General features: G+C 37.5%; 2 pseudogenes across 2 annotated transcripts; one reads left to right on the forward strand and one right to left on the reverse strand.

The window, feature by feature from the left end:
• Window positions 1–25,761: 25,761 nt before the first annotated feature.
• Window positions 25,762–65,068, reverse strand: LOC311614805 (nuclear prelamin A recognition factor-like; annotated as a pseudogene). Its single transcript has 2 exons — window positions 64,157–65,068; window positions 25,762–25,853 (listed from the first exon to the last, which is right to left on the reverse strand). The product of its transcript is annotated as a nuclear prelamin A recognition factor-like (transcript).
• A 4,080-nt stretch (window positions 65,069–69,148) lies between these two features.
• LOC311614771 (small ribosomal subunit protein uS8-like) lies at window positions 69,149–69,552 on the forward strand (annotated as a pseudogene). Its single transcript has one exon. The product of its transcript is annotated as a small ribosomal subunit protein uS8-like (transcript).
• The last annotated feature ends 74,627 nt before the right edge of the window (window positions 69,553–144,179 follow it).

The raw sequence follows: 144,179 nt of genomic DNA on the forward strand, positions 1-144,179 counted from the left end.
TTTTTCTTATTTTTTGAGCTAGGCCTGTAATTCTATGAACTTCCCTCTCAGGACTGCTTTTATTGTGTCCCATAGATTTTGGATTATTGTGTTTTCACTTTCATTTGTTTCCAGGTTGTTTTTTTTTAAATTTCCTTTTTGATCTCTTTGATAACCCAATCATTGTTTAACAGTATGCTATTCAGTCTTCAAGTTTTTGAATTTTTGTGATTCTTTTTATTGTAGTTGATTTATAATTTTATGCCATTGTGATCTGAGAAGATGGTTGATATGATTTCATTCTTGAATTTGGAGAACCTTTGCCTGTTTTCTCAACATGTGGTCTACCTTTGAAAATGTCCCATGTGTGCTTGAGAAGAATGTCCTGGTATATTCTGTAGCTCTAGGGTGGAATGTCCTGAAGATGTCAATTAAGTCCATCTGATCTAGTGTGTCATTTAGGATTGCTATTTCTTTGCTGATTTTTTGTTTAGAGGATTTATCTAGTGATGTTAATGGGGTATTAAAGTCTCTTACTATGATTGAATTGCTGTCAATCTCTCCCATATTATCTTCCAGAATATTTTTTTAAATGTATTTGGGTGCTCCTGTATTGGGTGCATATATGTTATCAGGGTTATATCCTTTTGTTGTATTGATTCCTTTAGAATTAGGAAGTGGCCTTCCTTATCTCTTGTTATGGTCTTTGCTTTGAGGTCTATTTTGCTAGATATAAGTATTGCTATCACAGATTTTTTTTTAATTTCAATTTTCCTGAAAGATATTCTTCCATCCTTTGACTTTCAGTTTGTGTGAGTCCCTTGTTGTGAGGTGGGTCTCTTATAGACTACATATATATATGGGTCGTGTTTTCTTATCTATTCAGCCACTTGATGTGTTTTGATTGGAGCATTTGATCCATTTACATGTAATGTTATTATTGAAAGGTACTTATTTGTAGTCATATCTATTCTTTATGCCTGTGTTCTTTCCTCCCTTTCTATTTCTTCTTTTTACAGCATTCCGTTTAGCATTCTTGCATTGCTGGCATGGTAGTGATAAACTCCCTGATAATTTTTATTTGTCTGTGAAGCTCCTGATTTCACCTTCAATTTTGATCAATAGCTTTCCTGGTTAGAGTATTCTTGGATTCAGTCCTTGGCTTTGCATCATTTTATATACTTCATTCCATTCCCTCTGGGTTGATGTGTTTCTGCTGAGAAATCATTTGATAATCTGATGGTGGATCCTTGTAGATAACTCTATTGCAGCCTTTAAGATTCTCTCTTTGTCATTAACATTTGCCATTGTAATTATGATGTGTCTTGGTGTGGGTCTTTTGGGGTTCATCTTGCTTGGGACTCTCTGTACTTGTGTGACTTTTTTATTCCCATATCAAAGAAGATTTCTGTCATTATTTCTTCAAAAATATCCTCTAATCTTTGTTGCTCTTGTACTTTTAGCAGCCCTATTATAAACTTTGTTTCATGTCGTCACAAAGCTCCCTTAGGCTTTCCTCCTGCTTTTAATTTCTTTTCTCCAGTTGCTATTCAGATTGGGCTTGTTTCTCTACCTTATCTTCTAACTCACTAATTTGGTCCTTTGCTTCTTCTAGTCTACTGTTGAAACCTTCCATGACATTTTTTAATTGTAGCTATTTTATTTTTATTTCTTTCTGATTTTTGCATAGGTTGTTGATTTTCTCATCCATCCAGTTTATGAACTGTTTGACCATTACTCTGAATTCTTTTTCTGACATATCTCATGCCTCTGTTTCACTTATTTTCTGTCTTGGTTATTTCTTTTTTTTTCTTTGAGGATTATATCCTTGGCTCCCTGTTCTAGCTATCACCAGAAGGTTCAAGCGCAGAGTTGTGGGGCCCTGAGCCATGTGCAGCAGAAGCATCCTTCCACCTGAGTGTGACTGAAGAGCTCAGACACTGAGATGTCTGTCTGTCGTGGTTAGTGGGAGCTGCACACACTGAGTATTAAAGTTGCCACATGCTTGTGCCAAGCATCAGAGCCACAGGCACTCAGTTTGGCCTTGTGCGTACACTGAGAATCATGGTCCCCATGTGCATGCTGAGAATCAGGTTCCCCAAGCATGTGCCAGGAATCAGAATCCCCATGTGTATGTTCAGAGAATTAAGGATCAGAGGCTCTGGTGCTCGGTGCAGCCTCAAGCGGGCTCTGAGAATCAGGGTCATTGTGTATACTTGATGAGAAACAGAGTCCTTGTGTGCATGCTCCAAGAATCAAAGTCACTGGTGCTCAGCGCAGCCTTTTGTGCAGACTGAGAATCAGTCTGTGTTTACTGATATTCAGTGTCCCTGTGCACAATAAGAAAAAGAGTTCCCGCATGCACGTGCCAAGAATCAAAGTCACTGGTGTTCAGTGTGACCTTTAGCGTGTGTGCCAATAATCAAAGTCCCTAGGCTGCTATGGAGGCAGGGTTGCACAACTGCCTGGTGTTGGTGGGAGTCCCACTTGAATGTCACCAGTTATGCAGGCCCTATGCCACTGTCATGGACCAGCAGGGAGGGGGATGCACTTTTTGACTCACAGAAATCTGTGGCCAGAATGTCTTCAAACTTGATGCCCCTGCGTCTACATCTGTGATAGCAGTTCTTTGTCCAGTGGGGCTGTAGGGCCCCAGTTTGCATCTGAGGCCAGTCTGGGTGGTGGTGAGACTAGAATCTTAGTCACAGCAGTTCTGCCCTTCAAGATGGCATGGTTTCTGTCCAGTGCTGGCCACCCAGGAGTCAAATATAACAATGTTTAACATTAAAAATTTATATTTGTGATTTACATTAATTTCCACAGCATGATACACACTATTGTTTGCTTTTGTGGTTAAAGCACTTATCTTAAAAACAATGCCCTAGATGGCAGAGAAGGAAAGGCTAGCAGGAGTAAGAACACAAAACATGAAGGTGTAAATTACCTTCTAAAGTCAAGTCTAGAAACAATGGTTAGAAAGCAAATTTCATATTACTCTTTAGGATCCAAACTGAAGTGTAATTATAAGTTGATAAAAATTATTTTCTTGTGTGATATATCAACTGGCTCTGGTGGCAGCTTTCCAAATTGAAATCTATCCAGATATGCAGCAATGTCAACAATGTTAGAATATGTATATGGTCTCACAAGGTGACTGTGTGAAATTTTGGTTATGAGTTCTAATTATATTGGTTTACTATACCATTTCCATAAACCATTAAATTATATAAACAAAGATAGACAAAGATAGACAAAGATACAAGCACAGATAGACAAAGATACAAGCTTATATTCTCATATGAAATAGTGAAAACATTAATTTTAAAGTCATGTAAAATAACTAGGGAAGTTTTTCAAGAGAAAAATATGTCACAGGAATAAATAATTCACATTACTTTTATTGCTTTATTTTCACTCTTTCTTAGAACTACTTAGTATAAGCTAATGTAAGAGTGGTATGTAAAAAAATTCAAATATTCGAGTGACAATTCTAAGATGGTAGCCAAGAAAACTTTACTTTCTTTATGACCAAAAGGTCAATTATGACACACAAAAAAAGTGAAGAGTAGTGTACATTTCAAGAAAGAAAATGGTATATATCTAGGTTCATAATAAATTTTCTTCCAAAAAGGAGACATAAAAAGGGTAAAAAGGGTTAAAATATGATTGAAATTAAAATATTCCAATCATAAAACATAGCTGAGGAAACTTTTTGAAATAATATACTAAGAATCAACTATAGAGACACTGATGTAATTTGGTGGGATATAAACAGATGAAAGTATGCATAAATCCACTGCTATTTCATAAACAAGATGGACATCTAAGAGAAGTATGTCTGTAGGGAAACAAATTGAGGAGATATAATAGTAGCACTTAATGTGAAAGTGCAATTAAAAGAGAAAATTGCTGATTTTTAATCTGTAAGAACTGAGCTACTGGAATGAAAGATAGAAGTGAGTACATCCTACCTAATAAAGGGAATATGCAAATTGACCATCACACTATCACAAAGATGGTGGCACCCACAGCCACAAGATGGCAGCATCCAGTCCCCTCAGCCCCACCATAGTCCCCCAGTCCCTTCAGCCCTGCTGGGGTGGTGGGTGGGGGCATGGCAGCAGGCACAAGGTAGAGGCCAACCCACTGTCACCCCCCCAGCTGCCCAGCGCCAGCCCTAGGGGAAGGCAAGCCTTGGATGGCACAGGTAACCAGGGCTGCCAGAAGGTTATCAGGGGAAGGTGATGCCCCCATCACACATCTACTGCTGCCATTGCTGGCAGTGCAGCAGTAGAGGTGTGATGGGGGCATCGCTTTCCCCTGATCACTGGGTCGCCTGCTACCCCTGAGGGCTCCTGGATTGTGGAAGAGGGCAGGCCGGGCTGAGGAACCCCCCGTCCAATGCATAAATTTTCATGTACTGGGTCTCTAGTAACAGATAATGTCAAAAAGGACAAAGAAGAAATCCCATTAGAGAAAAAATGGATAAGTACTTATGAAATTAAGATATAAAATCTAGATAACTGATATGCCTGTTGAAAAGAAAAAACAAACAAAATATTCACATGTATGAAAGAAAAGAATCTTCCAGAAATGACAGAAGTTCCGAGTCTACTAATTAAAAGGCTTCATTGTTCCAAGAAAAGTTTATCATGGTAAAAAAATTAAAAAAAAATAAATACAGAGACATTCTTCATTATTTAACTTTTGAGATGAGGATGTATTTTAGATACCCAGATATAAGAAAGTCATGGTAGTATGGAGATATTTCTTACTAGAAAACAACTGGTTTAAAGTGATTTAAAAATAGTTATTTCAATTTTTATTTATTTTTTTGTTTGTTTTTCATTTCCCCCCCTCACATTACACAGAATCTGAAAGAGGTTCTTTCAGAATTAGTACAGTGGGTCAATGATACTCACAAGTTTCTATCTTTTCAGGTCACCATCCTCAGCATGGAAACCATGTCTCCTGATCTGTTCTCATGGTCACATGGCTATTACATAATCTTTCATTCTATCTTTACACAGTCACACCCAAAAGCAGGAAAGAGGGCAGAACTTTATCCTCATTTGTCTTACTGATTGTTGTTTGATTTGACTAGAGATTTTATTTCAGAAGTATAAATAATATAGGCTTAGTAATATTTACATTTAAAATTTAGATTTTTTTAAATTCAATTTCAATGTAAATTCCATGCTGTGTTTTCGTAAAAAAAAAATATAGATTCTATATCTCTGGGTCTTCAGTAAATTGGCTTGAAGTCATACTGAACAAAGAGGTTGAGTAAAATACAGGGTGGATTGGGCATGGGGGAGGGGGAGAGAAGGAGAGGAAGGAACAAAATAAATACCAATGTAGATTTTTTTATATGCTTGCATTTCCAACCTTCAACCTGCTTCAGAAGTAGAGGGAAAGTAGGCAAGAGAGAGCAGCCACAGATTGTTGAATTGTTAACAACATCATGCTTTTCAGCAATATTACAGCAGAGTTGGAAACAATTTTTACAGCAAAACCACCTTTACAACAAACTCCCTTTAACTATCTCAAGTTAACACAAAATTAATTTTAAACAATGGTATAAAATTTGATTTAAACAATTGGAAAAAGAAAAAAATGATGCCACCTATGCCTCTGTGGTGTGATTAACCTCTTTCTTAGATGCTTGTATCACCTAGGAGTCTAAATAGCTTTCCAATATAATTTCCATTTTGAATGATGATCTTTTCACCTCTGACAAGCTGAAAAAGCTTCTATGCAGCCACTGTTAGTCTCGTAAAGAACCTAAAATCTGGGACCAGTAAAGTTCAAAGCAATTCATTCTTGCCTTTAAGAACTTCTGAAAATTGTTTAAAAAATACTACAGGACAGAAACCTATATTCTGAGCCCAAATATGAAAGTAAGATTTGATGGTTCTCAGTGACAATGGGGAATACTCAAGGTGGGGGGGAGGCTAAGGAGTGTGGTGGTCAGAGCTGGTTTCTTTTGTTGGCTTTTTATGTCATCCTGCAGCACTTCTTTGGTCTGCTTTCCACCATCACCCTATATGTCTGAAATCCACAATATGATATTAACATGTAACACCAGCATATCCATTTCTGCAGCATTATTTTTGTGAGAAGAATTAATGTTTTTTGTATACCAGTATTTTTTTTTCATTTTCATTGCCATAAAGTGTTTTGTTATATGAATAGCCCATAAATTTATAAATTCTATTATTGAGGACTATTTAAGTTTGTTTGATATACTGATTTACACTCCCTAGCTAGGCATGAGTTCCAATTGCTCCACATCCCCACCAACATGTTATTTGTCATTCTTTTCATTTTTTAAATATTACTATATACCATGCTGCTACAAAAATTTTAGTGCCTGAATTTGGTGCATATACCTAGTAGAATTCTTAATTTATATGTAGGATGCATATGATTAGCTTTATTAAATACATCCAAAACAGTTTTTCAAAGACATTGTACTGATTTGCACTCCCTAGCTAGGCATGAGTTCCAATTGCTCCACATTCCCACCAACATGTTATTTATCATTCTTTTCATTTTGTTTTGGGTTGGATTGATATCTCATTGTAACTTAAATTTGCATTTTTTAAAATTGATTGGGCTAAAAAGTTAAACTATTTATTGTATTTTTTTTTTACAGAAAAGGTTTGCTAACCCCTGAACAAGAGCATTTCTATGTTATCTTATGTATTATAAATTCTTTGTCTTTTGATTCCAATATCTGAGTCATATTTACATCTCATTCCAATGATTGCTCTGTCTTTCACCTTACTTTTCGTTGTATGTTGTGTATATTTTTGTTGAAAATCAGACATCTATTGTCAAACAGTATAGACTGGGATACATGTATTTATGCCCTGAAGTGAGCTTTCTTTCTTTCTTTCTTTCTTTCTTTCTTTCTTTCTTTCTTTCTTTCTTTCTTTCTTTCTTTCTTTCTTTCTTTCCCTTTCTTTCTTTCTTTCTTTCTTTCTTTCTTTCTTTCTTTCTTTCTTTCTTTCTTTCAAGTTTTAGTTTCAAGTTGAGTCGATTATGGCTTTTGTGATTGTGTATCCTCAGTGTGGTAATCTCTAAATTCTTCTAGTATTATCTTTTGCCTAAGATGGGGTTATTTAGGATGGTAGGTTTTCAGCATTTGTTCCTCTCTTGTGTTTATATTTTTCCATTTGCACATACATATCACATGGGGTCTCTCTCCTGCTCTTTCTTATCTCAGTACAAGATTGCTGTTACTAATTAGTCAACACTGAGGATACTGTGTTTGGGGTAGGGGTGCATTCTATTATGCTGCTTTATTCCTGGATTTTGGACATAAGTCTTTCAGTGATCTTGTCTCTTCTGCCAGTATCAGGTTATCTATAATAATTGGGCCCAGGATGTTTTCTTAGTCCAATTACAAGGGCAGTTTTATTGTTTATTTTCTGTTTTATTTCCCAAGACACAATTGGTCTTCAATTATGGCATGAGAGTGACAGGGTTTGGTACCTTGGTTGGCTTAAAGCTTTTTTCCCTACAGGGAAGATAGAAGAGAGGGAACCAGATAGGACTGCATGCCTTCCCTAAATAGCTGCTCTTTCACTTCCCCAAGCCAACATCTAGAAAGCGGAATCGATTTTAATTTATTCTAATATGACTTTTTTTTTCTATGAGGATAAATCATATTGAACATTAGAGATACCTTTGTTACAAAATAAATTAGTCATTTCCGTGTGAAGAGAAATTGAATAAATTCACATTTTATACCAGTTTAGCATTAATATTATAAAAATAACACACATGTAATTTTATTTTAGAACTGTTTGAAAGGGTACACAATGAAAAAATGTTTTCCTCGTACTCCAGAATTCCAGTACCAGAAGTAACCACCATCAACACTCATATACAGGCACAAGCGACTGTGCACACAGCCACGAAGACACACACACACACACACACACACACACACACACACACACACGCATGCACACACACACACATCTTTTTGTATTCATTATAGACAATTTAGTACTCTATGATAAAAACTGGCATTGAATGAGAGATTTGGACATTATTGTATTTCATAAAAACTTGTTTATATGACTTCTAATTTTTAATATAATTTTGTTCTCTTCTTCACATACATAAATTATCCATATGTTAGAACTCAATTATTTTAATTAGCTAAAATTCATATAGAAACTTTAAAAATATTTTATTCTTTCCCATTTCATTTTGCTCGTATCCCTTACACTAGTCTTCCTAAACTATGTTTTTAGCTATATCCGTTATTGTTTTCTGCTTGTTATCTGGCCTTCATTTTAGTAATATATTAATATTTCACTTCCATCTTTTTCCTGTACTCTATCAACTAATAGCTTCAGTCCTCTTTTTTTTATTATTATTTCCGTTTTGGAACCATTAGATATTTTCTTTGATATCATATTTCAAACAAACTACTTATTTTAAAAATATATATAATAGAAGTTTTTGTTATGTTCTATTTGTAGCACAAATCTGCTATGAATGGATTTTTTCTCAGTTGCTCATTATTTTTCTTGTATACAGTTGGTTTCAGTAGGAATAATAAGGTAGATGTACTTATTCTTCATTATTTCTAACACCTTTGAAAGCCTAAAAACGAATGACTCCTTAAAGTGGGTCCACAAAGAGTTAAAAGAGAAATTAGTTTTAGAAATTAGTGTTAGAAAGCTATTTACAAGTGATGCTATTTTTATTTATTGAATAAAATTCTTTGACTAGGAAAAGGTTCACAACAGAATGATGCATGACAAAAGCAGATTGTGAAACAGCATGTAAAGCATGGTAGTCATATCTGGTTGGCAGTATTTCACTTGTTAATAAAACTGTTTTAGATTTTTGTATTCTTTGAATTTTTATAATATTAATTCTGTAAACTGAAACAAAGTGAAAACAACAAAACTGGCTTAGTATTGCCCTGACTGATTTGGCCCAGTGGATAGAGTCTCAGACTGTGGACTGAAGGGTCCCAGGTTCGATTCCGGTCAAGGCCATGCACCTTGGTTGTGGGCACATACCCAGTGGGGAGTGTGCAGGAGGCAGCTGATGGATGTTTCTCTCTCATGGATGTTTCAAACTCTATCTATCTCTCTTCCTCTCTGTAAAAAATCAATAAAATATATATTTTAGAAACTGGCTTATTCGTAAATAGTGGATGAAGAGCAAATATTGAATTTTTAGGACAAAAGCAGTGAGATTAAAGTAGTGCCTACAAAAGCTCCCCAGTACATATAGTAGAAACATTGGCAATGATTATCTTACTGGCATTTAGTTAGAAATAAACTTATGCCCTTAGAAAAATTTGGAGAGGCATGGTACTGGTAAAAAACATAACTTGTTTATTCACTAGGGTTTGGGACTAAAATAAAATAACATAAATAGAGCAATCATCCTTGAGCAATGCCAGTATTGGTTAGAGGCTAATATAGACAGAGTTATTTTAGGAGAAGATAGATGAGAAGTGAATAAAAGAGACTACTGTATTAATATGTCTAATCCTTACAACAATCCTACGAGGTAAGAACGATGATTTTTCTTCTACTTTTTAGGTAAGGAAACTGAAGTACAGAGAGGAAAGATACTCTTCCAAGGTCAACTACTTATTAAAACCCTAGCTTGAGGTGTTTAGGGTGTATATACACCAGTGTTTCCCAAATTGAATTTACAGCATGTGGAAGAATGGGAATGCTGGCGGAAGTCATGAGCAGGTGGTCCAGAGGCAGATCTAGTTTGGAGATTTTGTTTAGCCAACAGAGTGTTTTCTGTTCGCTCATTTATTTCATTTTGTTTAAAAAATATTGAGATTTTTAAAATCACAAAAGTCCACATAATATTTTAAATCACCAGTTGTTGTTTTACTTTTCTTTTTTTATGGAAAAAAATCAGAATATTTGGCAACACTCATTTCTGCACTGCAGTCATCTGTCAGGTTTAAGTTAAGGCAATTCCCTTTAGAAGAGCCATGAATCCACTTCGTAGCCTACCCTATTTTTTCATACCACCTGCTTGGCCATATTGAAATATATGGCATCTGCTATAGAACATACAAAGATCTTTAAAAAGTACTCTAATTATCTGCAAAGGTTAAAAGATGGCAATTTATTCTTTTATAACCCAGATAGGCCTGGTGTCCAGTGAGGACGTAAAGGATTCCTACTAACCCTGGAATACATCTTGTCATATTCTATATCCTGACAAAGAAAATCTACTCTATTAGCAATATTAAGCAATTGAAATTTGACTGATGATTTGTTAGGAGAGTGGAGTTTGGGGTTACATTGCATCACAAAGGCAAAATTATAAGAGAATATCAATGAAGTATCTCTATTGTTCCTCCAAAGCTCTGCTTTAACTCTCATCCTCCAGACCTAGCATTCACCTGGTCTACACTATAGCCAAATCAAGCATGCCTCACCTGCAACACTTCTCCCTTTTTTTATGCAGAGCATTTTAGCTCTTCCTTATTTTTTTACCTTCACAATTAGAATGTAACTCTATTAAGGAAAGGTTGACCTTGGGATCAACTTGCCTTAAAAGCTTCAGGGTGATTATAAGTAACAAATTATTTATCCTCTGGTACCTTTTTATGGCTGTTACAATTGTATTTTAAAATTTTATCTAATTAATTGGGGTGACAAACCTACCTAATAAAAGAGTAATATGCAAATTAACCATCACTCCACTACACCCACTAGCCATGCCCACTAGCCACGCCCACCAGCCAATCACCACAGCAACTAAGGAAATAAACCCAACCAAGATGGCTATAGCCACAGAGAACAGGAGAAAGGCTTGGGTTTCCCAGGCAATGGAGGAAGCCAAGCTTTCAGCCTGCCCTTGCCAGCTTAGGCCTCTGCTCAAGGCTACAAAGTTTCAATTATAGAAGGTAAACAAATCCAAACAGAAATGATGGCAGCCACGGAGAGGCTAGGGTTGCCCCTGGCAATGGAAAAAGCAAAGTTTTCCACACACCTTGGCTGACCCAGGCTTCCACTCCAGGCTACAAAGTTTCAATTATAGAAGATACATAAATTCCAACAGAAATGGCTGCCAGCCACAGAGCAAGCAGGAGGCTTGGCTCCACTCTAGGCTACAAAATTTCAATTGTAGAAGGTACATAAATTCTATTGATAGATACCAGGGCCTCTGCTTGGGTTGCCAGGGCGCGTGTCTGGTCTGCAAACTACCACAGGCCCCTTACTCAGGCCACCCCATGCCCTCAAAGGAGCGGCACCCTTCAGGGCAAACCAGCTGGCCCCCACCCATGCAACAGATCTCTATCCTATCTAAAAAAAAGGGTAATATGCAGATTGACCATCACTCCAACACACAACATGTCTGCCCCCATGTGGTCAAAGATCCTGCCCCCATGTGGACACAAGATGGCCACCACAAGATGGCCAGCAGGGAAGTGCAGTTGGGAAGCACCAGGCCTGCAAGGGAGGGCAGTTGGGGGCAATCAACCCTGCAGGAGAGGGCAGTTAGGGGTGACCAGGCCAGCAGAGGAGGGAAGTTGGGGGCAAATAGGCTGGCAGGGGAGCAGTTAGACATCAATCAGGCTGGCATGGGAGGGGTTAGGGGGTGATCAGGCTGGGAGGCAGAAGGAGTTAGGGGCAATCAGGAAGGCAGGCAGGCGAGCAGTTGGGAGCCAGCAGTCCTGGATTATGAGAGGGATGTCCAACTGCTCGTTTAGCCCAATGCCATCGGGATTGGGTCTAAATGGGCAGTTGGACATCCGTCGAGGGGTCCCAGATTGGAGAGGGTGCAGGCTGGGCTGAGGGATACCTCCCCCACCACCATGCACAAATTTTGTGCACTGGGCCTCTAGTCCTATATAATAAAAGGCTAATATGCAAATCAATTCAGCAGCAGAATGACCAGTCGCTATGATGCACACTGACCACCATTGGCAGGCGCTCAATGCAGAGTTGCTCCCTGGTGTTTAGTGAACTCCCACAGGGGGAGTGCCACTCAGCCAGAAGCCCTGAGCCAGGCTCACAGATGGCAAGTGCAGCAGCAGTAGTGAGGGGAGGCTCTCCCGCCTCCATGGCAGTGCTAAGGATGTCAGGCATCCCCTAAGGCCTCCCAGAATGTGAGAGAGCACAGGCCAGACTGAGGGACCCCCTTGAGTGCACAGATTTCATGCACTGGGCCTCTAGTTGTTAATAAGATTACATAGATTTCAAGTACACAGTTCTATGATACATTACCTGTATGTTGAATTGCAGTTTCACCACTCAAAGCAAAGTCTCCTTCCATCTCCATGTATTTGACCTCATTTATCCTATTCAACCTCCTCACCACACACTTTCCCTCTGGTAACTACCATACTGTTGTGAGTTTTTGTTTGTCTTGTTTCTTCCTTTCTGTTTTACATCTCACATATGAGTGAAATCATATGATTCTTGATTTTTTCCTTTGGACATAATTTAGTTTAGCATAATATTCATAAGATACGTACATGTCTCAAATGGCAGCATTTCATCTTTTTTTTTTTAATGGAAATTCTTCCAAGAAGACATACAAATGACCAACATATATGTGAAAAGAAGCCTAATTTCACTAGCTATTAGAGAAATACAAATCAAAACCACAATGAGATACCACCTCACACCTGTTAGAATGGCTATTATCAACAAGACAGGTAATAACGAGTGTTGGAGAGGTTGTGGAGAAAAGGAATCCTCATTCAGTGCTGGTGGGAATGTAAATTGGTACAGCCACTGTGGAAAACAGTATGGAGTTTCCTCAAAAAATTATGAAGAGGGTTACCATATGACCCAGCAATCCCTCTTCTGAGTATCTTCCTGAAAAATTAAAAATAAAAGATTTATTCATAAAAATATATGTACAGCTATAATCACTACAGTATTATGGACAGTAGCCAAGACATGGAAATTGAATTACCCTTTAATAGATGGTTGCATTAAAAATGTGATGTATATTGTATTTTAATTCCTCCAAACTCATGGCAATTCTATACCATTGAAGCAGCAGTAGAATGGGGGGGAAAGAGAACCACAATGAGACCCATTTCTGCCACTTGATAACTAGATTACCTAGGGTAAATTGCATACATACATATTTTGTTCTCATATTTTTCATTTGTAAAATAAGAATGAGTACACTTCCTATCAAACCGGTCTATTAGCAATATCAGATTTTTACCTAAAAATGTGTAGAAAATAAAAACTGCAATTTGTTTTTAAAGTGCATTTTTAAATGGTCTAGATGTTATGTTTACATATAGTGAGCACCTTTTCTTTAACACCTAGAGTGTGCCAAGAACTGTGCTAGATATTTTATAAACACTTTTTATTTTAATCTTTTCTTGAACCCTTAAAGTAGCAGTGACATGCATTTTCTACCTAAAGAAACTGAAACTCAGACAAGTTAAATAACTTGCAAAAAACCACCTTCCTGAGTCAAAAGCCCATGTTCTTTCGAAGACACCACATTGTCGCACACCCATTAATTTGGAATTCTCTGGATGTGTCTAGGGGGAATTATAAAATTATTTGACTTTGCAAAAACATTTTTGGAAGCTCATATACACAGCCTCAAGGTTCAAAACACTAAGGATCCTGAGACTATTTCATATAAAGGACTTAGTTTTTAAGTACAGTATCTATTATTATAGAAAAGCATTCCACTGGTGTGGCTCAGCAGTTCAGCATTGACTCAGGAACCAAGAGGTCATCTGTTCAATTATTGGTTGGGACACATGGCAGGGTTTCAGGCTTGATCCCCAGTAGAGGGCATGCAGGAGGCAGCCAATTGATGTTTTTATCTTCTATCCCTTGCCCTTCCTCTCTCTCTAAAAACCAATAAAAACATTTTTTTTAAAAAAAAAGAAAGGTGATATTGATATAGCCATCAATTCTATTTACAAATAGTATTTTTTAGTCAGTCTTATACCTATCAGTTGGTTCTGGCTTCTTGCAACCTTGTAGCAACCACAGAAAATTAGTTTCCAGGGGGATAGGAACAAACTATTACCTATGTTTAATTGTTTGTATATGCTGGAACTGCCTAGCTGGCATGGCTCAGTGGTTGAGCATTGACCTATGAACCAGGAGGTTATTGTTTCATTCACAGTCAGGGCACATGCCCAGGTTGAGGATCCAATCCCCAGTGGCGTCATGCAGAAAACAGCTGATCAACAATTCTCTTTCATCATTGATGTTTCTATATCTCTCTCTCTCATCCTTTCTGAAATCAATAAAAATATACTAGTATTTAAAAATAAATATGCTGAAACTATGCATTTTGAGAAAACACACACACACACAAAAAAAACACAAAACAAACAAACAAACAGACAAAAAAAAAAAAACAGATGGAACTAGTGAATTTCATGAAGGTAGAAAGAGCATTTGCAACCTCCTGCAAATGACCACCAACACACCAATCTTATCTTGATTTTTTTTTTTTTTGGCTTTAATTTTCAAATGATCTTGAACTAACATGGCAACAAAATCTCAGTGTGCCCTCTTCTACTTTCCTCTTTTAAAAGAGGCTTTTGCAATGTTCTTTAAGAGACAGCATCAAAATAGGACCGAATGATTTAGCAGAAGAGTAACTGAAAAGAGTTCCTCTTGGCTTTTTTCTATGTTACAGAAGAGAATATTTGCAAGAAAAATAATAAATGTTCATTTCTAATTACTAAGTAAAAATTGAGTTTACAATTTGATTGGCAATGTGATTTCAGAATAAAATTATTTGTGCCTTAATAAGAAATGTTTTCCATGTCATTTTTCTAGTAATATTTCTAGTGCTCTACATTCTGTTTGGGCTGAAAATAATAACAAATAACTGAATAATAATTTGGTTTTTCTCACCCCTTTATCCACAGTCATATACTAGTATTTTCTAAGATACTCATAATTTGATTACAAACTAAATGTTTTTTATCTTAAAAAGATTGGAGCCCTAGCTGGTTTGGCTCAGTGGATAGAGTCAGACTATGGATTGAGGAGTCCCGGGTTCAATTCTAGTCAAGGGCACATGTTCAGGTTGTGGGCTCGATCCCAGGGTGTGGGGTGTGCTGAAGGCAGCCAATCAATGATTCTCTCTCATCATTGATGTTTCTATCTCTCTCTCCCTCTCCCTTCCTCTTTGAAATAAATAAAAATATATTTATGAAAAAACAACCTGCGGGTGCTGTAAATTTGTTTGTGAAAAGTGACTCCTTATTCAAGTTGAATTTGGGAAAATGTCCAAACATAAGCTAAATCAGTAGTTATGAGGCAGGATAGTCCTGAAGGACCTATGAACTTGGCAAGCATACAGAGGATAGAAACAGGCCCAGATGGTTCCTTCTGGCCTATGAATGGTCAACCATGCCTGCTCTGCCTCCCTCAGGCTTGAGACTAATAAATAGGCAGGGAAAGAACAAGTATGATCACCAGCAGTGATTTCAACTTGTTGAAAATAAGAAAGCTAATACTTCCCACAGGGACCACAAGGGCATATAGAGAAGCTAGACCTTCTTACAAGTGAAGACATCTAATATACTGACCATAATAAGGGAAAAGCTGAATTGTGCTCTCTAAAATGTTAAAGAGACTGTGGATGTTTTTATTTTTTTAAATGATAATGGGAGTTAAAGAAAGAAGAACTGTCACAGGGAAAATTGTCTCTTATCGCTATGTAAATGTCAAGAGGAAATCAGGATACCTATTTCATAAACCAAAAATTGGGTTGGTCTTTTGTGAATGTTCAGTGGCAAATACCACTCTTCTGCCAAATTATAGATGTACAGTGAGTCATTTTATCTGATGTGTAGAGACAGACTAAGTGTACCATAGTCTATTAATAACTACCTTTTTCAAATATTGAGGAGAAAGGAATTATTACCTGTTGTGCTAACCAATTAACTCTGGGGAAGAAAAACAACAGATTCAGTCATTTTTTAAATTATACTCTTTTTAGGGCACCTTACACATATAAATATAAGGTCTGACTGTAAAAGAGCAAAACTAGTGTTTAAATAAGCATCCAAGTATTGTTACATTTTAGTGAATTTTGTCCTCTTCCAAGTAATCATCTTTGCTGTACACATAGCTATGGGTTCCAAATTGTCCAGGAGAGACAATCCAGATGTCTTATAATTTTATTATTGGCCCAATGTATGGATTCGTGCACACTGAAAGGAAATTAATTAAAATTTCTTATTAATTTCTTATTAACGGGTCACTAGTAAAATTACAAGACATCTGGTTTTTCTCTCCTGGAGACATTCGCCCTTTCTCTATAATAGAAATGTCAAAAAAAACAACCAAATTCACAATTGACAATGACAGATCGAAACACACGTGTGTGATTGGCACCAGTGAGAGCTTTCTATGTATCATGCAATGCATGAGTTGGTGTTTATTTTTAAATTGCCAGTGCATGTCATATGTACCAACTGGCCGGTGAGTTGGATATACATACACTGGGTCACTTAGCCTTTTATATATATAGATTAATTTCAATAAAGGTGAGTTATTAAAAGTAGAATGCAATGCTTCTAAAACTGAATAATTTAGTAAGACTTCAGATTTATAAATCAGGAAAACACTGATCAAACCATGTGTTGTGACTTGGAGTTCAGTAAATATGTTTACAGAAGATATGCAGTTATTCTATCAATGTGTGTACCTCTTTCTGTCAAGTGTCACCAGAATCAGCTTATAAGTCACTCAAATAAATCACTGATATTACTTTATCTTATGATGAGATATGTTTCTACAATTGAACATAAAAGTATCTCACTATCCCATTTTCTTTGTTCTAGTTTTCTAAGCTCACTTCTGAGTACAGTGTTTCCATATTAGACAAACTAAAATGTTCAAAAGAATATAATTCTTTAAGGGTTCATTATGGAAATGCTAAAAATGTTAAATTCTGAAGAAGGACAGTATTATGATGAGGTATGGGATATTACAATAAATTCAATAGAAGCTTTTATCCTAGGAATTTAAAACATTGCCATCATTTCCACTTATAACTTCCCAATGAATCAAGCCATTAATTTACTGGTATTAATGGGTAATCTATTTGTGCTTTGTGCTATGATAGGTGCAACCAATTTGTTTATACAAAAGCATTGCCAGTTCCAATTTTAATGAAAAAAAATAGATGAACTAAAACTAAATCATTAATGTGAGTTTACATAATGATACACTGGTAGTCTGAGCATAGAAAACTAGCATTCTTTTTTAAATTATATTTTTATTGATTTCAGAGTGGAAGGGACTCTGGGAGAGAGTGGGAGAGAGAGATAGAAACATCAATGATGAGAGAGAATCATTGATGGGCTGCCTCTTGCATGCTCCCCAATGGGGATCAAGCCCACAACCCAGGCATGTGGCCTTGACTGGAATCAAGCCTGGAACCCTTCAGTCCTAAGGCCTATTCTCTATCCACTAAACCAATCCAGATAGGGCAAAAGCTAGCACTCTTAATAGTAGCTCAGTGATCTTTCATGAACAACTCTTTTTTTTTATTATCTCCACCCCCTCTTTCTACACACGACCACCACCACCACCACCACAACCACCACTCTGTAGCCTTATTTTCTAAAATATTAAAAAACATGGAAGCTGATTATTTTTTATGACCATGTTGTATCTACTTAAGGATATTCAGTGTAGGATATGGGAATGTGAGATTTGGGAAGGGAGGTTAAAGTCATAGTATGACTTATTCAAAATCTGTTAAAGGAAGTTTACAAAGACTGCAAATCCACAAGTAACCCTGTTGGGCTCACCCACATGAAAGCACAAGGAGAAGAATTGTCTTTCCTACCTGAGTTGGGGCAGGGAGATAGAGAGTTATTCACAGAGAGAAGCTACAGATTGATCAATAGAGAAAATGGAAAGCGCCACACTCTAAGAATGTTTGTCTGTATTTAACTTACCTATGGCTAACAGGCATCCTGGCATATCTCACATTCTAATTCCTGCTTGAATGTGGTATCTGGCTAGCTATGGATCACTGAGGAAAGGTAGGAAGAAGGGTTAAGGTAAGCACTGCAGTCTCATACTGTTAGCTTAATGAAAAAGCACAAAGAAGCCTGAAGACAAGGGTAGTAGCATTACAAAATGTCCTAAGATGACAGAGGCAGGTTTTTTTTTAATGTCCATCCTAGGATATGTATATTGATTTCAGAAAGAGAGAGAGAGAGAGAGAGAGAGAGAGAGAGAGAGAGAGAGAGAGAGAGAGAGACCTTGATGTGAGAAAGAAATATCCATTTGGTTGCCTCCCCTACGCCCCCTCCTTCCCCCGCCCCCCAATCAGGGTTTGAACATGAAATCTAGGTATGTGCCCTGATAGGAATCGAACCTGCAACCTTTTTGGTGTATGGGAAGATGCTCCAACCAACTGAGTTACTGTCCAGGATGCCATAGGCATTTTTTTATGCTTCTTTCAGTCCACTGCTGTTCTTATCATTATGTTTCTTAAGTCCCAAGGAAAATTTATTGTCCTTGTGTAATGCACCATGCTGCTTATTTTAAATGCAGTCTATCAATTTATGCTCACAACAGTCTTCTAAGATAAATTCAATTATTATCCTTCTTCTAATAGATAAGGAAATTCAAGCTCAGAAAAATTAAGCAACATGTCTTTGATCACACTACAAAATACTAAATAGAGCTGAAGCTGCCAATCAGATTGGTCCAACTCCATTTGAGTTTCATAATGATCTTGTAGGAAAAGAAAGTGAAAAAAAATGGAGTCTTCTGTCTAAATTCTTCATCCATTCTTGCATTTAACGATTATTTGAATTTTTTTCTGGACAGGTCTCTGTATATGCACTGAGAATAAAATGATAAACAAAACAGACCTGTTTACTGTCTCCATAGAACATGCCATTATTGGGGGAATATCAACAAAATCTCCTCCCAAACCAGAAAACATTTACACAAAGGCAGCAAAGAAAACAATTTTATTATTGAATGAGCAATGTGATGTGCATCAGAGGCAATCTCCTAAGAGATTACAAAGACAGAAAGAAATCTCACTCTTTTATATAGCTGAATGGATATAACACATTGCATTCATGTTCTCAATATAAACTTGCTAATTTTCTGCTCTCTTTATGATTGAAGCTACGTTTTGCCCTTCAGAGTCAGCTGCCATGTGAATTTAGACCTACATCCTCCCAGGAAACTGGGAGATATGGTGTTATATATTCTTTGAAGATCACATTTCAAGAGAACACTCTCAGGTCCTTGAGGAAATATTCCTGAGTTCTGAGACTGGTAAGAGGCATATTTAGTCATTAAAAAGATATACATACATTTGAAAAGGAAAGGGAAAGACAACCTGAAAAAAAAGGTGAGGAGAGCAGAAGTCTCTTCCTTCATTTTCAAAATAGAGAGACTTAAAGTCACTTATTTTAATTTGTATTTCTTTTGACATCATTAAGTGGGGAGAGATAAATAATAAACAAAACTTTGAATAAATGTAGTGGATTTAGTGTTTTGATGACTAGAAAGAGCTTTCCAGGAAAAGGCTCTGTGTAAGAGCTCTGAGATAAAAGTAAGCTCATTGAAGCTATTGGGCAAAATAAACTAGACAGCAAGTGACATGAGGATTTCAGACATGGCTAGAATTGCAGTGAGGTATCTCTCGACCAAGGGAAATGTAAAAATAAGGAAAACATGAATGTCTTCTGAGACTAAAGTTTTAAGATCAACACATAAACAATGAAAAGAAAAATCTGTTCCTACAACTAAAAAAAAATGACTCCCAGACTTTCAAGCCTTGACAGGGACTTGGTTACTATCATTAGCACATCCAAAGAAAATAATCAGTGAACAATATCATAAAAATTAAAATCTTAAATTTTAAATTAAATGAAATTAAAGCACTTAAAATTTTTTAAGAAGGTAGATTGTATGTTAAGTGTTCCCACCACAATAAAGATAAATAGATAAAACGAAACAGATGAAGTAACACAAGTTCTATCATATCAAATTGTTTAAGGGTAGTTATCAAGAGTAAATCTTAAAAGCAACCTGAAGAAAATGACATAGTATGTACAGAACAACAGAGAAAAGGAAGATAGCAGAGTTCCCACTGGAAATTATGCAACTTCATTAAAGTACTAAAAGAACAATCAGCCTAGACTTCTATAACCAGTGGAAATATATTTTAATTGAGAAGGAAATATAAAGACTGCCATAGCCAGTTTTGCACAGTGGATAGTGCATCGGCCTTTAGGTTCAATTCCGGCCAAGGGCATATGCCCAGGTTGTGGGTTTGATCCCCCCAGTAGGGGGTGTATAGGAGACAACCAATCAATGATTTTCTCTTGTCATTGATGTTTCTATCTCTCTTCCTTCTTCTCTGAAATAAATTAAATATATATATGTTAAAAATAAAGACTTCCTTTGAAACAACAAGATGAAATGATTCATCACCAATAAACCAGTAATACATGAAATATTAAAGGCAGTGCTTAGGGCAGAAAGAAAGAGATACCAGATGGAAATACAGATCTATACAAAAGGATAAAAGATCACTGGAAATGGGAACTAGGTTGGGTAAATATATGATTGTTTGCTTATTATTTAAATTTGATTTAAAATATAATTGACTTTTAGTGAAAAAAATACAATTAGAAGTGCTAATCAATAAAATATTTAAAAAATCACAAAAATGAACAAATGCCAGCAAATAGTACTTAGAGTACCCTAGTCCAAAGACAAAATATATTGTCCCTGTGGCAAATACATCTGTATTATAGGAATGCAATTAAATAGAAAACTTAGTAAACTCTCCTTATCCTAAGTTCAGATTCACCAATTAAAATGTGGATAATACTTAATATTTCATATAGCATATCTATGGGAAAAAATGAAAAGATGAGAGCAGTGTCCTATCCCACTTAGCAATTCTAGTTCATAATCTCAAATTGCTGGAAAATATTAAGTTGAACTTAATTAATGTGTTTGTTCTATTGATAATTCTGATCTTCATGGTTGTAAAGGCTAAAATTTCTGTTTAGTGTCTACATCTCTGTGTCCTCCCTTTTCATTGTTATTCAGCTTCTTATGGAAACTTCTATTGGCCAATTATTCATCATGGGTCTGTTGACCTATTTTCTTCATTCATAGGATTTGATCCATTGTATTTTTGCATCTTGTTTTGTCCTCTAGATTATTGTTCCTCGGGCTGCCTATAAAATAAAATGTATTGCCACCTTTCAACCATTGCTGAACATGTATACGATATAAAAATTGTTGTTATAAGACACTAAACAGATTTAGAGAGTAAGAGGAATTCTTACCAGATTGTTTTTCTATCTTCTTCATATCACCTGCCCCTATTGCTTACTAGAAATGCAGAGGGGCAAGGCCTATTCTTTCCTGGAGTACCTTTATTGACTCTCACTTGCTTAAGATCTCAGGAAGTGACATTTTCCCTGACTCTTTTTTGAACATTATTTTTGCCTCAATTTTGGTACTATATTATGTGTCGCCACACAGTAGGTAGCAGAGTGTAGCGAGAAAGCATGTACTGTAGTTTGGCTTCCAAGGTTCAAATTCAGATTCTAAATTTGGGTTTTGGGCAAGTTACTTGGCCATTTGTGTCTGTTTACTCATCTTAAAACAGGACTGGTGCCTGGGTGGTGTGGCTTTGTGGTTGAGCGTTGACCCATGAACTAGGAGGTCAGAGTTCTATTCCCAGTCAGAGCACATGCCCAGGTTGCAGGCGTAAAGCATGCAGGAGGCAACCAATCAATGATTCTATCTCATCATTGATGTTTCTATCTCCCTCTTCCTTCATCTCTCTGAAATCAATAAAAATTCATTAAAAAAGGACTGTTAATACTATCTACCTTATAGAAGATTAAATAAAACTCAAAAAGCACTTGAAGGACCTGACATCTATAAAGTGCTCAAATTATAGCGAATGTCATATTTCTCCATATCTATTCATCTATGCCAGCACTCATATTAGACAAAAGCATTTGTGTGTGATATACACCCCCAGAAAGTAGACAGATTTTGATAATGCCTTCTTTACAAATGACAAGTAATTCACTCCTATCATTTGTAATTCCCCAGTGATTAACATTGGCAATGGTAGTCCATATAGACTGTGGCCTAGAAAATGATAACCTGTGGGATATGGGTAACCATTCATTGAACTGTAGAGGAGGAAATATTTTTACTCTCTTAGGTTCATATCTAGGACTAGCCAATTAAATGTACAAAAGACAGATTAACAGGACAAAAGACATGCACATTTTATTTTACATGTGCAGGGGCCTTGAAGGGAAAAATGTTAAAACATCTGGAGAGACAGTTAGATTTGGGGCTTACATGCCATTTTAACAAAAGATAATAAATTGTAGGGAAGTGACTAGATAAAGGAAATGGAGTTCAGGCTTCTAGGGTTGGTAATATCTGGGAAGGTAAACATATGAGGGAAACTAATAGTGGATAAGGATTATTTAATAAGGTTTGTTCATACAGACTAATCTCAATGCTATCTCCATCTCTGGTGTTAAAGAGTTGTTCTCTTTTTCTTGGTGTGGGAGAGGAGAACACCTTCAGAAGGGAAAGTATGCCCTGTTTTTAGATGGATAGGGGAAGGGTAGAGATTTCTTCATGTGTCTGCTTTTTCTCAGTTGCTTTTAGCTCAAAATAGTCCTTATGCCAAAGTGGAATATCTAAGGGTATCATATCCCTACTCCCCTCAAAATCAATAAACATTTTTGAATGCTAACTCTATTCCAGGTGTTACTCCAAGTACTGAAGTTCATGAATCAGATTTGATTGGAGAGACAGAAAATATATGTCATATTGGAAAAATAACACAGAGTAAAGGAACTGAGAGTGATATAATGGATACTACTTAATTTTTAAATATATTTTTATTGATTTCAGAGAGGCAGGGAAAGAGAGAGATAAAGATAGGAACATCAATGATGAGAGGGTATCATTAATGGGCTGCCTGTTGCAAGTCCCCCACTGGGGATCAAGCCCACAACTTAAGCATGTGCCCTGACTGGGAATCAAAATACGATCTCCTAGTTATGGGTTGACACTCAACCACTGATCCACACTGGCTGGGTGGGAATATCACTTTAAATATAGGTATTTTCCAATGATTTAACTGTAACCCCAGCCTTTCTTTCTCTCCCATTCACAAGAATACATCGTAATGTAAGCTTGAGTGACATTACCGTTGGTATAACCTTCTGTCTGATTTTATACCTTCTCTCTAAATGTACACCTTTTGGAAACCTTCATGTTCACATGAAGAATAGCTAATTGAAATATTCTAGGTTCCAAGTATCTGTTCCTAAATCATTGGTGCTTCAAGCCACCTGAAGCACTCTACCTCATCCTTCCCCGAAGTATCACCCATTACATTTTGGTTTCTGAAAAGATCCCTTTTGTTTTTGGCAGAGTTATATGACATAAATGATTAACACAAGCTCAAGGAATGATCCATTCTTTTCTGGATCAGGTTACAAGCTACTCCTACTTCCTCTAGTTCTCATGGAAGGAGATAGCCCTTACATGCTACAGGAAATAATTTTCTTAAAATTATTACTATATTTTTCCCTTACAAAAAAACAAACCATAATCATCATCATTTTCAACAACAGCAAAATATTAACCAAAGATAACAACACAGACAGTTTTAACCCTAGATGTTGACTTACTCTAAGTCACACAACTTAATGACAAAGCTAGAAATTGAACCTATAATTCCTCATTTTAAAAGATCAAGTTGAACTTTGAAACACAACTGGAGGTACACTTAACAGGTAAGAAAGGAAAACAAATAAAAGTATTTTCTGCAAAGTTGCAGCACTTAGTGGGTTCCTCTCAGTGTATTTAAATAGAACAATCAGTATGGGACAGCAGATTTAGATAAGACTGAAAATTCTGCTACTCAAGGGATCATTTCACAAGTGGAAAAAAGTGTTATTTTCAGTCTGACACAAGATGCTTCAAATCCTCAAATACAGAGTCACATCTTATCCAACCGAAGACCCAGCCAAGATCTTTGTTTTATCAAGATAAGGGTATCTCTTGGAAGCTTCTCATAAAACTCCATAGAATCCAAATGGCCAGTTTCCTTATGATAAGAGAAAAGAGCATCATTGGCACAGGAATATGAAATTAATTGTGTCTATATTTCACTTCAGATCTCTTAAGCCATTTCTGGTAAAAGAGTTTTTAATCTCCAATGTAAGACAACTCTGTATCACAAGCACAATCAAAATCTATTTACCAAAACTAGTTCTTAGAAAAATGTTGCCTTCATAACCTTACTAGCATTCTGGGGAATAATTTCTTGCCACCTGCGTTATCAGTTCTCTCCCTCTTATAAGAAAATCTGTCAAAAATGCACTCTAGTAAAATGGTTATGATTTTAATGTCTCTAGTGATTGGAATCAGAGCACAAATGGTTTTGATTGCAGGCAGAAATGTTTGCTAAAGTCATTACAGCTTTTGCTTCTCATCCTCTTAAATAAATTAATAACATTTGGTGAGGAAAACCCTAAGGTCTCAATATTATTTCTGTAACATCAAAGCAGTCTCAAATAACAACATGCTCTGAAATAATTACTTTTTTCTGATTCCTAGGAAAATAAGTAAATGTCAAATATATCCTTGTCCTCTAAAAATTATACTAACTCCAAGTCAAGATTTAAACATTTTAGAGGTGCATATGTGAAACGTACAGGACACGTGTATATGGGCACCAAATGGAGTCCCATAGTGAAGCATGTTTCTGAATTATTCCTCATAACAACAAACAGGAGAAGAAAGCATCTGGGCTGCCCAAGGGCATGACCACAGATATGAAAACTGTATCAGTACAAAGCACATAATAGTATATGAAATACTCCATGCCTGCATGAGCAGAATATTATTCACAGAGAAACACATTTTCTGATATGATTTTATTTTCTTATTGCTTCTGAGAGAAAAAAAAATAAGATAATTAGCAAATAAGGATACATATTTCACAAATATATTAGACCTTAGATGTGTCTCACACACACACACACACACACACACACACACACACACACACACGGCTCGGTGAAATTGTGAAGGCTGCAAGATGTGGACTGGTATTATTTTTTGACCTCTCTCCTTCTCACAGGCTGTGTTCTGTCACAGCAGGACTCTGAGAAAATCCTCTCTCATAAACCCTCTATAGTTACTTACTGGGATTAGTTTAATGTATGGTATAATAAAAGAGAACAGGGAAAGAAGTAGAGAAATTGGGAATAATAAAGAATGACAAGGAGTTGTGGGGAAGCAACTACTATTTGGAAGCAATTGGAGCACATTAGTCTCAGTCTCACCAGTATCGGCAGTACCCTTCTTGCCGCTAAGAAACTGGGTATATTTAATTAGGTTTATGCATGCATTTCTTTTACTGATTTTTTTGAGAAAGGGGAAGGGAGCTAGAGAGAGGGAAACATTGATATGTTGCCTCCTGCATGCCCCCTACTGGGAGTCCAGCCTGCAACCTGGGCATGTACCCTGACAAGGAATCAAGTTGGCAACCTTTCGGTACACAGGATAATGTCCAAACAACTGAGCCACGCTGGCCAGGGCTTGGCATGCATTTTTATACACATGAGTATGTTCTTCAACAGTCCTAGATTTTTATGTTTGCAAAGCTTTAAAAAATCAACTAGTTTTGCACATTTTCTATTCCAGTTGATTGGTTTGCTCATTGTTTCTCTCATTCAGATTTTGTTATGGTTTATTTTCAATATTCAATTCTACTTTTCTTGAACTCTATGCCCCAGTTTTCATCTGTCTCCTGAAAGCTGATGCACTTAAGTACTCCCTCTTCTTGTCCTGTAGTTTCAAAAAAAAAAAAAAGGGGGAACAATTCTGATGTGCTGATTTGAATACCACCACCATCTATATCATTCCTGGAAATTGTTTTTGTACTGTCACTCGTGCTCATTGTAATGGCTGAAATTGCAATCATAGAGTGCATTGTGGACTCTCACAGAACAGTAGACGCATGAAAAATAAGGAACACATAAGCTCTTTTGGGATTCTATTTATTCTAAATAATTGTGTTTTGTTGTTGATTTAAGAATTAGATGCAATAAATAGCTTTCATAACATTCTTTTTTAAATCATCAGATCCATTTTATTTAGCTTATTCAATTGTGTTTATCAATTGCAGAAAAGGAATCTGGCAAATCAGGTTTACTCATTCTGAATAGCCTAAGACATGATGTTCAGTGAAGCAAATGTGAGAAACTGCATCAGAGTATTTTTAATACATGATCAGTACTAGCTTTTTTAATTTTCTCTAACCAGAAAATTCTGTACTCCAACTAAGTCACTATTAACTGGCCTTTACCTATTCCATAATCTTTGAAATTGCCACTCTGATACTTCTACTCCAACTAGCTTTGCTGAATAAAACAATTCTTCTTACCCATATTTATATACACGAAGCATGTAAACATCCCTAAAATGTTAAATTTACTTCAAATTGCTTAAGGGTGTGTGTGTGTGTGTGTGTGTGTGTGTGTGTGTGTGTGTGTGTGTGTTTGGGGGGGGGGTGAGATAAGAAGCCAGAGGACTATGAGTGTTTATTAAGTTGAATAGAACCTTTTCAAAGAAGCTTTGTATAAGAAAGAGAATAAAAAGGAGGGAAGAAGATAGAATGAGAAGAAAAGACTAAGACTGTGACAGAATATAATGGGGGAAAAGCATACAGAGGCATACATAATAAAAGAGACAAAGGAATTGGAGCAAGAGAAAGCAGACCATTGAAGAGGACTACAGCAGTAGAAGTTAGGCATGGAGAGTGATTACATTCTCAATCAATACCACTCTATTACTTGGATTCTGTAGAATAATTATCTATAATTTACTGTTCATATTTGTATTCAAATTTGATATTCAGAAATATAAAGCTCTGATCTCTAGCATTTTGAACTCAAATAATAGAAAAACCAACACAAGATAATGTACTATGATGAAAGCAGTTTTGCCTAGGCAATTCAATTGCAACATTGGCAAGGAAGAGAGGTAGTTTAAGAGAAAAGACAAAGTGGAGTTAGAGAACAGAGTTCATCTGAGGTGGTGGCAGCATTTCCAAAGAGAGATATCTTGCCAGTAAGAGGAAGCCAGTGTGGACGAAAAGGGGCCACGTGCTAAACCTGACAAGCTCAGGAGAGGTCTGCATGGTGGCCTTACAAATTCAGAGACCTAAAGTAATCTCTAAATATGGTCTGAAACTAAAACTTTTTAACTAAAAGCAGTTTGTGGCAGGTAGTCATGTCCTAGGCTAGAATCTTTTCTGAAAAAGTCAATCTTTACCTTTGCATCTAGGATAACATACCTTCGGAAACATCAAGGAACAATAAGGAACACATAAGCTCTTTTGGGATTCTGTTTATTCTAAATAATGGTGTTTTGTTGTTGCTTTAATAATCAGATGCAATAAATAGATTTCATATCATTTTTTTTTAAATCATCAGATCCATTTTATTAGCTTATTGAACTGTGTTTATCAATTGCAAAAAAGGAATCTGGCAAATCAGATTTACTCATTCTGAATAGCCTAAGACATGATGTACAGTGAAGCAAATGTGAGTAAGAAACTGCATCAGAGTATTTTTAATACATGATCAACACTAGCTTTCTTATTTTCAAGACCCTGCATGGAACAACCAATGCACCAGGGCAGGGACCATAAATCTCCTCATTGTTATGTTAGTTGTTGACTGTTAACTATCCTGTGCCTACCTAAGTAAAAGGAGTAAATGCCTATCATTTTACATTTTTTTCCCATTCCAGAGTCACCCCACTTTGCTTTTTCCTGCCTTCCTAATCTAACACAAATGGATTTCATGTAACCCATTTATGTTTTCTCTTTTGACTGTAATGTAAAAATAAGGTGCAAAACTGACATTCTCTGGAGCATTTTCTCAATCTGTCAAGGTTTTGATTCCCAGCAATTATTGACAGTTTGGCTCAAATAAGCTCACAAAAATTCTCTATTGGTTTGAATGTTTCTTTCTTTTTTAACAACAGCAATGTATTATTATTATTATTATTATTATTATTATTATTATTATTATTACTATTAATCAAAGAGGAAGGGAGAGGGAGAGATAGAAACATCAATGATGAGAATCATTGATCGGCTGCCTCCTGCACACCCACCACTGGGGATTGAGTCCACAACCTGGGCATGTGTCCTGACCAGGAATCAAACCATGACCTCCTGGTTCATAGCTCAATGTTCAACCACTGAGCCATACCAGCTGGGTAGGTTTGAACGTTGACACCAGCAATTGGGGTGCTGGTGGGTATATGTGGAGAGTCGTCAGCAGAAAATGAACAGTCAACACTCAAAAAATACAAATGATTAGTGTAGATAAAACAATATTCTGGGGTAGTTCTGGGAATTATGGGCCTGGAGGAAAAAATAAAGTGAGCCATGTACTAGTAAGAGAGAGAAAGAGAAAATGACATTTTGAATACACATTCTGTGCCAGGTACTGGACTGAATGCTGGCATACAGTAGTGACTAAAATAAGGTCTCTTCCCTCAAGCTCAGTGCAGTCCAAGAAAAAGGTGTTTTGGCAACTATTTGCAATAAAGATTATAAGAGACATTTATGAGAACGACAGAGTGGTTGGTTATACAAAGAACCAGGGAAATGGGGAACAGATTATAAAAGCACACACTCATAGAACAATTTATATCTGCTTAGAAAGTGGTTAAAAGCTTTGCATAGTTATTTAGTACAGCTGCATAATATATCATGGAGTAGATACTAATATTACGCTCTTTAGCAGATGAGAAAATTGAAGCACAGAGAGCTTAAATTACTTGCCCAAGGTCTCACAGCTTGGAAGGAGCACAGCTGCCAGGCAGTCCGGCTCCAGAATCATTAAGCATATCTGCCACACCTTAAGGGGAAAATAAAATTAGAACATGTGGTATTGAGGCATATGTTGGAGATTCATCAGGTATTCAGGGCTGGAGAAAGGTATTTTAGACAAAGGGAAAGCATGTCCATAAACACAGAATGTATCCTCTAAGTCAGTAAATTCACGCTGGCATACATCATCCTAACTTCCTACCTAGCCTTGATGGATCTTAAGTAAATACTGTTTTCAGCTGCTGTGTGGTTTACAGTTTTATTAAATTACCACCATTAATTTTATTTAATTGGTGTCTCTATTTTTAAGTAAATGCTATAGAAAACTATATTCTCAATCTCAGGTATTTTAGAAAATTATATCAAAATAAAATAAAAGTAGAGAAGCAGAGTAAAGTCTAGAATAATGAAAAACAATTCTAGTCCAGCCAGCATGGCCCGGTGGTTGAGGGTCAACCTATGAACATCCACGAGGTCATGGTTCAATTCCCAGTCAGGGCATATGCCTAGGTTTCGAACACGATCCCCAGTGTGGGACATGTAGGGGGCAGCTAATCAATGCTTCTCTTTCATTAATGATTTTTCTATCTCTCTCTCCCTCTCCCTTCCTCTCTGAAATCAATAAAAATATATATTTTTTAATTTTTTAAAAAGAAACAATTCTAAATAATCCAAGGTAGCTCCGTTACTTTTATAAATCTCATGTCCAAGCCCAGAGTGCCTTGCAGGCTCTGCCAAAACACAGACAGGAAAATTTTTGTTCTAATTCAACATGTCACTGGTGTTTCTGCCTTCCCTTGTAACCTTTACGTACCAATTATCACTCCCAATGTTTCCTCTTAAATCATCATTTTCCATTCGCCCCAGCTGGTCTTGTCATCTCTCCCCCTTTCCTCTTTACATTTGCTGAATTTCCTGTGTCAAGTAGTTCTTCCAAATTTCTCAGCCCGTTTTCAATAACAGCCTACAACATCAGCATCATAAAGGAGAGAACACAAAACTGGAGGTGGCTTTCTATGCTGATGTGTGACAGAGCAATTATTACATTTCACTTAGCTGACTAGTACAGAGATTAGGTTGGAGGTTGGCTGTCATACCAAAATTTAGGTTCTGAAATATTTTTTATTGCTGTAAGAACATTTTACCTGAATTTCCCTTCTATTATGTTTTCTTAAAGAGAAGGCTGTGGAATGAAACTGTCTTGCTGCATCTTTAAATTTTCACCTCCTTTTCTGCTTCACCAGACTTATTTCAACAAATTGAATTAGAGATGAATTTGTTGTGTTTGTCTCTATTATAGTACTAGCAATTGTCAAGAGAAGAGGAATAAAGAACTTCACGAATAGTTATTATACTTCAAAATGACTCATAAAGCAAATGCCGTAGGGCCAGTTAAGAACCTTATGCATAGATTAGAAAAGGATTAAGAGCAGCAATTAAATTAGTAACAAGGATAAAGTGAAATGAAGTTTTTCTTGAGAAAACTGTTTTTAGAAAGTGAATTTAATTTGTTCCCAGTTTCAAGGGTTTTTGTTTGTTTCATTCTTTTACTTGCTGACATTTAATGATTAAGAATAAAACATTTGACCCCCTACATTCAGTTCACCTTATCCTTCCCTAGGCAATTTGTTTTTGAGTTCCAAAGAGACATCATTCCTATTCTCAAGAATGCTACAGTTCATAGGAGGGATACCAGATCATATTGTAACTGCCTATTTGTTATTAAACAGCAAAAGGATACAGGGTGTTACTATAGGGAATAGGAAGACTGCTTAACCTTTCTTGTGTAAGCCTAGCTTCCTCTAGTCATCCTGGAGGAAGTTATTTTTAAGATAAAACTTGAAGAATGACTGAGTCAGCCAAGGAAAGAGAAATATAGGCAGAAGTTAAAAGTGTATGCTTTGGAGAAAGAGAAGACCTTAGTAAATATAGACTTCTATAAAAACAACAAAGCCCTATAAAATGGTCAAAATCAACTGTTTCTAAACTCTGGAAATTAACCAAATGCTCACACCAAACCTAAGGGCATTTATTCAAGAAAAACTGCTGAATATTAATACGAATATAAGTTTGTTGAATTGTAACTTAACTTACAGCCACTTCCCTCTTTCTAATTCTAGAACAGTATTGAAACTAATAGCCTCACAAACATGATAACCCAAAGAACAAGCAAGATTGCATCCACTGAGAAAATGGACCAGATCTGGACCTTCTCAAAATGTTTTATCTCCAGACCATTTTCATTATTTTACCTGGCTGACAGCTCCAAGGAATAACCTCATTCACAGGCTGGTGTTATTTGCCTTGACCTCCCAGCTTTAGCTCACTCCAAAAGAAGGGGTGAAAAATAACCCCCATGCAATTGTTTAACCTTTCAACTGTCTAGGATTCAGTACAGGGAGGCAATCAAGAGGCTGGCCAAAACTTTTAAAGAAGATATGGGGAATGAGATGTCCATAGGAAACTTTGAAAAGTTCTGCACATTACTGGGGATTTAGAAGGCTGTGTACATGTGCAGGACTTTGGGCATGTCTATAAAGTAAGAAGGCCCTGATATTTTACTTTGGATTGACCTTGATGCCCTGCACAATTAAGAAGATAGGGCTAAACCAAAACCCTGTAAGTATTGAAAGCATGCCCCAATATACAAGCACAGAGCTAAAAACATGGAAGAATTATTCTTTGAAAGTATTTAAGGATCTCTAGCCAATTACTAGCTAACCAAGCAAAATTTAGTGGCCAGAAAAGACAAGGAATATAGACATTACCAATTCAGTCTAGAATATTCATTAAACAAGCATCAACAAGAGCAATAGCAATAACAAATAGCAACAACAATAACCCTGGGAAAGGGGAATTTTGATTTTTAGAGTTGTCATGTCATGTTACCTGAAATATTCAGGTTTTCAACAACAAAATATATTGCAAGATATACAAAGAAGCAGGAAAGTAAGGCCTATATACAGGTGGGTAAAAATAGATAATAGAAACAGTTCCTGAGGTAGTCAAGACATTTATTTAAAAAGTATTTAAACCAGCAACTATAAATATGCTGAAAGAGTTAAAAGAAACCATGTATAAAGAATGAAAAGAAAATATTACCTCAATGCCTCACTAAATATCAATAAAAAACATATAAATTATACAAAATAACCAAACAGAAATTCTGGAAATGAAATTGCAATGAAAGAAATGGGGGGGGGGGGGGAATCCACTAGAGGGGCTCAACAGCAGATTTGAGCAGGTAGAAGAGTAAGCATACTTGAAAATATGCCAATTGAGATTATGCAGTCTAAGATACAACAAGAAAAAAAGACTAAAGAAAAGTGAACAAGTCTTTAGGAACCTGTTGGATATCATCAATCATATTTATATATGCATAATAGAGGTCCCAGAAGGACAAGAAAAGCAGAAAGGGCAGAAAGAATATTTGAAGAAATGCTGAATGGAATCTTACAATATTTGATGGAAAACATTAATTCACACCATAAAGAAACTCAAAAAACTCCAAGTAGGAAAAACTCAAAATAAATATAGACACATCATGTTCTGACTGTTGAAAGCCAAACACAAAAACAGAATTATGAAAAGAGTAAGAAAATATCCAGCCACTCATCATGTATAAAGGATCTTCAGTAAGAGAGCTGACTTCTCATCAGAATCCATGAAACCAGAAGGCAGTGGGAGGACACATTCAAAGTGCTGAAAAGACTATCAATCAAAAAGTCTATATCCAGTCCTGGCCACGTGGCTCAGTTGGTTACAGTCTCATCCCCTACATCAAAAGGTTGTGGGTTCCATCCCTGGTCGGAACACATATGGGAGGCAACCTATCTATACTTCTCTCACATCTATATTTTTTCCCTCTCTCCTCTCCTCTCTGTCTAAAAATATCAATAAACATATCATTGGATAAGGATTTTTTTTAAAGTCTATATCCAGCAAAAATATTTTTAAAAAATGAATGAGAAATTAAGATATTCCAAGATGAACAAAAACAGAGAAATGCATTACTAGTAGACCTGTTTTTAAAAATACTTAATAGGATAAGATGAAAAGATGCTACACAATCACTTGGAACTATATAAAGAAATAAAGGTAATTATATAAGTAAATATAAAAAGCAGTATAAAAGTATTTTTCTTCTAATTTAGAATACAACTGCATAAAATAATAATTATAAAACTTTATTAATGGGCTTATAATGTATAAAGATGCAATGTATATGAAAAGAATAACATATAGGTGGCAGAGGCAATGAAAATATGTAGAACATAATTTTTATTGAAATTCAATTGGTATAAATCAGAGCTAGATTGTTTTAAGATGTTAACTGTAATTCCAAGCATAACCATTCAATCACCAAATTATTTTATTTTATTATTTAAAAATTATTATTTGATTTCTTTGAGAGAAAGGAAACATTGATTTGTTGTTCCACTTATTTATGCATTCATTGGTTGTTTCTTGTATGTTCCTTGATTGGGGATTGAACCCACAACCTTGGAATATTGGGTCAGTGTTCTAATCAACTGAGCTACCCAGACAGGGTAAATAATTTTAAAATAGAAACATTTTAAGTAATACGATATAAAATATCTACTTAGTACAAAAGAACACAGTAATGGACAAATAGAGCAACAAAAAATACATAAGAAACATAAAAACCAAATGGCAAAATGTCAGCTATAAATCCTATTTTATCAGTTACTAGATTAAATATCAGTGGATTCAATATTCAAAACAAAGGTTGACAGAGTAGATTTTAAAAAACACATAACCCAACTATCCTCAGTCTATAAGATATGCACTTTAGATTCAAAGACAGAAATATAGTGAAAGTAAAATGACGGAGAAATATATACCATGCAAACAGTAACCAAACTGGCAAAATTAGATCAGAAATTGCTAGTTCCTTTTGATATCATGCACAAAAGATCACAAGAAAATCCTCTCTGTTCAGTTTTCTTTTTGGTATTGATTTCTACTTTAATTGAAATATGTTGAGAAAGTATGGTCTAACCAAAATTCCCTGCAAGTTTTTAAAGACTGATTTTATGGATTAAGATGTGGTCATTTTAAATTGGTAATGTATACCTGAAAAAAAAGTATGCAGAACCTATAGGAAAATGGATGAGTTTGGAGAAAGGCTCTTCTCATGCCTTCTCTTCTTTTATCAGAGAAAAATATTTGAATTTAAGATACTTATGAAATATTGTACTCAGATGGAAATCAGGATGTCATAGAGATCTTAAACAGTCTGGACAGGAATAAATGTTTGGAAGTTGTCAGTAAAGGAAGATGATAAGGAATAAACAGAGATGTATTTCAAAACTACATCAATTTGTGAGGTTAGGTTTGTTTGTGATCAGAAATTAGGTTTCATTGCTAGCACTGGTCATTGACTATTCAGTGTAAAACCTATACTAAAATTGCAGAGGAGGAATAAGAAGTCCTCACTGCACTTATGGTATAAGGGGAAATTTCAAGAATTACAAAAATAAAAAATGTTTACCTTAGACAAAAGAGAAAGAAACAGAGGTAGTAAATGTGGATATGCTAAGTTTAACATTTGGGGAACCTACATGAAAAATTACAGAATTTGTTTATGATTTTATAGTATTTCTATAATTCAGACATTATTAGAAATGATAAGTTAAAGAAAAGATATAAATGTAATTTTAATCATCACTCAGTTTTTAAGGTAAAGCAGATAAAATTGATAGATTTTTAAATTTCTGAAATGAAAATGTTTTTATATAGAACATTTATGAGTACATTCTCTAGTAGATGTCACAAATGGATAATTGTAACCAAATCTTAACAAAAATAACTTGAGAAGCTAAGGATATTATATTACAATAATATTGATTGAAAGCACATAAATTTCAACAGATCTTAAAATATCAGGTATTCTACTTTTCTGTACATCCTTTACACTTTATAGTAAATGACTCAGCAAACATTTCTTTTGATATCACTAGGAATTATATCATCCAATAAATATAATACTAGATTTTTTGCTCCAAGAAAATATTATAGTATATTGAAGACATTTACCAAACAAATTTAAACCATTTCAAATATGCACTAGAAAAACCAAGTTATCATCATGCCAATAGAAACTCATTTAGGGTAATAGAGAATTACCATCTAGATATTCTTCATATTAACAAATATGTAGGCTTAAGAATGGATGTCAATTATTTACTTCTTAAATATCACCTTTAAATGGTTTCTCTCAGTACTAATTTAACCCAATGAAGCTCTAGGAGGCCCTGCACTATTTTAATGCATCAGCTAATTGAGCAAACAATGAGCAAAGCAAACAGATCTTCTAACACCACTTTCTTAGGAACTCCGATACCCCTCATAAGGTGCATAGGCCTGCTGCCGCATCATTCTATTGCCCCTTCCCAACAGCACCACCTTACCACCAACATACATACAAAGCTTCCCTTGGGCTACAAAATTGTTCTTCCTTAAGAATGTAAATGGTTGCCGAAACTGGGTTGGCTCAGTGGATAGAGCGTTGGCCTGCGGACTGAAAGGTCCCAGGTTCGATTCTGATCAGGGGCATGTACCTTGGTTGCGGGCACATCCCCAGTGGGGGGTGTGCAGGAGGCAGCGGATGCATGATTCTCTCTCATCGATGTTTCTTTTTTTTTTTTTTAATATATTTTATTGATTTTGTACAGAGAAGAAGGGAGAGAGATAGAGAGTAAGAAACATCGATGAGAGAGAGTCATCGATCAGCTGCCTCTTGCACACCCCCTACTGGGGATATGCCCGCAACCAAGATACATGCCCTTGACTGGAATCGAACCCGGGACCCTTCAGTCCCCAAGCTGACACTCTATCCATTGAGCCAAACCGGTCTCGGCTCATCGATGTTTCTAACCTTCTATCCATCCCTATTCCTCTCTGTGATTTTAAAAAATATATATTTTTTAAAAAAAGAATGTAAAGGGTAAAGTGGGTAAAATATATGGTGAGGGGATATGATGTGATTTTGAGTGGTGGGCACACAATAAAATATACAGAGATGTAACTTATAATTATACACTTGCAGCCTATATAATCTTATTAACCAGTGCCACTCCAAATAATTTAATTACAAGATAAAAATGTTAAAAAGAATGTCAACAGCTATTGACTTCTAAGTCTGTGCTAGACTGCCAGTTACAGTGAAGATATATCACTCCTGTCAGTGTTGACACTTTTAGACCCTATAGCATTGTTGGCCGTGGATATCTTGTAATACTGAAGCATTGTGTTAACTTGCCAGAACTGCTGTACAAACTAGATGGCTTAATCTAAAGATATTTATTGACACATTGGGCCTAAGCCTAGAAGTCCAAGATCAAAGTTTTGGTCTGGTTGGTTCTTTCCAAGAGCTGTGAGAGAGAAACTGTTCTATGCCTCTTGCCTAGCTTCTGGTGGTTTGCTGGGGATTTTTGGCACTTTTTGCTTATAGAAGCATCACCCTGATCTCTACCTTCAACTTCACATATTGTTCTCCCAATATGTGGGTATGTATCTTTGTCCAAATATCCCATTTTTATAAGGACACCAGCCATATTGAATTAGGGCCCACCTTAATGATGCAATTGAAAATAATTATATCTGTGACAACCATTTTTCCAAATAAAGGCACATTCTGAGGTACTTGTGCATGTAAATTTTAGGGGGACACAATCCAACCCATGCAGGCATGAATTACTTTTCACTCAAAAATAGCATCATTTCTGCTGAAACCTGTTTGGCTCAGTGGATAGAGCATCAGCCTGCGGACTAAAGGGTCCCGGGTTCGATTCCGGTCAAGGGCATGTACCTTGGTTGCGGGGACATCCCCAGTAGGGGGTGTGTAAGAGGCAGCTGATCGATGATTCTCTCTCATCAATGTTTTAGCTCTCTGTCCCTCTCTCTTCCTCTCTGTGAAAAATCAATAAAATATATTTTATAAAAAAAAATAGCATCATTTCAAGCATGGACTCTGTATGAAGATGCTGTTTTTTTTTTTCTCTTTGTGGGAGTTTGTTTATTGTTAACTAAAGGCCCAGTGCACAAAATTCATGCATGGGGTGGGGGGAGGTGTCCCTCAGCCCCGCATGCACCCTCTCCAATCTGGGACTCCTCAAGGGATGTCCAATTTCCCTACCAGGATCGGGCCTAAACAGGCAGTCGGACATCCCTCTCACAACCCAGGACTGCTGGCTCCTAACTGCTCCCCTATCTCTCAGGCTGATCACCCCCTAACCACGCCCCTGCCAACCTGATGGATGCCTAACTGCTCTCCTGCCAGCCCAATTGTCCCTAACTGCCCTCCCCTGCAGGCCTGGTCCCTCTGAACTGCCCTCTTCCTGCTTGCCTTATCACCCACAACTGCCCTCCCTTGCCAGATGTGGTCCTTCCCAACTGCCCTCCCCTTCTGGCCATCTTGTGGTGGCCTTGTTGCGTCCACATGGGGACAGCTATCTTTGACCACATGGGGCAGCCATCTTATGTGTTGGAGTGATGGTCAATTTGCATATTACTCTTTTATTAGGTAGGATGACTGAACCATAAAATAAGCTGATGTTTCCAATTTAGGTTAAGTAATGGCTTTTCCATTGGTTGGTCTGATGATATGCTCTCTAAGACCTAACTCTTCAAGCTGAATAGCTTATGTAACAGGCCTGGTTTTAAATTGGATTTTTGTGGCAACAGAGAAATTAATTAAAGTGAATCCTTTTATAAGTCATTAATGTTAGCTACCCACTGAAGATAACTCTTTATAGAGAAATGTGTTCTTGTGCCACAGAGTAATTTCAAATTTGTTGCTTGTTCCTCATATTTCATATTCAGGAAACTTTGCATGAAGGCACTGATTAGAAATCATACCTATTGGTATGGAAGTTTATGCCATCTTTCCTCATTACTATTGAGCAAATGGTTCTAGTCGTGGGGGGGTGGGGGGGGAGATAGTGCAGCCTGGCCAGCATGGTTCAGTAGTTAAGCATAAACCTATGAAACAGGTTCTGTTTCCTGTCACATTTGTTTCCTGTCAAGGTCAGGGCATGTGCCCAAGTTGCTGGCTCACTCTCTAGTGGTGGGTATGCAAGAGGCAGCCAATCAATGATTCTCTCTCATTATTGATGCTTCTATCTCCGTCTTCATTTCCCTTCCTCTCTGAAATCAATAAAAATATTTTTTTTAAAAAATAGCACAGATAAATAAGAATTCTATATAATATATTGTTTTAGAAGAAATTGAAAACTATAGAAGAAATGGTTAGCCATCTACTAGAGTCTTGCTCTCTATCCATGTTGTAGACCAATGTCTGGCTAGCAGCTGCCCAAACAAGAACTACACTACTTAGTTTGCCTTGAAATTACTTGGGGGCATGTGATTGAGTTCTGGAAATAAGAGTTAAAGCAATTTTTGTCATTTCCACACATGGTCCATGGTGCATAAAAACTTCCTCTGCAACAGCACACTGTGTTTTCCCCCATCTGCCAGAGAGGTGTTAAATTCTAGGGTGACATTAGAAGTTCCATGCTGAACATGAGAGTGCCTGTGACAGCCTGAGTCCCAGGCATACCTTTCCGCCATCTCTAACTGGACTTTATATGAGTGAGAAATAAACTGCTATTGTTTAATCCACTGAGAATTTTGAATTAAATCTTCTAACACCACGCCTGCATTTACCCTTGTTTAATGCAGATATAAATTGTGTCATGTTTCTTATTTCTCAATGTGGCATTTCTTATTTGACAACCAAAATAAGTTCTGGAATTACTTTGTAGAGTTTGCCTTAAAAATTACCTCCCAAATTTAGTAAGAACCTTTTCTTTATTTTTATTTCTTGTCTGTTTTTAATAAAAGTTAACGTTTCTTTAAACTATGGAGATGGAGTGAGGTCAATGGCACTCGTGACATTAAATTGAATTCCAAGGCCTGTGTTAGCTATTTCCACATTGTCATGTGTTAAAAAGTGAAAGGGAAGTGAAAGGTAAGACAAAGATTCTACTCTTCAAGGACAGTGTCCACAGCCTCCTTAATTTGGTAGGTTTAGCATCTAGTACACAGTAAATATTCAGTAGTATTTTTGGCTTAATGATAGAGGAAAAGAATTACCAGCATCTCCCCTAGAGTGATCCCTAAACAGGATTTAGCAGATCAAACTGCCAACACCAAGTATTTCCAGATATTTTCTTTGAACATGAAAAGATAATCATAAAATAATACTTATAACTATATTAGCTTAGGCATAAAGCTAAGAGTTGCTATTATTCAATGTTGATTCTTTTGTTCCCTACCAAACTGGGATTAGTTTAGAACAATTTTGTGGCAAATAATTCTATATTCTCCCTTTTTATTTTATTTTTAAATTAAATTTATTGGATGACATTGGTTAATAAAATTATATAGGTTTCAAGTGTACAATTATATGATACATCATCTGTAAGGAAGCAACTGAAGTATTCTTCAATCGGTGATTGGATAAGGAAGATGTGGTACATGTATAAAATGTAATACTGCTCAGCCATAAGAAAAGATAAAAATGCCTGCATTTGTGATAACATGGATGGATCTTGAGAATATCATGGTAAGTGAAATAAGTCAGAAAAAGTCAAGAACCATATGATTTCACTCATATGTGGGATATAAAACTGAAAGAACAAATTAATGAAAAAGCAAAACAAATTTTATGTTTTTGAACTTGGGTTTGCTCTTTGCTTGAATTTTGCTGCTATCCATATGTCATTAGCCTAAACCCGTGGTCAGCAAACTACATCTCACGAGCCACATGTGGCTCTTAGGCCCCTTGAGTGTGGCTCTTCCACAAAATACCACAGCCTGGGCAAGTCTATTTTGAAGAAGTGGCGTTAGAAGTTTAACTTAAAAAAATTTGACTCTCAAAAGAAATTTCAATTGTTGTACTGTTGATATTTGGCTCTTTTGACTAATGAGTTTGCCTACCACTGGCCTAAACTGACTTAAATCACATCCTACAACACATGCAATACATCTTTCCATTTCCATTACTTACTCACACTCTTCCTCCTGGCTGGATATGGCTCACTCTGTTGTTCCTGTATCTAAATTCTGCCCTTATTTCAAAAACTAGCTCAAATCCTATTATGTTTCCCAAATCATTGCACTCTCAATGCCTTTTCCTCTTCTAAGTTCCTCTGATTTTGTTCCTTTTTCTTTATAAGTGGACATTTTGTTTCTCCAATTACATTAAAAATTTCATAATAGAGCTCCTGTCTCAGACCAGTTTGCTTTCCCCAAACCTAGCAGAGTACATTTCCTTATCAAATAAATGTTTGAAAACAGACAGACTAGGGTAGAGGAAAAAATATTAAGTGGAAACAAAAGATGTAAGCTTAAGGTAAGATGCTGATGTTTATTACCGTTTCCCCAAAAGTAAGACAGTGTCTTATATTAATTTTTTCTCCAAAAGTTGTGCTAGGTCTTATTTTCAGGGGATGTCTTATCTTTCCATGCGCTAGGTCTTATTTTTGGAGGATGTCTTATTTTTGGGGAAACACAGTAGTTCAGTAAATTTGGATGGGTATTCAACATCATTGTTTATATTTCCTTGCCTATGAAATGGTGATTAAAGTACCCTGCTCAAGTCCTAGCCAAGTACCTCATTTGCTTTAGAGCTTCATTCTGATATGCCAAGGTCACAGGTTTGATTTCCAGTCAGGACACATACAAGAATCAACCAATGAATGCATAAATAAGTGGAACAACAAATTAATGTAAAAACAATAATGATAAAGTACCCTGTTCAACCTACTTCACAGACTGGTTCTAAAGATCCACTGGGGCATGATTTAGTTCATAGTGTTTTATACACTTGAGAGTGGTATGCAGAATTACTTCCACTAAATGTAGTATAGCATAATATAATATGTATGGTATGGTATGGTCCCCACAATGTCTGGTACATAATAAATTTTTAATAAATATTTGACAAAAGAGTAAATGAATAAATGATTTGCAAATTAAAGCAAGTAGTTCTTTCCATTTAAAACCCCAAACTACCTTTCTGAAATAATCATTGGTTATTTCAATTTTTATTTTTTCTCACCAGAAAACAAATAGCTTACCTGGCTCTTCAATTCTCCTCAAGCAAATGTTCCAACAGAAAGAATATGTCAGCTTCTGTTACACATTCTGGTCTTCCAAGATAATTTTCTTTCTTTTTAAAATTTTTGTCAACCAACATAGAGGTGGCTTTTTCTACCCTAACAAATGCTTCTAGCTATTATAAATCTCACTTTCAAAGATTCTTAGAGATTGATTGTAACTATAATTGTTCAGAAGAAATAAAAATATAGAGTTTATATATCCACTCTCTGAAGTCTAGATTGTCATGTTTTATAACTACTAATTAGTAGTTCTATGACCTTGACCAAGATATTTAAATTCTGTGCCTCAGTTTTCTCAATACCAGACTTGGGTTTGGCAATAATATCTACTTTAAAGAGTTGCCATGAGGTTAAAATTAGATAATATATGTGAAAAGCTTAAAACACTGCCACGGTGAATAAATGCATATTTTATTTTTACTATAAAATAAAGTTTTTTTTAAAAAGCTTTAAACAAACAAAGGTTTTAAACAACCCCTAGTTCCATTACATTCTTAGGAAAGATTTTATAGTATACTAAGCTGAATCGTTAAATGAAAATACTATTAATACTCCTCTTTCCTCTCTCCCCTTTCTCAGTCCCCCCTCCCTTTAACATGGTGAAATAGCTTTGCATATTAATTAAAACCACAGTCTTAGAGAATTGGATGGACTTGTGTTTTAATCTGACTTAACTGTGATGCCTGAATTTGGAAATGCTATTTTACCTCCTTTAGTCTCATTCACTTCATCCTCAAAATGGAGGTAAAATACTATACCTCATAAGGTTGTGTAGAGAATTAAGTAGTACGAGAATTAAAGGTATTTTTAAAAGACCATTTACTGATTTTTAGATAAGGGAGAAAGGGAGAGGGAGAGGGGAAAAAACCTGCATACCCCCTGCCTGGACCAAGCTCGCAACCCTGGCAAGTGCCCTGACTGAGAATTGAACCAGCAATCTTTCTGTGCATAGGATGATGCTCAACCAACTGAGCCACACCTGCCAAGGTGATATTTTTACTTTTAAAATACGTGTTATAAATTACCTAGTGATTGGCACATAGTAAATTCTCAAATATAATAACCATTGATATTAAATGTAGCAATTTAAATAATCTGATGATTTATTCATAGTAATATCTTACTGAACATTTATGACACATTAGACAGTAAATGAAGCACAGTAAAGGACAGGAAAACAGATGGAGGAAAATAATTTGATATCACTCTCTCTGCATTATTCATCAATTAAAAATTCCTGCCATCTGCATATTGGCCTAATTTGATTATATTTAAACTGATCTGGGGATGTTCTGGTGAGTGTAATTGGTAGGTGATTTCAACACATTAAAAGCATACTTATCACAATGAAGGTAAAATATAAAAATTTGAAGATTCCCTTTTAAGTTAACCAAAGCATGAGTTGAAGTATTAACTGAACAGGTTTATCAAATATATTTCAGGTAGTGAACTGGTGCTTGGTATATAGTGGTAATGAAACACTCATGTTAACTTTCACACCGGTTTACACATTCTGTATTAGTAATATTTCACTTTACTGAATGATGGGGGTAAATCAAAATCCTAAATGTAGTAAAATTTCTATTTTAATAGTAAACCTCTGTACATATTTTTTTAAAACCATTGTAGAAGTTATTATGCAATAAATAAAAAATGTCCCAGCTTATAAGAGTATGATATTTTTAAAAATTAGATCTTCAAAGATTATCTTTGGCTCACAAATAATGAAATAGAGTTTAATCATTTGCACTCATAATTCAGCTGAAATTCAATATTACAAATACAATTTTATTATTAAGAAATAATTTTCAGTTAAAGATTAAATGGAAACTATGTTATAAAGGACGTACATAAAGCATTCATACACAGGCTGTTCGCCTTCCCAGACATATCAAAGCTTACAGAGCAAAATGTCAACATAGACATATCTTACAATGGCAATGGCACATACATTGGCAGTTTCACTCAGCCTGATTCACTGATTTTTACAGATTTTTACTTAACTGAGATTTAAATACAGGTTTCCTTTATATTCTGAGGGAGAAAAATTAGTTTTTCTTCATCCTTGGAACCAACCTTTCAATATCACCCATTTGTATGTGTTCTAACTACATTACCAGATATGTGATCCCCAATAGCAGGCAGAATGTCCCAAATCACTTAATGTTATGATAGTGACCCAATACATTCAAGTATTTTTCTACCATCAATTTAAAGATTTTATTTGAAATCAAAATTTAAAATTACATAGTATTTCCATTTCTAGGAATTATTGTCACATGTAAGGAAGTATGTACAAGGATACTACTTGTATATTTTTTGCAATAACTAAATATTGGCAACAAGTTAAATGTCTATGAATAGAGGACTGGTTAAATTAATTATTGTATGTGGACTATTTAGCAGCGATTCTAAAAGAAAAAGCTGACTCTTGATGTACATGTAGTAAAGTATATTCAAAATATACAAGTGAAGAAAAAAAGCAAGATAGTATTGTGATATTCTTTGTATAATAAAAATCATGCTTGTGTAGGAACAGACATTTCAATAAGGATATACAAAACACTGTTAATATTAGTTACTTCTAGGAATTAAAAAGGAAGGCAGAAACAGCAATATTCCACTTAGGAAATTTGCCTGATTGATTCTAGGAATTAGGCACATGCCTGTATATATAGACACTTCACCCTATCTCTCAACAAGGAAATAGTATACAAGAACAGCTTGAGCACTAACCAGTCAGAAGACATATCATCAGTGGAAAAAAAAAATCAGCAGTTCAGGTGAGTACCTGCTGAATGCCAGTTCTGAGTCAATGTCAGTTGGATTGGTAATAAATGCAATTTTAAACTCACACGCAAAAATTATTCTTGAAAAAACTGGAAAGTCTAGGCACCTTTGCCCATAAAATTGCTGAAATACTGAACTGATTAATCAAAGACATTTCTTGACATTTACTGTATTTGTCATTATTCACAAGTTCAACACCCCCATTCCTATATGTGCCACTGGTTAACAAATTGTAAAATGTAACATTTAAACAATTCAATGGAGAAAATATCTACTAAGGGATTCCCATCATAAAAGCAACCATGTTTGCCCTTTTTGTTGTGACAGCAAAAAGAATACCATTCTGGAAAACCAATCATTTGTTTCCAAGCCAAAGGGAAAAACAATATTGCATTGGCCACTAGATGTCCCCCATATATTTTTTCCATTATTACAATAAGAGCACAAAGGGAACAAAACAAGTGAAAGAGAAACATTTAATAAAATAATCCATCTCTAGATACTCACATATAGAAATTGTGACTCCTCATTTACCACTTATTTAGCATAGCTTCATACTATGGAACTAATAAAACTTTTCTACATTTTACCAGTAATATTTTCAATAATTCCTATGAAAATACTTCAAGAATTAAAAGTTCTAATATTTAATTCTGCTAGGCAACACCAAAATTCTTCACCTAGTTTGTTCCTGGTGGCTAGCAATAGCAATCTTTTCTTTCTTAGTTTAAAAAAATGTATTTAATGATTTGAAAGAGAGAGAAAGATTGATTTGTTGTTCCACTTATTTATGCATTCATTGGTTGATTCCTGTATATGCCCTGACCAAGAATAGAACCAGCAACCTTAGCTTATCAGGACAACACTCTTAACTAACAGAGCTACGTGGTTCTTAGTTTTGAGTCACTTCTATGATTCTTATATATTTCACTTTTCTGTCTACTTTAATACTCCCACTTTTAAAAAATTTGAATTTGTTTTGAATATGAATAAGTCATTTACCTAAAGATATGCATAGTTTTTTTTCTAATTTACCATATCATATGTACTAAAAGCCAATACACTTTTTATGTAAAAATGAGTTAAAAGTCAGCTGATTTGTATTTCATGTAGCTTATAACAAATTAACAATCAGCTGCTTCTAAATAGGTACTTTTATTTTGTGCACTTATAATGTAAATATCTTTGATTCTTAAAAATAATAAAGAATAAGTGATTGCCTTAATAATTAATCACCTGTATTTTAGCTGGTTACAGAATACCAATGTGTATTACATTTCACTACTGATCATTATCTTCAGTTTCTCATTTTCTGCTTTTCCATAAAATAAGGGCTAATCAGTTCCATGTCCTTTGACACGTCAAATTGATGGGGAAAATAAGACATTTTTGGGGGGCTAGCAATCTGAATCTGTGCCAGTAACCTAATGTACATTCTTGATAGCCTATAATTAAGTCACTGCCCCTTTCTCTACAATATGGTCTTGCAAACTGGTTTACCCAAATACTCACATTTTACAGAGGCCATAAAGCATAAACAATACACAACTCCTAAGAGGGTTATCAGTGCTGGCGCCAGGCCAGGCCTATAGGTGTGGTCTCATGGCCTCCATTCCAACACACAGGGCTTTTTTGAAAAGCCCACAAAAGGTCCATAAGCCCCATCCATATTTGGGGGACAAAGAAACCAAATGATATAAAGGAAAATCTTCCTCCATATTTGTTTGCTCAGGATTTGGAGAGAAACAGTCTCCCCTGAGTCACTATATTAGTACATGTGAAACATCTGAAAATAGTTTTTTCCTGTATCTCCAAGTACTCCTGTGTATTTTTCAGTCACCTGGTAAATTCTGTAACAAAAGAAAAAACAAATTTAACTTCTCTCACAGATTATATTTTCCTCCTACACTATCCAATTCAAATCTAGATCTGAACAGATCAAATCATGGTCTCCCCTCCTCTCCCCCCCCCCAAAAAAAAAGAATCACCTGCTTAGAAAATATTCAGTTCTGACTTCACGTTTATTGTAGACAACTTCCTGTTAGATTGCTTCCTACTGGCATTCAGCACTATTGAAAAGACCTGAAATTTTACAGGCTGCCCCCCTCTTTTCCCTTTGCTGGTTAGGCTTACTTCCTTTGTTCAGCTCTGTTATTTATTTTTTTCTCAGCCCTTGGAATCTGCTTAATTCTGAGGAGGTTTTAGAGTTTGAGAATTTAAACTCTTGTGTAGCATGAACATAACTCCCAGACAGCCTTCCTACCCAAACGTTTGGCTTTAGGAATAGTGACTGAAGCAGTTTGAAATTGTGAAACATTTTCCCCAATTTTACTACTAAAATGACAATGAGATTTCAAAACTGCATTGCAGCAACCTAAACGAGCAGGTCTTTAATGCACTTAGACCTTTCTCTTTTTCCATCAAAGAAGTATCACCATTTTGTTTTTTGCCTTGTTTCACACATTAAAAGTCATTAAATGCAGTAAAGCATGACCATGAAAAATGTTGTCTGTATAGAAAAATCTTGAACTTTGTTCAAATTTCTCCTCTAGTTGTAAAATAAACTCCTTAAATCGAGTGGGACACGGACACATCGCCTTCATGTCAGTCCCCAGGGTGACTTCCAGGTCTTTTGTATATAATAGTCTATTTTTCTGTTCTTTTGTCCTTTTTATTCTTTATTACTAAGTCCTTCATTGAAAGTTTAAGAATAATATCTGCAAATAAGTGTTTCATCAGGGGAAAATTTTGTATAGAAGAGTCATTTGAAGGACTGTTTCCCTTTTCTTTGAATGGCTTATCAGAAACCATTCAGAAAACACATTCCCTCAGGCACTTTCAATCTATTCCAGTTCCCAGAGAACATTCAGGGTGTTAGTTTCTAAACAGTTTTACCACGTAAGTCTTTTCTGATGGCCTTGGAGGAAAGGGATATTGAGGATAAAAAAGGAGATGAGTTCATGACCCCCCTTGACTTACAAAGACTCCATCTCAGAAATGAACTTTAATATACATGGGCTGTTATTTACCTGTGAATTTGAATTTTGGAATCAGAAACTCAGAGTAAGGAAGAACTCTAAAATCATTTAGTTCTGATTCCTCTCTATAACTTGCCTATCAAGTATTTTTCTGACCTGCATAATCATGTTCAATTACTGATACCTAAGCATCTTGGAGGCAGAGCTTTCAAAAATTATCAGAGCTTAAAAGATAAGGCTAAAACCCCTTCAGGCATGCCCCATCTTCCATTCCACTTCAGTCCACTTTACAGAGGTAAGCATTATTTTAGTTTTCTTTTTGAAATTTTATTATATTTATCATCATATTTAAGTAGTCCTAAAACACAGAATATTAATTTTTATTTGTTATTTAAAAATATTTTTAATGATTTCAGAGAAAAAGAGAGAGGGAAAGATAGAAACATCAATGATGAAAGAGAACCATTGACCAGCTACCTCCTGTACAACCCCCACTGGCGATTGAGCCCACAACCCAGGCATGTGTCCTGACTGGGAACCGAACCTTGACCTCCAGATTCACAGGTCAACCACACTAGGCTACACCTGCTGGGCTTCCTTGCTATTTTTATTAAATAACTAGAGGCCCAGTGCACGAAATTCATGCACTTGGGGGATCCCTCAGTCCGGCCTGCACCCTATTGCAGTCCAGGACCCCTGAAGGGATGTCCGCCCATGGGGAACATTGGAGCCCGGTTCCCCCGTTAGCCATCCCCTGATCAATGGAGTCTGAGGGCGGGGGTGGGGGGTGGGGGAGATGGACTGGTCGTCTGTTTGGTTGTTATGGACCCTGAGTTTTTATATATTAGGATATAGCTTGAAAAAAATTTTCATGTTATGTAGACATGCTTTATTATTTTGAACTGCTGCACAGTTATCCATAATATGAAACCCAATTTATTTTGGTATCCCCTTTTTTGGTTTTCCCTATTTTTATTTTTCACTATTATAAACAGTGCAACAAATATTCTTTTCCATGTCTCCTTTTGATATGGGAATTTTGGATTGGAATATGCAGTGTTCCCCTGGGCAGGATGGTTTGTCTAGGGCTCTTTGTTCATCAGAGTCAAAGAATGAAACTACGGACAGAAGATGGTATAGTAAAGGTGGAAATTTATTGAAGAACAAGTACAGACTCCTACATGGGGAAGGAAAAAGAATGTCACAGCACTGACTCCCACATGGGGAGAGGTAAAGAGTCCCACCAAGTTCCTTTTTTCACGATTTATAAAGGCTACAGTTTTTTGTGCCTCAATATCCCCTCTGATTGGTAACTATTCCCCTTTGATTTGGTCAGTATAGTAACTCCTGAGCTCAAAAGTAAAACCTCACACAGGACATATGAGGCCCTCTTCCCTCATTGTTCTCCTATTACCTCTTGACTTTCTTCCTTCTTCTTTATTTTATAAATATAGACCTTTTGCTACTCCCCTTGTCCTTGTCTTATGGAAATGTGACTGCTGCCTCTCCCAACTCCCTTATCTTATGGAAATGTACACTTTTGCAACTCTGTAGCCCTGTGTTTTTTCCATGGACCCCTTAATTTAAAAAAAAATTCCCTACATCTTCCTATTTCACCCCTAAAAATTCCTATTTCACTTTTATGCTTATTCAACTATTTCCCTGAGGTAAATGTGGAAATTCCATTTTGGCAGGGAATTAGGATGGTAACTGACATTGACTGTCTAGGGATATAGCCAAGGAGTAAGTCAGACAAGGAATCCCTTAATATTTTCTCATACTACCTCCAATGCTTACCCATTCTACAGGTGAGGAAATCAAAGCTCATAAATCAACTTGCCAACAATGGAGTTGTATTTGAGCTCTACATCTGACTCTAGAGTATAGGTTCTCTGTTTCCCCCACATTCTGGAGAGCTCTACTAAAGAGCCCTTTTGTCTGTTGTGATGTAATTACAACTCCTTATATATCTTTGTTATTTTCCTACAACACTTTTTAGAGGTCAACTCTAATTCCACTTTCACAATACAGTCCTTGAAAAAAATAATACCTGCTATCATATGTAAGGTCTTTACTATTCATCAGGCCCAACAAGTTACATATACTAGTATACCTCAAGTCACTTAATACTGACCAAATGTTTATGGTTTATTTTAAATACTTTACAAACATTTATAAAACAGTTGATATTAATTGGGCATTGTTGTGTGTGCTTTACAGATACTAATTTAGTAAAAATTCATAACAATTTTAAAGGATAGCTGCTATTTTTATCAAAATTTTACAGAAGAGGAAAATGAGACTTACAGATAATTGAAGCAATTTGATAAAGGTCACAAATTTGTGTAGTGGCAGAGTTGGGATTTAAACTCAAATAGTGTGTGTGACTCTACAACCTACTTTCTTACTATACTATGCTATCTGTGTTGAAAATATTGAGGAGGAGTGTCATGCAATCCCCTGCCTTAGCCCTTTCCCAGGATTTCTTAGGAAAGGGATAACATCTTCAGCTTGTTCTCACCAACTGATAGAAATCAACTTTATCATTCTATTTACTTGTCTCTCAACACCATGCGCTTTGTTTATTTCCTTTTGGAATGTAGCTTTCAGAAGAAACACAGTATTTTAACTGATTAGGGAACCATCCAGAATTCTAAATTCAATATTACTATTATTATAGCCCACGATCTTGAATTTTTGGGAGCCACAACCACCTTTTGATTTATATTTAAACTAGAGGTCTGGTACATGTCAGTCGTAAACTCAGGGAGGTTCCTCAGCCTGGCTTGTGCCCTTTCACAGTCCAGCAGCCCTCAGGGGATGTCCAACTGACAGCTTGGGACATCCTTAGCACTGCTGCAGAGGCAGGAGAGCCTCCCACCACCACCAGCCATGAGCCCGGCTTTTGCTTAAGCAGTGCTCCTCCTGTGGAAGCACACTGACCAGCAGGGGTCAGCTCCTGTGTACAGCATCTTCCCCCTGGTGGTCAGAAATATCATAGCTACTGGTCATTCTGCCATTTGGTTGATTTGCATATTAGCCTTTTAATATATAGGATAATTGTTGCCACCCCTCCCCACCTTATCCTTGTTATATATTCCCATGATTGACTCAGTGCAGTATTCTACCTGACAAGACAGTTGAGGATTCTGACTCTACTATTCAACCTAGAGGTGGTTACTCCCAGCTATGTTTTATCTGCATATTCTATGAGCATGTTATCACTATATCTTCATCCAAATAAGTCACTGATAAAAATACTTAAATATAATTACAAAAAGCAGAGCCTTACAGTTCAAGAATCTTCACTCCAGTGTGTCATTGATTAAAATAAACAAGACTTTATCCTGGCCAGTATGGCTCATTTGGGTGAGCATCATCCCATGCATGGAAAGGTTGTTACTTCTATTTTTGATCAATAAGAGGCAGCCTATTGGTGTTTCTCTCTCACATTGATGTTTTTCTCATTCTCCTTTTCTTTTTTCCTCTATCTAAAATCAATAAAAACATCAACCTTGCTGGTTTGGCTCAGTGGATAGAGTGTCAACCTCTGACTGAAAGGTCCCAAGTTTGATTCCCATCAATGTCATGTACCTCGGTTGCAGGCTTCTTCCTGTCCCAGGCCTTATGCAGGAGGCAACTAATCTATATGTTTCTCTCACATCAATGTTTCTCACATCAATGTTTCCCTCTCTCGTCCACTGTAAAAAAACAACAACACAAAATCAATGAAAACATAAAAAATTTAAAAAAACTGCTTTAGATACAGTGTACATTTCTGCTTTAATTTCTTGTATACCATCTAATATTAGCTACATTGTGTTCTATTATGAACATGTTATTTGTACTTTGAATCATTCTATTTTGTCTCTTCCTCTTATTGCTTTTTTTAAAAATATGTTTTTATTGAGTTTAGAGAGAGAGGAAGGAAGAAAGCTATAGATATGGAAACATCCGGGGCCGAGCCCACAACCAGGACATGTGCAACAATTGAGAATCAAACCAGTGACCTCTTCATTCCTGGTTCAATGCTCAACCACTGAGCCATACACTATTGCTTCTCTTTTATCATGATTAAGCACAGAACTATCCTTACTGCATTGGGGAAGGTAGCCAAATTCCTTCCTTGACCCTTGATAGTTCTTGTGCTGTATTTTAATATCATTGTGCTCAAAGCTGAATTTCTTTAGTCATCATATTTTTTGGCACATATCCTACCTTTGGAGAAACTGATTTCTACTATCAAGATTATGTGATTTAGAGAAAAGAAAATAGAATCAAAGCTCAATTTCCCTCTGTATTTAGATATAATTCCAGTAAGCTCCATAAATGAAGTCCTTTTTTTGCATGCAAATTCCTACATAGACAAGGTAGGGGATTAATATTTATTAATCATTTGTTATATACTAGGCACTAAGATGGATATTTTAATATCATTAGTATATTTTTAATGCACTAATTTTCCCTAGGCACCTTTGCATAGCCTTGGTGAGGAACAAATTACAATTATAAGTTTTTTAAAAATGTAAGAATGTTTTCCAAAAGTCTCTTCAAGGTTGGATAAATGCTCTTTCAAAAATATTATTTTATATACATGTCTCAGATAGCTAGGGCTGCTATAACAAAATATCATATACTGGATGGTTTAAACAACAGATGTTTATTTCTCAGAGTTCTAGAGGTTGGTAAGTTGAAGATCAAGGTATCAAAAAATTCAGTTCTCCTTGCAGGACCTCTTTCTGGCTTGTAGAGAGCTGCCATCTCACTGTGTGCTCACATGGCCTTTCAATATTTCTCTCTCTGTCTCTCTCACTCTCTTTTTAACCCTCACCCGAAGATATTTTTCCATTGATATTTAGAGAAAATGAAAGGGAGAAGGAGAGACAGAAAGAGAAACATCGATGTGAGAGAGAGAGACACATTGATTGGTTGCCTCCCACACATGCTTAGATATGGGCAGGGGATCAAACCTGCAACTGAGGTACATGTCCTTGATCAGAATCAAACCTGAGTCTCTTCAGTCTGTGTGTCAACACTCTCCACTGAACCAAACCAGCTAAGGCTGATCTATCTTTTTGTGTGCTCACTTGAGAGGAGAGAAAAAGTGCAAGAAGCAGTGTCGGGGAGCGTGCCAGCTCTCAAATCTCTTCCTCTTCTTAAAAGGACAGTAGTTCATCAAGAAGGCACCACCCTGATAATTTTTTCTAAATTTAATTACTTCCCAAAGGCTAACATATGAATTTTTGGGAGATACATTCAGGCCCTAACAACATGGAAAATAAGTTAATATTAGAATGCTTGTTATCTATTAAGAATTTTCTGAGTACTTTAAATATCTCATTTCTCTAAATTAGGGGTGTCGAACTCAATCAGAGAAGGGGCCAAAATCTAAAATCCAGCCTAAATCGCGGGCTGAATGGTTTACTGAACAGTCATAAACTGACAATGTCATAAACTGACAGCGGAGTGCAGTGATGACAGCGCGGTGCAGGCCACATTGCAAGGCCTGGCGGGCTGGATTTGGCCCGCGGGCCTTGTGTTTGACACATGTGCTCTAAATGTTTACCCTGAGCTAATATGTAGAAGAAACATATCAAACTTGTGGTCCATGGGCCATATGCCTCGTTTATTTGGCCAGTGTTAGCCTTTGAGTTTGACATGCTTGATGTAGAACAATGAAGAGTAATGTATTTTAAACTCCGTATAACTTTCCTACTATCTAGTGGATTTAGTTATTCCAAAAGGAGAGGATTAATGTCCAGATTATACCTCCTTTATACATTCTTAAAAGGAACTAGTATTGCCTTTCTGGGGTGATGACCTCTCTATGACAAGATGAACCTCCCTAAAGATCGCTATCCATCTCTAGAAGAGAAGAGGAAACACAATAAGCACCTGGAGCAGAGCCCCAATGCCTACTTTATGGATATGAAATGCCCAAGATGCTATAAAATCACCACTGTCTTTAGCCCTGCACAAACGGTAGTTTTGTGTTGATTGCTCCACTGTCCTCTGTCAGCCTCTATGGGAGGAAAAGCAAGGCTTACAGAAGAACGCTTCAGAAGGAAGCAGCACTAAAAGCACCTCTAATCAAGATGAGTGGAGAACCATTCCAATGAACACATTTTGGATTTATTTTTTTTTTAAAAAGGAACTAGTATTTATTGAGAATTATGTATTTACATATTTACTATAATTTTTATTTTTTAAATATGTCTTTATTGATTTTGAGAGAGAGAGGGAGAAAAAGAGAGAGAGAGAGAGAGAGAGAGAGAGAGAGAGAGAGAGAGAGAGAGAAGGATATAAAGATGGAAACATCAATGAGAGAGAAGCATCATCAATCAGCTGCCTGCTGTAGGACCCCACCGGGGATTGAGTCTATAACCCATGCATGTACCCAAATCAGGAATTAAACCATAACCTCTTGGTTCCTGTGTTGATGCTCAACCACTGAGCCACACCAGCCAGGGGAACTTTTTGTTATTTTAAAGTGTACTTTTTCTGCTTATATAATAAAGTTAAACAGCATGCTGTGTTACACTGGCAACAGCCTCTTAGATCTAGTGTTTACCAAGCCTATTGATTTCATCATTTTCTCTTGTGTTTGATTTAATTCTTATTGTTTTGTACAGTACTATTCTGTATAGGCTTGTAGCCTAGAAGCAATAGGCTATACCATAGAGCCTTGGTGAGTAGTAAGGTATACTATCTATGTTTGTCTAAGTGCACTCTATGATGTTGACATGACAATGCAATTGCCTAACAATACATATTTTAGAACATATCTCCTGCCCATATGGCATGGCTCAGTGGTTGAGCATCAACTATAAACCAGGAAGTCAGGATTTGATTCCTGGTTAGGGCATATGCCTTGGGTTGCAGACTCATTCCCCAGTGTGGGACATGCAGGAAGCAGCCTATCAATGATTCTCCCTCATTGATGTTTCTGTCTCTCTCTCCCTCTCCATTCCTCTCTAAAACCAATAAAAACATCCTATATAATAAAAGCCTAATATGCTAAGTGTCTGACTGTTTGTTCCACTGTTCGACCAGTTGCTATCATGCACACTGACCACCAGGGTAGGTTAGCTTGCTTCTGGGGACCGACCAATCAGGACTGAGTGAGACAGGATGAACATGCCCTGGAGCCCTCCCACAGTTCCTCTCCAGCCAGCCACCCTATTGTAGTTCCTCCCCAGCCAGCAGGCCCCGATTGGCCCCAATCAGAACTGGGCAAGATGGCCCTGATAGGCCTCAATTGGCCCTGATCAGGACTGGGTGAGACGTGCCAGACACTCCCTGGATCCTCCCATGATCCCTCCCCAGTCCTGATTGTGCACTGGTGGGATTCCTCAGCCTGTCTTGCTCCCTCTTGCAATCTGGGACTCCTTGGGGGATGTCAAAGAGCCAGTTTCAGCCTGATACCTATAGGCCATGCTGAGGAACCCCATTGATGCAAAAATCCACGCACTGGTTCTCTAATTCTATCTAATAAAAGAGTAATATGCAAATTGACCATACATCCACTACACCCACAAGCCAAGCCCACCATCCAATCAGGAGTGTGTATGCAAATTAACCCAACCAAGATGGCTGCAGCCACGGAAGTTGCAGGAGACTTGGGTTTCCCCAGCAATGAAGAAAGCCAAGCTTTCCGCACACCCTTGCCTGTCTTAGCCTCTGCTCAAGGCTACAAATTTTCTATTATAGAAGATAAATAAATCCCAACAAAAATGGTGGCAGCCACGGAGTTGGAGAGAGCAGGAGGCTTGAGTTGCCCCCTGAGATGGAGGAAGCCAAGATTTCCACCTGTTCTGGCCTGCCTTGGCCTCTGATCAAGGCTACAAAGTTTTAATTATAGAAGATAAATAAATTCCATATACCAGGGCTTCCACTTGGGTCACTGGTGGGCGTGGCTGGCCTGCACACCACCACAGGCCCCTAGCCCAGTCCGCCCCATGCCCCAAGGGAACCCCCACCCTGATCCAGGACACCCTTCAGGGCAAACAAGCTGGCCCCGACCCATGTACCAGGCCTCTATACTATCTAATAGAAGAGTAATATGCAAATTGACCATCACTCCAACACACAAAATTGCTGTCCCCATGTGATCAAAGATGACTGTCTGCCTGTGGACACAAGATGGCCACCACAAGATGGCCAGCAGGGGAGAGCAGTTGGGGGCCATCAAACATGCAGCGGAGGGAAGTTAGGAGCTACCAGGCAGGCAGAGGAGGGAAGTTGGAGGCAACCAGGCCTGCAGGGAAGGGCAGTTGTGGGGGGGACCCAGGCCTGCAGACCTACTGGGATCAGGCCTAAATGGGCAGTCGGACATCCTTCAAGGGGTCCCAGATTGGAGAGGGTGCAGGCTGGGCTGAGGGACATACACCCCCATAACCGAATTTCATGCACTGGGCCTCTATTATATATATATGTGTGTGTGTGTGTGTGTGTGTGTGTGTGTGTGTGTGTGTGTATAGAACATATCTCCAACTAAACTATAAGGAGTACATGACAGTATAATCCTATTACATACATTTCTCACTGCTTTTCTTATAAGCTCTGAGATAATAAGGGAAAGGAACAGTGAAGTCAACCAAGTAATTTTTGTGTTATATAAGCCTGTAAGAATGTAGGCTTTCATACATAGCTTTCAGCTGGCATCTAATCATGTCATTAAGCCTGTCTTGTGCATTGTGTTATGTGACAGATATTAATGCCCCCAAAGATTTTTAATTTTCCTTTATTTTCAGCACATACCCCCTCAAAGTTAGATATGCCAATGTGATCTTTGGGCCATTAGAAGTATCACTTCTGGGGGGAAAGTCAGTGCATAATTCTCCATGTTCTATCTTCCCCAGTTCTAGAAATCATGGAAACATGTCTTTTTAAAACACAAAAGATAATATCCTGTGATTCAATCTTTTAACAAAATGAGAGGATGCCCCAGTACCTTCTAGTTTAATCTATCTCTGTGTCATGATTTGATTCTTGTAAACCAGGGGTCTTCAAACTTTGGCCCGCGGGCCACATACGGCCCGCAGAGGAGTCTGATCCGGCCCGCCAGGTTTTTTGGGCAGTGAGCGCAGCCGAGGTGTTACAGTAGGAATTAGTAGTTCATATAGTCCGGCCCTCCAGCTCTCTGAGGGACCGTGATCTGGCCCCCACTTTAAAAAGTTTGAGGACCCCTGCTTAAACTTTCCAGTTGAATAATATTGGTAGTCAACTGAAGTATATTGAAATTTTTGTAAATTCATTCATTCATTTCTTCCACATTTATTGTATGCCAGGTAGACACAGTTCAAAGAACTGGAGTAGAAATATAACCAGACAAAATCCCTTCTTTAAAGGAGTTCACATTCTAGAGGTAGGGGGGAAACAACAAAGATGAACATATGCTTGATTACAAATTGTGCTGAGTGTTATAAATAAAAGATGCCTAATGATATGAGAGAGTAATAGAAAGATACACATTTAAATTGAATGTCAGGGAGTAGTATTTAGGAAAGGCCTTTTTGAGGAAGTGACTCTTGCCTGAGAACTTAAAGATGACTGGGACTATGTGAGGCAAAGAATGTTGGAAAAGCTGAAACCAGTTTAGCTCAGTGGTAGAGCGTCGGTCTGCAGACTGAAAGGTCCTAGGTTTGATTCTGGTCAAAGGCATGTACATTGGTTGCAGGCACATCCCCGGTAGGGGGAGTGCAAGAGGCAGCTGGTCGATGTTTCTCTCTCATCGACGTTTCTAACTCTCTCTCCCTCTCCCTTCCTCTCTGTAAAAAATCAGTAAAATATACTTAATAAAAAAATAAAAGAAGAATGTTGGGAAAATATTCTGGAGAAAAAGAACAGAAATTTTTTTACTTGTGAAGTTAAAATACCAATGATTGTTTGTTTTGTTTCTTTGCAGTAGAGAGGCATTTAGGTTTTTCTTAATAACACTAACTTTCAATGTGACAGATCTTTTCGAGCAAAAAAAAAAATGCATAAAATTATACTCAGGTAACTATAAAAAGTGTATAGCTCTAGCTGGTTTGGCTCAGTGGATAGAAAGTCAGCCTATGGACTGAAGGGCCCTGGGGTCAATTTTGGTCAAGGGCACATGCTGGGGTTGTGGGCTCGATCACCCATAGGAGTCCTGCAGGAGGCAGCCGATCAGTGATTCTCTCTCATCATTGATGTTTCTACCTTTCTCCCTTTTCCTTCCTCTCTGAAATCAATAAAAAATAAAAAAAATAAATGTTTATAAATAACTCTGAGTAATGTGCTAATAGTGTGCCTCAAGTGTAAATGTCCTGGTTTAGAACCACTAGTATAAAGATACTTATTTTTAGAGTTTTGTGATCTTTTCCATACTTGTCTTACTGCATTTCAGTGTTACAGTAGGATTTATTTTGATATTTAGAACATTCTAATATTTAGCCTGTAACTTTTCTGCTTTTTTCTTAGTATTTTAGAGTAACTTTTGCTTTAACATTTTAACTTTTCTATTTTGAGGTAACTATCAGTTTTAAAGTGCTTTCTGTTAAATCAAATTCTCAATGCTTTAGTTAGTATTTTAACTTTTAATGAGGTCTTTCTGTAGTTGTAATGTTCTAGGCTTAGGAATGTTTCAGGTTTATTTTATTGCCTAAACTGATATTCGTTCCTGATTAAATATCTGATAATATTATACTGAATCATTTAATAACATTTTCCAACCTTAAGCATTTTAAAGAAAAAGCTTTAGCTCTTTTAAATCTACATATTAGCATTGACTTCAATTGAGTATAGCTATACTTAAGAGTCAGAAAAAATAAAAGCAAATACCTATCAGAGTAATAATCATTCAACCACAAAAAATCCAGATATAATAGTTCTATCATTCTTCATGAAATAATAAGTTACTGCTTTATTTTAATGTTTGTTTTTATATATTTCAGAAAGAGGAAAAAAGAGGTAGACAGAGACAGAAACATCAATTATTAGAATCATTGATCAGCTACTTCTTGCACGCTCCCCATTGGGGATTGAGCCCACAACCTGGGCATGTGCCCTGACCAAGAATCAAACCATGATCTCCTGATTCATGGGCCCATGCCCAACCACTGAACAACACCAGCTAGGTACTGCCTTATTTTAAAATTAATTGGATGTTTTAAATGTGGTAAAATTTAATTCTCAGGACAAGATAAACAACAACAAATAAGATGCCATTTCAATACCAAGCTCTACCCACTATGCTTATACATTTAGTTCTAAATATCCACATGATATTTACTGAACTCTTTCATTTCAAATCCAAACTCCTCAAAAAAAGTGAAATGCTATAGTTAATTAACCATAGTTAGTTAATTTTCTCTCAATTAACAGTGTAAACAAAGTATACTTGTATCTGAAGAAAATTTTAAAGGACAAAATGACTCATATTAAAGGGGTCAGTAGTACTAAAGGTTCAGATACTTCTTTTATCTCTCTGAACATCCAGCCTTAAGTCCCCAGTAAAATATTTTAAGGCAGAGTGTACAAATACATTTAGAGTCTCAGGCTATCTATTTATAAGCAAAGCATATAGTAAAAATTATGTTATAATGATAAACCAAGTATCTCTTTGGAAAAATGTGATAAGCTCAGATGTTCAGAAAAACAAAACAAAAAAACAAAAGTTATCCTAATTGAGTAACTATTGTGGCAGTTTAAAAATAACTGCCTAGCCCAGAGGATATGGTTCAATGGTTGAGCATCAACTCATGAACCAGGTCACGGTTCGAAGAGGCAGCCAATCAATGTTTTGCTCACCAACATTTCTATCTCTCTATTCATCTTCCTTCCCCTGTCTGAAATCAATAAAAATATATTATAAAAATAAAAACTGCCAATTTTTAAAACAATATTCTCATTGAGATTTAGGGCCTAATTTCTCTTCTCTAGAATACTCAGCTGGCTTGACTAATAGAACTTGTCCAAAGTGAAATTTTGGACTTCTGAACTTAGGTCAGAAGATGGATTGCACCTTTCACTTAGGTTTCTAGGAACATTTACTTGGGAAGCCCTGAGCCACTATGTAAGAAATCTGTGAGTCCTTTGCTGGAGAGATCATGTGAAGAAAGCCTGGGACTATGTGAGAGACAGTCCCAGCAGAATTCAATCTTCTAGATGTCATTGTCAAGCCATCAGGCAAGTAAATGAATCTGTCTTGGATCTTCTAGGCCTGCCCATCTATCAGATGAATGTCACTGAGTGACCTCAGGTAACACCAAGGAGAAAAAGGTAAATCACTCAGCCAAACAATTCTGGAATTCTTAACACACACACACACACACACACACACACACACACACACACACAAACAAACAAAAAAACCCACAAACAAACAAACAAAAAAACACAAAAACACAAAAAACATGAGCTTTACCAAAGAGTTATTCTTTTTAAGCACCAAGTTTTGGGGTGGTTTGTGTCAGAAACTGTGCAAAGCCTGATTCACAGTATTTGCAAGCTAACAATTTGAGAGAATACCTGTGTTAGAAACAAAGGACTCTCTATTTCTCACAGCAATAGGGGTCATGAGAGCCTCATGTTGGTTTCTGAACTTAGGTCAGAACATGCCACCATGTTCTACTCGGGCAACTCAAAGGGCCCATGATTGATTCCTACACATGCAGCGGGTTGCGTAATAAGAGTAGCATTAAGCTTAGAAGATTTAACAATTTTCTAGAAAGCAGAAAAAAAACCTGTTCTTTATTTGGAAGTAGGTATCACCTAATTCTTCAGGGTTTCTTTCTGCAAACACAACCTTAAGATTTGGTCCAGGAAAGTGGTGAGGACCTTGCATTTTGGTACACATGCTCAGTGATACATGTGGAATGTATAAAAATGCTCAGAGCCATGGTGGATTGCTTCTTCCCACAGTGTTATACAACACACTGCATTTCCTCTTGGACATTTATCTCTATATAACAAAAGCATAGGGCCTGGTCCCTTGGTACTGAGAAATCAAACTGACAGTTGCTTTTTGCAATCCCATGAGGAAAATAAATATTGTATGATAGAGATTTGCCACCTCTTTGCAAACTTTCTGGTCTCAAGTTTAAAAATGAAACAAAATACCCTTTTAGAGTGGTTTTTAGTTTTAATTCTTCTATCCTCCAGTTAATACTTAATTCAAAACCAGAGCTTTTTAATAAGGTGTCTTAGTTTCATGATGGGATTAATGGAATATGTAAATGCCCTAAAATTATCAACACAATGCTATGTATGTCCATTTATACATTTATTTCTCTTGGGAAGTGATACACAGCTCTTAAAATTTCAAAAAAAATATGTGACTTAAGCAAGGTTAAGAATAGTGAAGATATGAGGAATTCCCTTGAGATTTACCTTTTTAAAAAATATATTTTATTGATTTTTTACAGAGAGGAAGAGAGAGGGATAGAGAGTTAGAAACATCGATGAGAGAGAATCATCGATCAGCTGCCTCTTGCACACCCCGCACCGGGGATGTGCCCGCAACCAAGGTACATGCCCTTGACCGGAATCGAACCTGGGACCTTTCAGTCTGCAGGCCTATACTCTATCCATTGAGCCAAACCGGTTTCGGCGAGATTTACCCTTGAAGCCATAAAAATGCTGTGCTTACCATTACTGGCAAGTTAATCTCTTAAGCATTGGCCATTCCTAAATGGTGTGTTACTGCACTGTGTAGGCAGCAACTTTGGCGCCAATGGAAAACCCTTCCCAAAATTTTAGTATGTATTATGTGGAAAGTGGATTGGCAGAAATGCAGTAAGTATAATAGAACTGTGAGAAATCTAACCTGCACAAATGACATCATTTCTCTGTCTGAAGAGAATAAACCAACACAAGCCCACAAATTACCTGGTCTTAGATTTCTTAAATTATCATATTACTATTAACTATGCAGTTTCCAAGGAACTGGATAAAATAGTCCTTTGGAATGTGAACTTTATTCACAAGAAGTTAAAGATCTCAGAATACATCTTGTCCCTTCAGATGTTATACCTAAATTAATAGCATAGAAATTAGTTAGCATCATGACTAACATCTCAGGTGTCAGTAAAATTACCCTTTATCCTCCTGTCTTATATAGCTAGTCTATCTGTATAGAATTAATCTTAGGCCAATATTTATAGGTCTCATTGATTTATTGGCAATGCAAGAGTGTATGATATATTTAAAAACCATTATATTGATTCAGAAAATGGTGGCAAAATAGACAGACATGTTCGGAGCCTTGTCCCAGAGCAGGAAGAAAGAACAGCTGAGGGTCATACATGGAGTGTTTGTTGGCAAGTTAAGGGACAGCTAAACTCCAGGAGAAGGTGGGGAACTGCTGGATGAGGTTTCCCTAACCAGGAAACCCCCATTGCTACTGGGTCCCCTCCCAGAGCTATGGGTTCAGATGCAGAGACCATGCCATCTTGAATGGGAAAGTGGATCTTATTGGAAGCCTGAAAATCCACAACTGTGTCAACTACTGAACAACTGCAAGCCCCAGAACACTGATCCCTAATTGGTGCAAACACGCAGATTCAAAAGAGTTCTATACTCCACCACCGAAAGGTCAGATTTCCCTTAGGATAAGGTGAGGTCTCTGGTCCCTGCGGGAGAGAGAGGTGCACACTTTGTGGGAGCTGGAGGACCATCTGGGGAAGTTTGTGCCTGGAAAAATACATGGCTGTTGGGGCTGGCATGATCCGTGAATGTGAAAGGGGGTCTTCAGAGCTGCTAACAGAAGGGATCTCTAAAAAGCAACCCATTTTGATGTGACGTAAAGTACAGACTAAAAATATCAAAAGTGTGCTGGCTGCTTAGACCCAAGGGGGAAAAGGGGACTGTGCAAACTTGCATGCAGACCCATTGTTCACACACTTGTGTTTTTTAGTCTTCAAATCCTTGCTTCTGATTACTCAGCCCAATACATATGATCACCCAGTTGGGGACACCCTGGGAGACTCCAGGGGAAAGTTGTTTTTCTGGAACCTGGGGATCAGAGTGGGGAGTGACAATCTGAGAGCCAGCTTTGGGGTAGCTCACTCCCACAAACCGGTATTGAGTGCCACAGAGGAAGAATTATCTAAACACAGGCTAGAGAAGCCAAATAGATCTGGAAGTCAATCTAGAAATACTGTCACCTAGGGGCTGAATCACAAATTAACTCTTGTGTAATCAAAAACAAAGAAATACGAGAAATCAAGACACCGACTGCTTAAAATCAGGACTGGCTTACAACACTGAGGAGCAGTGGAATGCAGGGAACTGCAATACTGTCCTGAGAAACAGGTGTGCCAAACAGAACAATAGAGGAAGTGAATTTTATTTTATTTTATTTTTTATTTTCACTTTTTGCATCTTTTACTTAAGAAATTATTTTCTTCTTTTCTCCTAACTTGATTTTACCTTTTTAATTATTACACTTTTATTTTCAATTAGTATTATTACTACTACTATTTTACCTTTTTTTAAGTGTCATTTTATTTTTTCTTTATTTTACTTTGGGATTAGTGTTCTACATTCTATTTCCATCTTTCCTTTAGCATCATTTTCTCTATTTTAACTCTACCTTCATGCCATCACTCTCTTCCTAATCTTTCCCCTTTTGGTGTCCTGTTTCTCTTACCCTTTTCCTGCTTTAGATTTTCCCTATTCTCTCTGTTTACCCCCTGTTGAAATTTAACCCTACTTATATATCTAATTTCCAATCCCCTGCTCCAAGTCCATACACACCTCTCACTTAACTGTCTTAACTATCTAAAAAATTGTTTTTCTCTCTGTACTTTTGTTGTTTGCTTGAATGTTGATTATATCAAATTTTTATGCTTTTTTGTGAGATTGTTTTGCTTATTCTTTGTTATGTTTTCTGTTTGCTTTGTTTTTAGCTTCTCTTTTCCCTCGCCTTGCTTGATATGAGTTGATGTTGTAGTTTGTATTAATTTCCAGGTACTTGTTGCTGGCATTTGCTGGGATTAGTGGCTGTTATATTGGATCTTTCTACCCATATATATAGTTTGTTCCCCTTTTATTTCTTAGTCTCTTTCTTGTCTCTCTTACTTTTTTTTTCCTTTTCCCAATTTCATTTTGATGCTCCTTTTTTTCAATCTTTTTCCTCTTTTTCTTTCTCTTCTATCCCCTAATTTGCCTTTCTCGAAGGTTATAAATATTGTGAATACATTTCTGTTCAGTGCCTTGTGTATTGTACCTGGTGATGTTGTATTTTGTGCCTTTAAATCAACTCAGGAGATAGAGAAACATAACCAGACATCCAGAGAAGAGAGACCATAGGGAGACAAAGAAATAGCCCGCATATGAAAAAAAATCAGGCATCACCAGAAAAGGAAGAAAATGAAATAGAAACTAGCAACATGTCAGATAAAGAATTCAGAAAAAAAATGGTCATAAGGTGGCTGAAAATAATGGAAGACAAATTTCACAATATGAGTAAGAACCAAGAAGAAATGAAGAAGAACCAAAAAGAAATGAAAAATTATATCGCTGCTGTAAAGAACTCAATAGAAAGCATCAAGAGTATACTAGAAGAAGCAGAGGACTTTATCAGTGAACTAGAAGATAAGATGGGGAAAAATACCCAAGTAGAGCAGCTTCTAGAAAAAAATAAAATAAAAAGCAGGATGAGAGCCTAAGGGAACTTTGGAACAACATGAAACAAAACAACATCTGCATAATAAGGGGTTCCAGAAGAAGAGGAAACTGAGCAAGGAATAGAAAACCTGTTTGAAAAAATAATGACAGAAAACTTCTCTGATATAGGGAAGAAAAAATCAACACAAATCTGAGAAGGTCACAGAGTCCCAAGCAAAATGAACCCCAAAAGACTGACACCAAGGCACATTATAATTAAATTGGCAAACAACAATGACAAAGAATCTTAAAAGTGACCAGAGAGAGACAGAAAGTTACATACAAAGGAACCCCCATAAGACTAGCAACTGATTTCTCAACAGAAACTCATTAGGCCAGAAGGGAATGCAATGAAATATACAAAGTCATCCAAAGAAAGGGTCTGAATCCAAGAATAATGTACCCAGCAAGGCTTTCAATCAAAATTGAAGGTGAAATCAGAAGCTTCACAGACAAAAACAGACTAAGGGAATTTATCTCCACCAAACCAGCAAAGCAAGAAATGCTAAAGAATCTATTGTAAATATATATACATATATATGAAGCGAAGAAGGAACACAGGGGTAAAGAATAAAAATGGCAACAAATAAGTACCTATCGATAATATATTTCAATGTAAATGGATTAAATGCCCCAATCAAAAGACACAGGGTAACGGATTGGATAAGAAAAAAAGACCCATATATTTACTGAAGATGGGCTCCAGGTACCCATCTGCTGAAGATGTGCGCCTGGCACCCTTGTCGAGCCTCACCTCTTTCTCCTTCATGTCTCCAAACAGAGTGTCCACGGCGGTCTCATTCAAGGCGAGATCACTTTTCTCCATTATCTGGACAATTTCACTTGAGGTTAACACGCAGTCAGCACACTGGGAACTATGTAAAGCTGTGGGAACATCTTCTCAAGGGGTCTCCAGTTTCTTGTGACAACATGGGGCCACAATGAGGTGGAAATCTTCTCTGGGGACAGGTTCTGCCATCTGGTGAAGTAATCCTTCACCAGAGCCCCAGATAGGCTGGCAAGACTTGGCCATGCAGAGGTAGAGTGATGCATGACCCAGCACATGCTCTGCATAATGATCCTTGCCAGGGCAGGCAGAGGTCAACATGGGTATCCTGGGCTCTTCCTCATAGTGCTGGCAGTACCGACACACAAATTCCTTCTGACTCTCCAGGATGCTGAAATCTGCAGCTATCTTAATGTCAAAGACAGTGTGCCTCAGAGCTTTTGAGAAAGCCACAGAGCATTCTGGATGCATCAGTAACACTGAGGCTGAATTTAGCAGCAAAATATTGCAGAGAGTAAGAACACAGGGACACTGCCAGCACCTTTTACTTTGAGATATCACTTTTCTTATTAAGGTTCAGATTACGGAAGAAGTCCTTGGTGTTCTGTTGAGAAACCTTGATTCCTTTCTCTGTGGTCATACAACTGTCATATGCCAGGCAGTCACTCAGAAAGATCTTGGTATCAGCCAACTTATGGAATTTTCTCTTCTCTCCATTCTTCTGAGCCAGACTCTGGACGTTGACTGTGGCATTCTCTTGGTTATTGGTTTTTGCTTTTACTACATTCCTTTAGTGTGCAATTATCACACTTCATCTGGAGAGGGGTGGGTGGGGGCCAGCTCAAATGACCTGAAGGAAAAACGGAGAGCAGTCCATCACTTATGGTCACCCCTCGCGCTGTTGACAGTATCCTTTCTTCCTTGTGGAGTGTCTTGAGAGAGGAAGCAGCCACAGTGTCCAAGGCCAAGTTCCAGGAGGCCTGCAGCACTGTTGGGATCCTGCCAGAGGTGCTAGTCTGTTGGTGCCTGGCCTATCCTCTGGAGATTGAACCTACAGTACTACTAAGGAATCCAGTCCCCAGTTCCACCTCGCCACCAATTGATTAAAGTCTGAGGGCCAAGAGAAGGGACCAAGCAGCCTGCCTTCCAGTTGCTCGGCAGTCCCCATGCCACTCACTCTAGTTCCGTGTTAACCATCCCCTGATCAGTAGGAACCTGCTGACTGGAAAAGGGACCAAGTGGTCTGCCTTCCGCAGCTCACCAGTGGCTGCTGCCACAGATTCATTGGAGCCTGAGGGACTCTGGTTCCCCCATTAGCCATCCTCTGATCAATGGAGCTTGAGGGCCAGGTGATGGACTGGGTTATCTTTTTGGTTATTACAAACCCTGAGTTTTTATATATTAGGATAATAAAAGTGTAATATGCTGATTAACTGGACGTCCTTCTGGACAACCTTCCAGATGACCTTCCAGATGAAGCAGGGACTACATGGGAATCCCAGTTCCCAGGTGCCTGCCAGCGACCTGAGGAAAGCCCAGGTCCCAGGTGCCAGAGGGAAGCTGCCAGAAGCCAGAGGGAAGGCAGCCATGGAAAGCAAGGCCTACTCTTGTATGAATTTCATGCATCAGGCCTCTAGTATGTGTATATATATATATATATATATATATATATATATATATATATATATATATATATAATATATCTTATCCAAAAACCAGAAACAACCTAAATGATCCTTGACAGGTAAACACATAAAAACAAATTGTTTTATATTCATACAATGAGACACTATTTAGCAATAAAATGGAACAAGCTATTGAACAGAAAGGGAAGCTCAGTAAATAAATAAATGCAACCACTTGAATGAATCTCACAAATTCTAGTATATTAATTAAAGGAAGTAAGACACATAGAAATGTATAATGGATGTGTCAATTTATGCAAAATCAAGACAAAAGCTGACCTATGGTGGCAGAAATAAGAATAATGAACTCTTCAGGGTGGGCATGGTTATTTGAAGGATGAAATAATATTTTGGAGTGAAGGAAATTTGTAATATCTTCATTGTGGTGGCAGTGGGTTCATGGGTGCCCATACTTGTCAAAACTTGTCAAATTGTAAATAAATAAATGCATTTGGATGCAAATTATATGTCGATAAATTTAATGAAATGATATTTAATGATATTATATGTCTGGATAGGAGAAAAGTTGCTTTCAGAGAGCTTGGGAAAATTTTGTCAGCTATTGATACAATTAAATGCATGTTTTCAAAATATATAGAAATTTTTCTAAAGTTTCTGCTTCAATGTACAGTGGCATGTTACTATATTCTTGTTGTTGTTTCTATTTTATTTATTTATTTTTAATTTAAATTATTTATTGTTTCAAATATTGTATGTTACTATATTGATGAGCTTCATATATCAATTATTAACTATGTAAGTTTATTATTGATGTAAGTAGTATTCTTTAGATTGTATTTCCTTGATTTGAGCTACTTTACATGTCCATTTTACAAGGTAATTCTAGAAAGCAAAATCCTATCTAATAAAAGAGTAATATGCAAATTAACCATCACTCCATACACCCACAAGCCATGCCCATCAGCCACGCCCACCAACCAACCAGAGTGAGTATGCAAATTAACCCAACCAAGATGGCTGCGGCCACAGAGAAAGCAAGAGGGAGACTTGTGTTTCCCAGGTGATGGAGGAAGACAAGCTTTCCACATGTCCTGGCTGGCCCAGGCCTCTGCTTAAGGCTACACAATTTCAATTATAGAAGGTAAATAAATCCCCTGCTACTGCAGAGAGAGCAGAAGGCTTGGCTCTGCTCCAGGCTACAAAGTTTCATTTGTAGAAGATAAATAAACCCCAGATATCAGAGCCTCCACTTGGGTCACTGAGGGGTGTGGCAGGCCTGCAAACCACCATAGGCCCCTCACCCAAGCCACCCCACACCCCAAGGAAACTCCCACCCTGATCCAGCTGGCCCCCACCCATGCACCAGGCCTCTATCCTATCTAATAAAAGAGTAATATGCAGATTGACCATCACTCCAATACACAAGATGGCTGCCCCTATGTGTTCAAAGGCCCTACCCCCATGTGGACATAAGATAGCCACCACAAGATGGCCAGCAGAGGAGGACAGTTGGGAGGGACCAGGCCTGCAAGGGAGCGCAGTTGTGGGTGATCAGGCCAGCAGGGGAGGGCATTTTGGAGGACCAGGCGTGCAAGGGAGAGCAGTAAGGGCAATCAAGCCTGCAGGGGAAGGCAGTTAGAAGTGATTAGGCTGGTAGAGGAGGGAAGTTGGGGGCAAACAGGCTGGCAGGGGAGCAGTTAGACATCAATTAGGCTGGCATGGGAATGGTTAGGGGGTGATCAGGCTGGCAGGCAGAAGCAGTTAGGGGCAATCAAGAAGGCAGCAGGTGAGCAGTTGGGAGCCAGCAGTCCTGGATTGTGAGAGGGATCCCAGATTGGAGAGGGTGCAGGCTGGGCTGAGGGACACCCCTCCCCCATGCACAAATTTCTTGCACCAGGCCTCAAGTAACTGTATAAATGATAACACACTATATCTATGAGGAAAAAAAAAAAACCCTTTAGAAATAAGGTAAAAATATATTTTAAAATTCACATTAATGATAAACTCCTGCTGTCTAAAATATAAAAACCCCACTATAAATCTATATAAAAAATAAATCATTCAAAAGCAGTTAACATTTTCTGGGCAAGAAAATATAAAAGAACCCCACAAATATTTGAAATAATGCTCTGCATCACTGGTAATTGCTAAAATACCAGTTAAACTAAAATGTGATAGTGTTTCAAACTAATAGATTGCTAAGTATTAAAAAGTCAGTAAAAAACAAGTGTTGCTAAGGATGTGAAGCAAATAAACTTTCCTCTAGTGCTAGTTGGAGTAAAACTGATACAACCATTTTGAAAAATGATTTTGTATTACCATTAAATTTTAGCATGTAGAGTGTCCATAGCCTAGCAAACTCATTCCTAAGTGCATAGTTAAGGAAACTCTTGAGTGAGTGCATGTCCAAGTAGTGTTTGCAGTATCAAAAAACTAGAAACCACTCAAATGTCCAACAGAGGTAGAATGTGGTATTTTCATACAAATAACTAGGTTAGCATAGTGGCTACTATACTCTCTAGCCACACTATGTGGATCTCAGCTTCTTAGTTTGATGTAGTCTTATCTGTTTATATATTTTCTTGTTTCCCTTCCTCTCAAAGATACATCTGCAAAACTATTGCCACGAGAAATGTCTGAGATTTTACTCTACATTTTCTTCTAATATTTTTATGGTTTTGCAACTTACATTTAAGTCTTTAATTCATTTTGAATTTATTCTTATATATTGTGTAAGGAGGTGATCCAGTTTCATTTTTTTTTGCATGTATCTGTCAAATTTTTCCAACACCATTTATTTAAGAGACTGTCTTTACCCCATTGTATGCTTTTGCTTCTTTGTCAAATATCAATTGAGCATACTTGCTTGGGTTAATTTCTGGGTTCTCTATTCTGTTCCATTGATCTATATGTCTGTTTTTATGCAAGTACTATGCTGTTTTGATTTACTATAGCCTTATAACATCATGCTACTTGATATCAGGTAGCATGATTCCTCCAACTTTGTTCTTTTTCAAAATTGCTGAGGCTATTTGGGATCTTTCATGTTTCCATATAGATTTTTGCAATATTTGTTTCTGTCTTTCCCTATTTACTCCACTCTCTCTAAAAAATCCAATGGAAAAAATATCCTAGGGTAAGGATTAGCAAAATAAATAAATAAATAAAAAGGTAGTTGATTCTTACAGTTACTTGGTATTGCCCTTCAAGTAGAAAATTAGGGAGTGTGAAGACTTATAAAAATTATTTCAGCTCTTTCCGCCATTGGTCTGTGCCGCTACAATGGTGCGTATGAATGTCCTGGCTGATGCTCTGAAGAGTATCAACAATGCCGAAAAGAGAGGCAAACGCCAGGTTCTCATTAGGCCGTGCTCCAAAGTCATCGTCCAGTTTCTGACTGTGATGATGAAGCATGGTTACATTGGCAAATGTGAAATTATTGATGACCACAGAGCTGGAAAAACAGTTGTGAACAAGTGTGGAGTAATCAGCCCCAGATTTGATGTGCAACTCAAAGATCTAGAAAAACGGCAGAACAACTTGCTTCCTGTCAGTTTGGTTTCATTGTACTGACAACCTCAGTGGGCATCATGGACCATGAAGAAGCAAGACAAAAACACACAGGAGGGAAAATCCTGGGATCATTTTTCTAGGGATGTAATACATATGTGGAAATAAAATGCCTCACAGGGAAAAAAAAGTATTGCAATATTTGGATTTCTGCTGTTTGAACTCTGAGGCTGCTTAGAGTATAATTCTGCAGAATAACAGTCTCTCTGTGCTGCTGGCTTTCTTCTGATAAGTAACCCAAAATCTTTTGTTCTACAAGCCTGGACCAGAACTAGAATGCTGACAAATTCCTACTTAAGTTACCTATTGTTCTCATCTCATATACCCACTTGCTTGACCGCAGATGAAAGTTCAGTTTCCCCTACAATCAGAAAAGGAATGATGTGTGTGGTCTTCTTTCCCTTAGCTACCCATCTCTTTGATCATCAGTTCCTTGTACTTTTCCCTTTAAAATCCTTGTTCTATCACCTTACTTTGGAACATATCTTCCATTCATACTTAGGGCTACATCCCTGATTTTTAAAGTCACACATAAATAAAACTCTATTTTAATATATTTTGAAATTTTTTGCTAAAAAGAGAATCATTTGATTTGTCTTTAAAAGAAATCAGATAAAGTAGGATGTATCTGTAGAAAAAGAGGTATGAAAACAGATATGGTATGGTAGCTTTCTAGAGTAGTAATAACATATTGCCAAATATATTTTTATATACCATAAATTATCCCAAAGGCATATAATATATTAATATAATGTTTAAATTATTTTTCAAAATTTCAACATGTATATGTACATATATTTGTGTGTGTGTGTAGGAGGGAAGAGAGAGAGAGAGAGAGAGAGAGAGAGAGAGAGAGAGAGAGAGAGAGAGAGAGAGAGAGAAGAGAAAGAGAGAGAGAGAGAATGTGAAGGCACATATTCTTCATGTTCCCAGTCGATTTAATTTAAAATGCATGGAATACTCTAATTTCAAGTTACCTGTTCCTTATCTTTCAGCAGATTCTACCACATCTTAGTTTAGAAAAATGTGTACTTCAGACTCAAGAAAGTAAGGTTTTTTTAAAGAGGTTAGCTGTAAAATAATCATTTCTAATTTAGCAAAAGATAGTAATTATTACTGAGTGTGTTATTTGTTTAAGTGTATGTGTTATAATTGAGGAACCACATATGAACATATGAACCAAAATGTTAGCAATACTAACAATAATAAAGAGATAATTAGATACTACTTCCTCCTCAGCCAATAAATTACTAGTGGTTGCTGTAAATGACTAATTTTTGTTTTCTTTAGTATTAAAATTATCTTCTTCATTGATAAAGGCAAGGGGTTGTTTCATGTGGTTAATCAAGAGATGTGTAGGAGTAGGCTCTAATTACACTTCTTAGATTACTAGAAAATTTAGAAAAATTGCAGTAGCAAGTAATAGCTTTTTTCTCCTATACTTTTATATAATCATTTTATGAGCATTGCATCCATCAAGCTAGCTAATGGTGTGCCATAATAATCAGCAAACTCCTTTTTGCCAGTTTTCCAGGTTCAAAATCTGAGTCATTTCTGACACTTCCTTCATTATCACAATCAGCGAAATCACTGAGTCCTATTTTTACTTTCCTAGTAATATACTTCATAGCTGTTCTTCTTGTTCAATTGTTAAGGAAATTCACCCACTCTGATGCTTAATGCATCATGTCTGTAATACCATAGATATATCATACCTTTCCATATTATCACTGTCCTCACCTACTGTCTTCTTGTACACTGTTACTACTAATAGTAGTCCTAAATATTGCTAATAATATAAATATTGGTAATAGTCCTAAAATATTACTTTTTGATGTTAATTGTTTGGTCATTAGTATATGATGGTTCATCATTCTATAGAGTTTAAACTCATTAACCTGGTGGGAAACATCCTTCCAATTTGATCTGTTTCACCAGTTTAGTCCACTCATTACTTCCCTCATGCATGGCATGGAGTACATGTTGCTGCAGGGTAGGGGCAGTGTAGTTCTCTTAAATTTTAATGTTTTAAGATTCAATCTTGGTGTCTTTTCGTAATTCAGTATAGGTAATGGTCACATGGTATATTCCTAGGTTCCATCCATAGAGATTATGTGGGACTTGGTGTCTGCAGTTTTAGCAGCCACCTTAGTGGATTCTGATGAACACCAGGAGAAATGTTTTTCTGTCCATTTGCTAACCCTACTTATCCTCCAAAGAAATATATTTAATTTTTAAATTATTAAACTTTCAGAATTACTCTAGTTAGATGAAAATCTATCTGTAACATTCATTAATTCAGCTCTTAGAAATGATTACTATCTATTTTAAAATAGCTTTCTCACTCCTTTCTATTTACTAATCTGCTTATTTTCCTCCTAGCACTTATCACTGATACAGTATATTTTTAGTCTACTTTCTTATTATTTTCACCATTTGAAAATCAGCTTAATAAAGGTGGAAACACTGTTGTTCACTCCTACGGTATTATAAGAGCCCAGAACATCATAAAATGAACAATAAATATAATTGAACAAATAAATTTGACAGTATATAGGCCGTCTATTGTTAATTGTCTTTTTATGACTATTCTTGATGATTTAACAATATAATATTTTTTTTTTTAGGAGAGGGTGCCCTTCATATTTATTTCTATTTTACTTTATAGCACCGAACACAATGATTTGCATGATACAAACACAACACAGATTTATTAATATGTTGTATTGATATGAATCTGAAAAGGGAATTAACTGATAACTGATTTAAAATTCATTCTTTAGTAACAATGTAAAATGCAGAATAATGTCCACCACACAAAAATATCTATTACCAATATTTATATTATTAGCAATATTTAGGACTACTATTAGTAGTAACAGTGTACAAGAAGACAGTAGGTGAGAACAGTGATAATATGGAAAGGTATGATATATCTATGGTATTATAGACATGATGCATTAAGCATCAGAGCTGGGTGAATTTCCCTAACAATTGAACAAGAAGAACAGCTATGAAGTATATTACTAGGAAAGTAAAAATAGGACTCAGTGATTTCATTGATTGTGATAATGTCCTAATCCCCAGAATCTGTTAATATGTTACTTTGCATGACAAAAGGGATTTTACATATGTGGTTAAGAATAAAGACTGTCAGATGGGAAATTATTCCAGATTATCCAGGTAGGTCTAAATTGCAAGAGTTCTTAAAAGCAGAGAACTGTCCTAGCCAGACTGGCTCAGTGGTTAAAACGTTGGTTCATGGACTGAAGGGTCTTAGGTTTGATTCTGGTCAAGGGCACATACCTCAGTTGCAGGCTAGATCTCCGGGCCCCATTTGGGGCACATGCGGAAGGCAACCAATTGATGTGTCTCTCTCACATTGATGTTTCTCGTTCTCCCCTTCCACTCTTTCTGTGAATCAAGTTTGCTGTTTTTGGCTTTGAAGGTGGAGAAGGAAGGTCATAAGCCAAGGGTTGTGGGTGGCTTCTAAAGGTAAAGAATAGGATTCTGCCCTAGAAAGTTCAAGAAAGAATATAGCTCTGCTGGTGCCTTGATTTTAGCTCAGTGAGTTTCATGTTGGACTTATGGCCTACAGAGTTATAAGACAATGAATGCACTTGTATTGTTTTAAGCCACTAAATTTCTGATAATTTGTTAAGATAGTGATAGAAAATGAATATCAACAATTACAGCAACAAAAAGAGCAGTTTAACCTTATCCTATTCTCCATATGAGAAATGAAGCAGATTTCTGCAGGCTGATGAATTTTCCATATATATATATACTCACTTATAAGATACTTTTGAATATAAGGAATGTTCCTATTTTCTCAGGAGAAAAATATTTTAGAAAAGGCTCTGTGGCTACTGTGAATATAGAAAATTATGTAAATAAAAGTTAATCAAATATCCACTTATAATTATTACTTTGAAAGTATTACTAAATTACACAAATACATGTAAAATGGCTACAGGCAGTCCTTGGGTTACATCGTAGATCAGCTCCTAACCCACCTACATAAGCACCTACATCACTCACATGGAGCACATATACAGCAGTAATGAAGTGATACAGTAAAAAAAATTAAAAGAAATATAATTCCTGACCTTTATTAGTGGTAAATAAATAATAAAAAACACAAAACACATTGTACATACATCAAAATGATAGAACTTTTTTTTTTTAAATAAATGCTGTAAATGATAGATGGTGACTTAACCACAAAACAACGTAAGTTGATTCCGAGGTAACCCGAGGACTACTTTTATTTAAAAATGCTGTATTCTCCCTCTTATATGTTTCATGAAATAATTTCCTTTAAATTCTACTGGCAAATTTAATATCAGTTGTTAACATCGCTAAAGTTTCTTCTTGAGAGACTTAACACAGCCTTTCATGTAAGATAATTTAGAGAAAACACTTTTTAAATCTACATATGATGTTGCCACTTGAAATGTATCTTGACATAAGTATGTATATATTATTAATCATTTCTGTGATACAACCACTTATATATTTGCTATTAAATTATTCTTTAAAAGACTTTATAATGGCATCTCAAATCTGCAATTTTGAAGTCATTTCCCCTCTCCGCAGAAAATCATTTTAAATTTAGCATTAATTTTTTTGTCATCCTCTTTTTTATTACCAATTATGACTGGTAATTTCTATTAATATCCAAAATTAGCATTAATTGGGGTTATTATTTTAGATTAATATATCTTCCCCAAGTACAATAGTTATTCAAAATAAAGTAATTGATAAATATCCTATACTATGCGAGATAATTTCTAAGGATATCTCCTTTGAGATAACATTTAGAGCTAAAAATTTAGCTTATATTCAGGAAAATAAATGGTCTCATTCCCTTTACTTGGTTTCCTCCCCTTTTTATGAATTCTTTTTTATATTAATACAGATATTTCAACAATATTCTACTTACTATCCAAGTTAATTGTTATATGCAATTACTTACAGTCCCCTATTAATAAACCTTTAAACTGATTCCAATTTTTAATAATTAAAATTATAATGTATTAAACATTATATATGTCATTATATACTTTTGTGAGAATTTCTATATTATAAATCTCTAGAGGTAGAACTGACAGGTAAAAGAGAACAACCATTACAATTTTGAAAACTACTTCAAATTTGACCTACAAATATATGAAGAGATTTGTTGCCACACATGAAAACATGCTTCTCATATCTTTGCTGGTAGTGAGTATAATTGACCTGTGGCCCAGCAGCAGCAAGTTGGAATCCATTACTGTGCTTGCTCTATTGTAGGTTACTCTTCTTACTGGATTCTTCTAGCCAGTAAAGATTTTAGCATAACAGAGATACTAAGATAGGTCCATTTCTGAGACACACAAGAATACTCTGATGGGGAACTTTGGCTCAAGGAGTTCCCCGTGATCTTGCAGAAGTCTCTTAGAACCACAGTACTGTCTGGAATACTTTCAGCCAGAGGCCACATGCACGTGTAGGACTGTGTGCACATACGTGGGGTTGTGAACAAGCTCAGAATACACCTGACTAGACCCTAAACTCTCACTAACATTGAGGCTTTAAGTGAGCAGAGAGTAAAACTAAGATGGAAGTGTAAACTATCTCGCAAAGTGTTAAAAACATGCCCCAACACACCATACACACACCTTCTACAAAGATGACATTTATTGGCTCCAGGAATCTAAGAAAATCTTTGTATAATCTTTAGCTTCCCAGTAAGAAACCTGAACAAAGATATCAGTGGTCATCAATAACAAAGAATACACTTTACTGAATTAGTTGAAAAACTATGTTAAAAACAACAACAACAACAACAATAAAAAATTAGTTACCACCATATAATTATTAGAATGGCCACTAAATACTGTCAAGGATGTGAAGAATAATCTGATTTGAAGATTTTCCACATAATAGTATCTAAAAATATTCCGATTTCAATGAAAGTTGCAACACATTCCCAGAAATAAGAAAGCATGGCTGATGCACAGGAAAAATAGCAGTGAATAGGAACTGTCCCTAAAGAAGCTCCAATATTGAAGTTACTAACCAAAACTTTGAAACTGCTCATTTTTAAATATGTTCAAAGAGCTAAAGAAAATATGAGTTAATGTCATCAAGTAGAGAATATAAACAAAGATATATTAAAAGAACCAAAAAGCAACGCTGCAGTTATTGAAATATAAATTTACTAGAGGGACTCAATATGAAGAAGGAGAAGAATCAGTTAATTAGTACAGCCAGAATGGAAAACAGTATGGAGGTTCCTCAAAAAATTAATAATAGTTACCATGTGACCCAGTAAAGTCCTCTTCTGGGCATCTTCCCCAAAAATTTGAAAACATTTATTCTTAAAGATATATGTTCCCTGTGTTCATCACATGGTGGCCAACACATGGAAACAACCAAAGTGTCATTAGATAGGTGGTTGGATAAAGAAGTTGTGGTGCATACATACAATGGAATACTATTCAATCAAAAGAAAATATAAAATAATGCTTTTTGAGACATGAATGGATCTTGAAACTATGCTAAGTGAAATAAGCCAGAAGGATAGTCAAGAACAGTATGATTGCACTCATATGTGGGTTATAAAACTAAAGGCAACAAATGAACAAACAAAACCTCATAGATATAGATAAGAGTATGGTGATTACCAGGATGGGTGAGCAGTGAAAATAGAGTGAAGGGTGTCAAATATATGGCAATGGAATAAGATGACTTTGCATGGTGAACACACAATCTATACTATTAAAAGCCTAGGTGGTCCTCGCACCCTTGCACAATGCCCTCACATCATCACAATATGGCTGCCACAAGATGGCCGCCCTCATGTCTTCAGAAGATGGCTGCCACAAGATGGCCACCAGAAGATGGCCAGCAGGGGAGGGCAGTTGTGAGCAATCAGGCTGGCAGGGGCGGGCAGTTGGGGGCAATCGGCTGGCAGGGGAGTGGATACGAAGTGATCAGCCTCGCAGGCAGAAGTAGTTAGGGGCAATCAGGAATCAATTAGGCAAGCAGTTAGGAACCAACAGTCCTGGATTGTGAAAGGGATGTCCAACTGCCAGTTTAGGCCCAATCCCGAGGGGTCCCATATTGGAGAGAGTACAGGCCAGGCTGAGGGACACAACCCCCCCACACCCCCCACCGCCCATATACCAGGCCTCTAGTACAATATATGGATGATGTATTATAGAATTGTACACTTGAAACCTATATAATTTTATTAATCAACTAGAGGCCCAGTGAAATTCTTGTATGGAGGGGGTTCCTCAGTCCATAATCCCTAAACTGGCAGTCAGACATTCCTCTCACAATCCAGGATGACTGGCTCCTAACCCTCTCCTGCCTGCCTGATCTCCCCTAACCCCTCTGCCTGCAGGCCTCATTGTCCCTACTTGCCCCCCTGCCAGCCTAATCGCCCTTACCTTGACTCCCTGCTGGCCTGATTGCCCCTACCTTTCCCCCCTGCTGGCCTGATCAACTCTACCTTGCCCCCCTGCCAGCCTGATCACCCCTAATCTCTCTGCCTGCCTGCCTGATCACTCCAAAGTGCCTCTGCCTGCCTGCCTAATCTCTCCTACCTCGGCCTCCCCCACCATGACTTTGTCCAGAAGGAAGTCGGATATCTGGAAGATGGCTGGTTGATCCAGATTAATTAGCATATTACCCTTTTATTAGTATAGATAGATTATATATGATAGGATTGCTTAAATGGGGGGGGGGGGGCTTTTTCAACAGGAAGAGATGCTCTTGGCAGACAAAAACGCAAAATCCCAATATCTGTACTGATACCCAGCCATAGTGGTCAGCAAACTGATTAGTCAATAGAGCCAAATATCAACAGTACAATGATTGAAATTTCTTTTGAGAGTCAAATTTTTTAAACTTAAATTATATAGGTAGGTACATTGTTATTAACGTAATTAGGGTACTCCTAAGCTGGCCTTTGCTAAAAACTCAAGGGGCCAAAGAGCCGAATGTGGCTTGCAAGCGACAGTTTGCTGACCACTGGACAGCCATATGCACTATACTGCCAAACTGGTCATTAAAAAATTGAATCACTTTCTTACACCTTACACCAAACAGCTGTTGCCCTTAAAATCCCTCCTCAGCCCCACCTTAGGTTCAGCCTTCACAGTTCACCCAGATTTGGTTCTGATTGGTCAGTTTCTATGCCAGTCAGCATCCCTGGGCCTATCTTCAGGCCTGATCATAGAGGTGGGGCTGATCAGCAGCCATCCCAGGCTGCTGGACATCGGGCTGAACTACTGACCTCTGGGAGACAGAGAGCGGCTTGGCTGCTGGCAAGGCCGGAGAGAGAAGCAGGGTCTGATCAACCTGCTTCTTTCTGGGCCTCATCAGCAGCCACTGCTGCTGCTGATCAGCCCCACTTCTCTCTCTCTTTCCAAGAGGTCAGCAGTTCAGCCCACTCACCTGCTGTGCACACACTGGCATTCTGTCAAGCCTGCAGCCATTGTGGATGTTACAACCCTGGCATGCATATATATATATATATATATATATATATATATATATATATATATATATATATATATTATAGATAGATAGATGTCACTGTCATAAATTTAATAAAATTTTAAAAATAAAGGATCAGCAAACTTGAAGACTTGAAGACACTTCAATTGAGATTATCCAAGAGATAGTGTCAGAATCATGTGATTCAAGAAAAAATCAATTGTTGACCATTTCTGGCTTTGAATATACAAGGGGGCATAAGCTAAAAAAAGAATGCAGACAGTTTCTAGAAGATAAAAAGGCAAGGTAACAGGTTCTTTCCTAGGGCTTGCAAAAAGGAATACAGCTATGGAAACATCTTGATTTTAGGCCAATGATACCCATTTAGACTTCTGACCTACATATATGTAATTTTTAAAAGTGGTGAATTTAAGCCCATAAGTTTGTGGCAATTTTTTATAGCAGCAACATAAGATTAATATAAATTTGGAAACATGCTCTCCAAACTCGACTATATGCTAAACCACAAAACAAGTTAAAATTAATATTAAAAAAGTGAATTAATATAAAGTATGTTCTCTAACCATAGTTAATGAAATCTGAAATTAATAACAAAGGAGATTTGAAAAATGCCAATATCTATGAAAACTAAACACCACACTCCTTATATAACCAATGGGTCAAGGAAGAAATAAAAAAATAAATGAGAAAATACTTTGAAATGAATGAGAAGAAAAACACAACATACCAAAACTTAAGGGATACATAATAAGCAATACTAAATATTAGGATAGTAAAGGGCCTTTCATTTTCTTTGCTGTGGTCTTCCAAAATTTATGAGAAACACCTGGTAATTAAACCCCAAGATTGTTAGCTCCTCTAAGTCAAACAACCCTGTTCAAAAGCTTCTTTCAAGCCAACATTCTTGCATACATACGCCTTCTTCCTCCTGTGTTTACAACTCAGGGATAATTAGTAGAAAGTTCCCTACACCTTAAGAAGCCTATTTTTAACTCTATAACCTTTACTCTAAGCATATTTACAGGCTTGGGGAAAAATACTGATAAGACACCTACCTAGGACATCTGCCCATACTGTCTCCTGAAAAACAAAATACAACCCCCCTGATGTGTGCTCAACCTCAATCCCAAATCCTCTTCCCTTTCTTGTTGCTTAGCAACAGCCAAGGCTAAAAAGGGGAAGCTGACCTATGTTTTGTGCCCTTGTATTGATTAGAAATGCACCAGACCTTTCGCTTCAGGGAAAGTAGAAACTTCCTTTCTTCATCTATCTCTTCTCTTAGTTGTGAATTCTTTCACAGCTCCTATCACTGGCTAAAACCCTAACACTTAATACTAAAATTATTTCTATAAATGACTATGTTAAAAAGAAAGATATAAAAATAAGTATCCTACTCTTTTACCTTTAATAAATCAGGGGGAAAAAATGAAGAACAAACTAAATCCAAAGCAAGCTAAAGAAAAAAATAGTAATGACTGTTAGATCTGATCAAATAAATTGAATTGACACCCCCTTCCCTGGGAAATGACCTTTAAGCCATTTCACAAGGGACATTCTACTTGCTTAGACCACATTCCACTTGCTAAGACCATTATCTCTCCTCTGAAGACATTCCCAGAATCTGGACCAGCACAGAAAGTTCTCTGCCCAGAAAAAGCCTGCCTAGAGTCCTATAAAACCTCTGACTCCCAGTCCCTGGAAGTTGTTGCCATTTGGGCTCAGCCCATCTGGTATCCAGATGACCTAATAAATTCATACTTCTTTACCCCCTTTGGCCTCATATGTTCATCCTTCAGTGACCCTAACAATGACTAGAGTGGAAATTAAAAAAATAAATAAATTAAAAAAAAAAAATATATATATATATATATATATATATATATATATATACACAACAATATAAAGGTAGGGTATGGCAGAGATGCCTATACAAAGAAGAATTCAGAAACTTGGAACAACACAGAGTAAAACAAGGTTTGATACAGTATGTCAAGATGAATTACCATAAGACAGATGGGGCATAGCAGAGAATTGGTCAGGATAGCGTTGACAAAGTAAAATTTGTATAGTGCTGAGAGGGATAGAGTAGAATAAGCCTATTGTAAGGTAAGTGTAAATTGGTTTATGGTTATACCTGACAGAAAATGGGACTAAATCCTATTTAATATAAGGATAATATGCAAATTAACTACCACTCCACGACAAAAGTATATTTTATTGATTTTTCACACAGAGGAAGGGAAAGAGATAGAGCTAGAAACAACTATGAGAGAGAAATGTTGATCAGCTGCCTCCTGCCCACTCCCCACTGGGTATATGCTCCCAACCAAGGTACATGCTCTTGACTGGAATCAAATCTGGGACCCTTGAGTCTGCAGGCCAATGTTCCATCCAGTGAGCCAAACCAGTTAGGGCTGTGCAATATGTTAAAGAAAAAATCCTTCTAATAAAGAAGGAATATGCAGGGGAGGGCATTTGGGGGCAACCGGACTGTCAGGGGAGGGCAGTTGGGGTCGATTGGGCCAGCAGGGTAGCAGTTATGCATTGATCAGACTGGCAGGGGAGTGGTTAGGTGGTGATCAGACTGGCAGGCAGAAGCAGTTATGGGTAATCAGGCAGGCAGGCGAGCAGTTGGGAACCAACAGTCCCGGATTGTGAAAGGGATGTTTGACTGCCTGTTTAGGCCCAATCCCTGGAATTGGGCCTAAACAGGCAGTCGGACATCCCCCGAGGGGTCCTAGATTGAAGAGGGTGCAGGTTGGGCTGAGGGACACCTCCTATGCACAAATTTTGTGCACCAGGCCTCAAGTAGGATATAATAGGATGAGGCACTGTAGGCTCCCATAAAATGAGACGGCATAAAAAAATCAATGAATAAGTTGTTTATAATGAGACTAAAGTCCTGGTGAATGAAATTCTTGCACTGTGGGGGAGTGTCCCTCAGCCCAGCCTGCACCCTCTCCAATCTAGGACCCCTCAGGGGATGTCTGACTGCCGGTTTAGGCCTGATCCCAGATTGGGCCTAAACAGCAGTCTGACATCCCTCTCACAATTCTGGACTGCTGGTTCCTAAGCACTAGCCTGCCTGTCTGCCCGATTGTCCCTAGTCACTGTGCCTGCCAGCCTTATCACCCTCTAACCACTCCCCTAATGAGTTTCTATTGAGAAATCAGTTGCTAGTCTGATGGAGGTTCCTTTGTATGTAACTTCTGTCTCTCTCTGGCCACTTTTAAGATTCTTACTTTGTTGGTGTTTGCCAATTTAATTATGATATGCCTTGGTGTCAGTCTTTTGAGGTTCATTTTGCTTGGGACTCCGTGAGCTTCTTGGATATATGAGTGGGTTTTTTTTTTCTTCCCTATATCAGGGAAGTTTCCTGTCATTATTTCTTCAAACAGGTTTTCTATTCCTTGCTCAGTTTTCTTTCCTTCTGTAACATCCTATTATGTGGATGTTGTTTTGTTTGGTGTTTTCCCAGAGTTCCCTTAGGTTCTCCTCCTGTTTTTGTTTTTGTTTTTAAGGTGTTTTTTTTTTTTTTTTTTTTTTTTTTGCTATATGATGCTCTGCTTGGGTATTTTTCTCTACCTTGCCTTCTAGTTCACTGATGTGGTCTTATGCTTCTTCTAGTCTACACTTGATGCTTTTTACTGAGTTCTTTACAGCAGCGATATCATTTTTCATTTCTTCTTGGTTCTTCTTCATTTCCTCTTGGTTCTTATACATATTGTTGAATTTGTCTTCCATTCTTCTCAGCCACCCTATGACCATTTCTCTGAATTCTTTCTCTGACATATTGCTTGCCTCCATGTTTACTTCCTTTTCTGGTGTTGCTTCCTTTTCTTTCATATGTGGGCTATTTCTTTGTCTCCCCATGATCTCTCTTCTCTGGTTATCTGGTTATGTAGTTATCTTTCTCCTTTTCCTACGTGAAATTTGACCTTTCCATGAGAAGGTGCAGAGCTATTCCAAGTCCCTGTATTCACGCTGCTTGGGGTCTGGTGTTCCTGGGTTGACAGCTGTTCCCTGGGTGTTGTTGTAAATTCCCAGGATTTTCAGGCTTCTGATAACAGCCACTTTCCCCTTAAACGTGGCACAGTCTCTGCGTCAGAGCCAGTTGCTCCGGGAGTGATTTAATAATACTATAAAATTTTAAAAATAAAGATAAATAAAAAGAAAACACCCAAAAAGATATCCCCTCACACCTTCCAGAATGGCTATCATCAACAAATACTCAAATGACAAGTGTTGGGTGGAGTAAAGGAAACCTTCATGTGCTGTTGGTGGAAATGCAAATTGGTTCAACCATTGTGGAAAACAGTATGGAGCTTCCTCAAAAAAAAAAAAAAAAAACCACAAAAAACCAAAAACAAAATACAGAAAAAAGTGGAACTGCCTTATGGCCTAGCAATTCTAACTCTGAGAATATATCTGAAGAAATCCAAAACACTGATTTGAAAGAACATATGCACCCTTAAGTTTTATTACAGCACTATTTATAATAGCCAATATTTGTAAGTATGCCAAGTGCCCATCAGTAGATGAGTGGATAAAAGGCTGTGATACATTTACACAAAGGAATTCTACTCAGTCTTAGAAAAGAGGGGAATCTTACCTCTCATAACAGCTTGGATGGTACTAGGGGTATTATGCTAAGTTCAATAAGCCAGACAGAGAAAGACAAATATGATATGATTTAACTTATATGTGGACTCTAATGAACAAAATAAGCAAACAAAATAGAAACATACTCATCGATATATAGAACAGATTGACAGCTCTCAAAGTGGAAAGGGTCTGGGGGCTGTTTAAAATAGGTGAAGGGATTTAGCAAAATGACAATAACTCATAGACAGAGACAAAAGTATGGTGATTACCTGAGAGAAGGGAGGTTGGAGGGAGGTATAAAAGGGTGAATTAGGGCTAAATGGTGATGGAAGGAGACTAGACGTGGTATGGTTAGCACAGAAAACAATATACAAATGTTGTATTATAGAATTGTACATTTGAAACCTATATAATATTGTTAATCAATGAAATGCCAATAAACTAAATGAAAAAGAGAAATGTTTGCTAGTTACTAGTAATGTCTTAATTTTTTTTAATAAGATATTTAATAAAAAAGCCTTTTCATTGATTTTTAGAGAGAAAGGAAGAGAGAGAAAGCAAAAATAGCATAATAATAAAAGGCCAAGAGGTGTCACGACCAAGACAATCCAACAACTGGTCACCATGAGGAGCCACCCTGCCCAGATTGGGGATGTGGCTGGCCTGCAAAGTGACCCTTGCCCAGGCCAGCCCCGCACTCTAGAGGGCACCTCTGCCGTGATCTGACAGGAGGGAGGACAGAGACCCATTCTTCAAGGAACTAGCCATCAGTGAGCTTGCTGTCAGCAGCCTGCCAGCCAGGAATCCTATTCACCTGCAACCAGGACCCTGACAGGAGAGAGCCCCATTCCTCATGGAATTGGCCATTGGTCAGCTTTCTGTTAGTGGCCTGCCAGCCAGGGATCCCATTCACCTGCAACCTGGACCCTGACAGCAGCAAGGAGGGAATATGCATAAAGACCAACTATTGGCACAAAGTACCTCTGAAGCCAAAAGAAGCCATTGTTGGCAATTGAATGTATCTGAAGGCCAATTATTGGCACTAGGTATCTTTGCAGCCGAACGAAAGAGTTGTTGTCAACAGAATATGTCTGAAGATCAAGCATTGGCACAATGTACCTCTGCAGCTGAAAGAAAGCAGCAGCATCAACAGAATATGTCTGAAGGCCAACTATTGGCACCACATATCTCCGAAGCCAAAAGAAGTCAGCACAACATACTTCCACCCCTGAAAGAAGCTAGAGTTATCAACAGAAAATGTCTGAAGACCAACTATTGGCAAAACGTACCTCTGAAGCTGAAGGAAGGTGGTGGCAGCGACAGAATATGTCTAAAGAACAGTCTTCAACAAGTACTACTAATAATGGTAGGAACTGCTTTAGCAGTGAAAATGTAGTAAATGAGGATGCAATTATTGAACATAGTTGTGATGGAATGACTGTTACATGTCAATTTTTCTTATCACTAAATTTATCTAATGAAAACTATCTGATGGAAAATTTACTCAATGTTGTAGCAAAGGTTGTCTAAATTATATACATTTTCCAGAATACCCAGCATACTTAATAAAAATTAATGATAAACAAAGATTCTGAGAGTAAAAATGTCATGGAAAATATTTGTTTAATAAATAGTTTTTTTGAGGAAACTCCACACTGTTCTCCACAGTGGTTGCACCAGCAGTGCACGAGGGTTCCTTTTTCTCCACAACCTCGCCAACACTTGTCGTTTGTGGATTTGTTGATGTTGGCCATTCTGACAGGTGTGAGATGGTACCGCATTGTTGTTTTGATTTGCACCTCTCGGACAATTAGTGACTTTGAGCATGTTTTCATGTGCCTTTTGGCCTGCCTTCTGTCTTCTTTTGAAAACATTCTATTTAGGTCCATTGCCCATTTTTTAATTGGATCATTCATCTTCCTTTCATTTAGTTGTATAAGCTGTCTGTAAATGTTGGAGATTAAACCTTTATCAGTGGTATTATTTGCAAATATGTTCTCCCACACTGTGGGCTTTCTTGTTGTTTTGTTGATGGTTTCTATTGCCGTAAAAAAGCTTTTTATTTTGATGTAGTCCCATTTGTTTATTTTCTCTTTAGCTTCCATTGCTCTAGGGGCAGTATCAGTGAAGAAGTTCTTTTGGCATACGTCTGAGATTTTGCTGCCTGTGGATGCTTCTAGTATTTTTATGGTTTCCCATCTGATGTTTAAGTCCTGTATCCATTTTGAGTTTATTTTTGTGAATGGTGTAAGTTGGTGATCTAGTTTCATTCTTTTGCATGTGTCTGTCCAATTTTCCCAACACCATTTATTGAAGAGACTGTCTTGACTCCATTGTATATTCGTGCCTCCTTTGTCAAATATTAATTGAGCATATTGATTTGGGTTGATATCTGGATTCTCGATTCTATTCCATTGATCTATATGTCTGTTCTTGTGCCAGTACCAGGCTGTTTTTAGAACAGTGGCTTTGTAATATAGTTTGAAGTCTGGTATTGAGATCCCTCCTACTTTACTCTTCTTTCTTAGGATTGCTGTGACTATTCGGGGTCTTTTATTGTTCCAAATGAACTTTTGGAGAGTTCTTTCTAGGTCAGTGAAATATGCCGCTGGTATTTTAATGGGGAGTGCATTGAACCTATAGATTGCTTTAGGAAGTATGGACATTTTGATGATGTTGATTCTACCAATCCATGAACATGGTATGTTCTTCCATCTCCTTACATCTTCCTCTATCTCTTTTTTCAGTGTCGTGTAGTTTTTCCCAAATAGGTCCTTTACTTCCTTAGTTAAATTTATTCCTAGGTATCTTAATTTTTTTGGTGCGATGGTAAATGGAATTGCTTTTTTAGCCTCTGTTTCTGTAGTTTCACTGTTGGTGTATAGAAATGCCATGGATTTTGCCATGCATTAATTTTGTATCCTGCTACATTGCCAAATTCATTTATTAAGTCAATTAGTTTTTTAATGGAGTCTTTTGGGTTTTTTATGTACAATATCATGTCATCTGCAAATAAGGATAACTTTACTTCTTCTTTTCCAATTTGGATGCCTTTTATTTCCTCCTCTTGTCTAATTGCAATGGCTAGTACTTCCAGTACTATGTCAAACAGGAGTGGCGAGAGTGGGCATCCCTGTCTTGTTCCTGTTCGTAGAGGAAATGGTTTTAGTTTTTGTGAAAATGGAACTCCCATTTGACCCAGTAATCCCACTTCTAGGAATATATCCCAAGAAACTAGAAACACCAATCAGAAAGGATATATGCACCCCTATGTTCATAGCAGCACAATCTGCAATAGCCAGAATTTGGAAACAGCCTAGGTGCCCGTCAGCAGATGATTGGATCCAAAAACTATGGTACATCTACACAATGGAATACTATGCTGCCATAAAAAAGAAGGAATTCTCATCATTTGCAGCAACCTGGATGGAATTGGAGAACATCATGCTGAGTGAAATAAGCCAATCAATGAAAGAGAAACACCACATGACCTCACTCATTTGTGGATGATAAAGAACATTATAAATTAATGAACCAAGAGACAGATATAGAGACAGTAAAGCAACAGGCAGACTGTCAAATTTCAGTGGGGAGGGGAAGAAGATCGGGGGGAGATAATAGATCAACCGAAGGACTTGTGTATATGCATATAAGTACAACCAATGGACATAAAACTCTGGGGAGGGAGGGTATGTATGGGAGGGAAGGAGGGGGGGCAAAAAAAATCAATGAAATATATTAAAAAATAATAATAATAATAAAATAAATTGTTTTTTTGCTTTTGTTTCAATGGTTGCAAATATTGCATTGTCTTCAGGATATGGGCCATACTGTTTTAGAATACATGGACAAGTTTATCACTGTACTGAAACTATACGTCCTTCAGATGGTGTTTCTCAGAAGTTTGCTCAACTCTATATTTTAGACACGGCTGAAGTGATGAGCAAAATATTAGCAATGCCAGTAAACCAAGGTTGCTCAGAATGACTCATGATCAACATCTATAACTTCATGCATGAAATAAAGAAATTAAAAATACTGTACAAGATGCTACATGATGTAGAAAAGGAAGCCCAATCTGAAGCAGCAGAGAAAGGTATTGCTCCCACAGAAGTAACAATGGTGATTAAATGTGATCATAACAGTGACCTGGGTAGATATAAGTATCCCTGTGTAACCAAAGTTGACATCATATTCAGAAATAAAGATGGAGAACCTGCTTTTGAAAGGGACTTGCTCATTCATTCCAAATCAGATCTCAATAATCTGAATGCCAGTAAAATGAAACAAATTAGTATCCTATTTCCTACATTAGATGCAATGACGTATCCTATTCTTTTTCCACATGGCGAAAAAGTCTGGGGAATAAATATTGCATTAAGACTCAGAGACAACAGTGTAATAACAATAGTACTTGATGAAATGTAAGGACACGAGTCACACAAACACAGCACTATGGATTTCATATCTGTGAGGGACACTTCAACTCTATTTTAAATGCAGGGAAATTAACTCAAGAGTATTAAGGATTCATATTTAAAAATGGAAGCCAATGGGATAAATTTTATCAAAGCAAACCAATCTAAGTTGAGAGTTGAAAAATATAGTGGTTTGATTGATTGTCTCACTTCTAAATCTGAAAATGACAATGTTCCAATTAGTAAAATAATAATACTTCATCATCTTTTGAGGGTAGTCTCTGAAATATGTAGCAGTGATACCGGGATGCTATGGCAATTGTAACAAAGTATGGCAAGCCTGATTTATTCATAACCATGGCATGCAACCCAAAATGGGCAGATATTACAAAAAAATTTACAATGCTGGCAAAAAGTTGAAAACAGACCTGACTTGGTAGCCAGGATTTTTAATATTAAGCTGAATGCTCTTTTAAATGATATATGCAAATTTTGGCAAAGTTACAGCTAAAACTCAAGCCATTGAATTTCAGCAATGCGGACTGCCTCATGCTCACATATTATTGATATTAGATAGTGAATCCAAATTATGAATGGAATATGCCATTGGCTGTATAGTTAAAGCAGAAATTCCGGATGAAGACCAGTGTCCTAGACTTTTTTAAATTGTAAAGTTAAATATGGTACATGAACCATGTGGAATACAAAATCCAAATAATCCATGTATGGAAAATGGAAAATGTTCAAAGGGATATCCGAAAGAATTTCAAAATGCGACCATTGGAAATATTGGTGGATATCCCAAATACAAACGAAGATCTGGTAGCACCATGTCTATTGGAAATAAAGTTGTCAATACCACTTGGATTGTCTCTTATAACCCATATTTGTGCCGTAAATATAACTGTCATATAAACGTTGAAGTCTGAACATCAATTAAGAGTGTCAAATATTTATTTAAATACATCTATAAAGAGCACGATTATGCAAATATTCAAATTTCTGAAAAAAAATATGATCAATCATGACGAAGTACAGGACTTCATTGACTCCAGGTATGTGAGCGCTCCTGAGACTGTTTGGAAACTTTTTGTAATGTGAATGAATGACCAATCTCATGCAATCACAAGATTAGCTATTCATTTGCCAAATGATCAGAATTTGTATTTTCATATCCATAATCTTGCTGAAGTTATAGATAGGGCTAAAAAGCATAACACGACTTTGATGGCTTGATTTTTATTGAATAGAGAAGATTCCGACACACATAATTATTATTATTGGGAGATTCCACAACATTATGTGTTTAATAATTCTTTGTGGAGAAAACGCCAAAAGGATGGGAATAAAGAATTAGGTAGATTGTTCACTGTGAGCTCTAGAGAATCAGAATTATATTACCTTAGACTTTGCTTCTGCATGTAAAAAGTAAGATAAGTTTTGCTGATCTGCAAACTGTAAGAGGTATAATTTATGATAAATTTCATGAAACTGCTAAACAGAAAGGATTACTACACGACACTATCTAGAAAGATACGATTGACAATGTGATCAACCTTAATATGCCCAAACAACTATGGCAACTTTTTGCATATATATGCATGTTTGGACGTCCTTCTGATGCAAACAAATTATGGGATGAGAATAAATCTCGTTTTATTGAAGATTTTTGTTGGAAATTACACCGAAGAGAAGGTGCCTGTGTGAACTGTAAAATGTATGCCCTTAATGAAATTTAAGAAGTATTCACATTGCATGAAATGAAATGTTCACATTTAAAACTTCCAGTCTATCCTTTATTGATGAATACAACTATGTGTGATGAATTGTATGAGCAACAACAGGCAAAGGTTTTGATAAATTCTCTGAGGGATGAATAGTTTGCAGCAGCCTTTCAGACTATAACTTCTACCATCAAAGATCAAACTGTATACCCCAAATGCTTTCTCTTAGATGGTCCAGGCTATAGTGGAAAAATTTATCTTTATAAAGTTTTAATACATTATATTAGAGATCATGGTGGTACTGTTTTACCCACAGCATCTACAGGAATTGCTGCAAATTTACTTCTTGGTGGAAGAACCTTGCATTCCCAATATAAATTACCAATTTCATTAAATGAAACTTCAATTTCTAGACTTGATATAAAGAGTGAAGTTGCTAAAACCATTGAAAAGGCCAAACTTCTCATTATTGATGAATGCACCATGGCATCCAGTCATGCTCTAAATGCCATAGACATATTACTAAGAGAAATTATGAATTTAAATGATGCATTTGGTAGAAAAGTTCTCTTTTTTGGAGGGGATTTTTGACAATGTCTGAGTGTTGTGCCACATGCTATCCGATCTGCCATAGTACAGACGAGTTTAAAGTACTGTGATGTTTGGGGATGTTTCAGAAAGTTGTCTCTTAAAACAAATATGAGATCAGAGGATTCTGCTTATAGTGAATGGTTAATAAAACTTGGAGATAGTAAACTTGATAGCAGTTTTTATTTAGGAATAGATATTATTGAAATCCCCCGTGAAATTATTTCTAATGGATCTATTATTGAAGCTATCTTTGGAAATCATATATCTATAGATAATATTCAAAATCTATCTAAATGTGCAATTCTTTGTCCTAAAAATTAGCACGTTCATAAATTAAATGAAGAAATTTTGGATATACTCGGAGATTTTCTCACATAATTGAGTGATGATTCAATTGATTCAATGAATGATGCTGAAAAGGAAAAATTTCCCATCGAATTTCTTAATAGTATTACTCCTTTGGGAATGCTGTGTCATAAATTAAAATTAAAAGTGGGTGCAATCATCATGCTACTGAGAAATCTTAATAGTAAATGGGGTCTTTGTAATGATACTAGGTTTATTATCAAAAGATTGCAACCTAACATAATAGAAGCTGAACTATTAACAGGATCTGCAGAAGGAGAGGTTGTTCTGATTCCAAGAATTGATTTATCCCCACCTGACACTGGCATCCCATTTAAATTAATTCAAAGACAGTTTCCCGTGATGCCAGCATTTATGATGACTATTAATAAATCACAAAGACAAACTCTAGACAGAGTAGGAATATTCCTACCTGAACCCATTTTTGGACATGGTCAGTTATATGTTGCTTTCTCTGGAGTTTGAAAAATGTGTGATATTAAAGTTAAAGTTATAAATACTTAATCACAAGGGAAATTAGTCAAGCACTCTGAATGTATTTTTACTCTTGATGTGGTATACAGGGAGATATTAGAATAAGTTTAATCAATTTATTAGTTATTGTTTGTAACAATGTTGTTTTTATATCATTTTTTGTTGTTTGTATATCATGTGTTTGTTGTTAGATTATGTTGTCATTGTTTATTAATAAATTTATATATTACTTTCATATTCATTTTCTAACTTTCTTTTATCTCTGACACTTCTATTATAGAGAAAGGGCAAATAGTGATATTAAAAAATATCTTCTAATTAATTCCCTTTTAATGTGCATGAATTAGTGCATTGGGCCACTAGTAAAAATATAAAAGAGGAACTGGAATAACACTGTCAAGAAGATATAAGCAATTACAAAGGTGATTCAATAGCGTCCCCAAAAGTGATAACGATGAACACTTTTAAACAAATGAATGTTTCCAATTTTCATTTTGAAATTAAAGAGTAAGTCTTAGCCCAAGCGTGTCAAAGTCATGGCCCACGGTCAGCATGTGGCCCACAATAAATATTTTTGTGACTCAGCCAACATAATTGTATGTAAGATAAAGTTAAATAAATATTTTATAACTTAATTTTTACAATACACTGTTATACATCATTATTAATAACAAACTACAACATTAACTAATGACTGATTACTATAATTGTGTAGGATTTATTTCCCTTATGGGCCTTATGCACAGGCACACCATTTCTAGCACCAAATATTTTAGCAGCTAATTGCTACTTCATTAGTCTTGGACTGACTTGTTTGGTGTGGGCAACAGGAAATATTTCGCTCTCAGAGAATAAGAAAAATAGGTTTATTTGCATTATGCTTATTAATTTTAGCAGTTATTCAATGTCTGGTAAGTTAATGTTCAAGAAAAATATTATTTTTATTAAAATTTTTCATTACTTTATGTTAATTATTCATTTATTTTAGTCCTTTGTATTCAACATGTCTCTTGAAATAAATCTACGTTTCTATGAAAATTGAAGCTTTTGTTTTTTTGCAGTCTATATAAACTTAAACCTTGTTTATTTGGCCTATGTTAACCTTTGAGTTTGACATGTTTGTCCTAGCCAGTTTGGCTCAGTGGATAGAGTATTGGCCTGCAGACCCAAGGGTCCCGGGTTCGATTCTGGACAAAGGCATGCACCTTGGTTGCAGGCTCCTTCTTAGCCGGGCCCCTGGTGGGGACTCATGCAGGAGGCAACCAATTGATGTATTTCTCTCACATCGATGTTTCTCTCTGTCATCCCCTATTGATCTCAAAAATTTATTTTCCTCTAGCAAATTGCTATGTAAAAATAAAAGTATTGCCCTAACTGGTTTGACTTAGTGGATAGAGTGTTGGCCTGCAGACTGAGGTGTCTCAGGTTTGATTACGGTCAAGGGCATGTACCTTGGTTGTGGGCACATTCCCCAGTAGGGGGTGTGCAGTAGACAGCTGATCTATGTTTCTCTCTCATCATTGTTTCTAACTCTTTATCTCTCTCTCTTCCTCTCTGTAAAACAAAACCACAAAAATACAATAAAACATATTTTTAAAAAACAAAAATAAATAAAATGATTGTTCATAATGAAACTCTTACTTTAAGGAATCGTGACCTTTTCATACTAAAGAAGATAATAGTGCTGTTGATTTTTCAAAAGATATTATTGGCTATTAATTTCATTAAAGTTATTATTAAAAACTCATTATGAGATGATAAATACTAGACATTTGGCAAGCTCACTAATGGGTATTTTTCACTGTCAAATTTAAGTAGAATAGTCACAAATACCTTCCTAGAGATGTCAGAGCCTGTTGGCCATTAACTTAGATATTAAAATCTAGTCCTCTCCCATGGGGTTGCTCATAGACAAAATCCTCGCTTTGAGATCTCTGTTCTTCAACGAGAACTCTTGAGTGTTTTCATCAACTTAGAGTTGTCTCCTGCCCAGATTTTACCTTTGAGATCTACTGAAGAGGATCAGTGAGCTTGATCAGTATCACAATATTGGTCAAAGGAGGGAAGGATATTTGTCTTCTTTCTTTGGTATCCTTAACTCCACATAGCCTTTAATTTAGACACACTCCATCACATCAATAAGAGAAACAAATAGTGGCAATCCTCTTTCTTCACATCAAATCCATGGATGACCAACATCATCCTAATGTGAATTAGGACTGACCTAACTATTCAATAGCCTGTCTCTCACTTAAAATAACTCTCAAGCTTAATCACTTTAGTCTATCTCAATTATTATTTCTGTGACCTTCTTTTTCCAGGAATACCATCCCTTGTCTCTCCTACTTACTGGTCTGTCTTGAATCAAGTCAATTCCTACCACTTCCATGGCTTTCTTGAAAATATTAGTTATAAGGATATTCTTCCTTTTAAGTTCTATAATATTTATACCATTCATCACTAATACAGCATGGTTGCATGCTTATCTTCTACTGGTAACTAAGGGTTTTGTATTAACTAATTCTATGTTCCAATTGCATTGTGCATGTCTGTTTCCAAATCCTCCATAGTGTTTAGTCAATGCTAAGCTAATCAACACTTGCCCCTTGATAGTCCATTATCACAGAGTATCTAGAAAAATCTTTAAAAATCATAAATCACAGTATTCTATTCTCCTGCTTCCAAACTCTTCAATCACCTCTTATCACAGGTAGAATAAAATCACATCTTTGTAATATGACCTGTGTGATCAAAGTAGGAAACCATATTAAGCATCAGCCTTAATTGGTTTAAATCCCATGATTAGCATTCCTCTACCCACTTTCCCTCCAAATAGATTTAGTATATCTACAGTGTACCATTCAAATGCAGTCACAATAGGAAGGGTGTAATTAAAAAACTATTATTTCCTTAATTCTTTCATTTAAAATATTTATTAAACACCAACTGCATGCTAGGTTCTGTTCTAGATAATGGGGTATAGTGATAAACAAGAAAATCTCTGTGACTTCGTGGTTCATATTTTTAGGGTGACAAACTGTTCTGGTTTAAATGGAAAAAAGAGGATTTTTTGGATATGAAATTTTTAGTACTAAAATTTAGTACTCAGTGCTAAAAACTGGGTTGAACTGATCACCATAATTCCCAGGAAAGAAACAAGCAATAAATATCAATAATCTGTTTCATCAGTAAAACAGTGCTAATTGAATAAGGAAGGAAAAAGCCTTTACATATTTCTTAAAAGCTCAGTTAATGAACATGAATCCAGCCTTGTGATTTTCAGATGGAAATGATCACATGTATTTCTATATAACAAATTATTCCAAAAGTAAGTGAGTTAAAAAAAAGAATAAGCATTTATTTTCTCACTGTTTATGAGAATCAGGAGACATTTAGGAGTGGTTTACATTCATGGTTCTGGTTCAGAATTATCATGAGATTGCTGTAGAGATGGCAGCTAGCATTGCAGTTATCAGATATCTTGATTGGCGTTTTGGGCTTTGGGATCTACTAAGCTCACTTGGGCTTTGGGATCTACTAAGCTCACTTGCTCATTATATAGTTATTTGCTGGCCTCTGTTCTTCATCAGTTATTGGCTAGAGGCCTGGATTACTCATTAAGTGGTCCTCTTCATAGGTTGCCTGAGTGTCCTTAGGTGGCTTCTTCCAAAGCCAACGATCATAGAGAACTCCAAGTATGTAACATAGGCAGTAATCTAACATAGGCAGCAACATAACATGTATTATCACTTGTGCCATATATATTTATGACAGAGATCAAACCTGATCAACTGGGAGATGGGGTTCATTAAGGGCCAATTTGGAGGCTGGCTAATATACCATACTTCTATTCCTGATCCTCTTTGCTTCTTTTTAAAAATTTTAATAAATATTTATTTTTAAGATATTACAATTGTTCCTCTTTTCCCCTCATAGCTCCCCTCCACCCAGTTCCCACCTCACCCTCAGCCCTTACCCATGTCCTCATCTATAGGTGTATGATTTTTTTCCAGTCTCTTCCCGCACCACCATACAATTTTCCCCTTGAGAATTTTCAGTCCACTCTCTTTCTATGCCCATAATTCTATTATATTCACCAGTTTATTCTGTTCCTAAGATTTTTAATTCACTTGATTTTTAGATTCACTTGTTGATAGATATGTATTTGTTGTTCATAATTTTTATCTTTACCCTTTTCATCTTTTTCCTCTTCTTAAAGAATAACTTTCAGCATTTCATATAATACTGGTTTGGTGGTGATGAACTCCTTTAGCTTTTTCTTATCTGTGAAGCTCTTTATCTGACCTTCAACTCTGAATGATAGGTTTGCTGGGTAGAGTAATCTTGGTTGCAGGTTCTTGCTATTCATAACTTTGAATATTTCTTGCCACTCCCACCCGGCTTGCATAGTTTCTGTTGAGAAATCAGTTGACAATCATATGGGTGCTCCCTTGTAGGTAACTAACTATTTTTCTCTTGCTGCTTTTAATATTCTCTCTTTGTCTTTTGCTCTTGGAATTTTAATTATGATGTGTCTTGGTGTGGCCCTCTTTGGATTCCTTTTGTTTGGGGTTCTGTGTGGTTCCTGGACTTGGAAGTCTATTTTTTTCACTTGGGGGGGGGGGGGGGGTTCAGTAATTATTTCTTCAAATATGTTTTCAGTATCTTGCTCTCTCTCTTCTTCTGGCATCCCCATTATTCTGATGTGGATATGCTTGAAGTTGTTCCAGAAGCTTTTTACACTATCTTCATATTTTTGGATTCTTTTTTCTCTTTGCTTTTCCAGTTGAGAGTTTTTTGCTTCTTTGTATTTCAAATCTTTGACTTGATTCTTGTATTCCGCTAGTCTGCTGTTGGATCTCTGTATAATATTTTTTTATTTCAATAGTGTATGTTTAATTTCTAGTTGGTCCTTTTTCATATCCTCGATTGCAAAAGCCTCTGTGTTCATCTTGGATGGGGCAGAGTCTCAGGGCTGAGCAGACAGTCTTTGCTTCCTGTCAACCCTGCCCTATGAAGCCCCTGGTTCTGTGCCCCTCAGTAATTCCTGCAAGCTCTTCTAAGAGTAAGCCGTCCTTGAGTTTTGTCTGCTGCCAGACAGTCCAGTTTCTCCCCCAATGAATCTTGATTCCCAGATTCTCACCTGGAACTGGAGTTCAGCACAGTGGGGAGTTTCCATTTCCCACTTGCTAGAGAAAGCTAGCAGTACACTCAGCAGTCAGTCCTCTCTTTGCTCACTCACACGTACCTTCAGACCTCTGCCTTTTGTGGCTCCCTTGAGTTTCTGCCTGAAAGTCTAAATTCCCCCATATAAGCCTGTGCTCCCAGGATCTTGCCCGGAACTGGGGTTCAGTGCAGTTGGGAACTTTTGTCTCCTTCCTGCTAGAGACAGCCAGCCAGGCACTTGGCTGCCGGTGTGCATGTCTCCGTAACTTGGCCTTTTGCAGCTCCTCTGATTCTCCATGTGCTTTCCTCTTTCCTTCTAGTTGTAGAATTTCCACTCTGCCAGGTTTCCTATGGTTCTGAATGATGTTCATTTTGTCTTTTAGTTGTAGTTTTGAAATTGTTGTGCAAGGCAGCAGTTTAGGTGTTTACCTGTGCCACCATCCTGGTTTCTCCCCCTTTGCTTCTTATCATAAACCAGTAGTTTTAAATTTTAGTGTGCTAAAGAATTGTTTTTTCAAAATATAGAAATTCAGAGTCCATTCCTAAAGATTTTAATTTAGTAAGTTAGGATGCATAATTTTCATGAATGCTGATATAATACATGTGAATACCATAATTTGAAAAAAGGTACTCAGAGCATGCACTAGACCATTTTCATCTAATCCTATGAGTTTAAACTACATTTTATATGATGATGATGTTCAGATATTTTTTTTTCTAGTCTAGGTTCAGCATCACCTCATAGAGATGTTTCCCAGGTGGCTGAAATCCATTCGTTCGACTCCCTGCCCACACCATTCCATAGTCACAACTCTCCCTGAATTCCTGAAATTAATATTAGAAATACAATTTTTTTCAGTAAGAAGTGAGAACTTCTTCTTCTTTTTTTAAAATATATTTTATTGATTTTCTTACAGAGAGGAAGGGAGAGAGATAGAGAGCTAGAAACATCGATGAGATAGAAACATCGACCAGCTGCCTCTTGCACACCCCTTACCGGGAATATGCCCGCAACCAATGTACATGCCCCTGATCAGAATCGAACCTGGGACCTTTCAGTCCACAGACCAATGCTCTACCACTGAGCCAAACTGGTTTCAGCAAGAACTTCTTTATTTTGCTAAAACTCCTCATATCAACATGTCAAGCAGCGTGTGAATTATATTTTTTAATTTTTTATTGGTCTTAACTTTTTCTCTTACTAATGTCTTAGCTCATGTACTTATTTATTCCTGGATTGTTGCCAATAACCTTTTACCCAGAGTACCTGCTGCCAATCCCATGCTTTTTCAATCCATTCTCTCTACTACTGTCAGAATTGTTTTTCCCCTGGAATGCTAATTTGACCATCTTATTTCTTGCTGAAACCCTGCCAGTGTTCCTCATTACCTTCTGGGTAAAAGACTGTCCAAACTATATACTATGATATAGAAGACTCTTTTTCTTTTTATCAAGCCTTTCTAAGCATCTTCACTTTCTCCAATTCCTCCAATAGCTGTAACAGAACTATGTGAAATTACAGAATTCTCCCCAATCTTTTAAAATCTTTTAAATTCCTATTTATCTTGGAACTATGCTTCCAGAAATTTTTTACTATGGTCTTTTACACACAAAAATTGCCTTGCTCTTTGTCTCTATCTTTGAATTTGTAGCTTCTTTATTGCCTATTAATAAAATAATACTTGCTTGCTCTATAAAATCTTGATGTTTGATTGACTCATGAGCATAGTATGTGAATTATTATTATCAAGTAATATTACAAGAAATTTACCTTAGGCTAAGGATACATCTTCTTTAATTCTGTCCTGAAATTCACAGAACAATGAAACAACAGAAATTAAAAGACCTCAAGCTTAGATAATATCTAGTTTTGATCCTATCTTCATTTTGTACATAAGGAATATCAAATTTAGAACTGTCTGGTTTGAAATCCATAGAAAGTTAGTGAGAAGATGGTATCAGAATATGTCCACATAAACAACATCCTATCTAATAAAGATGTAATTTGCAAATTGACCATCACTCCAACACACAAGATGGCCACCCTTATGTAGTCAAAGATGGCTGCCCCCATGTGGTCACAAGATGGTTACCACAAGATGGCCAGCAAGGGTGGGCAGTTGTGGATGATCAGGCCAGCAGTTGGGAGGGACCAGGTCTGCAAGGGAGGGCAGTTAGGGATAATCAGGCTGTCAGGGGAGCAGTTAGGCATTGATCAGGCTGTCAGGGGAGTGGTCAAGGGTGATTAGGCTATCAGGCAGAAGCGGTTAGGAGCAATCAGGAGGCAGGCAAGTGGTTGGGAGCCAGAAGTCCTGGTTTGTGAGAGGGATGTCTGACTGCCTGTTTAGGCCTGATACCACCAGGCAGTTGGACATCCCTCAAGAGGTCCCAGATTGGAGAGGGTGCAGGCTGGGCTGAGGGACACATACCCCCATGCATGAATTTCATGCACCAGGCCTCCAGTATGTCTATAAAGTATGAGGCATAATAATAATAACAACAACAACAATGTACCCATAGAACCACTTTCACTTAACTTTGGATTAAAATCATCTGAGCATATATGGTAATGATTGGTGAGCAAGCTTGAGAGAACATGATTTATACAAACTCATGAGGTGTTGTTTTGTTTTGTTTTGTGTGTGTGTGTGTGTGTGTGTGTGTGTGTGTGTGTGAAATGAAATAGAAATGGAGGTGATGTAACATTTTTTGGTCCCTTGATCTTGTCAAATGAGTTAGCATTTGAGCTTTGTAGAGAAATTGGCTTTAGGCAGCAGCTCAAGTAGCTGTTTTCCAGGGAGGCTCTGAGAAATATGTGGTAATCAGTAATATTATTTCAGGACCTGGATGACAAAACATAACACATATCAGGAGGAAGGATATTTTCCAATTTCTGAAAGAAGCATGACAGAGTTTTGACTCATTCAAGATTCTAAAGGTCAGTGTATCACCTTAGCAACCTATAGCTTTACAGATGGAAAATAATTAGGAAATAGCTCCTTATCATTCATATTATGGATTTGGGAAAATGAAACTGTGAATTTGAGTTGCAATAACAAATTACCATAGACAGGGTGACTTAAAAAAGAAATATTTATGTCTCACAGTTCTGGAGGCTGGGTAGTCCAAGATTAAGGTGGCAACAGATTAGATATCTGGTAAGAACTGCCTTCTTGTTTACAGATAGCCATCTTCTCATTGTATCCTCTCAGGAAGGAATGAAGAAAAAGGGAAGAAGAGAGAGGGATAGAGAGAGAGAAAGTGAAAGACAGAGAGAGAGAGAGAGAGAGAGAGAGAGAGAGAAAGCTCTCCCGTGTCTCTTCTTATATGGCACTAATCCCATCATGGGAGCTCTACCCTAATGACCTAATCACATTCCAAAGGTCTTATTTCCATATGTTATTACAATGTAGATTAGGGTTTTAACACATAAATTCTGGGGGTCACACAAACATTCAGCTCATAGCAGACAAAGTGACCAGGTACTATCCTCAAAGTTTTGTTTGTTTGTTTGTTTTTAACATTTTAAATTTATTTTTTTTTAGAGAGAGATGAATGGAGAGGGAAAGAGAGAGATAGAAATATAGATCAGGTGCCTCCTTCACACCCCTCACTGGAGATTGAGCCCACAACTCAGGCTTTTGCCCTGGCTGGGAATCAAACCGTTGACCACTTGGTATATAGGTCAAGGTTCAACCACTGAGATACATCAGCCAGGCTATTCTCAAGTTTTTTATTGGATGTGTTTCAAAAATAAATCTGTGAATGTAATTAAAAATATGGCTTGTGAACATGTGTAAGACACCTCAGTTTGGATATATTTCTAAGAGATTTGAAGGTCCTGCATTAGTAATTGAGGTCATAAGCTTATAACACAGATCACAGTTATCAATTCAACAATATTATTGGATAGTAAGGCCTGGAAAAATATGAGTTGCAGACTATCTCTGTGTAATCTGTTAGGATATAATAGCTCTGGTATCTTTAACAACATTGAACTTGATTTTGATTCAGAAAAACCTGTATACAGATTTGGGTTAATCAAAGATGTACTTGTTAACATTTCCCAATAAGTCAAAGATGTGCTATTTTAATTAACCATCTGCTGTGTGCTCAGTGCTCAAGACTCAGCAAATGTTCACAGCTATCATACCTCCATTTTTAGCTAAAAAGCCTAAATGTATATTGTATATCCCTATCTCTATGTTCCTCGAGTACACATTCCTAGCACCACAGCATTTAATAATTTATAAAGCCATTTTGCATGTTTTTAATTATATGACTAGAGGCCCTATGCATGGATTTGTGCACAATGAAAAGTAATTAGAAGGTGGCTGGCAATGTGGCACTGGGCAAGACCGGCTGGACACACCCTGAAGCCAACCTTGCACATTCCCTCCCCAGCCAGTCATACCTGGGGTGGTGACCGGGCTCAAAGACATCTATAGGCAAGGTAGTAAATTTGAACAAAGGCCATCAATAGTTTATAAAGTGGAGTTACAAGTTTTATTTATATACTAGAGGCCCAGTGCACAGATTTGTGCACCAATAGGGTCCCTCAGCTTGGCCTGCCCCTTCTCACAATCCTAGACCCCTGTGGGGATCGGGCCGAAACTGGCAGTCTAACATCCCCCAAGGGAAGTAGTAGTGCATGAAGCAGCAGGTGGCCGGGGAGGAGCCTGAGCCCACACTGGGTAATGCTCCCTCTCATCACAGCCCTGCTGCCACTGCTGCTGAGTAGTGTTGCTGCGGAGGCAGGAGAGGCTCACGCTGCCACAGATGGGCTTGCCAGCCATGAGCCCAGAATCTGGTACCCGTTGGTCAGCTGAGTGGTGCTTTGCTGTGGGAGCTCACTGACCACGAGAGGGCAGCTCCTGCATTGAGCATCTCTCCCCTGGTGGTCAATGTGCGTCATAGTGATTGGTTGACCAGCTGTTCAGTCACTTAGGCTTTTATATACATATAGATATGGTACAATTGTTCCTTATTAAGAATTTACAATTTATTCAGCCCTGAATCTAATGTTTGTTTGTTTTTTAAATATAGAATGATCTTAATGCAACACTCAATAAATTCTAGCATATGGTCATGGATTTCATTTTGGAGGCAAGTAAGCATGAAGAAAATGCATCATTGCAGTATACTGGCAATCATAACTAGAGCGCCATTCCACTTCTCACTGTATCTTAAAGGGTGCCATATAAAAATTTGGGGTGGGATCAGTCTTTTTTTGTTGGGAACTTTTGGAACCCATGGCCAATACTCACTAAATGCTGGTGTGGTACTTTAGTCAATGAACAATGGAAAATACTACCAGACATTTCAAACTCCTCCAGAGGTGTATGATACTATCCTCCTGGGAGAATTACTGCTAAATTAATAATTTTTTGCTAGTTAACACAGTTTATCTATATTCAGTTACTCTGTGGAGGAATTGTGTTGCTGGGAACTACTAAAAATAATAGAAAAATACACATTTTTGAACAATGTACATTTAGTCTGTCAACTCCCAAGCAGCATAGTAAAGCCTTGTATAAATAATCAAAAATTTAGGATTTTCCTACTATCATTATGCCTTTGGTACAGCTGATGGAATTGTTTGGGAGTTAAGTAACTTCCCAAAGATCTCAAACTGGTGTTTTGCAGTATCTCTTTAACAATTTTGGTTTTCACACTTTACATTTGAATATCACATTTAGAGTAATTTAAATGGAATTTGAAGTACAACAATGGCTCTGCAAATGTTCACTCTCACACCAGGTTTTCTTGGCTTAAGCAAGCTCTAATGCTATCCCATTTAATTAGCAGTAAACCTGGAACAGCTCAATGAAGTATCTGAAGAGAAAGAGATGGGAATTTAAGCTCAAAATCTATTTGCAACAGGCAAAATAGTATTTCCTCATGTTGCCATAGGTGCCAAGGTATCTGTACTCTGTGGAATACACAAAGAAAAAAACCCATGCTTCAGGGGCTTGCAATGGAATTAGCATGGGTGACTAATGTTCAGAGGGGATGAATAGGTGTATATGTATATGAAGTGGGAGGGGTACTGTCAAATGAAAACTATCTGAACCTCAGAGGGAATGCAGTGGAGGGTGGGTGGGAAGAGATCAACCAATGAACTTGTATGCATGTATGCATAACCCATGGACACAGACAATGGGGTGGTGAGGGCCTGGGGAGGGGGAGAATGGGAGCTGGCTGGAAGAGGTTAATGGGGGAGGGGAGATGACCTATGAAATATTTTCAAAAATAAAGATTAAAAGAAAACTATTACTACCATCATGGAATTATAATTCCCTGCCTCAACGTGAGATATGCTATCTATGGGGGCAGCAAATATTTTCTGAAAAAATAAAAAAATTAAATGAGAGTATATTTTAAATAGAACAGATGGTTTTGTTTATATTCCAAAGTAATTCAACTGTTGAAATGGTTTTTCTCCACATTAGTATGGGGAGATTTATTAAAATGTATTACTGTGTGAGAGAAGACAGTTCTGTGGATCTGAACTAACTCAAAGACAGCTGTCAAAGGTCCTAATAAAAAAGATCTTCCAAAGTTTCTCCTTTATAAAGCAATAAAAACACTGGAAATATTTAAAATAAGCTTTTTAAAAACTCTGAAAATGAACTAAAGCTTCACAAGAGTCCAATGAGTGTTCCTTGCAGATACATTGTTGAATGAGTAAAAACAGCATGGTTTGTGGTGTTTTAGCTTGTCCTATTGCAATCCACAGCTCCCTATATCTGTGAGAACCTTAAAAACTAACAGTGTCACAGCTAAGAAAGCCACAAAAACAAGCATTCTAGCAACCACTGTAAGGAAGAGAAACAATTGGAGTTCCACAAAATCTATCTTCTGATAATTGTCACTATTTGACATGTCTGATAGTTCTTTGCATAGTTCCATTTACGGGTGGGCTTCAATTTACCTGAGTGAAAGCTCCCTCAGTGCAAATAAGCTCATAAGTAGATAATTTGTTGAAAAAGTAGTGGTAATTTTTTAACACTACTGTTACCTGAGACAGTGAGACAAGTTGCATTTAACAAGAGATTGACTCTAAACAATCTTAAAACAAAATGAAACTGGTGAATGAAATGTTTACAGTGGGCTTTGTAGCTCAATATATTTGGAGGACTCTAGAAGACAACATGGGTGTGCAAGATTGTAGGTATGACCACAATAAAACAAACACACACACACACACACACACACACACACACACACACACACACACACACACAAACAGAAGGCCCTAAACTCTCACCTCTGATCTTAAAGCTCTGAATAAGCAGAAAGTAAGGCTAAGGTAAAATTTTAAACTGAAGGAGTATTGAAGGTATGTTAAGGAACATACAAAATCCTTTGACAAAGGCTGGATAATTAGTGATGAATGGCATTAAAAAAATCTCTGTAGATATTAGCTAATCCCAATATAACCAAGCAGATATTTTATTGGTTGCATATGACAACGAAAACATATTTCACCTAATTAGTACAATAAAGTCACTGAACAAATGAAGAATAACAACAAACACAACAACAGTGAATAGCAAAAACAATGACCACATTATATTGTTTGAAATGTCAAGTATCCACATATTTTTAGTATGTCTATTGAGTAAGACATTTTCATGTACATTCTCAGCATTTATTTTAAAAATATAACTAGTATCATTACTGGAGTTATGGTTGATAACTTCCTTTTATATGTCTTATATAATGAAAGTTTTTTATTCAATTCTAATAGGTTTGTTTAATATAATATGTGCAAATCTTTTTTATTTAATTATAAAACTGGAGGCCCAGTGCAAGAAACTTTTGCACAGGGGCGGCTGTGTCCCTCAGGCCAGCCTGCACCCTCTGCAATTTGGGACTCCTCAAGGGATGTCTGACTGTCCTCTCACAATCCAGGACTGCTGGCTCTCATTTGCTCGCCTGACTGCCTTCCTGATTGCCCCCTAACTGTTTCTGTCTGCCAGTCTGATCACCCCTAACCATTCCCCCGCCAGCCTGATTAATGCTTAACAGCTCCCCTGCCAGCTTGATTGCCCCTAATGACCCTCCCCTGCAGGCCTGGAAACCCCAACTGCCCTCCCTTGCAGGCCTGGTCTCTCCCAACTACCCTTCCCTGCTGGCCATTTTGTGGCAGCCATCTTGTGTCCACATAGGGGCAGCTATCTTGTATGTTGGAGTGATGATTAATTTTCATATTACTCCTTTTTTAGATAGGATAGAGGCCTGGTGCATGAGTGGGGGGCCAGCTGGTTTTCCCTGAAGGGTGTCTGAGATCAGGGTGGGGGTTTCTTGGGGCATGGGGTGGCCTTGATGAGGGGCCTGTGGTGGTTTGTAGGCCAGCCATGCCCCCCAGAAACACAAGTGGAGGCTCTGGTATCTGGGATTTATTTATCTTCTATAATTGAAGCTTGTAGCCTTGAGTGGAGTTCAGGCTGGCCAGGGTGGGTGAAAGCTTGGCTTCCAACATCACCAGGGAAATCCAAACGTCCTGCTTGTTCCTTGGATGCAGCCATTTTTGTTGGAATTTATTTATACTCTATAATTGAAACTTTGTGGCCTTGAGCGGAGGCCAAGGCAGGCCAGGAAGCTTGACTTCTTCCTTTGCCAGGGGCAACCCAAGCCTCCTGCTCTCTCCAGCTCCATGGTTGCTGCCATTTTTGTTAGGTTTTATTTATCTTCTATAATTGAAACTTTGTAGCCTTGAGTGGAGTCCAGGGCTGGCCAGGGTGTGCAGGAAGTTTGGCTTCCTTCATTGCTGGGGAAACCCAAGCTTCCTGCTTGCTCTGTGGCCACAGCCATCATGGTTAGGTTAATTTGCATACTCGCTCCTGGTTGGCTGGTGGGCATGGCTTGTGGGGGTATGGTCAATTTGCATATTACTCTTATTAGATAGGATAAAAACTCCATGGTTTGGGGGGGGGGAATCAGGTATTCAAACAAAATTAGAAAATATACAAAGAAACAGAAATGAATTTCTATTATCAAAAAAAGTAGTCAACAGAAAATGTCCCTGTGGAAGTCAAGATGGTGGACATATAAGACAAATACTAAATCAGCTGTTATACAAATGTTCAAAGACCCAAAGAAACCATAAAAACAAAGTTGGAGGATTCACAATTCCCAATTTCAAAACTTCCTTTAGAGCTATAGTAATTAGTACGCTGAGGTGATGGCATAAGCACTAATATATATATATCAATGGAATACAAGTGAGAGTTCAGATATAAGGCCATATATTTATAGTTAATTGAGTTTTGACACAGATGGCAATGCAACTCACTGGAGAAAGAATAGTCTTTTCAACAAATGGTGATAGAACACCTAGATATCCACATGTGAAAAAATGAAGATCGACACCCAATTCAACCATTTAAAAAATTAACTAAAGGGCAATTATATATCTATTTAAATGTAAGACTTCAAACTACAAAAGTCTTAGAAGGAAACTTAATTGAAAATCTTCCTGGAATTTGGCATTGGATTTTTAGAAATGACACAAAATGCACAAATAACAAGAGGAAAAAAAAAAAAAAGATAAAATAGAGTTCACAAGAATAAAAACCTTTTGAGCTTCAAATGACCCAATAGAGTTGAGATTAGGTCCTGAATATCCACAGGGATCTTGAAAAAGAACAAAGTTGGAGGAACCACCATATCTGATATCAAAGTACACTATAAAAAGGTGATATATGTAATACTTTCAACAATAAAGATTTAAAAAAAAAAAGAGCATGGTACTGTCATAAAAGAGTTGAGGTTATTTGTGATTGCCAATATACTGGCACATCTAATCCTTTTGTGGATGAGAGGGGCCACATGCTGACCTGACAAGTTCAGGGGAGGTCTGCATGGAAGTCTTGAAAACTCAGAGACCTAAAGTAACCAAAGGATGATCTGAAATTAAACTTTAACTAAACTCAGTTATTGTGAGTGGTTATATCCTAGGCTGGTATCTTCACTGAGAATGTCAACCTTTACCTTAACTGAGACTATCTGTTTTTTTGCATCTATGATAATATATCCTTGAAATGTCTGGGTAACTTGTAACTTCACTTTTCCTGGAGCCCCTGGCGCACAACCAAATGTGGTGGGCGCCAGGACAGATACCACAAATTCCTTCATTATCATGTTAATAGTTCCCCTAAGTATGTGTCCATCATTACACTTTTTATCCAATCCCAGGGGTTTTCCCCACTTTGCTTTATTCCACCTACTTAATCTATCACCAATGAATTTCATTTAACCCACTCATGTCCCTGCTTTGATTGCAATGTATAAAAACAAATGTAACCCACCTTTCTCCAGAGCATTATCTCAATTAGTTGAGGTTCTGCTTACCGGCATATACCGACAGTTTGGCTCAAATAAACTCACAAAAATTCTTTACAGGTTTCAATGTTTTGTTTTGTTTTTTTACATTAACACTTTTAAATCTGGTTTTCAGTGATCAGTTTATAAAAGCAAGAATTTGTTTTAATAAAGTAGAAAAATAAACTATAATAAAATAGCATATTATTTCTAATTATTGAATTTTATTCTTTTTTTTAAGAAATAAAAACTTAGCAATTTGGGTAGACTTTTAGTCTCAATTGTCTCAAGGGATCAGATTTAAAGAGAAAAATATTTTATAGTAGTGAATGCAATAATTTTGATTATTTTCAAATCCTCAAACAAAATATATTATGTGCATAAATATATCTTTCAAATATAAATAAAATATTTATTTTGGTGAATTAGATGACTACACCAATAGCACAATACATTTCCAAGTTAAAATCCAGTTTTGAAAAGTACTAGTTCTGTGACAGTTTCTGGTTTCTAAGTACACATAAATATTCATAATTTTCCAGATAAATCAGACATGTATTCATTTCTCACAATATGCTCAGACAGTATGAGAAAAAATGGTGAGTAATGAGGATTTTTAACTTACTAGCAACATTCATATTCCCTATATTTATAACGTTTGGCTGAACAAGTAACCACAAAAACAATATTTTTTCTGTGTCCATGAGATTTTCTTTGCTTAATTCCTTCATCTTTCTTACCCCTCTCCCAACACCCCTCCCCTTTGACAACTGTCAGTCTGTTCTGTGTGTCTATGAGTCTCTTTCCACTTTGTCAGTTTATTTTGTTCATTAGATTCCAAATATAAATGAAATCATATAGTATTGTCTTTCTCTGACTGGCATATTTCTCTTAGCATAATACCCTCCAAGTCCAACCTACCTCTTGCAAAAGGTAAGATTTACTCCTTTTTATGGCTGAGTAGTATTCCATTGTGTAAATGCACCACAGATTTTTTCTTTTTGATTTTTAAATAAATCTTTATTGTTCAGATTATTACAATTTTTCTTTCCCCCCCATAGCTCCCCTCAACATGGTTCCCACCCCACCCTCTTCCCTTACCCCACTCCACTGTCCTCATCCATAGGTGTACAATTTTTGTCCAGTCTCTTTCTGCACCCCCACACCCCTTTCCCCCTGAGAATTGTCAGTCCACTCCCTTTCTATGCCCCTGATTCTATTATATTCACCAGTTTATTCTGTTCATCAGATTTTTAAAATATATATATTTTATTGATTTTTTACAGAAAGGAAGAGAGAGGGATAGAGAGTTAGAAACATCGATGAGAGAGAATCATCAATCAGATGCCTATTGCACACCCCCTACTGGGGATGTGCCCGAAACCAAGGTACATGCCCTTCACTGGAATCGAACCCGGGACCTTTCAGTCCACAGGCTGATGCTCTATCCACTGAGCCAAACCGGTTTCGACCATCAGATTTTTTATTTACTTGATTTTTAGGTTCATTTGTTGATAGATATGCATTTGTTGTTCATAATTTTTATCTTTACCTTTTTCCTCTTCCTCTTCTTAAAGAATACCTTTCAGCATTTCATATAATACTGATTTGGCAGTGATGAACTCCTTTAGCTTTTACTTATCTGTGAAGCTCTTTATCTGACCTTCAATTCTAAATTATAGGTTTTCTGGGTAGAGTAATCTTGGTTGCAGGTTCTTGCTATTCATCACTTTGAATATTTCTTGCCACTCCCATCCGGCTTGCATAGTTTCTGTTGAGAAATCAGTTGACAATCATATGGGTGCTCCCTTGTAGGTAACTAACTGTTTTTCTCTTGCTGCTTTTAATATTCTCTCTTTGTCTTTTAGCTCTTGGAATTTTAATTATGACGTGTCTTGGTGTGGCCCTCTTTGGACTCCTTTTGTTTGGGGTTCTGTGTGGTTCCTGGACTTGGAAGTCTATTTTTTTCACCTGGGGCGGGGGGGCAGTCAGTCATTATTTCTTCAAATAGGTTTTCAATATCTTGCTCTCTCTCTTCTTCTGGCACCCTCATTATTCTGGTGTTGGTATGCTTGAAATTGTCCCAGAGGCTTCTTACACTATTTTCATATTTTTGGATTCTTTTTCCTTTTGGTTTTCCTGGTTGGGTTTTTTTTTTTTTCTTTGCATTTCAAATCTTTGACTTAATTCTTGCTTCCTCTAGTCTGCTATTGGGTCTCTGTATAATATTTTTTATTTCAGTCAGTGTATGCTTAATTTCTAGTTGGTCCTTTTTCATATCTTCAAGGGTCTCACTAAATTTTTGGCCTTTTCTAGAAAATTCTTGAAAAACTTTATAACTGTAGTTTTGAAGTTTATATCCATTATTTTGCTTTCCTCCATTTCTTTCATTTGTGACCTGTTTCTTTGTCTCTGCATTTTCGTTACTTCCCTGAGTTGATAGAGTGTCTTTGTGTGTTAAGCATCCTATATGGCCCAGTGGCTCAGCCTCCCCAGTTACCTGAAATGGACACACTTGGTGCACTCCTTAGTGGGCTGTGTGCACAATCTTGTTGTAGCTAAACCTTGATTGTTGTTGGTATCACTGGGAGGAATTGACCTCCTGGCCAATTGGCTGTGAGGATCAGCTGTGTCTATGATGGAAGAAATTCTGTGCTGGAGACACCCCTATGAGACAAAAATTGCTTCAGTGGGGCTTTGGTGCTCACAGAGTCTGCCCCTTGAATGTATCCCTTATGGATCTGAGGAGTTGTAATCTGGATGGTCCCACTCTGTCCCCTGGGAACACTAGTTCTTGGATCTTTAAGCAAGTGCTAATTTAGCCTCTGTCTGAGGCTATCCAGCAGGACCTACAAAAAGATCTGCAGATTCCTCTTCTTTGTTTGGGTTTTGGAGGTGCCCAGATGAGTCCCAGCTGTGAAGAAATGCAAGCTTCTGCAGGACCTTGGGCCTTCTTTTGGATCTCTGGGATCTCACTGACTCAGCTGCAGTTTTTTTTTGGTTATTTTACAATATAAAGAACCATATGCAAAAGCCTATGCACTCAGCTTGGATGGGGTGAAGTCTCAGGGTAGAGCAAGCAGCAGTGGCTTCGTGGGCAGGATCTCAGGGTGGAGCAAACAGTGATGGCTTCCCTTCAGTCCTGCACTAAGAGGCCCCTGGGTCTCGGTGTCCCATGCTAATCGCTGCAAGCACCTTTGAATGCCACCCTTGACTGCCAGGCAGTCTAGTTTCTTCCCTTATGAGTCTAGATCCCAAGAGTCTCCTCCTGAACTAGAGTTCAGAGCAATTGAGAGCTTGTGTCTCCCTCAGGCTTAAAAAAGTCAGCTGTGTACTCAGTTTCCAGCCCTCTCGACTCATGTGCCTCAGTAACTCTGCCTTCTGCAGGTCCTGTGAGTCTCAGTGTGCTTTTCTCTTCTCTTCTAGTTGTAGAACTTCCACTTAGCCACCGTTTCTGTGGTTCTGGATGATGTCTGTTTTGTCTTTTAGTTGTAGTTTTAAATTCTTATGCGAGGCGGAAGTTTGAGTGTTTACCTATGCTGCCATCTTGGTTTTTCTCCCCCACTACAGCTATTTTATCCTTTCATTTACTGTTGGGCACTTGGACTTCTTTAAAATATTGGCTATTGTAAAGAAGTGGGCAAAAGACCTGAATAGATACTTCTCCATAACGTACATACAGATGGTTAACAGACATTAGTGCTCATCATCACTAGTCATCAGAAAAATGGACATTAAAACCACAATAAGATATCACCTCACACCTGTCCGAATACCTACCATCAATAAATTAACAAACAAAAAGTTTTAGGGAGGATGTAGAGAAAAGGAAACTCTCATTTACTATTGGTGGGAATGCAAATTGGTGCAGCCACTGTGGAAAGCAGTATGGTGTTACCTCAAAAACTTAACAATGGAACTGCTTTTTAACCCTGCAATTCCACTTCTGGGAATATATCCAAAGAAACCCAAAACACTAATTTGAAATATTATATGCACACCTAATTTCATTGCAGTGTCACCTTATAGTTTTTTTTTTGTTTGTTTTTTTAATAATGTGTGTTTTTTTATATGTTATCCCAATATCTTCTAAGGAAGAATGTTTTCATTGCATAAATATAAACATTTCAGAGTCAACGTTAGTGGTAAAATGGAAGTACCTGTGTTAATATATACACTTGATAGACATACCTTATGCTTTCTGATGGTGTCCCCAGATTTCAAAGAGTATCCTGACTCATCGAAATTGTCAGAATAGTTACCTGCAATAGAGAAAAAGGAATAATAAGACAAGCATCTTACTGTTCCTGTATTGCTAGACTTTTGGTCTACCTCAAAGTTTTGCAGATAGTATCATAAAGTTACTAAATTGAGTTATATCAGCAGTCATTGACTATCAATTATCTGTGACATTTTAGAAAGACATATCTATGATCAAGTTTTAAAAGCTATCTCTTAGAATTTTTTAACTGAGTCTCACATCTGAACATCTCAAAGAAATTCTATGAAAAAAGTCACAGAAAATGGTAGATATTTTAATGTTATAAAACTATGGACTTCCTTTTCAATAGTCCTTTTAATAAAATGAAAACTATTATATCTTATTTAAAGTAGAGATATTACCACAAAGTATGGATCCATTATGAAAATCACATACACACACGAAACCTCATACCCTCTCTGAGGTGGGAGATATTAAATTTAGATATGTGACTACCTACTGTGATAAGCTCCCTACCTCTCCAAATATTAACTCTCCTGTTCCTTCCTGTCTGATGTGTTATTTGAACTTCTTTCAATATTGGGGAAAACTTAATTGATTTAGTAAGTTTTCTGTATTTCCTTACATTATTGCTGCTCAATAGTCTGCTTTCTTATGGTTCTTATGGCTGAACAACTAAGAACTTCTTGAAAAATATCATTTAATATTAATGTAACAAAACTAATTACACATATGCATGCATGTGCATGAACAATGTAAACCTTTTGGGAAGGCAATTAATTCAGCTCCTCAACTGAAAATAAAAAGAAAATGAATGGTAACTAAGCATCACTGTTTTTCCCTAGTTTATAAATTTATTTTTATTCACTCTCTGTTTTTCTCTCTCAGCCTATTCATGGTTTTATAACAAAATTGAATTTATACATTTTTTTTCCTGCAATTGCTTTGTGAAAACCCACAATACAAAGGAAACTCACTTCTTTTGTTTTAAGAATAAAAGACCAACCTATTTTCAGAAGTGTCTGAAACAATTTTTCTCTCTAAATAAAGCCTCTTTTCTATGGTTTGTGTTCGAATGTGGGCTTCAGTCAAACCTTTGCTTCTTCTGAATTGCTAATGGAAACTATGGTAACATTTCTGTCTGGGCTCATTTAAATCATCTCCCTTGTTTTTTATTTTTATTAAATTTGTCGGGGTGACATTGGTTAATATGATATACTAGTGGCCCAGTGCATGGATTTGTGCACATTGAAAGGAAATTAATTAGAATAAATATTTTAATATCACTATTTACCCATTCTCTATAATAGAAGTGTCAACCCAATTATGTTCGGCAATGACAGATCAAAACCCACGAGTGTGATTGGTGCCAGTGACAGCTTTATATGTATCGTGCATGCACAAGTCAACTTAGCCTTTTATATATATAGAATAAACTTGCTTAATTAGGCCTGCTTTCTGATTTAGCTAAACTTTTTCCAGCCCAGTAAAGCTCCCTAACTTCTCTTTCAGGTAATTGTCAACAACACAGCAGTTAATATCAACATGAAGCAGATTATTATTGTAGACTAGATGCTTCTTGCAGGAAAATTCCTGCAGTAGGGTTTTCTGCTGTGGTCACTGCCCCGTCTGCTTTCCTCCCTTCTCCCCTGGCCCACCTGCTTTCCTCCCTTCTCCCCACCCTGCCTGCTTCCCTTCCTTTTCCCCCACCCCTCTTGCTTGCTTCTCTACAGCACTTGGCTTCTTTCTACGGGTCTTCAGTCTTTGCTTTGGCCTGGATATGCAAATTAACCGCCATCTTGGTTGGGTTGATTTGCATACTCACCCTGAATGGCTGGTGGGCGGGGCTTGTGGTCATAGCGAAGGTACAGTCAATTTGCATGTTTCTCTTGTATTAGGTAGGATCATGCAGAGAGAACAAAGGGTAAAATATTTAACTGCAGTCATGTTTGACTATATTCTGCTCAGTGAGAAAACCTGAAGTCATTTTCAAGGTTCACCATTTCTTATTTCTTTTCAGTCAGGTTGAGTTTCTAAGCTTTCTAAATCTCTGTTTTCCAACTATTAAAAAGAAAATAGGGTTTCACCAAGTCTCCTATGTACCTATTCTAGGACTTCTTTGAGGATCAAATGAGATGAGGCATGGGAAAATGCTTCATAGACATTTGGTTAAAGTGTAAATGTTTCCACTTGGCTATAAAGCAAATTGTAATCCTGGACTGAAGAAACTGCAAGGAGGCTGGTTGCTAGGGAGAGGAAGCCGGGCATTGCTACATGATGTCATTACCCAGATGGTCAGACACTTAGCATATTAGCCATATATATATATATATATATATATATATATATATATATATATATACACACACACAATATATATATATATATATAATATATATACAATATATATAATATATATACTATATATATAGTATATATATATATATATATATATATATATATATACACATACACACACACACACACACACACACACACACACACACATACATACTAGTGGCTGGGTGCATAAAATTTGTGTATTGGGGGCTTTCTTTCAGCCCGGCCTGCACCGACTCCAATCTGGGACCCCTCGAAGGATGGGACCTAAACCGGTAGTCAGACATCCCTCTCACAATGCAGGACTGCTGGCTCCTAACTGGTCACCTGCCTGCCTTCCTGATTGCCCCTAACCACTCTGCCTGCCAGGCTGCTAGCCTCCAACTTCCCCCCACCACTGGCCTGATCACCCTCAACTGTCCCCTGTGCCAGTTTGCTCACCCCCAACTGCCCCCCCTGCTGGCCTGCTCATCCTTACTTTCCCTCCCCACTGGCCTGCATGACCCCAACTGCCCCCCTGCTGGCCTGCTCACTCCAAACACCCACCCCCCCGCTGTCCTGATCACCTCCAATGACGCCCCCACACTGGCCTAATCACCCACAACTTCCCTCCCCTCTTGGCCTCTAACCACCTTTACCTCAGCCCTGCCACCATGGCTTTGTCCAGAAGAACATCCCGAAGGTCTCCCAGGAAGGTCTCCCAGTCTAATTAGCATATTACCCTTTTATTAGTATAGATAGAGGCCTAGTGAATGGGTGGGGGCTAGCTGGTTTGCCCTGAGGGTGTCCTGGATAAGGGTGGGGGTTTCCTTGGGGCATGGTGTGGCCTGGGCAAGGGGTCTGTGGTGGTTTGCAGGCTGGTCATGTAACCATGGAGTGAGGGTCCCTGCTGGGGGGCATGGCCAGCCTGGGTGATGGGCTGAGGGCTATTTTCAAGCTGGCCATACCCCCTTCAGGTGGGGTTCCTTCTGGGGTGCCTGGCCAGCCTGGGTGAGGGGCTTATAGCTGTTTGCAAGCTGGGCATGCCCCTCCAGTGGGGACCCTCACCCCATGGGGGCATGGCCAGTTTGAATGAGGGTCTGATGGCTATTTGCAGGCTGGACAACCACCCCTCCAGCAGGGACTCGTACTCCATGGGGGTGTGGGCAGCCTGGGTAGGGGCTAAGGGCTATTTTAAGGCTGGCCACAGCCCCTTCAGGATGTGGGGGTCCCACTGGGGTGCCTGGCCAGCCTGGGTGAAGGGCTGATGGCTATTTACAGGCTGGCCAAGCCCCCCAGCAGGGACCCTCACCCCATGGGGGTGTGGACAGCCTGGGTGAGTGGTTGAGGGCTGTTTTCAGGCTGGCCACAACCCCTTAAGTGTGGGGGTCCTTACTGGGGTGCCTGGCCAGACTGGGTAAGGGGATGATGGCTGTTTGCAGGCTGGACAAGCCTCACAATGGGGACCCTCACCCTATGGGGGCGTGGCCAGCCTGGGTGAGGGGCTGAGGGCTGTTTCCAGACTGGTCACACCCCCTTCAGAGTGGGGGATCCTGCTAGGGTGCCTGGCCAGCCTGGGTGAGGGGCTGAGGCCTATTTTCAGGCTGGCCACACCCCTTTCAGGATGTGAGTCCTGCTGGGTTGCCTGGCCAGCCTGAGTGAGGGGCCAATGGCTATTTTCAGGCTGGCTAGGCCTTCCAGTGGGGATTCTAACTCCACGGGGGCGTGGCCAGCCTGGGTAAAGGGCTGAGGGCCATTTTCAGGCTAGCCACGCCTCAGGTGACCCAGGCTCCCAGCCCCTCTTTTTTGTTTTTCTTCAGCCCCTTCTTGAGGGTAGCCAGGGCAGGCAAGAAGCTTGGCTTCCTCCATTGCCAAGGGTAACCCAAACCTCCTGCTCGCTCCAGCTCTGGAGCTATCACTATCTTTGTTGGATTAATTGGCATACTCGCTCCTGATTGGCTGGTGGGTATAGCAGAGGTACGGACAATTTGCATGTTTCTCTTTTATTAGTGTATATTAGATAGGTTTCTAGTGTTCATTTCTATGATACATGATCTGTATATTGCATTGTGTGCCTATCACCTAAGTCAAGTTGTCTTCCATCACCATATATTTGGCCCTCTTTACCTGTTACTACCCCCTTTCCCTCTGGTAACTACCACATTGTTGTCTGTGTCCACAAGTTTCAGTTTTATATCCCACATATGAGTGAAATCATATGGTTCTTAACTTTTACTGACTTAATGCACTTAGCATATGTTCTCAAGGTCCATCCAGGTTGTCACAAATGACATGATTTCATCATTCCTAATGGCTGAGTAGTATTCATTGCACATATCTAACACATCTTCTTTATCCAATCATCTATCAAAGGACACTTTGGTTGTTTCCATGTCTTGGCCACCATGAATAATGCTACTGTGAATATAGGGGTTATATATCTTTGTGAATATATGTTTTCAAAATTTGTGATAGATGCCCCCCCAAAAAGGTCTCTAGGCAATATGGTAACTCTATTCTTATTTTTCAAGGAACCACTATACTATTTTCCACAGTAGCTGTACCAGTTTACATTCCCCAAATCAGCAAATGATCATTCCTTTTTCTACAGGGCATTTCCAACACTTATTACTTGTCTTGTTGATGATAGCCATTTTAACAGGTATAAGGTGGTATCTAATTGTAATTTTGATTTGCATTTCCCTAATAGCTGGTGAAGTTGAACACCTTTTCATATATCTGTTGGCCCATTTGTACATCTTCTTGGGAGAAGTGTCTTCAAATTATGTCCCTTAAAGTGAGGCTGGGCAAATCACTTAGCACATTATCATTTTTGTACAAACAAACCTATTTTGACACAGTGGATAACTGTATATGTAAAATTACATGAATACACTTTTAAAATACTAGATTTTCTACTCTTACGCACTGAGTCGAGTTCATTGACATGTGATATTATTCTCAGAGCAGCATTACCCTGTAAAAGTAGGGACAGATCAACAGTTCCCTAGAAATGTATTTCCTGAAATGGAAAAGCACTTTGGGGAAGAATTTACATGAGTGTTATTTGAATACAGTTTTGCCTAAGGAGATGAAGCTTGTATTTTACTTTCCTTGGAGAAAGTGGGTTCTTTTATCTAAGAGTAGGGAGACATGTACAGCACATATTAACAAAGAACTTTACTTTTAAAAGTATTTTTACTTGTTTTTTATTGAGTGAAAAAGGGAGAGGGAGAGAAAGAATATACATGAGAGAGAAACATTAATCAGCTGCCTCCTGCACTTACCCTACTGGAGATTGAGATCACAACCTGTGCGTGTGCTCTGACTGGGAATCAAATCTGTGACCTCTTGGTGCATGGGGCAATGCCCACCCATTGAGCTACAGCGGGCAGGCCTGCTACAACATTTTAAGTTTTGAAAAATGCATGTCTATATCCAGTGAGGTTTTTTAAAAAATATTTAAATATATTCTTCTTCAATAAATTATGCTATTTAAGCAATTCAAGGCCCATCCATCTAATCTCATGCTTTGGAAATGTAAAGCTTTCAGTCTTATTTCTTTTAAAACCACATAGTACTTTCATTCAAATATATGTTGATTTAGTTCACATAATAAAAATTTTAATCATATCACAATTATTTTTCTGATATACAGACCATGGTAAAATGGTTTTGGACATGTATTCAGAAATCTATAAGTAGGGGGGAAATGGAAAATCTAAAATGTTTCCTAACTCACAATGGTTGCTATTTGTAAAAGATTCATTGGTAAGCAGTTATTTTATAAAATCTTTATATATACACACTAAAATAAGCATAATATAAATAAGTTGAACTTCCTATTAAGTTTAGTTATAAAAAATTTTGTATAAAAAGATGCTACACTTGATTTATATAGAAAAAAAGGGGGGGGGCAATGGCATTGTCAAGTTAGTAGACTGGGCTCTGAACATAAAAATTCAGTTAGTGACTTCCTAAAACTGTATATCCCAATTAATTACAAGTATTTGAACTAAAAGTATATAATTCCCTTGATCTTAATAAGTTGTGGGTGCCTTAACAACACTGAAAGCTTTTTACACAGTAGTCAAATTGATCGACAGTCTTGTAAACTGAAGTTGTTTTTCTTGTAACCTTACATTAATTCTCTTTCAAGGTTATCTCAACCCCAGAGGCTCACTGACACTTGGGAAATAGTAGTTATAATTATTGAATCTTAAACAGTTTAGCTTTTTGACCATTGCCACTTGATAAGACCGCAAGGTAAATTTGGCCTTACAGTGCAGTACAATATGCAGTTGGATATAAAGATTAGACTCACCGAAACCAATTTTGTTCAGTAGAGCATCGGCCTGTGGACTGAAGGGTCCCAGGTTCGATTCCGGTCAAGGACATGTACCTTGGTTGCGGGCACATCCCCAGTGGGGGGTGTGCAGGAGGCAGCTGATCAATGTTTCTCTCTCATTGATGTTTCTAATGTAAAAAACAAATCTGTAAAAAAAATCAAAAATATGTTTTAAAAATAATAATAAAAAAATAAAGATTAGACTCTCCTAATCTCTGTGTATACCCCTTCTGTCCTCTAGACTCCTTACAATGCAATTCCCACCAATAAGGAATTCTCCTTTATGAGCAGTCAATTTCAAAAATTCTCTGGGACAGTAAATAGATTAATCTGACACCATAGTGACAATTTATCAGATCCCATTCTTTCATGACTGGGAAAATCCAGGCCATTTGGAAGGCACTGGACACCTGGCGCTGAGGCCTTATACAGGGGCCAAATGTCACTCAAAATGATGACAGAACAACTCTAAGAATTAACATTTAATTCCCTCCTTCACAGTTTGGCTAAGGGCTGACCCCTGAATAAAAATAACCTCTCACCAAAACTGGTTTGGCTCAAAGGTAGAGCGTCGGTCTGCGGACTGAAAGGTCCCAGGTTCGATTCCGGTCAAGGGCATGTACATTGGTTGCAGGCACATCCCGGGTAGGGTGTGTGCAAGAGGCAGCTGGTCGATGTTTCTCTCTCATCGATGTTTCTAGCTCTCTATCTCTCTCCCTTCCTCTCTGTAAAAAATCAATAAAATATATTTTTTAAAAATAAAAATAACCTCTCTAATAAACAGCTGTGTCCATAGGGTATACCTCTGCAGGACAATTGTTTCTGCCTGGAACTGTATAAAACTAAATAGCTTATTTCCCTCCCTCTTGTTTCATTTAGGTTATAAATCTTAAATCAAATTCCAAGACAAAGGTCCTTAGTAAGAAATTCCTCTGGCATTTTATAGAGAAAAATATTAGCAGTAGCTATTATCTCTTTTTATAATTATATAGCCACTTAAAACAAAATAAAGGAAGACCTCCTGCCTTGCTTGTTGTAAAAACATAGGAAAGAATGGGGTCACATACCTTAGCAAGCCAGCATGTGCTTGAAGGGTATTGCAAAGTCATGCATGCCCACCTCCCATCTGGCTTGGCATTCATCCCATTCAAGTCCCTTTAGATCTCATTTAACAAATAGAAGAGAAGAATTTGGGAACCTTGCAGCCTCCAGGGTCATCTATTCCCTTCCTTATTCTAAGGTAGCTCTGTGATATCAGTGGATGCTTTATTATGAGGAATAACACACACACACACACACACACACACACACACACACACACACAAACACACACACGATTTATTGAATAGTCATTATATACCTGGCACTTTACATTTATCTATGAGTTAACTATGGCAACAATTCTATTATGCATGCTTTCTATCTTCATTTTGAAGATTCAGAAATAGTCAAGGAAATATTATTTAACTCCTGTAAGGTGAAACAGCTAGTGAGTAGCTGAATGAAAATTTAGACCCTAGCAATACCCACATTGCCCACAATTGTTACCATTATACTAAGTTGTCAATAGATGAGCAGGACCCAGTTAAGTGGAGGTGGATAATGATGTAATTGAGCAGTTTGCTGAAGAATAAAGCTACTAATTGGACAAAGTATTTGCCTTGCCATTGTCAAAACACTCAAAAAAAATTAAAGAAAAATGTCATCAATAGCTCAGCACTTTGCAAGTACGTAGTTTAATATTTGGAATCATGGAGATATACTATTCAGCTAGAAGACTGAATATTTGATTTTGCATTTAGGTATTCTGGCCTTATATAAAGAAATAAAAGTGATTTCCATTCAGTTATCTACCATTTGTGGTGATATCAGCACTCTATAAACAGAAGGAGAGAAATTAAATGCCAGTGTTCATACTATACCTATATAGTGCTGAAATTCACCTGCAACTTCAATTGCTTGCTTTGATACATTTCAATGATATGTCATCAGGGGCAGCCTCAGCAAAATCACAAAAGTTACATTTATCTTCAGTGCCATTTTGCAACTTTAGGGATACATTGGTCTTTTGTTCTTACCAGGTGAAATGTGACTTCATTCACTGGAGGGCAAAGAACATTTTCTCCCACATGTCCAAATGGCACTGTCCCCCTATCCCACTGCATCAACCTGAGATATCCACTAGCCCTAACCTCCTAACTCTCTTGTAGCACCACACTGCTGTGCTTGCACCATGACGAGGAATCAGCTGTAGGCAGACTGGGCCTGCTGTAGTTTTTCTTGGAAAGCACTCAAGGAAATCTGGACAGATTCAGGGGTGTCAGAGACACACAGGGAGAAACTGAGTTGTGTGTTTCTGGGGTGAAGGCCACTTTTCCCCTCTACACTCATGGAACTATACCATAGTTCATGTGCAGAGCCCTCCAACCATATTGCTAAATGTTAATATGTTTTAGTCTGATGTATAGTACTGGCCTCATCTTGACTACTCTCTGAGACCCTGCCCAGCACAAAGGTTTGCAGGCCCAGGCAGGTAGTGATTAGCCTGGTGTTTCTGAGACATTTGATCAGTGGCAGCAGACCCAGCATTAGCACAGAATTGAATCCGTATCAATGTGAACACCACTCACCACTAACTAGTGACTCACTGAGAACCTATCTCATACAACTCATGGACTGCCAGTAGCTCTTTTAGTGACTGAGCCTAACAGGAAGGCAACAGGCAGAGGTAAATCTAGGGGTGCCTTGGGCCTTTGCAGACCTGTCTCAGGCTCATTACTGGTAGAAGATGGCATTGGTACCCAGTTAACCCCTCACACATGTACCGAGTTTCAGCAGAGGCAGTCACCAGCCATTGTTCACTTTGTTGCTCTTAATAGGCATCCCAGGGGTGGTCCTAGACAGCATCTGACATTGACTTGCACCAGAGTTCCTCTCAGGATGCCCCAGAACAAACACATCCAATGAGCTGTTTCATACCACATTAGAGCAAGACCAATTAGCTCTATTAGTGTTTACTTAAAGGAAGATCTTGGCAGGAGCCAGACTCTGATGGGACAAAATCCCATTTGTGGGTCAGCCTCCACACAGCAACTCATACACTGTGGTTGGGGTCATTCTTCACAGTCAGCCAGTCCGAGGGTCAACCCCAAGTATGACAGACCAACAGCAATCAGGAATTAACTACAACAAAAAACTGATGTAACCCACATAAAGGACATCCTTGGATCATCTAGCTTAGGTGATCAGGGAGACTGTACTACTAATTCCTTACAGGACATCCACTACATAAGACCATCCTATCAAGATTGGGTGTATTAGGTAGAAGATCTACCTAATACAAAGAAACAAATATAGAGAGGCAGCCAAAATGGAAAGAGAGAACTTCAACAAAGAGATAATAAACATAAAAGTGCACATATGAATAATAAAAAAGAACCAATTAGAAATGCAGAACAAACTTTCTGAAATGAAGAATACACTACAAGGAATCAACGCCATGTTAGATGAAGCACAGGACTGAATCAGTGATTTGAAAGACAAGGTAGCAGAAAATACCAATTATATGAGCAAAAACTCAAAAAATTAAAAAGGAGAATAGTTTAAGAGATCTCTGGGAAAACAAGAAATATAACAACATCTGCATCATAGGAGTGCCAGAAGAAGAAGAGAGTGATAAAGGGATTGAGAACCCATTTGAAGAAACAATGACTGAAAACTTCCCTAACCTGGTGAAGAAACAAGACACCCAAATCCAGGAAGCAGAGCATCTCAAACAAGATTTACAAAAAGAGCCGAAACCAGTTTGGCTCAGTGGTAGAGCGTCGGTCTGCGGACTGAAAGGTCCCAGGTTCGATTCTGGTCAAGGGCATGTACCTTGGTTGCTGGCACATCCCCAATAGGGGGTGTGCAAGAGGCAGCTGGTTGATGTTTCTCTCTCATCGACGTTTCTATCTCTCTATCTCTCTCCCTTCCTCTCTGTAAAAAATCAATAAAATATATTAAAAAGAAAAAAAAAGATTTACAAAAAGAGGCCCACACAAAGACACATGATTACAATGGCAAAAGTTGATGCCTAGCCTGTTCTCTGGAAATTGGACCTGCAAGAATACAAGGGAGTGAATGCCTGCCACCCAGCTGGTGGGTCAGCAGGATGAGTCGGTTAGCTGAACAGAACTCCCACTGTAAGAGTGCACTGACTACCAGGGGAAGCTCCTGTGTTGAGCATCTGCCCCTTGGTGGTCAATACACATCATAGCGACCAGTCGACTGGTCATTCAGTCATTAGGTCGCTTAGGCTTTTATATATATAGATTGAATATCAATTTCATTAGTAAGACATAAATATACATTTTTAAATTGGATAAAAATACATTAGTATCTTAATAATAATGGTGGTTATCTTTGAGTGTTAAATGCTGAATCATTTTATTGTTTGTAAAAATTTTGGCTTTGCCAAAACATGAAAGAATTGAATTTACAGTCTTCGTTCTGGTTATGTGGAGCCATATAACTATTTTAGACAGTGAGTTGTGAGCAAAATAATAATATGTCAAACTCTGCAATGCTGCAGTTAGTTGGCCTTGTTAGACTTTCCAAAATCTCTCTGCTCTCTGATATGTCTAACAGTAATATTTGACTCAGTTGCTGCTGCATCAACCTTCATCCTTGAGTAACTATTATGAGCAGAGACTCTTCCTGTAAAATCATAATTGAAAGGTCAAAATGAGCAAACAATAAGTCTATTATTTTAGAAACTGAGAAATTGAGGTTGCTAGTTATAACATAAACTGGACTATCCTAACCAACACTGGGAGATTAAGGAAGATTTCATTTTCCATCTTGATATATATCTGTATTTTCTAAAATATACATAATGAACTTGCATTAATCATTTGCTATAAAAATTCCTTATTATTACCTTACTAGAGGCCCGATGCATGAAGATTCATGCAAGAATGGGCCTTCCTTCCTCTGGCTGCTGGCACTGTCTTTGCTTTAGCAGAAGCCACTGTACCCCTCCAGCCTGGAGCTGCCTTTCCAACTTCCCATGCTTCCCAGAGGCCCAGAGTGGCTGGGGTGGTGCAGAATTCCCTGCCCCCAACTACACCTTGCCCATGTATACAAATTAACTCACCATATTTGTTTGGTTAATTAGCATAGTCACTCCTGATTGGCTGGTGGGTGTTGCAAAGGTATGATCAGTTAGCATATTACTCTTTTATTAGGTAGATTTCATTGAGTGAAAGGTTATAAGAAATACCTTTACTTTATGTACCCCTCAGAAAGAACAACTGTAATAAACTAAATGATGACATAATACTTCAATGATAGTTCTATGTATTATTTGAATTGGTTGCATCAGTCTCTTGTTATTTTACACTTCCTTTTATCCACTCCAAAATTTTTGACAATTTCTTCTGTCTTCTGCCTTCAATTGTATTACATGATGTGTGGTAAATAATAATTTTCCATATATATAAAAATATAATGTACTACAATGTAAGGGGGGTTCATATACATGTAGGCATCTTTATTTCTTAAGTTTCATAAAATTTTTGGTTTGTTCTTTGAAAGAAAATTTTGGAATTTATTTTTTTAATCTTTATTGTTTAAAGTATTACATATGCTCCCTGTTTTTCCCCATTGATCCCCTCTAGCCCGTCCCTGCCCCCTATCCCAAGCCTTCACCCCCTATTGTCTGTGTCCATGGGTTATGCATATATGTATATAAGGTCTTTGAATGATTTCTCTATTAATCACTACTATAACTAGCTTCCAATTGTTGCTATAATAAATTGCTACCAAACTAGTGACTAAAACTAAAACAAAATTTTTATCTTACAATTCAGGAGGTCAGAAGTCTTACATGGTTCTTTATAGGCTAAATCAAGCTGTCAGCAGGGCTGCATTCCTTCTGGAGGCTCTATTGGACAATCTACTCTCTTGCACTTTCCAGGAACTAGAAACTGCCCAAATTCCTTGCCTCATGGATCCATTGACAAATGACAATGTTTGGCTTAATTCTCCCACTGCCCTCCATCTGATTCTCTCTTTTGTAATATTTCTCACTGACTGACTCATCTCCTGCCCTTCTCTCCCACTTTTAAGTATATTTATGAATACAGTAGGTTTACCCTTAAAATCCAGGATAATCTCACTATTTTAAGATCTTCTTTTTTAGAAAATTTAATTACCCTTTGCTATATAAGATGACATATTAATAGGTTCTTGGGATTAGGATGTGGACTCCTTGATGTGGGTAGGCATTACTCTGTTTTCTACAATCACTAATATCAAGTTCAAGATCTCTGGTTTTGTGTGGTTTTTTTTTTCTGTCCCTTTCTGCATACTCATTATCTGCTGCCTCAATAAGAAATCACATTATAGTCTTTTTGAAGACATTTAAAAAAACAATGTATACAGTACCAAGTAAGTAAACAACGCATTTCAGTGATAACTATATGAAACATTATGATCAAATTTCACCCTGTAGACAATGACAACCAATTTACACCCAGTTGACGATAAGATGTCATTGATTTTTAGGCTGCATTCCCATATCAAAGATGTTGAATATAGGAAAACAACTTGTGTCTTAGAACCGATGAAATACAATGAAATACAAAGGAATAATCAATAAATCTACCAGCTAATCATTTTACAGGTCTCTAAAGAATAAAACACATACATGGAAAGCTATGACAGGAAAATTATAACAATAAGGGCACCGTTCATGTTGAATAATGAAAAAAAGGCATAAGGACACTACACTGAAGGGAGGGAGGGCTGAAATGATCATGTGCATTGACTGCAATGTAAATAAATAAACATTCATTCAAACAACAACAACAAAAAATTCAATAAGTATTTCAGAAAGTTTTACATTTTTATAAGCATAATTGAGGCTTGCTTTCTACATGTGTTTATTTTGATATTTTGAATTTCACAGGAATGCATGCGCTTTGGAGAATAATTAATTTTAAAAATCTCAAATCAGATAATAGATATAAAGTGATTTTACATCAAGAGTAAAAGTGTTGATGTCCACTTTTCTAAAAATAATTTTTCATAGTTAACATCCTTTTTCTTTATATCCATGGTAGAGACACTGATTTACTAACTATTTCGAGGTAATGAAAATACCAGGACAGCAAATATATACAAAACTTTACCATGGTTTATTAAATTTCTACTTTGAAAAATTAGCAAAGTTTCAAAATTCAGTTACAGTCCGACTAGTGTGACTCAGTGGTTGAGCATTTACCTATGAACCAGGAGGTCACATTAGATTCCTGGTCAGGGCACATGCCCCAGGTTGGGAGCTTGATCCCCAGTGCGGGGCATGTGGTAGGCAGCCAATCAATGATTTTCATCATTGATGTTTCTATCTCTCCTTCTCCCTTCTCTGAAATTAATAAAAATATTTTTTAAAAAGATTCAATTACAGATAAAATTTCAGTAATTAAGAATAATTGGGAGGGAGGCAATTCTGATATAGTGAAAACACATTTTCAAAGAAATATAGCTGAGCTACTCTCAAGCAGTGTAATAATTTAAAAAAAAAAACTAACCAACTTTTGGCAATTGATGGGACTTATTTTAGTAAAACTAAGATTATGATTGTGCTTTGAAAGGATAAGATGGAATAGAGAGGAAATTCCCAGCAAAGAGAGTCAAAACATACCTGCTCTGAGATTTGTCATTAAGCATACTGTTTCCTTATCTACAATATGAAAGGTTTAGAATAGATAATATCTAAGATTTTTGAAGCTCTATAATGCTTGAAATTTTTATTTATCAGTAAATAGAGGGTGATAAAAATGTGTTGTTGTTGTTTTTTTAAACTATGAGCTTAAAGCAATGATTTAGGCATTCTTTCTATAGTCCTCTTGAAAATATTAATTTCTTAGCAAATCCCCTTTCCTAGACATAATTCAAAAGGAAGCCAGTTTCTGGCAAAGCTTTTTGTTTTGTTTTAAATTTGGAATTATTTTTGTGGTATTTTGACAACTTACTGCAGTTTGTTTTCATAGATAAACATAAAATGAAGCAATTAAAGAAGCTTAGCATTATGATAGGAAAGACAAAGTATTTCAACAAAGAAAGACATCAGTATTTCAACTTGCTTTCATCCTGGAAAAGCATTAAAATTGCTCTTTATATAAAAGCTAGAGGCCCAATGCATGAAATTTGTGCAAGGAGCTCTGCCTATGCAGCCGTGGCTCTCACAGACAGCCCCGGCTTAGTCCAGAACGTTCTCCAGAAGAACGTCTGGCTGTCTGGTCTTATTAGCATATTACACTTTTATTGTTATAGATGATGCAATGCAGTCATTTTGCTGTATGTCAAATCTGATTTGTGATTTAAACTGAATGACAGCAAGGATTAGAAGGACTGTTCTAGTTTGAAGTACCCGTATGGGAAGGACAGGGGATAAGGGAAGCAGGAGTAAAGTCACAAGAATGAGGCTCAAGATTTTTTTGGTATGTGTGTGACTTACAGCCCACTCTTCCACATCTGTGCAGCTGCAAACATTTCCATACCTCTTGTATTCCCAACCCAAGTTCTCGTTGTTTACCTTTAGATTTTATTTCTTTCTCTTTCCCAACTCTCCCTCAGTAATCACAGTTAATTCTTACCCCATAACTTCATTTCTTATGCCTATCACTATTGCAAAAAAGACAAGTCTACGAGATATGAAATAGTACCTTTTTTTGGCCTAAAACTTGCTATAATTCCAGTGAGAATGTGAAGATGGGATTAATCTCCCAGCGGCAGTTTCCTTTTATTTTTTCAGGATGACTTTAAAAAAAAGCAACTCATAAATTGTATTTTATGGTTTGCACTTAGCTCTTTGTAATGAAAAAATTCTATTTAAACTGAAGGAAAAACTGTCATTTGTATGCAAGTATAGCAATAAGGAGAGCTTGCACAAATAATGAACATGGTATATTAGCCATTTTTTCCACAATCAGTGACCAGGAAAATATTCATTCTGGATGATTCCTTGATTCATCCTAGTTATTAGCATAAAAAGAGTCCTAAAATTTGTATTTAATTTTCTATTAAATGGTAGTGACTCACAGTATATATTCCTTATAGTATCATCAATTATAAGGACTATATGTGCATTGAATATGCTTAATAGTCATTCCATTAAATTATAAATTACCTAAGTGGACCTGGATGAGGAAACAGTTGGAAAACTAATGTGTTCTGTGTATGTTTTCCTTCACGAAGTTGTTCTTCCTAAAAGTGAAATATTACTTATCAGCTACAAAAAAAAGTTTGTATTACTTTGACTTTGAAGACAATGAAATACTTGTGGATGCTTTTAGCTAAAGATGAATGAACTACTAACATCAAGATGACAAGTTTTCTGCCATCCACAACAAACATGTCTCCTTTTTGGATCAGGCTTTATGGAACAGAAAGACCTTCCACATCTAGCGTTTTTTTGATTCCCAGCACATTCTGGCAAGGAGATAAAATCTGTGTAATTTATCCCAGTTTTACAGCTGGTGCCTGAGGTTCTTACTTGTCTAAGGACACTCAGCTCATAATGTCATATCTGCTAAAGCAGTGTTTCTCAAATGTAAGAATAATCAGAAAGTGTGTTTTGAAGATAAATCTACACTTTGCTTCATTCAGTCTTTTTTAGGAAAGAGATTTAAAAAAATTTTAATTTATTTTCTAATTACATTTGATATACATTGTAGCATTAAGTTTAATCTGTTTGAAATCTTTTTTATAGAGTTTATCTTAACATTACACTTAATGTAATTTAAAATTTTTTATATGTACCATGGCTTGTAAAATATAGGTATATAATATGCTAAGTATTTAGTAAGTTCTGATATTTTCAAAATGCTCCGGAGAAGCCCTGATTGGTTTTGCTCAATGGTTTGAGAGTTGGCCTGTGGACCAAAGTGTTGCAGGTTCAATTCCAGGTCAAGGGCATGCATGTACCTCAGTTGCAGGTTTGATCTCTGGCCCTGGTGGGAGCCGTGTGTAGGAGGCAATCAGTCAAAATGTCTCCCTCACAGTGATGTTTTTCTTTCTTTCTTCTTTTTCCTCCCTCCCTTTCACTCTCCTTTCTAAAATAACCTATGGGGAAAAATAGCCGTGGGTGAGGATTTTTTAAAAATTGCTCAGGAGAAAATTACTTTTATATAAAGTTGGTAAGGAAATCCTAGTTTTACTATTTTCCCATTCATTTGCAAACTTTTGAGGACAAAGACTATTTTAGTGAGTTACTCTTTTTGAAATACTAACAGCCTCTCATTATTGACAATGAGCAACTGTATGTATGACATAACAAAAATAGTGGCCATTTATTTAGTACTTTCTTTGTACCAAGCATTATTCTAAAACTTTTAAAACTTTACTGAGACTTCCAGTTAAGATGGAAGCATAGGTAAATGTAGTCCTCAAATCCTCCCAAAACCACATCAAAATTACAACTAAACTACAGAACAACCAGCAATCAGAACTGCCTGAAATCTAGCTAGACAGAAATCCTATAACTAAGGATTTAAAGAGAAAGACACATCAAGATTGGTAGGATAAGTGGAAATGTGAAATGGGCTGGTCCCACATCCATGTGTGGCAGATAAAAATTGGTAGGGATATCTTGGTTGTGTAGGCTCCCCCCTAAAGAGTGGGAATCCCAGATCCACACCAGTTTTTCCAGCCCAGGGTTCCAGAGGCAGGAAAAGAAGTTCCCATAACTTCTTATTATAAAAACCAGTGGGGGTCCTAGCCAGTGTTGTTCAGTGGTAGAGCATTGGCTTGTGCATCCAAGGGTCTCAGGTTCAATTCCAAGTCAAGGACACATACTAGAGTTGCAGATCAATTCCATGCAGGAAGCAGCCAATCAATGTGCCTCTCTCACATCTATATTTCTCTCTCCCCCTCTCTTTTCCACTCTCTCTAAATATCAATGAAAAAAATATCCACTGGTGAGGATTAACAAAAACCAAACAAACAGCTGCATAGTATGCTCAATGTCACTAATCATCTGAGAGATGCAAATTAAAATGACAATGAAGTATCACCTCATATTTGTCAGAATGGCTACCATCAATAAATCAATAAACAATCAGTGCTGGAGAGGATGTGGGAAAAAGGGAACCAAAGTACATTGCTGATGGAAATGCAGACTGGTGTAGCCACTGTGGAAAACAGTACAGAGTTTCTTTAACAATTTAAAAATGGGACTGCCTTATGTCCAGCAATCTAACTTCTGGGAATATATCCAAAGAATCCCAAAGCATCAACAAGAAAGAATATATCCACCCCTATGTTCACAACAATGTTATTTACAATAGCTAAAATCTGTAAACAGCCCAAGTATCCATCAGTAGATGAGTGGCTAAAAATGCTGTGGTACACTTATGCAAGGGAATATTATGCAGCCATAAAAAACAAGGAACTCTTACCCTTTTTGACAGCATGGATGCTAAGCAAAATAAGCCAGTTAAAGAAAGATAAGTGTCACATGATTTTACTCATATGTGAAATCTAATGAACAAAATAAACTGACCAACAAAATCAGTCTATAGGCATGGATGCATGGAACAGAATGACAGATGTCAGGGAGGAGCGTGGAGTGGATGAGAGAAAATTAACCAAAGAACATATATACATACATGCATAACCCATAGACATAGACCATAGTGTGGGGAAGGCCTGGGGTGAAGTAGGGGTTGCATGCAGGTGGGCAAAGAGGGAAAAATGTGATACTTCTCTATTACTGTCAACTAAAACAAAAACAAAAAATCAAAATTAAAAGTAAACAAAGGAGCAGAACAGAAACAGAATAATAGATATAGAAAATATTTGATGCTTGCCAGGTTTTGGGGGGTGGGGCTGTTCAAGGGGGAAAAGGTAAAGGGATTAAGAAATGCAAATTTATAGTAATAGAATAGTCATGGTGATATAAAGTACAGCATAGAGAATAGAGTTGATAATCTATATATACTAGAGGCCCAGTGCAAAAAATTCGTGCACTGGGGGTGTGTCCCTCACCTCATCCTGCACCCTCTCCAATCTGGGACCCCTCAGGGAATGTCTGACTGCCCATTTAGGACATCCCTCTCACAATCCGGGACTGCTGGCTCCCAACTGCTCACCTGCCTGCCTGCCTAATTATCCCCTAACCACTCCCCTGTCAGCCTGATTGATTCCTAACTGCTCCCCTGCCGGCCCAATTATCCCCAAATGCCCTCCTCTGTATATTCCCTCTTTATTAGATAGGGTTTATTTTCTTTAACATATTGAACAGCCCTAACCAGTTTAGCTTTGTGGATGGAGCATCAGCCTGCGGACACAAGGGTCCCAGGTTTGATTCTGGTCAGGGGCATTTACCTTGGTTGCAGCACATACCCAGTGGAGAGTGGGCAGGAGGCAGCTGATCGACATTTCTCTCTCATAGATGTTTCTAGCTCTCTAACCCTTTCCCTTCTTCTCTGTAAAAAATCAATAAAATATATTTTTAAAAAACATATTGGACAGTGTACCTGCCATGGTCTTGACAAACCAGTAAAAATGTAAACCCAAACTAAAAGTGTCATAAAATAAACTCCTTAAACAGGAATTTCATGAGATCTTGGAAAGGTGATATCATGTGGTTATTTCTTCTTTTTTCCTTCTCTTTCTTTTTCTTGATGTTTCATTGTTTGTCCTTTCTTTTCTCCTTTTATTCCTTTTGTGTCCTCTTTTTCTCTTAACTTTTCCATTGGTAGAATCGTCAGTGCTTGAATCTGTCTTGCTTCCAGAAAATGAAGAAGAGAGAAACACACTGTCATCTGAAGAAAAAGATGATCTATGTTGCCATCGGTGGTGTTTCTGGTTTTGCTCTTTTCCCCGTTTTTCATTTCTGCAGGCCTTGGCATCTTTAGGACTTGTGCGTGGGCACTTCTTATTCATGTCTATAAAACCTCCCTGCCTTGGTGAAAACTGTAGGGGAAAAGGCCTTCCTGGGTGGGCTCAAGCCCTGCCCTAGGTGCTGAGGAACCTGGCCAGGGAGTGCCTGCCACTACTGCTGCAGAGCCTGACCTCCAGACCACAGAGTACTCTCCAGTAATGTAACTGCAATGCTGCAGTTTTCCTTCAGAAATTAGTTGTAAGTTACTTCCGATGTGAAACCTTACCTCAGACATTTCCTTTGAAGTTTGTAAAGATTCGAAACAAAACCCATTTATCCCCCTAACCTGGTCAGAAGTTTCTACCCAATGGGAGTTTTGCTGGGCAGCACCTCCCAGATACCCCACCCTCTCCCTCTCTAATCACTTGGCTGGGGGCAAGGGAAGTTCTGAGGCAGACTCCCTGAGGCTGCCAGTGGAGGAGGATCACTGGCCTAGGTTGTGGGCAGATCCAAGGCTAAGACCCGGAGGCTGCAGGTGTGTGTGTGGGTGATCACTCTGTGGGAAATGAATTTGTTTTTGTTCTTTTATAAAGGGTCAGGAGGGTCTCTGGGGAGCATTCTGTCAGGCTGCTCATGCTGCCAGCTCTCAGAAGCTTCCCTCCACAAGACTGGGGGACTTCGGCGGGGCTGAGAGGATGGGCACTGCAATCTTGTGGCTATGGGTGCCACCATCTTCATCGTGTAGTGATGGTTAATTTGCGTATTACTCATTTATTAGATAGGATAAAATCCCAAATGGCAGAATGAGCAAATGACAGAATGACCAGAATGAGCGAGCAGTCAACCAGTTGCTATTATGTGCACTGACCACCAGGGGACAAGCACTCAATGCAGGAGCTGCCCCTAGTAGTCAGTGCACTCCCACAGTGGGAGAGCCACTTGGCTGACCAGGATGAGTGGCTGCTCCTGCAGCAGGCCGATACCACAGGCCATGTCCTCCACCAGTGCATGAATCCATGCACCAGGACTCTAGTATTCTAATAACTGTGTATAGTGTCAGATAGATATGAGATTTATCAGGATGATCACTTAGAAAATTATATTATGTCTAATCACTGGGTTATACACCTAAAATTAATATAAAATTGTATGTCGACTGTAATTAAAAAATGAAAAATTGGTATAAAAAAGAAACAAAAGCTTTACATATTTTAACTCACTAATTTTCTTAGGAACTCTATGAGGTAGACACCATTATTATTCTACTAGAGGCCTGGTGCACGAAATTCGTGCATGGGGGCAGGGAGGGTTGTCCCTCAGCTCAGCCTGCACCCTCTCCAATCTGGGACCCCTCTCACAGTCCAGGACTGCTGGCTCCCAACTGCTCACCTACCTGCCTTCCTGATTGCTCCTAATTTGCTTCTGCCTTCCAGCCTTAACACCTCCTAACCACTCCTATGCCAGCCTAATTGATGTCTAACTGCTCCCCTGCCTGCCCATTTACCCCCAAATTCCCTCCTCTGCCAGCCTGCTCACCCCTAATGATCACCCTGCAGGGTTGATCGCCTCCAACTGCCCTCTCTTACATGCCCGGTCCCTCTTAACTGCCCTCCATTGCAGGCCTGGTCCCTCCCAACTGCCCTCCCCTACTTGCCTGATCACCCACAACTTCTCTCCCTTGCAGGCCTGGTCCCTCCAAACTGCCCTCCCTTGCTGGCTATCTTGTGTCCACATAGGGACAGGATCTTTGACCACATGAGGGCAGCCATATTGTGTATTGAAGGGATGGTCAATCTACATATTACTCTCTTATTAGATAGGATAGAAGCCTGGTGCATGGGTGGGAGCCAGTTGGTTTACCCTGAAGGGTGTCCCGGATCAGAGTGGGGGTTCCCTTGGGGCATGGGGAGGTCTGAGTGAGGGGCCTATGGTGGTTTACAGGCTTGCCATGCCCCCCAGCTACCCAAGGGGAGGCCCTGGTATCTGTGATATATTTATTCTATAATTGAAACTTTGTAACCTGGAGTGGAGCCCAGCCTCCTGCTCCCTCAGTGGCAGCAGCCGTTTCTGTTTGGATTTGTTTACCTTCTATAATTGAAACTTTGTAGCCTTGAGTGGAGGCTTAGGCCAGCAGGGCAGGGGGAAAGCTTGGCTTCCTCCCTTGCGGGGGAAACGCTTGGTTGGGTTTATTTGCATACTCGTTCTGATTGGCTTGTAGGCATGGTTTGTGAGTGTGGCTTGTAGAGCAGAGTGATGGTTAATTTGCATATTACTCTTTTATTAGGTAGGATTTTATAGGTATGGAAACTGAGTCCCTGAGAATTAATATATTTCCTCATGACCACACAACTAGTAACTGAAAAAGTTTAAATGAAGAGATTTATACCTAAGCAGTCTGGCTACAGAGTCTCAACTCAACCATTATGGATGTTGCCTAAAAAAAATTAGAAGTTACTAGAGTCTCTAGTTTTTATTTATGTCTTACTAGCCATAGTTCAGTAATTTAATATCTCTAGGCCTCAGTTTCCACATTTGTAATATTATGATAACAACATCAACCTTATAGGGTTAATATAAAGACAAAATAAATAACAAATTTAATAAAACATAGCAAGGTACCTAGAGACCAGTTGTTAATGAATTATAATTTTTTCTCTGTGTTAATGACAATATTAGTACTGTCTTATGATAATATTATATTTGAATTTTGAGGTTATCATGGGCTTGTATTTATATGCCTCCTGTCTTCCATTGAAATATGTTACACCATCTAAAAGTACCTGAGTGACACAGCAAAAACAAACCAACAAACAAACAAAAAAAACACCACAAAAAACAGTCAACCAAATGATTAATTGGTTTACTTAAATGACTAATTTGATTTTAAATTAAAATCCCTTAAGAGACTGCTAGATTTGGTCTTGATTATAGACTAAACTATTACTGTTAAAAAGCACTATATGATTACCTTTCACCTCTGAGAAATGAATGTGTTCATTAATAAGGTTTAAGAGATTAAAAACAAATATGGAGAAATTTTAAAATTTTAAACCTCTATTACACTGATTACTTTAGCTGAACATCTTTTCTCGACATTCAACTATTCACCAACAAATACTATATTTGCAAGAGTTAAAAATAAAATTACATGAAAAATAAATAAAGTTATATGCAAAAATTATGAAGCCCCTCTTACAAGCAAGAAACTGTGGGGGCTCCCAAAAGATTTCAGTAACTTTGCAATTGTTGCATCAGTTTTGGAAATTTGTCTGTGATGTGCATGCTAGCAGGGTCAATTTAGAAGTATGACCTGGTGTGATGTTTCTGATTGGTAATAGAAATCTCATACAAGATCCAGTACTGAGTTATTCAAAACTCAGACTAAACTCATACTTAGATCACCAGGAAACTTCAGCTTTGGCTAATCTATTAGATTTTTTTTAATAGAAAATATCTCAAAAAAAATATCTAGAAAAAGAACTAAAGTATTTAGTTTTAACTTGTATTCAAATTTTGTGTCATTTGAAAAATCCAATTTTACTTTAATTACATATTAATGTATGGATCACCATAATCTTTCAAGGTTTAGGATCTCAATCTAATTCTACTGAAAATTCTTACTTTGGTAAAACCACTGTAGTCTGTGTGGCTAGTCACTGAATGGGGTGTGTTGCTGAAGAATGCCTTGGAGCAAAGTTAGCATGAATGGAGACAGGCCATTTCTAAGTAATCTAACCAGAGCTGAATTTTAAGCTAATATAAAACCTACTAAATTTCTAACTTTCACATTTCCACTCACTTTTTAACTATTAGAGCCTGACACAGAATAGCAGCTTGAGAAAGGCTGGTTGGTTTATTGCTGATTGATTGCTTCTTAGACTGTTTTGTAGAGGCTTTAAAGATCTGTCTGCTTCCTGACCCTGTGCTGTTACTGGGACACAGGCACCTGACAAATTTCCTGGCCAAGGCTGACTAGACATTGTTCAGGGAACAAAGCCTCTTGAAAGGCCTTTTATCTTTGGAAAGAGCACCTTACAAACCCTCACAATTGTGCTTCCTTGGATGCTAATTGGTTTCTAAGCCTGATGGGTTTACAAAAGTTAGCTAAAACTCCAAATTTCCTTTGACATATTGAAGTACCCAAATGGACAAACATTTTTAATTTATTTTATCTTTCAGGTGACTTACGTTTTGTCTATATAATCCAAGCTTTCTATTGTATGGTTGAGGTTGAATATAACCATGTTTTGAAACAGACATTTATATATATATAAGCCTAAGCGACCATCTGACTGTTCTACCATTCACTGCTAGCTACTACGCACAATGACCACCAGGGGATAGACGCTCCAATCAGTAGAGAAGGGAGCCCAATTCCTCATGGAATCGGCTGTGGGATAGGTTGCTGCTGGGGCACTGTTGGCCCCGAATCTTCTTCACCCACACCCTGACTGGGATGTCGGAGGCCTGGTGGGGATTCATGCACCAGTGGGGTCTCTCGGCCTGGCCTGTGCCCCCTCAAAAACTGGGACCTCTTGGAGAATGTCAGAAAGCCAGTTTTGGCCCAATCCCGGGAGGCCAGGATACTGACAATTTCATTGCATTGATTAGTTTAGTAGTCCTGTGTACCCATATGGGCATAGACTTCTCTGAACTTATGTCAATTGCTCAAAATAGTGACCCTGCCTCAACTGATCTCAGCTCAATTGGAATTAGAGCTCAGAAAGTAAAATTAGTTCTCAGAAACTTTCCACTACACAACAAAGTGTCACATATACACAGAAGTACACACACATGCAAACTTAAATGGTGAAACCTTATCACTTCAAAATACTCTATAACCTTGAAATCTACTTGAATTTTGATGGAACCTACTATTTTAATTTATTGTTGCTCTCTATTCCAGAATAGGTTCCCTTCAAGCTTGTACACTCTTTGCCATGATGCTGATGGCTTAGTGATTTAGGTTAGCTAGATGTGTGCATGCATAGGAAGAAAATTTTAGAGAATCACCCATATTATCTTTATTTCATCTTAATCTAGAAAAATAAAGATATTTTTATAGTATAATTCCCAGAGTTGTTCAGGAGTATGAAGAAATATTTGAAATTGCTTTAATTTTATAAGCACTAGTTAAAGCAACATCATGGATTTTCACAGATGACAATAATAATAAAATGCTCAAGTCATTAGATGCTCTTATAAAAAGTAAAATTGCAAAAACATTAATATTAATGTGAATCCCCTTTTCAGCTCATTCCATAAAAAGAATAGCAATAAAATATAATAAAAAACTAATTTTAACAAAGGAATAAAAGAATAATAATCTTAAACCAAAAATATCTTTTCTGTAGGTAAGCAGTTTTCTAATAATGTTGATATCTACTTAGGTATGGACAAATTCACTCATAATAATAAACATTATAGAAACATGGGAAACCTTTAAAGCTGTGAGTCTTCTTTATTGAGTCTTCTTTATATACAGCATAAAACTTGTCAAAATGGTCACACACAAACTTATCAAATGGAAATGTGAAGATTAAGGTAATAGCCTATTCTTTGCTCATGTTACACTTTATGGAAAAAGCTCTGAATGACAACAACAACGGCAAAGTCTTGATTCCTTGTCAGAATCACAATGCACATCCTTATGAATATATTCATAATGCTGCTTGAAAAAATTCTATCTTTAATATTGAAGAGTTGACACAGAGCTCTGGGAATGTTGTAATGAGAAATATTTTGACTTTGACCCTCTGATAACAGGTCAATTATATATATTTAAAATATTGCTTGTGTACAATGGGGATTTTGAGATAATACTGGGATTGGAGAGAGAGTTCTTCACATAATTAATATAATTAATGACTCAGCCTAGCTAAGGACTGTAAAAGGACTGACAAAAAAAAGGAAAGATGGTCCCTGCCAGTTTGGCTCAGTAGTTGAGTGCTGACCTATGAACCAGGAGGTCACAGTTTGATTTCCCTTCAGGACATACGCCCTGGTTGTGGGCTTGATCCCCAGTGTGGATTGTGCAGAAGGCAGCCAATAAATGATTCTCTCTCATCATTGATGTTTCTATCTCTCCCTCCCTCTCCTTTCCTCTCTGAAATCAATAAAAATATATTTTTTTAAAATGAAAAGATGGGAGTTATTCATTAGTTAATGAAATCAAGTTGTTAGAGTGCTAACATTAGGTTTTGCTGGATACACATTTGAAGCCTTATTGAGAAACTCTCAACACCCCTATTTGCTAACATCAGTAATTTATTAAATACAATACTTGCTTATTATAAAAACAAAATTCCCTATGGCAAGAATGTGATATTCAAATTACTTTCATGAATGAGAATTCTTTACTTGTTTTTACATAATGAGCCATGTATGCCTGAACACCTGCAAATAAATCATCTTATTCCTGTTTCAGAAGTAGATGGTGATATTCTTAATTATGTATTGGGAAGGGGGAGATTCCAAGTTCAGCAGTTCATTTTCTCCTGAGTATTTTGATTGCATTTAAAAGTAAGATGTCACCAACTGAAAAGCTGTATTTGTATGGCAGCCAGGGTAACCATATGTTCCAGTTTGCTTAGGAGAGATTCATATTGTCTATTGTTTTATACTACCTTTTATTATGACATCATTTTCACTCTCAAAAGTTTCCAAATATGGGCAATTAATGTTATGGTTACCCTAATGATAACATCAAGATTCAAGAGCATTGCCAACTCTAAATTTGGGTAAATGGGTTCAGGGTCATGCTAAAATGGTAACTCAGATAAAGAGCATAGCATTCCTGATAACATGTTTTTTCACATATAGCATATTTTTTATAAATTTAATAATTATATATTTTTCTTTTAAAAAATATGTTATGTATATATAATTTATTTTATTTTTATTATTATTATTATTATTATTATTATTTTTGCAGAGAGGAAGTGAGAGGAATAGAGAGTTAGAAACATTTATGAGAGAGAAACATCGATCAGTTGCCTCCTGGACACCCCCTACTGGGAATGTGTCCACAACCGAGGTACATACATGCCCTTAACCAGAATAGAACCTGGGACACTACAGTCCACAGGCCAACACTCTATCCACTGAGCCAAACTGGTTAGGGCTATATTTTTTTTCTTTGTCAAATTTTCTTCAAATTATATCTAGGTTTTTCTATTGCTTCCCACATGCTTAAACCAGTTTAGTAATCTGTAGGATCCATGTTTTCCTGGAGCCTCCCATCTTTGAGGCTAATCTGTACTTGTTGTACTTTAGCTCTGCTGAGTAACTGCTATCCTGGGATTTCCATTGGCTGTCATTAATGAAGTTCCTCGCAACTTTGTCACTTTCTCATGCACTGATTCATCTGTTTCTTGAATCTCACTTTATTGGCTTAATTTCTCATTTAGGTTGAATACTTTCATCAGTAGCTATAACTTTTTGAGGCTTATCATGTGTGAAAACATGTGAAAATATACACTGATGTTTGGCTGCAAATGGAATTTTAGATTAAAATCATTTTACCTGAGAATCTTGAACAGTGTCTTCTAGCTTCTGGTATTAATATTAAGAAGTTTGGTCGAAACTGGTTTGGTTCAGTGGATAGAGCATCAGCCTGCGGACTGAAAGGTCCCAGGTTTGATTCCAGTCAAGGGCATGTACCTTGGTTGCGGGCACATCCCCAGTAGGGGGTGTGCAAGAGGCAGCTGATCAATGATTCTCTCTCAATGATGTTTCTAACTCTCTATCCCTCTCTCTTCCTCTCTGTAAAAACAATTAAATATATATATTTTTAAAAAGTTTGAAGCTGTTTTGATTCTTGATCTCTTAAACATATTGGAAGCATCTCTTTGTCTCCAGAATCCTAAATTTTATTATTGTTTGCCTGAGTGGGTCTCTTAAATTTTTTTGTACTAGACAATAGGTCTTTTCACTCAGGGAGCTGATAGCATTGCATGATAGGAATTAGTTTTCAAATGTTCCTTTGAAAATTTCCTAATCACTCTTTTGTCTGTCCTTTTTATTAGTTCAACTGTGCCTACGTAATGGTGAAACCTTCCTCATTAAAAATAATTTCTGAGCCCTAGCCAGTTTTGCTCAGTGGATAGAGCATCAGACTGCAGACTGAAGGGTTCCAGGTTCAATTTTGATCAAGGGCACATGCACTAGTTGTGGGCTCAGTCATCAGTAGGGGTCATGTAGAAGGCAGCCTATCAATGATTCTCTCTCATCATTGTTGTTTCTATCTCTCTTGCCCTCTTCCTTCCTCTCTGAAATCAATAAAAATATATTTAAAAAATAATAATTTCTGAGTGCCTACCACAGAGACTGTCACAAAGTTAAAAAGTAAATAAATGTTGAATAAATGACAATTATTGCCACCTAATAGAAAGTATTAAAATGCAGACTTTGCTCATGGCTAGTCTTTATTCTTAACTAGAAGCCCACTGCGTAAATTCGTGCAATGGGAGCCCATTGGGTCGGCCCAGTAGGGGGATGGGCTGTGGGTGGTTGGACAGCTAGCTCCAGCACCTATTGGGGTGTTAGGGTGTTTAGGGGCGGTGCAGGGGGGGCAATCAGGGCCTGGATCAAGCTGTCTGGATGCCACAGTGCACATCATAGCACTGGTCATTCTGGTCGTTCTACCTTTCTGGTTGCTGGGCTCTTATATATATAGAGAAGTTTTGCTTCTTTTTGTGCTTGGAACCATATGTTTCAAAGGAGATGTAACAGGCACATTCTGATAAGGGAATTTCATCCTACCCTCATAATGCCCTTTCACCCTAAAGTTATTCACAAATATTTTCTATCATTTCAATCCTCAGGTATCACTTTTTACTCCATTGGCTTTCAGGTATATTATATTCAATGAGGATTCCTAGTGGGACATAATTTTTTTTGAAAGACATGCAATTGGTTTATCTGAAAACAATCTTAAAAGCTGAGTTTAAATAACATAGTACTATTATTGAATACCCTGTCATCTATGGCCCAGAAGAGGTGACCCCCATATCTTAACATGAAGGTGAGGTCAAATATAATCTGTAAAAGGTTATTTTATTTTACAAGTTTCTTCTGCTATAACATTAAAAAAGCTTAGTACCACCAAATAACATTTAAAAAATTAAGAAACTCGGTGATTTGCATGAATGCTTAAATTAAACTTTTGGATAGGATTTAAAATTCATTTTTACTACTCAAATCCAGCTGTATGATGGGGTCTCAACCTAACTGAAATAGCCAACCTCCCTGTCAATAGTCTTATGAGCTTTGGGACCATTTCCATTCACAAAAAAGTAACACATTTCCCATACCACGTGCCCATTTTCTACAGCATACCAATTCTTAGAATTAGAGTATTTTAGCATTAACATGGGAATCCCTAACTGATTAATTCTGGTTGGTATTAACTGCTTATCCTCTTCTGTGTGGTAAGTTATTTATTGAGAATGGGGCCTTGCAAGAAGCCCTATTCCATAATCTCAATGGACTTGCAGCTGACCAATGCTCTTTTGTCATTAGCAACTCTCTCTACCCTACCCTGAAACACACTCATTGCACACACAACCAGATTCTCAGGTGATCTCTAATCATAGAAGAAATAAAGACTATCTTTGCCATGATGATGTACTTTCCAGAAATAATACATTTAAATATCAATCTACTGATTTATTAATTCAATAAAGCTTAAGTGGGATCTCTCTCTCCCTCTCTCTCTCTCTCTCTCTCTCTCTCTCTCTCTCTCTCTCTCTCTCTCTCTCTCTCCATACATATATATTCACACTACAATATATCACAGTGGAACTCTAGATCAAATGTAAAGAGAAGATTTTTTAAAAAACTGTCACAGTTAAAATAGTTGGCTTTTCAAGTGATGCAATAGAAGTCAGAATTCAGTGGTATATTCTCAAACTGCTAGAAAAATAACAGTGGATTTAGAATTCCATTCTCATTGAAATATGCTGATCTTCCATTGATTAACGTGAAATAACATTTTCAGACAAGTAGACCTTAACTAAAGGAATTCCTAAAGAATGGACTTTAGGCAGCACAAAAATAATCCAGGCACGATCCTATATAATAAAAGTCTAATATGCAAATCCAACAAATGGTGGAACAACCGGTTGCTATGATGTGCACTGACCACCAGGGGGTAGAGGCTCAATGCAGGAGCAGACCCCAGGTGGCCAGAAGCTGGGCCTAAGCAGTCAGTCAGATATATCCTGAGGATTCCCAGAATGTGAGAGGGTGCAAGCTAAGCTGAGGGACAACACCCCCCCCCCCCCCGAGTGCACAAATCTTGTGCACCAGGTCTCTAGTAACCATAATAAAACTTAGATGCAATACCAAAGGAACAAAAAAAAAGGAATAAAAAAGATCTGCTCTTCTCTGTGAAAATGTAGCAATCTCTGAGTTAAAAATTCTCTACAGGGTCCTGGTCAAGTAGATCAGTTGGTGACAACATCATCCTTATATATCAAGGTTGTAGGTTTCATCCCCAGTCAAGGCACATACAAGAATCAACAAATGAATGCATAAATAAGTGCCACAAGAAATTGATGTCTCCCTCAAATCAATAAATAAAAATAATAAAAATTAATGTTTAATTTTTAAAATTATCTATAAAGTCTCTGTTAAATATAAATAGTTATGGGAAAGGAGTGACATGTCATGTCATTAACATTATTTAATACAGTGTGTGTTCTAATACAAAAAGTGTGTTCTCTGGAGGATTCGTGCTCTGAGAGACATTAATAAATATGATTTGAAAACAAGGGTACATGTTCAAATAAGTTTGAGAAACATGGTGTTAAACAAAGTGAAACCAGATTCTTGACTGCTGGACTATTCAAGACCTTTAAATATGCTAATGTACATTTTGAATTACTAAGAGGGTGATATAGGATATAGCATTTCCCAATTTTAATTAACCTCAGTTGCGTGTGTGTGTGTGTGTGTGTGTGTGTGTGTGTGTGTGTGTGTGTTTTCCAGAATAGCTCAGTGAATTCGCATTCCATGCATCACATCAAGGACATTCTAACAGTAGCACACAGTCCCTGTGATTCTTTATAAAATTAGATAAATGTTAACTTGAAAAGCAACAAACAATTCCTGGCACAGGGGGGAAGGAGATTGGTAAATTCTGATAGAAAGAGAAAGGGCAAGATTTAGAGTATGAAGTGGTTCCTTGGATGGAAGATCCAGATAGGAGAGCTACCTTTGTGAGGAGAACTGCAAAAACATGAAGTGTCAAATGGCAAAGAATAATACCATGGGCTTAAAATCTGTGCTGTTGCTCACCTATATGGGACATCCATGATTATTTCTAAACCTTTGGCAATATAAAAAAAATGATTAAGGCATGAAATAGGCATAGGCATTCAAATGTACAACTAGTTCTCCTGACAGGTGGTTTGAAAGAAGTGTTCACTGACCATCATGCAAACCTATGTGGAATCTTCAATTTTTTGCCTTACTATTATATAAGACACAAAATAACAAAGTCAAATGGTGTCCCATTATACAAGAGTTTATATGAAATAACTATATATATATATATATATATATATATATATAGAGAGAGAGAGAGAGAGAGAGAGAGAGAGAGAGAGAGAGAGAGAGAGAGAGAGAGAGGGGGGGGGTTAATATGCAAATTAGCCGGGATGCCTTAAGGCATCACTACCAGCTCAAGAGGAGGTTGTGCATGCAGATGGGTAGGAGGGAACTGTGTGCAGCTCTCAGCCCCAGAGGCCATGGGGAGGCTGGAGCTGGGGGTGGGCTGGAGTGGAGAAACAATACACAGGGGAGCCTGCACTGAGCTGCTACGGTGCTGCTGGGTGCAGACCCGCAGCGGACATACACAGGGGTGGGGGGGCTGCTTCCAGCGGCTTGTGGTATGGCTTGGCACACCCCGCACACACACCAGTGAACACACACTGGGTAATAAAAATCCAAGGAGGTGATCTAGGGTTTTTCCACCTCACTCCTGGCGGAAAAAATAAAGATCTGCTGCTAGAGGGGCTAAGAAATGTCATATTCTGCCCTAGCTGGTTTGGCTCAGTGGATAGAACCTCGGCCTGCTGACCACAGGTTCAATTCTGATCAAGGGCATGTACCTAGGTTGCAGGTTCCTCCCTGGCTGGGGCACAAGTCAGGGCTCATGCAAGAGGCAACCAATCAAAGTGACCCTCGCACATTGATGCTTCTCTCTATCTTTCCCTCTCTCTTCCAAACTCTCTAAAAATCAATGGAAACACATTCTCAGGTGAGGATTAAGAAAAAAAAAAGAAAAAAAGGAAAGAAATGTCATATCCTATGAAAGACACATCTTGAAAATGCCTAAAGGAAGTTCATTTTTCCATGGTCATGAAGTCCATGTTGATGAAAACACCCTGGCAGCTGTGGAAGCCAGCAGTGGCAGCAGCAGCGGGGTGATGGGGTTGGTGCCCTCTCCTGATCAACCCAGTCACCTCCCACAGAGGGAGCCAGATTGCAGCTCCAGGATGAGCGGGCCTAAGCCATCAGTAGGACATCCCCTGAGGACTCCCAGATTGTGAGAGGGCCAGGCTGGGCTGAGCCTCCCCCCACCCTCACCCCCCCCCAGTGCACGAATTTTATGCACCAGGCCTCTAGTTTGTTACATAAAATCATCTTCATTGGAGACCTATAAGACTATCAATAGATTTCTCATTCATCAGCAAGATTTATGACTATGCTAATGCTAAAAGTAATGACATATTCCCTAATAAATATTTATCCTAATAAGTTTAGAATTTAAAATTTAAAATTATTAAATTAGCATTCACATTAAATCATATTAAATTAGTTTTTCATTGATTATGAAATTTTATTAAAAATAACTTTTATTATCTTTGTATGGATGGGAAAGAGAGTTTTAGAGATTTCTGCAGTATTTTTTCTACACTTCTGCAAAATTAACAACTCTGAGAAGTAGGTAAAATGGCTGTATTTTCCCTGTGGCAGATTATGTGACTTGCCTAAGGTCATGCAACTATTTAAAGATTATAAGAATTAAAGGATGATAAAGATTATATAAAAATAAATAAGTATTATAAACTAATTTCTACCATTCTACTCCATATACTTCCAACTAAATCATATATTTTTAAAAATATATTTTATTGATTTTTTTACAGAGAGGAAGGGAGAGGGAGAGAGAGTTAGAAACATCGATGAGAGAAAAACATCAATCAGCTGCCTGCTGCACAGCCCTTACTGAGAATATGCCTGCAACCAGAGTATATGCCCTTGACTGGAATCAAACCTGGAACCCTTGAGTCCACAGGCTGATGCTCTATACACTGAGCCAAACTAGCTAGGGCCAACTAAATCATATTGCTGTACTTATTATTTTTCTAAGTTTATTACTATGAACTAAGGTCTATGCCAGAAATGTATTACAACTTATTTGTTCATGGTACTAAGCAAGGAATAGGTTTCTTTAGGCTTTATATACATTAAGCCGAAATAAATATATACCCGTATTTTCTGGCGTATAAGACGACCCCTAATTTTACAGTTAAAACATAGGTTTAGGCCTATATTTGCTGTATAAGACTACCCCCCACTTCAAAGAAAAGACTTACTTTGCCGTCATGATCTGCATGTAATTTTTGTGAAATTTTGGTCTTTTGCCCCCTATTTTCGGTTGACTTTTTTTCGTTTCAAAAGTCGTCTTATACGCCGGAAAATACGGTATAAATGGTATCTTCAAAAAATTTGTGTACACACTCTGAATAATTGTAAGGACAGTGTTTATTAAAATGCATTTCATTTTCAAAACTGAGCTATTAGCTGTTAAAGTGTTTTTATATTTTTGGGGACACTATATTTCCTTCAGGAAAAAGAATTGTTTTAAATCCCATATATTTTCTCTACAGGTGATATTTCACTATAGAGCCAATAAGCCCCAGAAATATAGGCAAATTACCTAAATTTACATACAAAACACATTTAGAATCTTTGACTAGGAAGAAAGGCCTTCTTTTGTACATATGTTTAATACAATGTAGGTCTTGTGCTTCTGAATGTTAATGAATAATGTTAATTATTAATAGACACATGGTCACTGGGTTCCAGAAGAATCAAGTTCCTGCACTACTGATAGATAAATAGCCAGTCCTAGAAATGAGGCTAAGTGAGGAGAATAGAGTAGCTAATACAATCAAATTATGTGCTGATCAACTTTAATATAGGGGAGCAGAAGCATTTATGAATATGACAAAATCCATCTCAAAGGGGCCAAATGAGAGTTACTGTTTCATCAGTGATGTCAAGAGTGCAGAGTTTTACTGAATAAAAAGGAAAACCCATAGTTAAATCCCTCACACATGCAGCACGCAGCATAGGAAGTGCACGCATGCATGTGCACACACATGCTTCTGTTTCAATAGGCACACGCACACAGTGGCTGTGAAATGAGCAATTTCCTGGAGCCTGTCTCTGTGTCTGCTATGGACCTGGAGTGTGAATTAGACTGAAAGTGTTCACATTGCTGGCGTCAAGTATTTGTCTTTGTTTTTTCAACTTTTAAAAAATATTTTTTGGGATAAAAAAATGACATGAAGAAGTAATGAAGCAAGGTTAATATGCTTAGATGGATCCTTGGGGACAGAGGACATCGCAGACCGTGCCTTCAGTTGGGCTTGCTGGTGGGACCGCCAGGGGCTAGGGCCATGCTCGCCCAGGTGAATGCCAGTTTTCCTGATTACGGGGTGTGCCTCTGGTAACGTGCATAATCGT

This window comes from Pipistrellus hanaki (assembly GCF_964339955.1).
Source record: "Pipistrellus hanaki genome assembly, chromosome: X".
Taxonomy (NCBI): Eukaryota; Metazoa; Chordata; class Mammalia; order Chiroptera; family Vespertilionidae; genus Pipistrellus; species Pipistrellus hanaki.